The sequence below is a fragment of the Clarias gariepinus genome, chromosome 27, assembly GCF_024256425.1.
Source record: "Clarias gariepinus isolate MV-2021 ecotype Netherlands chromosome 27, CGAR_prim_01v2, whole genome shotgun sequence".
NCBI lineage: Eukaryota > Metazoa > Chordata > Actinopteri > Siluriformes > Clariidae > Clarias > Clarias gariepinus.
The window spans coordinates 9,957,863-10,102,041 of record NC_071126.1 but is presented as its reverse complement, the minus strand read 5'-3'; the positions used below and the strand labels follow the sequence as shown (position 1 = coordinate 10,102,041).

The 144,179-nt window shown below is 37.5% G+C and overlaps 4 protein-coding genes across 6 annotated transcripts; all 4 read left to right on the top strand.

Annotated features, from left to right (window-relative positions):
* The first annotated feature begins 26,496 nt into the window (after nt 1-26,496).
* Nucleotides 26,497-39,398, top strand: LOC128514941 (leukocyte elastase inhibitor-like). 3 transcript variants are annotated; one of them, XM_053488857.1, is made up of 7 exons: nt 26,497-26,517; nt 26,780-26,947; nt 34,708-34,845; nt 36,202-36,319; nt 36,402-36,544; nt 36,641-36,808; nt 38,480-39,398. In XM_053488857.1, the coding sequence occupies exons 2-7, from the start codon at nt 26,780-26,782 to the stop codon at nt 38,888-38,890; spliced, it is 1,146 nt and encodes a 381-aa protein (XP_053344832.1). In that variant the 5' UTR covers nt 26,497-26,517; the 3' UTR covers nt 38,891-39,398. The 3 variants fall into 3 exon arrangements, with proteins under 3 accessions (XP_053344832.1, XP_053344834.1, XP_053344831.1); XM_053488859.1 differs by lacking the exon at nt 26,497-26,517 and having other exon boundaries at nt 26,533-26,947; nt 36,402-36,460; XM_053488856.1 differs by lacking the exon at nt 26,497-26,517 and having other exon boundaries at nt 26,533-26,947.
* Nucleotides 39,399-82,399: 43,001 nt separating this feature from the next.
* LOC128514936 (leukocyte elastase inhibitor-like) lies at nt 82,400-95,528 on the top strand. The gene is made up of 7 exons (XM_053488851.1): nt 82,400-82,496; nt 85,575-85,753; nt 88,806-88,943; nt 90,797-90,914; nt 90,998-91,140; nt 92,849-93,016; nt 93,460-95,528. Exons 2-7 carry the CDS (start codon nt 85,583-85,585, stop codon nt 93,871-93,873), a joined length of 1,152 nt encoding a protein of 383 aa, XP_053344826.1. The 5' UTR covers nt 82,400-82,496; nt 85,575-85,582; the 3' UTR covers nt 93,874-95,528.
* Nucleotides 95,529-105,112: 9,584 nt separating this feature from the next.
* Nucleotides 105,113-129,557, top strand: LOC128514939 (leukocyte elastase inhibitor-like). Its single transcript, XM_053488854.1, has 7 exons — nt 105,113-105,228; nt 106,629-106,807; nt 122,710-122,847; nt 123,224-123,341; nt 123,473-123,615; nt 124,880-125,047; nt 128,941-129,557. The coding sequence occupies exons 2-7, from the start codon at nt 106,640-106,642 to the stop codon at nt 129,349-129,351; spliced, it is 1,146 nt and encodes a 381-aa protein (XP_053344829.1). The 5' UTR covers nt 105,113-105,228; nt 106,629-106,639; the 3' UTR covers nt 129,352-129,557.
* Nucleotides 129,558-133,519: 3,962 nt separating this feature from the next.
* Nucleotides 133,520-138,398, top strand: LOC128514940 (leukocyte elastase inhibitor-like). The gene is made up of 6 exons (XM_053488855.1): nt 133,520-133,690; nt 134,579-134,716; nt 135,089-135,206; nt 135,340-135,482; nt 135,585-135,752; nt 137,859-138,398. The coding sequence occupies exons 1-6, from the start codon at nt 133,523-133,525 to the stop codon at nt 138,267-138,269; spliced, it is 1,146 nt and encodes a 381-aa protein (XP_053344830.1). The 5' UTR covers nt 133,520-133,522; the 3' UTR covers nt 138,270-138,398.
* Nucleotides 138,399-144,179: the final 5,781 nt, after the last annotated feature.

Here is a 144,179-nt window from a genome sequence, read left to right as displayed (position 1 = left end):
TATATATATAAAAAAATATATATATATAAAATAAAATAATAATAATAATAATTATAATTATAATAATAATAATAATAATAAATTGTGTATGTGTGAGAAAAATGTGTCTAGATAATAATGAGATGAACGAATGAAATTTCTCTAATGAGCAAGCCAAGGGTGACGGCGACAGTGGCAAGGAAAAACTCCCTGAGATGGCAATAGGAAGAAACCTTGAGAGGAACCAGACTCAACAGGGAACCCATCCTCATTTGGGTGATAACAGATAGAGATGATATAACACCATGTGTGTTATGCAGCTGAAAGTACAATATAACAGAAATTCTTTAAATTAACATGAAGTCCAGTTCAACATAGGGATGAGTCAGTAGGTGCAGAGGGCAGATGGGATCTGGATCACTGGGAGCACAGGAGCAGAATGTTTAGCTCCAACCATAAAAAGGCAGAATCCAGCTGGAGCTGGTCCTTCTCTGGATGCCTCAGGATCCTCGCAGGGTTGGCTTATTTAAAGTTACATCTGACCACTGCTGGTGCTGCCAGTAATTTTCAAAAAAACTAAACTGGGAAATAATCCGTAAACTACCCCTACCAAATTTTATTTAAAAAATAAACAAATAAATAAAGTCACCACTTACTGCAAATAGTCCATTAAGCCGCCATCTTCATCTCTGTAGTGCAGTTTGGTAGCGTCAGTTTGGCGGGGGTGGGGGCGGGATGTTAAAACCGTGTGATTGCAAACCAGGGCAGCCAAATTGCTGGCGTGTGTTAACGTGTTCATGAGAACAAAGCGCAATTTAGTGGTGGAACCAGGTAAATGAATAAATAGGGCATGAATAGGCGTGTTTACTGTGAAATCTTGACACGCCTTCTCTCAGTAGAGGCGGGGGGGGGGGAATCATGGCGTGCATAGCGCAGCCGTATGCCATTTCAATTTTTATTCAATTAAATTTTATTTGTATAGCGCTTTTAGCAATTTTCATTGCCGCAAAGCAGCTTTACACAGTCAAAAGAATTATTTAAGTTTGTATGAAATGTGAATTTTTATGAATCAAAATGGTCAGTTTGTCCCTGGTGAGCAAGCCGAGGGCGACAGTGGCAAGGAAAAACTCCCTGAGATGGTAATAGGAAGAAACCTTGAGAGGAACCAGACTCAACAGGGAACCCATCCTCATTTGGGTAAAACAGAAAGCAGTAAATGATCTGCATTTATACAGTGTGTAGGGCTTGAGGCAGTTCAGCTATAATAGCTAATGTTAATTGATGTTAATATGGAGTCCAGGTAGTTATTGAAGACCCAGGTTGACTTGTAAGAAGTTCCAGTCCTGAACTATCGAACTGTCAAGTCCCCAGAGAAACAGTTGCCAACACCAGTCAAGGCCAGAACCATTTTCTAGGTAGAGAGAATCATTCCCAGACACCAGACGCATCCCAGAGAGACACACGGGGCATCCATATGACGAGATCTTCAGCCAGAAGCGGGGCACCAGGATGGGTCAGACAGGTCCGGAGGGCAGAGGGAGTCTGGATCACTGGCAGCTCAGGAACGACGTGTAGCTCGACAGAGAGAGAGAAAGAGTGAAAGGGGAAGACAGGAGGAAAGAGGAAAGAGAAAGAGGGGGGAAAGAGAAGAAGAGGAGAGATGGCAGTTAGGTATGGTCACAGTCACACAATGTATAATGTGAATGTATATTAACTGTAGAGTGCAAGCAGAGACTCCGGCAGGACTAACTATGACAGCATAACTAAAAGGGAGAGCCAGAAGGAAACACAAACATGAGGGCTTCCTGAGATGTAAAGCAAACAATCACCTAACCGTCAGCAAACCTGAGTGATCAATGAGAGTGAGGAAGACAGCATCCAAACATACCAGTTCACCATAATACTCTACGTCCATGAGTCCCCCAGATCTGCTCCTTTACCTATGGCATTTTATTTATAAAAATGCTTGGCTAAATAAATAGGTTTTTAGCCTGGACTTAAACACTGAGACTGTGTCTGATTCCCGAATACTATTTGGAAGACTATTCCATAATTTTGGGGCTTTGTAAGAAAAAAAGAAAAAACTCTGCCCCCAGCTGTATTTTTCATAATACGCGGTACTGACAAGCAGCCTGCATCCTTTGATCGAAGTAGGCGTGGCGGATTGTAAGACACTAGCAGTTCGCTCAGGTACTGCGGCGCGAGACCATTTAATGCTTTATATGTCAAGAGTAGTATTTTAAAATCTATGCGAAATTTCACAGGGAGCCAAAGCAGTGAAGATAAGATAGGGGTGATGTGCTCATATCTTCTGGTTCTAGTGAGGACTCTCGCTGCTGCATTTTCTACATACTGATAACGATGGGTCAGATAGGATCTGAGCCAGGAGAGGGCTGTACCCTTAATTCCTACTAAATTTTCTAATCTGTGAAGAAGAATAGCGTGATCAACGGTGTCAAAAGCTGCACTGAGGTCGAGTAATACAAGCATATTTACACAACCCTGATCAGAGGCCAATAGGATGTCATTTACTACTTTAACGAGTGCTGTCTCTGTACTGTGATGAGGCCTAAATCCTGACTGATACAGTTCATGTATGCCATTTCTATGTATATATGAGCATAGCTGCTCCGCTACTATCTTTTCCAGAATCTTAGAGATAAAGGGGAGGTTTTATATTGGCCTGTAACTGGACAGCTGACAGGAGTCGCGGTCAGGTTTTTTAATTATTGGTTTGATAACTGCTAATTTAAAAGATTTTGGAACATAACCAATGCTGAGTGAAGAATTAATTATTCTCAACAGGGGTTCTGTTATTGCTGGTACTATCTGCTTAAGAAAATGTGTCGGTACAGGATCTAATATACAGGTTGATGAATTTGCAGAAGAGATGAGTGAAATTAGTTCATTCTCTTCAAGGGGAGTAAAGTATTCTAGGTTCTGATCTGACACGGCTAGATTAACATCTGCATCAATTACATTGTTCGGTTTCAAAATCTCAATTTTATGCCTAATATTTATAATTTTATTATTAAAAAAGTTCATGAAGTCCTCACTTTTGCATGATGTTGTTGTGGAGATTTCTGCAGTGGTCTTATTTCCGGTTATTTTGGCTACAGCATTAAATAAGAATCTAGGATTATTTTTGTTATTTTCTATAAGAGTGGAGAGATATGTTCTTCTAGCTACACTAAGAGCTTTTCTATAGTTCAGGATGCTCTCCTTCCATGCTATTTGAAATACTAGCAATTTAGTTTGACGCCATTTACGTTCTAATTTCCGAGCGGTCTGTTTTAAAGTGCGCGTGTGATCGTTATACCAAGGAGCAAGTTTCTTATCTTTAATAATTTTTCTTTCAACTGGATCTACATTATCTAAGGTATAGGGAAATGTCGACTCTAAATATTCAGTCACCTGATCGAGTTCTGTGGGGTCAGACGGTGATCTAATCGAAGTTGGGAACTCTGGGAGATTACTGATAAAACTCTGTTTGGTAGTTTATGTGAATGTACGTTTCATACGGTAGCGCGGCGCTGTGCGTACATTATTACTGTGACACACTTGAATTGAGACAAGATAGTGATCTGAGATAACTTCAGATAGTGGAATTGTGAATAAATTTCTTATACTTAGTCCGAATAATATTATTAAATCTAAAGTGTGACCTGCTTTATGAGTGGGTCCTACTACACACTGATTTACTCCTACCGAGTCCAGTATGGACATAAATGCTGTTCTCAGAGGGTCTTCTGGGTTTTCAAAATGAATATTAAAATCTCCAGCAATTAACACTTTGTCACCAGAAACGACTAGGTTTGAGAGGAAATCTGCAAATTCACTAAGAAATTCAGAGTACGGCCCTGGAGGTCTGTAAATGACAATTAGCGGCATCGACTGAGCTGACTTAATATAGTTAAATACACTTATGTTACTATAAAGATTTTCAAATGAATTAAATTTGTGTCCATGTTTTTGTACAATAGTCAAATTATCATTGTGAATAACTGCGACGCCTCCTCCTCTACCAGTTAACCGAGGCTGGTGTATGTAGCTGTATCCAGGAGGACTAGCTTTATTTAGAGCTATATACTCGTCCTGTTTAATCCAGGTTTCTGTTAAACAGAGTATATCAAACTCCTGATCTGTGATAATTTCATTAACTATAACTGCTTTAAATGCGAGAGATCTAATATTTAACAGTCCTAGCTTCAGATCAGAGGTGCCGGCTGCGCATTCAGTCTGATCCAAGTTTGTGGTCTTTATGTTAATTAAATTACTAAAACAGACTTTCTGATTCTTTCTAAATTAGTTTTTAGCTCGGGGAACAGACACAGTCTCAATATGATAAACCCTGAGTGACGACTCTATGCAGCTAGCAGACAGTTGGTTTAGCCTGTCTGTCTGCTCCCTGGCCTGGGCTCTGGATTGTCACCGATTAACTAGGCCTCTTCTGAGACTATGAGCTATACTGCAAGAAATGAGAGCAGCACCTTCCCGAGTGGGATGGACACCGTCCCGCCCTAACAGGCCAGCTTTGCCCTCAAAGGTCTTCCAATTATCAATGAAGCCCATGTTGTTTTCGGAGCACCACCTGGACATCCAGCGGTTCAGCCTGCTGTAAGTTATGTCACCACGTCTCATTGGGATGGGACCAGAGCATACTACTCCATCAGACATCGCCTTCGCTAATTTAAACACCTCTATAAAGTTATTCTTACTAACCTCTGACTGACGAAGGCGTATATCGTTAGCTCCAGCATGTACTACTATCTTGGAGAACCTGTGCTGTCCTAGAGCCCTAAGATTACCTGCTATGTCCGGTGCTCTGGCTAGATACACCTAACCACTGCCGCTGGCGCCCCTAAAGGTCTAGTTAATTTCACGTGCCTCATTATAGAATCTCCTATAACCAGAGCTCTTTCAGGTTTCTCAGCGGGTGCATCACTGAGGAGAGCAAACCTGTTGGACACGTGAAGCGCAGAAGAGGTGTGCTCCGGTGGGCTAACCTTAGCGTTAGCTTTGGCTGAACGAGTATGCCGCCGAGTCGTCACCCACTCGCCCCGCTGTGAGGGCTCTAATGCCGGAGTCAGGGACTGATTATCTCCGCCTGCGGCACCCAGACTGTCCGCTACGGGAATAACGCCGCTCTCACATTCTCTAACCCTCTCTAAAGTCTGGATGCGCTTCTCTAACGCTGATATCTTCTCCGTCAGAGTGCTCACTAACACACACCTATCACAAATAAAATTACCACTAACGACGGAGGAAGAATGTCTAAACATCCTGCACTCCACACACTGATCGAGCTGAATATTAGACATGATAACGTACCTGAGTCGGAGTTTTAGTTGTTTGGAGCTGAATTCCGTTTGTTGTTCTTAGAAGAAGAAACTCGCGCGTTCTCCGAAAAGCGCAGAAAAAGGTGAAGCCAAATAGTATGAGATGTAAAAACTAGTTGCTATTAATATTATTATTGCACGCCATTCACACGGCCGCGGCTATTTGATGTGGCTCCATCTGTAAATGACCCGCTAGTGGCCTCTGGGGTTGCATCACTATACAGTGAAACCTTCGTATTCCAAAACACTAGAGAAATAGATTTTTATCTCTGTATTAAGAATCTCTTTTGCCTTACTTGCGCGCACACACGTGTGTTATAAGAAACAGTACACGCACTGTACACACACGCTTCCGAACACAAAATAAAATGTTTTACACACACACACGTAGTCACACTGTTATAGTAAACAGTACACGCGTGCACAGATGTTGATTATACCAGTAAGAGACGAGCACCAAGCAGGGGAGACGATTCCGCAGCGCAAGAAAGAAAAAACGTAGGCTCAGTTGTGATCACGTGACGCTCGGCGTCAAAACAAGAAGCGCTTGCGTGAAACATGATACTCGGTGCTCGTAAACCAAGACAATACTCATTTTTCAAGTTAAATTTGATAAAAAATCTTTGCTCGTCTTGCAGAACACTCGTAAACCGTGTTACTTGTAATCCGAGGTTCCACTGTACTTGTGTTATTTGACCTCAGTACAGCTTTTAACACTATTGATCATAGTATTCTCCTTTACAGATGAAAAAATGTAGTAGGAATTAAGGGAACGGCCCTCTTATGGCTTAGATCCTATTTGGCTGATCGTTATCAGTTTGTAGATTTAGATTGTGACCATTCCTCATGTTCTCAAGTTTGATTTGGTGTTCCACAGGGTTCTGTTTTAGGTCCACTGCTTTTTTCCCTTTACATGCTTCCTCTGGGCAACATAATTCGTAAACATGGTATTAGTTTTCATTGTTATGCTCATGACACACAAGTATTCAGCAAAACCAGATGAGAAAAACCAGTTGAGCAATGTGTGCAAGACATAAAAGATTGGATGTTAATTAATTTCCTTCTTCTTAATCCTGAAAGCAGCTATAAGTAAGCTTTCTAAACACACTGTAATTTTAAATGGCCTTTCTGTTCCATCAAGTGCAAAAGTAAAAGACCTTGGTGTGATTATAGATTCCAGCCTTTCATTTGAAGCACATGTAGATAATATTACCAGGATAGCATTCTTTCATCTCAGAAATATTGCCAAGATAAGTAATATATTGTCATCAAATGATGCAGAAAAACTAGTTCATGCTTTTATCACGTCTAGGTTGGATTATTGTAACGCCTTACTGTCTGGTTGTTCAACAAAGTGCTTAACACTAGAAGCGCCAGTGTCACCTACTTTTAACGCGGTTCACCGGTCATTTTGACCGCCTCTTGTTTTGAATGGGAAGCTGTTGTTGACACACAATGATCGCTACAGTAGATGGCGCTTTCACCCAAAGCAAATAGTTTAGCTCCAAGATCAACTTGCACTTGGACAATGCGCCAATCATTCCCTCGTTGATAATTAGCGGTATTTTTTTCATATTCAACTGAAAAAACCTACTACAGAGTTTTTAAGGGGGGTAAAGGAAGAGAAAAAATGGCAGAAGAAAAAAAACGTTTTGCATGTTATAACCCAAAGTTTTTGGCATTACTTTTTTCTGTCGTTTTTTCTCCTTCTTTGTTCATCTAGGGGCTTCATCCTATAACAAAAAGGAAAGCTCTACTTAATTTTATATCGTATGGAAAAAATGTATTGTAAAGCTTCTGAACGTCTCAGATGGAGCAGGAGCAGCGATTTGGTTCTGAACTCGCTTCCGTAAAATTATCGCTAAAACAATATTTAATTTGAATGAATCAGATCTACCACAGCAAATAATATACTATGCTATGTCATAACCGAAGCAAACACCACGATTATGCCTCGTTTCGTTCAGTGTTGCTAAGCAACGGACCACGCGCCTAATCGGCGGGACTGTGTTTCACTTGGCTGCGGTGTATTATAAACCTGCGGAATGTTTCACTGTTTATGCTCACATAAGAATGATGTAATAAAAGCGAGGGAAATGTGGAAGTGATTTAGGTAACTACACTGAGTGTAACATCTGCATAGTGACCCTAAACAGCTGTACAACTTTATTTTTTCGTTTACCTCTAAAAAAAAGCTGTATTTTGTTTGTTTACATTTAGAATATTTATAACAGTACAAGAAGTACGCACGCGCACACACTATGGCAAGCCCTTTGAGCATATATTGGATATCAGGGATATCAAGCACATTTGTGTCCACAAATTAACTAGTGAAGGCCAAAATTTATGGCAAGCCGTTTGGGCATATATTTATGGCAAGCCCTTTGGGCATATATTGGATATCACGGATATCAGAATTAATACTCAAAAGGCTTTCTAGAAACCATTATAAATTGTACGCTTGTGGAATTCACTAGTTAACTAGTTAAATTCACTAGTTAACGAGTAGAGCAAAAATGGCTCACTAGTACTACTAGTGGGCTGCATGCAAATGAAGGGGGCGGGACAATAATTGTGATTGGTCAGTCCTCACACTGAGTGTTGGAAAGCCTTAAAGGGCCCGGCTCTCAATTTCACTTTCGGTTATGGCGTGAGAGTTTTTTTAGGCACTTTTTTATGTTTAAAACATTATACATTTTTTAATTGTTGATTCATTAAGCTACTTTATACTTTCCAGGTTATATAGAACTATTTCTCCTGCAAAATAAAACAGGTCGGCAGCCTGCCCGCTCCACCTGTGGCCGTGGATGATAATTTTTCACGGTATTATAAACCAGTAATTGTAAGGCACAATTCATTGTTGTTCAGATGAAAGCAGAAAGCACATTCGCAAAAAAACACAATATAGGCTATACATAATGTGTATTTGTAGCTGATCTAACAGCAAAATAAAATGTATACATATAAATTAGAATAGTCCAATATCCCACACAAGCGTACGGGTGATGCCACAGAGGTTTTCCTACTGGGCCTTTAATGTTGGCTTTTCAATGAATAAATCTGGAGGTGCACGGCATGTACTGAACACATCTGTTTAAAGTATACGTCTCTCTCTCACACTCACACACACACACAGTCATGAATTTAATGAAAGTAAAATGTAACGAGTACTAATCAGGATACTAACAGGACTTTTAAGGGATTGGTATTGCTAAAAGCAGCCTTAAATTAAAGCATAATTCAAGTTTAGGACAGATTTTAGTTTTAGAAAGGTTGCATTTGTAATGAAAAAAAAAAAAAATGACCGGACTGCTTCAGATAGAGAGTGAAAGACTTTATTAAGTGCCTTTTTCTAATATTGGGCTACAATAAATAATAGTAAGAAAGGCAGAACTGATTTGAGTTTCATAATTATTTATTAATGCTTCGTTGTTATATAAAAAAAAGCGCAGTAAGAGGAGTGATGAGATGAGAGATGCTGGCAAAATCTTTAGTCAGACTTAGGGTTGAACCAACTGTGGAAGGAAAGGAAGCGATCAACTGAACACAAGTGAAGTTAATGTTTATTAGTAATACTAGTCTAATACCACCATAAATGCACTTTAATATCACTGGGAATTATTATTTATGTAATAAGTTTTGATAATTTGGGTAAAGCAAGATTGAATTAATAAAAATAAAAATAAGACAACACGGATCTACTTGCAAATACATTGCATTGCTGTTATTATGTTGAATTTATGGTTTACAAAACACTGAAACTCAATTAGAAGGGTAAGTTATATGCCTATATGGATCTTGATTAGCACATCCATTTAGCAATCACAATTCATCACTTAATTCGTAATCTCCACTTCATTATTTAGAGAGACCCACATAACAGCATATAACACAGATGGGCTTTTGTACGCTGTTTCCAACATCACCACAAGACGGCAAGATGCAAAATCAAGATGCAACATTAATGGCCACTAATACAGGTGTCACGAGCGAGACTTCCTGCGAAGCTGCCGTAGAACGTGGTTTTAATGAGGTAATTAATCGCCTTTTGAATGTGCTTGATGTTGCAAGACAGCAGCTGGCGTGACGGACGGATGCAGACACCATGTTGAGTGCCACAAAGAGCACTTTTCGAAGACGAAGAAGAACACTTCGAATGCCAGATAACATTAGCATTAATGGTGAAAGCCAAGTTTGCAGAGTTACTGGCGGGGTTTCCTTATCACTACTAATTTCACAAGCGGCTTCCAAATTCATCACTGTGGATTTATTTATTTATTTATTTTCACTTTTTGTTCGAACCGGAGCAGTTAGCAAGCTATAACTAGTCTACATAAAGCAATAAGAGCAGCATGCGTGTGCCAGGATAAATAATAATAATAATAATTACTGGAAGACTGCTAGTTAGATGTTTTTATGAAACAGGAATGTTTTCTTATAATGAGCTTCGTATGCAGTGTGAAATTACTAAGTTGGAGAAGCTCCCCACATGCATATCATCGTATACATCCCTGTCACCTAAAACATGCCTTCCTTTACAACTAAACTAAAAACACAGATATGTTCTTTTGTATGGATCCTGGTTAAGCTTAGAAAAAGTTAACAGTCATTTCACAGACACTTAGATATTTGAGTTAGACCTTTAACTCACAATTGTCCTTTAACCTTATACAAAGTGCTTTTCCTAAACGTGATTTGCTGGTGACACAGTTCTATATCAGTACATAACAGGCTACACTCTGTTTTTGTACAGAAACACAAACGCTTGCAGACAGGACAACTGGACTTTGGAGAGTAAAGCTGTTCCTGTTATCAAACGCTGAAGAAGTTGTCCTTCCTCTTCATAAGGAACGTTGTGAACTCTCCAAAAAGGGCTTAGGTAATGTACACACTGTATTGGTTTGGAATGTAAGCATGCACTTAAGTGTTATTCCTTCATTTCCGCAAAACAACCAACATTACTGTTGATTTGCAAGTGTTGGCTATGAAGTGGATTTAAATCTATATTGCCAGAGTGCACCATATAAAACAGTTAAATACAATCACCAATTAACTGCATCAAAATGCATGTTGTAGTCTAAGTTTGGCTACGTTTAACATCGCCCCACATAAACTAATTAACTGCACTCTGCCATCTTCAAATAGTAATTATTTTTGTCATGTTATAAACAGGGCAGAATAATGCAAATACCACAAATACTGCAAAGTGTCATGGTTTCATTGTAATCCCATTCATCTTGCATAGGGATAGGATAATGTTCCCTGGCAAAACAGTTTTTCTCTTAAGGTAGCCCTGGTGTATGTACTGTACATATTGTCATAGTGTGCTCCAAATTTAATAAATATAATGTATGTTGTCCATGGCCTATAAAGACACCCAATAAAGTCTTGAATCTAACTGTTGAGAGAAATTGAGTCAGCAGTCATATTGATATCATATTGACAACCTTTGTTTTATTATTTTCCAGGAATCCCAAGTCATGATTTGCCAGGGGGATTCTCACTGAGAAACTATTAAACTCCTCCAGGAGTTTAATAATTATGTATGTCAAAGCTTTCCCATAGTTAGTCTGAATCTCATTGGATTTCATTTTGCAAGAGCTGATAAGTCCAAGGTCCTAAAAGAAATTCAGGTAAATACTCTCCACGAGCTGAGGGCCGCAGTTGGGAGAAGCATGGTTTATATTACAGTATTCCCCAGACCAACATTACACTGCCTTTAAAGGTGAGTCTTTGTTGTTATTTTGGCAAAACCAGTTTGAATATTATCACAGTGATTGCACTTACCAATTTAGGCTGTTTTCTCACAAAGATCTCACAAACTGAAAGCCTAAAAGACCCCCACCTAAAAGACCTCTACCAGCTGGTACAGAGACAGTTTCACGCTCTACCTGCTAGACAGCTGTGAGACCTGCAGTGTTGCCTACAGCTCCCCCAGCCATTTCTGCAGATCCCTCCCAATCCTCTGCACCAGCAGCAATCATACCTTTATCAAGAGCCAAGAGACTTACAGCCTCACCCACAGCCCCACCATCCATCTATGCACGTCCATCCCAATCCCCTACACCACCAGCCATCAGATCTGCAGTCTTAGGCACAGACCCACCACCTGTTTATCCAGATCCATTCCAATCCTCTGCACCACAAGCAATCATACCTCCATCAACAGCAAACATACCTACAGCCTCACCCACAGTCCTGCCTACCATCTATGCAGGTACATCCCAATCTCCACCATCAGCCATCACACCTACACCATTAGATTTCACACTTCTAGCCTCATCCACTGTCCTCCAGTCTACACCCCCGACTACTACAGTACCTATGACCACGCTATCGGTCACATCTAACAATAATTGTCCTTTAAACTCCCATTCCCCTTCTATGTCAATATTTTCAGTGGTGAACATTGATGGAAGCTCAACAAGGACAGATTTAAACCCATTCCCTGTAAGTTATTATAAAAGAATAATTTATTTTATATACAGATTTGATAATTCAGACTAATATTGAGAATAATCCTCATGTTAAAAGTCAACATGTCCCTTTTTTCAAAGCTTTTCAGAGAGTTTTAAAAGTAACTCTTTTTAATAACAGGAGGCAGGTCTGGACTCGCAATGGCTGAACGCTGGGACCCCAGAGGTAAATCTTTACATGACGATAGTTCAGTATTTCTGTGTAGCCTTGGCCAAACATTTTTGAGAATACTAATTTTCACAAAGTTTGCTTCTTCCGTGTTTTTAGATCTTTTGGTCAGATGTTACTATGGTATACTGAAGTATAATTACAAGCAATTCATAAGTGTCAAAGGATCCCATTGACAATTAGCATTAGTACACATCAAAAGCTTTAACAACAAAGGTTAAAGCTAAAAATAATCTGCTGATCTTTAATGTAATCAATGATATTATCATTTCAGGTTGAAGCCCACGTACATGTCTTCTGGTTTCCGGTCCTCCAATGTATGAAACGTAAATATGTCAAGGTGTGGCCCAGAAGTTGATTGACAGCATGCTACGGTGAAATGCAGAGATCTTGAAAAAGAAGGGTCAACACTGCAAATACGAACTTTTTGTATAAACTATATGTAATTGTTAATAATAGCCTTTGGTACTAATGAACGGCTTAAAATTATACTTGTAGTATATCGTAACATCTCAAAAAAGACTGAAGTAGCAGACTTCGTGAAAATTAATATAGTTCATTCTCAAAATGTTTGGCCTTAGTTTTAATGTAGTATGAAATATATTTTGAAATGATAAATATATTTAGACATCATTATTAAATACATCATCACATCAAGCACATCATGCAACATTTATTCTTTCTAGGTTTTCTATAGAAGGTCACGTATGGAACAAAGAAACGGGTAATTTATAGGTTTATAGGAAGGAATCGCGTGACGGAGCATTTTACCCTATTGTACGTTTTGTTCTATTAATTTACTCATCAGTTACATAGGCTTTATAAAAATCCATATAAACTTAAAAAATATTTTGTAGGACTTCTGTTGAAGACTTTGACATTGATGATTCTGATGATGGGGAAGAGAATGACATTATTGCGGTACCTTTTCAGAGTGACAGTTTTCCATTGGTAGGTTTGATTTGTTCCACTCAAGGATACTGAAAGAATATTTATTTCAAGAACTTTTAATGACTAATCCACATACCCAAAATAAAAAAATAAAGGATTTTGCCAAAAGATATTTTTTATGTAATCAGTCCCACAAAGTGCCCAGCTCTTTTTGTCATTTCTGATATCCATAATTTTATATACTTTAGGAAAAAGAGGATCTTGCCACCATTTTGACGAATTTCCAAGATTACCTTTCTGATGACCAGGTTTCCACCATTTGTGTCAGGAGGAAAAAGCTCCTAGAGAGTGCCATTAAAGCAATCTCAAGAGCCAGTTTCTGTTGGACCTATTCACCACAAATTGAGTTTGTAGGAGAAGATGCAGATGATTTGGGGCACACAGCGAGAGTTTTTCAGGTTAGAATAACACAAGAAACTTATTACTTTTAAGATTGCTTTTAAGTAATATTACAATTTACAGGTGTTATTACAAGTGTATGCATGTTTTCAGGTAACTTGCATAGTAGTACAACTTAATCTATTTCTCTTATTCTAGACTCTTCATGATAGAGGTACAGACCACTCTTGGCATTTTTCGAGGGAAAGCACGGCCAGGTCTTTCTTAGTTATGACCAGGCAGCATTAGACAAGCGAAAATATTTAAATGGTGGCAATCTTATCGCTTGGTCGGTTGCACACGGAGGTCCGTGTATCAAAGCCCTGGACCCCACCCTCTTCCAGTTGATGTGTGGCCAGGAGCCACCGCTGGAGCAGTTTGACTATTGTGTGCTGCCTAACCCAGATGTGCAGAGGAAAGTCAAAAGGGTGCATAATAATAATCATGTTAGGATTTTTTCTGATTTTAAAACAAACAAAAAACAAAGCATAGCATTGAATAGCATTACATTGCTACAAAATCTGCGCAGGACAAGCAATGGCTCACTCTGGGACTTTGTCCACACTCTGGTTTTTATCTAAGATCCTACAGTGCAAGAGTGTCGGGAATCTGACGGCACTCCAGCAGGACTTGGGGGATTGGATTGCTGAATGTGGCGTCCCTGGCATATTTAGTGCCACAGTTGAGGACATGCCAAAGATCTACACTTATGTAATGAAGCACTACATCTTTCTCAGGTGAACACAAACCGGCACACACAAATGAAAAACCTTTACAGCTGTGAGGTTGGAAATTATAATATTTTAATTTGCATGTCTTTTAAGTAATTGTATCTTCACAAATGTAGAAATATAGCTTCCAGGAAGCGCGAGGAGCTTACATTTCGCGGAGCACCATATTTTCTTGGATATGGTTGCTGATCTGAGCCGCACCAGAGCAGCTTTCAACTCGGTGAAATTCAAACTTAAACAGGCGGGGATCTCCTTCGGTATATACCATCCAGCGGATTTACGGTTCACCTTTGAGAACACCAGACTATCCTTTAAGTCACCGTCAGAGGCAGAAGTCTACCACGAGCAACACATTAAACCGAAACTGAGTGCTCCGGCCGGCGAATAGCTCTCTGGTCCCTCTTGATGTTTATTACAAGGTATCTGGTATTATTTAGAACAACAATCTCTTTTGGATTAATAAGGTAAATACGTGTTAAAAAACATTTAAGTTGAGCGCCTGAAAGAAGTCCGGTGCGTTTGGAAACGCCAAAGGATAGTTACATGTGGGATGTTCTTTTTCCCTTGCTTCTTGTTTGGGAGGCTGTTTGGGGGGTGAGATGGGTTTGAAGTGTTTGTCCTATGTTTAAATGTGTTAATGTTTTCGGTTGCTATTGTGTACTGACGTTAAGAATATTTCAGATAGAAGGCATCAGTTTTTTATATACAGTATTAAGCGATACTGTAAACCTGTGACATGGATCAATAATGATCAATAATGTTCAAAGTGATAGAGGAGAAAGATTTGTAATAAGAACAGGTACGCTTTATGATATCCCCTTGATATTAGCCAATATTTACGCTCCAAATTGGGATGATGTATCATTTATGAAAAAAATATTTAACAGTTTTTCTAATTTGACCACGCATAAACTAATATTAGAGGGAGATTTTAACTGTGTGCTCCACCCCACTTTAGATTGGTCTTCAACATCACCCTACAATATCACTAAATCCGCCATGTTTATAAATGCTTTTTTGGAGACCTACAAATTATCTGACCCTTGGCGCTTTTTTATATTCAAATCTGAGGCAGTTTTCTTTTTTCTCTCCAGTACATCTGTCATATTCTCGATTTGACTATTTCTTAATAGACGATAAACGTCTTACCTTTGCCACTGATTGTAAATATGAATCTATTGTAATTTCAGATCATTGCCCAGTCGTACTAAAACTGGCATTTCCCAGATCGTCAATTCGTAAGACATGGCGCTTTGATAATTTCATTCTTTCTGACCCATCCTTTGTAGACCTAATTAATAGTAGAATTGATTTTTGAGCTGTCAACGTGACCCCAGATGTCAGTAAAGCTATAATCTGGGAATCTTTAAAAGCTTATATCAGGGGAGAAATAATTTCATTTGCTTCGTGGGATAAAAAAAAAGAAACCAGCGTTTGAATGATCTTATGAACCAAATTAAACAATTGGACCTGAAAGGGGCAAGTAAACCATCTCCGGATATTTTTAAAGAAAGAACTAAGATACAAACGGAGATTGATCTAATAAAATTCGAGCAAACGGGACGACTTCTACTCCAATCCCACTCCAAATTCTATGAATCATCAGACAAATCAGAAAAGATCCTCGTTCAGCAAATAAGGCAGCATTCTGCTGCAAATACTATAACTTCTATTCGTGAGAGGGATGGCAAGATTACAAAAGATGAGTTAGAAATAAATGCTGTCTTTGAACAATTCTACTCGACCTTATATTCATCTGAAATCGATTATAACTCTCAAGAACTTAATTCTTTCTTCGATTCTATCAATTTACCCCAAATCCCACCGGATGATAATACAGGACTGGAGAAACTTTTAACATTTAATGCAGCACTCTAATGCATGCAAAATTCAAAAGCTCCTGGGCCGGATGGCTTCACGGTAGAATTTTATAAAACATTTAAAGATGCCGCTAATACTAATGCCGCTGCTACTTGGGGTACTTGAAGAATCATTCTCTAGAGGTCTTCTCCCTCATATGTTTTATTAAGCAACAATCTCAGTTTTACCCAAAAAAGGCAAGGGCCCTTTGGACTGTGGTTCATGCTGACCTATATCTTAATAAATGTGGACTGTAAAATACTGGCGAAGGTCCTGGCCAGGAGATTGGAGGACGTTCTTCCTATTATTTTAGATCCAGATTAAACTGTTGTTTAAAAAAAAAAAAAGATTTTCTTTTTTTAACATACGTAAAGTATTTGATATTATGTATTCCCCTAACCCGAATAAGCATAAACCAGAAATTTTTATATCTCTAGACGTGGAAAAGCCTTTGACAGAGTAGAGTGGAGATATCTCTTCTACTGTCTTGAAAGATTTGGTCTAGGGTCTAATTTTCTGATCTGGGTAAAACTTTTATATGCTTCACCTTACTCTTCTGTCATCACAAATAGCACCAGCTCACAATATTTCAAGCTAGGTAGAGGAACTAGACAGGGCTTCCCCCTGTCTCCTTTACTATTTGCAGTGGCAATTGAACTATTAGCTATTCTGTTGAGATCAAATACAAATATACTCGGTATATCTAGAGGTAGCAGAGAATATAAACTGTTACTATATGCGGATGACCTGCTTTTATTTATTACAGATCCCCATAAATCTTCCCCCCATATTATGAGTGCTCTTGAATATTTTAGTTACATGTCAGGATATAAACTCAACCTTTCTAAAAGCGAGCTATTTCCCATAAATTACAGAGCGAAAACCTCCTCCCTCTCTCATTACCCATTTGCAGTAGCCTCTGATGAATTTACATATTTAGGGCTGAATATTTGAAACAATGTATCCAAGCTATTTAAACTTTATTTAACTTTACCCCCCTTCTGGAACAAACCAGACTATCCCTTAAAAAACGGTCTAATCTTCCCACCTCTTTTGTGGGTAGGATCAATATTATTAAGATGAAATTTTAATTCCTAAATTCTTGTATTTATTTTAAACTATACCTACCTATATTAAGAAATCTTTTTTTCTCCCATTTAAATAAAATAATTTCGTCTTATATCTGGAACAAGAAACCCCCCCAGAATATGTCTACAATATCTCCAAAAACCTAAAGAGGGTGGGGGAATGGCGCTACCAAATTTTGAATTTTATTACTGGGCCTGTAACTTGAGGCCTCTGAAGTACTGGCAGAATTCGCTTTAAACTAATCAGGCACCAGATTGGGTTCAGATAGAATCAGATGCCTGTCTCTCCTCTTCGCTCCCAGCTCTCCTGTTTGCACCTTTGCTGTTAGGTCTAGACTCCCAATCCCTACACCCAGTAGTATGGAACTCAGGTAATTTGGAATAATATCTGGCAGAGAGCTTCAGTACTTACCCCAATTGCCAATAATCATAGATTTCCTCAGCCTTTAAATGACCAAGCAATTCTAATATGGCAAGAAAAAGGCATTTTAACATTTAAAGACCTCTTTATGGATGGATCCTTCTTATCCTTCACTTAGCATCCCAGTTTAATATTCCCAAAACACCTCTTTTCCAGCGCTACCTAAGCAAAATCCTATTAATCAGCTCCTTCCTGACGACCCAGACCAAAGAGAAAATATTTCTAGTTTATACTTTAAAATTGCGTCAGTACTATCTGTCTCTAGTAATATACAAATAGACTCCTGGGTAGAACCTACCTGTGTGAGATGCAAGCAGTCCCCTGCCACATTGGCCCATATGTTTTGGTTGTGTTCCAAACTATCTGTATTTTGGTCAAACATATTTCTATCTTATTCCAAAATATTCTGTAAAGATGTCTGTGCGAATCCTTTAACTGCTATCTTTGGCACCGTATACGAGGACAACAACCTGTCAAAAAGTGAATTGGATTGTATTGCTTTTACCTTCCTGTTGCCAAGATGCCTAATTTTGATTAATTGAAAACAATCATTTCCCCCGGCTTTTAAACAAAGGGCAAACGATGTCCTGTATTTCCTTAGTTTGGAGAAAATACGACTGAATTTAAGACGTTCAAGATCCAAGTTCAAGGCTAGGTGGCGTCCTTTCATAGATTACATCAAAAACCAAATATGACTACAAGAGGACAAAACTATGTGGCTGTTACCAGGTTTTGCTTATGATGTTCTGATGCTATTTCCTGTACACAATAGAAAAGCACTTTGTATATATGTTATGTTGTTTATGTTATTTAAGGTATGTACATGTTTTTTTTCTTCTTCTTCTTCTTCTTCTTTTATCTGTTTTAAAAAGTAAGAAAACAATAAAAAAAGTAGAAATATTTGTCCACATGCTAACATTTAAAAGGTCTGGATCGTGGATACAGTAAATGTGTATGAATTTATTTGTTCATTTAGAACAAACGTTGGTATTTATTTTTCCCAGAAAAATAACTGGTTTTATCACTCCTGATTCATAGAACGGCCAAGATGATAAACCAGTTCACGGACGGAATGAATGCGTTTGGGAAGCTGTGGGACCTGGTCAAAGAGAACTGGATTGCCTTTCTTCCTTTGGTTACCAATATGCCTGAACCTCTGTCAAAGGCAGCCTTCAAGGCCATCTTCAGCTACAGTTACAGTAGAAGAGGGACCAACCATCGTGAGGCAGAGGAGGACACCATTTACAGCTGGGAGATGGTTCTTAATATGATTGAAGGTACGTTGTATTGCTTTATGCAAAGGTCCGCTTAAAATTGTAGTGTAATAAAAGGCGATTTTTTTTTATGTGATTTTGAGCAGTTTAGTAAAATGACACCAATGTAAACAAAGGTCTTAGAATATAGGACACTTACATACATAATTAGGTTATCAAATATACCTTTCATTTCGGAGGTGTACTCTAAAAGCAGTCTATTTTTAAAAGGTTGGCATTAAATAGATGTAGTAAGGATGTACGTTATGCATTTTATTTTAGAAATGACTGCAAATCTTACTTGTATTTACAGATAAGGAGACTGAACTAAGATTTAAAGACATTCTGATTTTTGTCACTGGAGCAGATGAATTTCCTGTTCTGGGTTTTCCCAGGAAGCCCTGCATCGACTTTTACCAACAGGAGGCAGGCCAGCGTCGTTTGCCCTACGCATCGACTTGCATGATGTGCTTGTACCTGCCAAGAGGCATCGCACAGGAGGACGAACTGCATCGGATGCTTTTCCAGGCCATAAGAGAGGCTTTGGGATTTGGAAAGGTCTAGTCCATGTCGGGAAGGTTTATAGCAATAGGACCGTTAGATTTGACTATCTGACTTAATTAAAGTCATTTGTAACAGTTTGGCACAGTAACTGTTACTAATAACTTTAATTAAGGTTCTTTTCTGTTTGGGTACAGGGCCTGAATTTGTGTGATTATAATGAAAAGATTTGTCTATTATGTTCTTTGAAGAATGTTTTGAAGTTCTCTAACACACACCAGGTACCTGTCCTTTAGATCTGTTATTCCAGCCATTGCACGTTAAAGATGCTCCTGTTCTTTAGAGCTTAGGTTATCGAGAGGCTGTGTTACGATCACTGCTCGTTCAAGGTCTTCACTGTTTGCTCGTAACTGGGCGAGCTGTACGCCATGTCTTGCCAAGCCATCTTCCAGATTTTCTTGGCTGTAAGGGTCATCTCCAAAGATGTTGTTGACAGCTGTTGACTCCTGCCAAATTTGTGTTGGTGTACGGTTGTGTGCTGATCGTATTTTATAACTGTTCCAAGCATTTGTGAATAAATTCAGTTGTTTTTGGATTTCTGGCTTATAAACCATTTGCAGTGCCATTTTTTTTAATGTGATCTTCAGGGTTTAATATTTGCTCGTTTTCGAACGAATAAAAAAGCATGTAGAAGTCGTGTACGACTTGTTTAAAAAAAAATTAAGTCGTACTAGTTAACTAGTCAAAAAAATGGTTTCACTAGTAGTACTAGTGCAATTTGGATATCAAATGTGTTATATCTGCCCAAACGGCTTGCCATAAGCACACGCGTGTATCGCTCCTGTTGTTCTAACTACTCAGAATTCTGCATTAATAGTATAATAACGACCAACCTGATCATCTGTCATCTTCTTCTTTTTTTTTTTTTTGGAATGATTTATATCTTACTATTTGGCTTAACAAACAAAAACTGTACAGAGACTGGACTGAAAATGAGAGCCAACACCACCAAAAAAGTCCGTCAGGAATCCTGGAAAACTATTCCTCAAGACTATCCAAAAAAATACAAGAAATTATGGCTCTTTGGGTAGCTCAAGAATGTTTTACAGTACTGTGAAATTCTGTTTATTGTCAGTTTTTATATTATGTATGTATAAAATCATATTATTTATATGGTTTTTATAAGCAAAAATCCCTAGAGCCTCACTGAGAGCTGAGAAAGAAATAAGTACAGTATAAGTAATATATACATATTTAACATATAACGTTAATAAAAGCAGAGCATGCAAAACCATGCGACACTTAGAAGGCCTGCATCAGCACGTCAACTAATGACGTGGTAATATTTCGTGTTTCTAATTAGGTTCAATCTTTGTATGTTCTTATTAACATTTTACCTGCAGTTTCCCTCCAAAGCATTGTGCAGGTTATACAATCATTTAGTTAATTTATCTTCAGATAACCAGAATCTGGAATGCAGGAAGGAAATTATCCACCCGTGTTTGTCTGGGTATAATAAGCCATGATAAAAACATAATATGGCATGATAAGGCTGATACATACTTGTACCACATAATAACACACATCAAATCAAGAGTAAATGTGCAACAGAGTACACAGGATATTCATGGGAAATGCAGGAAATAGGCCCGCTGAAAGCCAAAGTGAACACACCCAGATAGTTCCACAGAAGTCCACTGAGTGTTTCTATAGTGAACCAGAGAAACGCTCATGGACTCTCTTGTAGGAGAAAGAACTATCTAAACATACAATGATAAGATTATGTAGACTACTAATAAAACACTAATCAATGTACAGCAGACAATCACTTCAAGTGCCAGATCAGTAAACAAATATTTCAAACCTTTTTAGAAGAAGGAGTAGAAGAAGAAGAAGAAGAAGCATTTATTTGTGACATAAACATTACAGCACAGTAAAATTCTTTCTTCGCTGATGCCAGGTTGTTAGAAAGTTGGGGTCAGAGCACAGGGTCAGCTATGATACCACACATCTGGAGCAAACGGGTAAGGAGCTAGGGCTTAAACTGCCAACCTTCTAATCAGTTTAATTACTGCTTTATAACGATAGAGACAGCTCGATCAGACAGCGTGAGGAGATCATTCTGCAGGATCAATGCAAACAAAGCCCTGGGTCCTGACAACATTCCTGGCCACTTACTGACACTTTTCTGGTTCATGTACACATCATTCTTGAACTCACCTGCACAGCTGACTGCACCTGACTAAAAAAATAAAAATTAAATAAATAAAACAAAATTTAATAAAATATCCTTAATCCAGATTTTATCAATGACATTTATCTAAGCTGGATGGTCAAATTTATAAAAACATTTAACTTAAAGTAAGACTTAACACCTTAACACATTATAAGTAGAATATTTACAAAACTGAAAAGTTGTCTTATGAATAATAATAAAAAAAACTGAGTTAAAACAGATGAGCTATAGAACAGATCATATTATGTTTATTTATATATATATATATATATATATATATATATATATATATATACACGGTGATTAGATGTTTACCGAGGGCTCAGGGGAAGAGTGTGTGTGTGTGCCACAGCAGAGGGACAGAGATATGAGGGAATGAGATTTTTCCGCTACAGCAGATCATTTTATTAACTTGTAATATATTCATTTTGTGAGTATATTAACATGTGCTTTCTCAACATTTCAAAATTTTTATTTAAGGGGGCAAGACATTTATTTGAGGGAGTGCTGCCCCCCCCAAACAGATCCAGCTGGGCCTCAACACCTTTCCGTGCAACTGACTTTCTGACTGGCAGACCTTAGGCAGTACGGGTCAGCAATAACACATCCAGCACCATCACTCTGAGCACGGGGGCCCCCCAAGGATGTGTGCTAAGCCCCCTCCTCTTTAAGGTAAATGAGTAAAGATAAGAAAATCGCTCCTTGGTATAATGATCACACATGCACTCTAAAACAAACCGCTCGGAAATTAGAACGCAAATGGCGTCAAACTAAATTGTTAGTATTCCAAATTACATGGAAGGAAAGCATCCTAAACTATAGAAAAGCTCTTAGTGTAGCTAGATCAACGTATCTCTCCACTCTTATAAAAAATAACAAAAATAATCCTAGATTTTTATTTAATACCATAGCTAAATTAACTAAAAACAAGACGACTGCAGAAATCTCCACAACAACAACATACATTAGTGAGGATTTCATGAACTATTAGGCATAAAATTGAGGCTTTGAAACCAATTTAAGTGATACAGATAATAAACTAATCACATCACATCAGAACCTAGAATACTTTACTCCTCTTGAAGCGAGAGAACTAATTTCACTCATCTCCTCTTCAAAATCGCCAACCTGTGAATTAGATCCTATACCGACACATTTTCTCAAGCAGATCGTTCCAGCAATAACAGAACCCCTGTTGAAAATAATTAACTGACCACTCAGCAGTGGGTATGTTCCTAAATCACTTAAATTAGCAGTTATTAAACCACTTATCAATAAACCTGACCTCGACCCCTGTCAGCTTTCCAATTACAGGAAATTATCAAACCTCCCCTTTATCTCTAAAATTTTGGAAAAGGTAGTTTTCCACAGAAGCTATGTATATATCTACATAGAAATAGCATAAACAAACTGTATCAAAAGTTGAGCAATGCGTGCAAAACATAAGAGATGTATCAGTCAGGATTTAGGCCTCATCACAGCACAGAGACAGTACTTGTTAAAGTACTAAATGACTTCCTATTGGCCTCTGATCAGTGTTGCGTCACTATACTTGTGTTACTCGACCTCAGTGCAGCTTTTGACACTATTGATCATAGTATTCTCCTTCACAGATTAGAAAATGTAGTAGAAATTAAGGAAACAGCCCTCTTGTGGCTCAGATCCTCTTTGACTGATCGTTATCAGTTTGTAGATTTAGATGGTAACCATTCCTTATGTTCTCAAGTGGAGATTGGTGTTCCACAGGGTTCAGTTTTAGGCCCACTGCTTTTTTCCCCTTTACATGCTTCCTCTGGGCAACATAATTTGTAAACATGGTATTAGTTTTTATTCTTATGCTGATGACACACAATTATATGTTTCAGCAAAACCAGACGAGAAAAAAACAGTTTACTAAAGTTGAGCAATGCGTGCAAAACATAAGAGATTGGATGTTAATTAATTTCCTTCTGCTTAATCCTGTTAAGACAGAAGTTCTAGTCATAGGACCACAAGCAGCTAGAAGTAAGCTTTCTGATCACTGTAATTTTAGATGGCCTTTCTGTTCCATCGAGTGTAACAGTAAAAGACCTTGGTGTGATTATAGATTCCAGCCTTTCATTTAAAACACATGTAGATAATATTACCAGGATAGCATTCTTTCACCTCAGAAATATTGCCAAGATAAAAAATATATTGTCACCAAATGATGCAGAAAAACTAGTACATGCTTTTATCACCTCTTGGTTGGATTATTGTAACGCCTTGCTGTCTGGTTGTTCAACTAGTTGCATAAACAAGCTTCAGTTTGTCCAGAACGCAGCACCATCGAACCAGAAGATACGACCACACCACCCCTATCTTATCCACATTGCATTGGCTTCCTGTGAAATTTCGCATCGATTTTAAAATACTACTATTGACGTATAAAGCATTAAATGGTCTTGCGCCGCAGTATCTGAGTGAACTGCTAGTGTCTTACAATCCGCCACGCCTACTTTGATCGAAGGATGTAGGCTGCTTGTCAGTACCACGCATTATTAAAACAACTAAGCTTTTTCTTACAAAGCTCCAAAGTTATGGAATAGCCTTCCAAATAGTGTTCGGGACTCAGACACAGTCTCAGTGTTTAAGTCTAGGCTAAAAACCTATTTATTTAGCCAAGCATTTTTGTAAATTGATTTGCCTTAGGTAAAGGAGCAGATCTGGGGGACTCATGGACATAAAGTATTACGGTGAAGTGGTATGTTTAGATGCTATCTTCCCCACTCTCATTGATCACTCAGGTTTGTTGATGGTGAGGTGATTGGTTGTTTTACATCTCAGGGAGCCCTCATGTCTGTGTTTCCTTCTGGCTCTCCCTTTTTAGTTATGCTGTCATAGTTAGTCCTGCTGGAGTCCCTGCTTGCACTCTGCACTAAATATACATTCACCTTATACATTGTTCGACTGTGACCATACCCAACTGCCATCTCTCCATCTCCTTAGCTCTCTCCTCTTCTGCTCTCTCTCTCTCCCTCCCTCATTTTTCCTCTACCTATTTATCTGTTGAGCTATACATGTCGCTCCTGAGCTGCCAGTGATCCAGACCTCCTCTGCCCTCTGGCCCTGTCTAACTTGTCCTGGAGTCCTGCTTCTGGTTGGAGATCTCGTTGCATGGATGCCCCGTGTGGTCTGCCTAGGATGCGTTTGGTGACTGGGGATGGTTCCACTTTTCCCCAAAGACGGTCCTGTCCTCAAATGATGACAGCTGGTCTCTGAGTACCTGTGCCTATACTGAATCTCCAGTCTCACATAGTTTTATGCGTGACGTCCCACTTCATTGGCTGGCTCCAACCAATTAAATGTTCATTGGTGAGGCGTCGACCAATAAAATGACTTAATTCCCACCGCAGCCCAGCTCCCGACTCTGCTCTCTCAAGTTCGCGTTTACAAGTGCACAAGTCAGTTTTGCTACAGGAATATCGCAAAATGAGTAGCAAAAGTCAGAGCGCCGGGATTTGAGGTTGTACTGCCAGATCGGAGAGGTTGTAAGCGCAGACTTGTGGTTGTACAGCGAAACTGAAGTAAAGCGCAAAGATAAATGTGTAGTACACAATTGTGCCTGTCATTTTGTTTATGTGAATGACACTTTACACATTTGTCACTATTAATCTGCAACTTTGAATTCAAAACACAGGTGTGCAAATCGATAGATGCAGCTTTTCACATCAGAGCTGTGAGTATAAATTTTAACTTACAAATACAAATATTAATTTTACAAGTTCTCACATTCAAATTTGCAAGCTCTCGGGTTTTGCTACTGTTTTACCTTCATAGAAGGACAGCTTCATCCATCAGGCGATTAGGAAGCTCAACTCCCTTCCAGCTCTGCCTCTGCTTTGCTCTTCGGCCTCTCCCACTCTTAAGCATTTCACTGCATATCGTACTGTGTATGACTGTGTATGACTGTGTATGTGACAAATAGAATTTGAATTTGTACTCTGACTCCTCCATTTCACACACACTTACTTGCACCTGTCACTTTATGCAGGATTGCATAGTCTGTCCACTACCTCAGCCTAGCAATAAAGAACTGAACACACGTCAATTTGTCTTAACTACTGTGATAGTCTTAGTTTGCTATTTAAGTTTTTTTTTTTTTTTTTGTTTAACACTATTTTGTTCTTTTACATTTAAATTTTTGTACTTAGTGTTGTTTGTAAGGGGACTGAAAGTAACGTAATTTTAATTCTCTATATGTATGTACTGTACACATAGCAAAATCAACTACAAGGTGGCTTTTACTTTTTAACGGATGGATGGATGAATCCATCCAAGGTTACAAATATTTGTCTATTGATCTGGCACTTGAAGCAAAAGTCTGCTGTATATTGATTAGTGTTTCATTAGTAGTCTACATAATCTTATTACTGTATATCTGGATAGTTCTTTCTGTCTACAAAGAGTTAATGAGTGTCTCTCTGTTTCACTTAAGAAACACCACTGGACTTCTGTAGAACTATCTGGGTGTGTTTGCTTTGGCTTTCAGTGGGCCTATTTCCTGCTCTTTCCATGAATATCCTGTTTACTCTTGTTTCGATGTGTATCATTATGTGGTACGTGTATGTATCAGCCTTATTATGCCATTGGATGGATGGACTGATAAACAAACTGTGGTGAGCAGAAAAACATCACACATTAAACCTTCATTGTCTTTTTCTATGCTTCCATGTCTATTAATTAGATAATGTACAAGAATGAGAGGCTACAGTGGGTACAGGTTCGCCCAAACTGTGTATTTGAATCCTAAAAGACAAAAATGTTCCCAATTTGGCTGGTCTTTATTTTTCTGTTACAACTTTTTGTTTTTAAAATAATTTTAATTATTACAATTTTGTTTTGCTTGGCAAAAAATCCCTGACATGGTTAAAAAATCATCCTCTTGCTATTTGAGGTTATGTAACATGGGAAACACATATCCCTGATTTATTGGGGTCGGGACAGATTTTTAAAATGTACATGTACAGTAACAGCAATCAATGAAACGGTTACTGTAAATAATCTGAAACCTCCTACCGTCTCACATTCCGAAACACTATTACATGGGCGTTTACCACACTACTTTAAAATAGTCAGTGGTGTCACTGCTGCATTTTCACAGAGAGCTTTTGTATGTGAGTATAATGAAGTTTAGATCTTTTAAGATTTGTAGATTAGTGTGAGTATAATGAAGTTTAGATCTTTTAAGATTTGTAGATTAGTGCATGAAAGCACTGCAGGGTGATAGCTGGTTTGACATATTTTTTTCTTTTTTCTGAAAATCCTTTTTTAATTCAGTTTTTTTTAAAATTACAATAAACAAAGATTTTTGTATTCTGTGCCATATTTCATAATTCAATTTAAATCTGAATGTGTTAATAATTGGATTAATCAAAGATGGAGAGTTTGAGCCACGCTAATAGCACCTTCGCCCTGGACCTGTACCGGGCCATAAGTGCAGAAAGCCCGAATGGAAACCTGTTTATTTCCCCGCTGAGCATCAGCGCCGCACTCAGTATGGTCTACTTAGGAGCCAGAGGAGGGACTGCTGAGGAAATGGCTCAGGTAAAGATTTATCCTAAATACATAAAGCTAGAATAATGTTGCAAGGAATAGACTGACAGTCATGATTTTATAATAAAATGTATGCTCCAGAATTTGTTAAATGTTGCAAGCAAGTAAGGTTTCGTTTCTAATACAGTGAAACCTTGCGTTGCGAGTAACGCAGTTTGCGAGTGTTCCGCAAGACGAGCAAAGATTTTTATTGAATTTTAAATTGAAAGTCTTGGTTTATGAGTACTAAATATCACGTACTGTATCATACATACGCTTCTTGTTGTTGATGCCAAGCGTGATCACAACTGAGCCAACGGTTTTTCTCTCTCTTGCGCTGCGAAATTGTGGGTAATAGTCTCCCCTGCTCGGTCTTAGTGCTCGTCTCTTACTGATATAATCAGCATCCGTACACGCGTGTACTGTTTACTATAACATTGTGACCACATGTGTGTGCATAAAACCTATTTTATTTTGTGTCTAAAATCGTGTGTGTACAGCGCGCATGTAAAGCAAAAGCAAGTCTTATTAGAGAGGTTAAAGATCCATTTTCTTTCTCTACTCAAGGCTCGGCCTGCTCTTTGTTTCTGTGTGCATGTGTGCGCGAACACGTCGTTAGACACCTTTCCACACACACACACACACACAGACCCCTCCTATTTTCTCTTCAAAGGTTCAGATCTGGCCATTAAGAACGCACATTTCGAGAAAAGGAATCTTGCAAGCTGCTGTAAAAATGCCCTTCATTACCTGTAGGGGACAGTCATGTTTCAATCTGAAGTGTTGTGTGTCTACTAAGGCCGAAAATGTGTTATCTCTCTTAGGCGGCCATTGACAACAAGCGACAGAGCTCATAAACGTGTTGAGCTCAAATTGTAAATACTGATATGTATTTATTTTTTTTTCTCTCCTTTAATGATGATACTTCTTTGACTGCGCTTTCTTTATTCCGTACTATTATTATTATTAGTAGTAGTAGTAGTAGTGCTTAGAATTTATTTGTATTGTTTTTATTCTTCTTATTATTATAACGCACCCTGCGCATGTGTGCAAAAAGACGAAGAATACAAAAATGTATGATAAGTTAGCCTAAAACAATATTGTTTTATTGTGTAAATGCGCTTTAAATATACACTAAACAATAAACACTGCCTTTTGCAAAGTGAAAGTGAGTTGCAAGTGATAAACGCGTGTGCAGATATATCGATAAAACTGCAAAGACATACTCTCCTTTACAGTAAATAAAAAGAAAAGTATCAAGTCCAACTATTAAGTCTGATTTTATTGCTATCATTATTCATTTTTAATTATTTTATACTTGCTGGGGAAATAAAATTTAGGCAGAGGCGTCCGCTCTGTCTTGTCAATTCATCTAAAACCCACAGTATTTGCCAACAGCGCACACAGTTTGATAACTTCACACCTATCGTGAAAAGGTGAGAAGAGATTCCGCAGAATCTTCTGACATAATGCTTGCTCTGAAGGACTATATTTACCAAGAATATAGAGAATAAGAATCATATTAATAATAATAATAAAATATCAAATAAAAACTTTATCTAAAAGCCAGACCAAATTTCTCATTCACTGCTGAAGTAGTTAAATATGCTTATACCGTAGATACATAGGTACATTTTACAAGTACAATTGCAAGTAAATTACAAACTGCATGTAATGTAAAATATGAATAAAACAGTATTAGACACAAATATATGATATGGTAGTATATACAGTGGAACCTCGGATTACGAGTAACGTGGTTTACGAGTGTTTTGCAAGACGAGCAACAATTTTTAATAATTTTTTACTTGAAAAACGAGCATTGTCTTAGTTAACGAGCACCGAGTATCATGTTTCACGCATGCGCTTCTTGTTTTAACAACGAGCGTTACGTCATCACAAGTGAGCCAACGGTTTTTCTCTCTCTTGCAGCAGAATTGTAGGTAATCGTCTCTCCTGCTGGGTGAATACACACACGCGCTGTGTGTGTGTGTGAGATGTGCGTGTGCGCGCGCACACACACACACACACACATTAACGGAGAGACCGTTTTTAAAACCGTTTAAAAATTAGCAAGGAACATCGCTAGTCACACTCGCGTGAGTGCATACTAACGGGATTACTACTGTAAAGTAAAACAACAACAACAAAAATTTGTTGTTGAGTGTGTGTGTTTGTGTCTGTGTAAGGCAGAGAGTTTGTGTGTTTGTTTGGCAACCTGAGAGAAGGGGGCCGTAAACGCGAGCGAGCCCCCCTTCAGCCCCCCTCCTCTCAGGTTGCCAAATAAACACGTAAACTTCTCTCTGTCGCAATTGTTTTCAAAGGTGAGGAGCTGTTTAATTTGTTTTTTGTTGTTGTTGTTTTACTTACAGCAGTGATCCTGTTAGTATGCGCTCACGTGAGTGTGACTAGGAATGTTCCTTGCTAATTTTTAAATGGTTTTTAAAACGGTCTATCCATTAATGTGTGTGTGTGTGTGTGTGCGCGCGCGCACATTTTACACACATACACTCTGCATGCACAAACGAAAACCCTTATCTGTCGGGGTTTAATTTTACTTTTTTTTAAGGTAAAGTACAGGTTAATTTGTTTTATTTTTACTTTATATTTTGTATTAATTATATTTATGTATTTATTTTTTTGGGCTGTAGAACGAATAATTTAAGTTTCCATTATTTCCTATGGGAAAATTAAATTTGGTTTACGAGTGTTTTGGAATACGAGCCCACTTCCGGAACGAATCAAGCTCGTAATCCGAGGTTCCACTGTACAACGAAAAAGCTCTTTACACATGAGTGCTCAAATGTAAAGCAAACACAATTATTAATTTATTCTGTATATTTAACTTCATTTACCCGTTTAAGTTGAAAAATAACGTGCCTATGCTAGTGTGCAAAAAGATGATGTACCACAAAGAATACAAAAGTGTATAATCTTTAATAAGGTTAGCCTAATACAATATTGTTTCCAATGCTGAAGCAAACATGTTTTTGTTTTTGTTTTAGTCTATTCGCTAAATACAACGCAACAGCGCGCTCCGAGGTAAACACCCACAAAACCCAGTTACTGTAATCCCTCTTCTCACCTTTTATTAACAATAGGTGTGAAGTTATCAAACCGGTTTCGCTGATGGGGGAATTGGAAGAATTGAGGGGTTTAAAACAAATTAACACAACCGAACAGACGTCTCTGCCTAAAATGTATTTCACCAGCAAAACATAAATAGAAATAAAACATTTAATTTTACCAATTAAATTAGACTTCATTGTTGGATTTAATACTTTGAGAAGTCATAAATTTACTGAATATATTCAGATTTTGTAAAATACCGAATCCTGTTTCCTTCCTAGACCTTTTGTACCATTAAACATTTTTTTTTTCCATTTTTTGTTTTTATATGCAATGAGAGTAGCCTATATATTTGTTTTTTGCATTTCTGGTAGAGTATGTCTGCAGTTTTATCAATAAATCTGCTCATATCTGTGCTCGCGTTTATCAGCCGTTTAATCAACTGCATTCATTTATTGTTAAGTAAATATTTAAATGGCATATACACACAATATATCATAAAAGATATATTGTAAAACAAAATCATGTTTGCTTCAGCAATGAAAACAATATTGTTTTAGGCTAACTTTATTAATAATTATTCACTTTTGTATTCTTTGTTGTACTTCGTCTTTTTGCACACACGCGTGCACCTTTAAATTAAATCCAATTAAATCAGTTAGATTTTTATACCGTTCTTTTTATTTACTATAGGGTCAGTTGTATTATGCTTTCTTTTGAGAGTAAACAAACCTGGTAGATTGTCTTGAAAGTCTTGGTCGGTGGCGGACTGGAGCACCATGAAACATTAATTGAAGTGCAATTCTTATGCACACAAAAAAAACTACACAGCAAAAATATGTTATATTATAACAAGAATAAATTGGCTCACATCGGAGCGCGCTGTCATATTGGAAGCGTTTATCTAGCGAGTAGCCTATATTTTTATTTTCATCGATAAACGCAGTTTATCAGCCTTTTGATCAAAACGCTGCCTTTTGTAAAGTAAAAGTATGTGTATATATATATATATATATATATATATATATATATATATATATATACACACACACGGGGGGCATTTATATGGATACAAATACATATATGGGTGGTGACCATGGTGGCCATTTTGAAGTTGGCCATTTTGAATCCAACTTTAGTTTTTTCAATAGGAAGAGGGTCATGTGACACATCAAACTTATTGGGAATTTCACAAGAAAAACAATGGTGTCCGGCAGTTACGTTTTAACGTAACTTTATTCTTTCATGAGTTATTTACAAGTTTCTCTTTGTTTACAGCCATTGAAATGTCGCAGAGGTTAACACGTAAGGAGCGGATAGAAATTGTGTTGATGTCTGGTGAACGCAGTAACTGGGTCATTGCAGCAGATTTCAATGCAAGACACCCTACGAGACCACCCATCTCCCATGCTACAGTTAGCAAACTGCTTGCTTAGTTTCGTGAAACACGTTCAGTGTTGGATTAGCCAAAATGTAGACGCATGAAAACTGTCACTAATGAAGAAACATCAGTGGCTGTCTTAGCTTCATTTAGCAAGAGCCCACAGCGTAGCACTCGCCGCATGTCACTGGAGAGTGGCATTAGTCGAACATCCCTTCGGTCGGATATTAGCTACTCACAAATGCCACTCTTACAAACTCCAACTACTGCAGCATCTCAACGAGGATGACCCAGATTGGCGCACTGAATTTGCAGAATGGGCAAAACAAAAATTGGAACAGTGATGAGGCAAACTTTTATTTAGGTGAAGTTAACAAACAAAACCACCGCTATTGGTCTGACACTAACCCACATTGGATAGATCCCTCCAAGACTGTTGGAACAAAATAAATCAATAGTATGATGTGGTATATGGGGTACAAAGATAGTAGGGCCATTCTTCATCAATGGAAACCTCAAGGCCACAGGATATGAGAAATTACTGAAGTTGGCACGTTCCCTGAGTTTTTTCAGCATGATGGTGCACCACCACATTATGGGTGTCAGGTCCAAGCATTCCTAGATGAACAGTTACATGGAAAGTGGATTGGTCGTCGTGGGCCAGTTGAATGGCCCCCAAGGTCTCCTGATCTGACCCCCTTAGACTTTTATCTTTGGGGTCATCTGAAGGCAATTGTCTATGCTGTGAAGATACGAGATGTGCAGGACCTGAAACTATGGATACTGGAAGCCTTTGCTAGCATTGTGCTCCTGCGGTGTTGCTATCAGTGTGTGAAGAGTGGGAGAAGAGGGTGGCATTGACAATCCAACACAATGGGCAGCATATTGAACACATTTTATAAGTGGTCAGAAACTTGTAAATAACTCATAAAAGAATAAAGTTATGTTAAAACCAAACACACCATTGTTTTTCTTGTGAAAGTCACAATAGGTTTGATGTGTCACATGACCCTCTTCCTATTGAAAACACAAAAGATGGATCCAAAATGGCCGACTTTAAAATGGCCACCATGGTCACCATCCATCTTGAAATGTTTACCCTCTCACATATACTAATGTGCCACAAACAGGAAGTTAATATCACCAACCATTCATATTTTATTAAGGTGTATCCATATAAATGGCCCACCCTGTATATATACTCAGCAAAAAGAAACGTCCTCTGACTTTTAACTGTTTTTACTTTCAGTAAACTTAATGTGTAAATATTTGTATGAACACTAAAAGAGTCAACCCCATAAGACATAAACTAAAAATGTTTCACAATGTGTCCCTGAATGAAGGGAGGCTCAAAATCAAAAGTACCAGTCAGTATCTGGTGTGGCCACCAGCTGCTTGAAGTACTGCAGTGCATCTCCTCCTCATGGACTGCCTATTGCGGACAGTCTGAGCACTGATGGAGGGATTGTGTGTTCCTGGTGTGACTCGGGCAGTTGTTGTGGCCATCCTGTACCTGTCACGCAGGTGTGATATTCGGATGTACCGATCCTGTGCAGGTGTTGTTACACGTGGTCTTCCACTGCGAGGATGATCAGCTGTCCTTTCTGTCTTTGTAGCGCTGTCTTAGGCGTCTCACAATGAGTGCGGACATGGCAATTTATTGCCCTAGCCACATCAGCAGTCCTCATGCCTCCCTGCAGCATGCCTAATGCACGTTCACGCAGATGAGCAGGGACCCTGGGCATCTTTCTTTAAGTGTTTTTCACAGTCGGTAGACAAGTCTCTTTAGTGTCCTGCGTTTTTAGAACTGTGACCTTAAATGCCTACTTTCTGTAAGCTGTTAAGGTCTTAACGACCATTCCACAGGTGCATGTTAATTAATTGATTATGGTTAATTGAGCATGCATGGAAAACATTGTTTAAACTGTTTACAATGAAGATCTGTAAAGTATTTTGAATTTTTACATTATTGTTGAAATACACAGTCCTGAAAAAGGGACTTTTCTTTTTTTGCTGAGTACATATATATATATATACACTACTGTTTAAAAGTTTGGGGTCACTTTCTAACTCCATGATCGTTCCTGATTTTTATTTTTTTCTACATAGTAAAGGAATGCTGAAGGCGCCAAAAAAAATGCATCAATCTCCTTTGAACAATTCATGGTGAGATGTGTCTGCTACTTATGCTCTGTAAAGACTTAATAACGCCTCTAATCTGAGGTGCTGTTAATTGGTAATTTTTCAGACTGATAATTTTAAATCAACTTCTCGTCTGCGATTGAGGTAGGTTTTGATCTTGCCCTCCTGGGATGGTCTTCATGAGAGCCAGTTTCATTATGGTGCTATGACAGATTTTGCAAATGCACTTGACAATACTGTTCTTGCAAGAACTATTACAGAAAGGCTGACCTCTGTGTCTTAAAATAACAACTAACTGTTGTTTTTGTTGTTGTTATGTAATTAGCTAATTCCATATGTGTTATTTTATAGTTTTAAAATTCCCAGTATTGTTGTAGAATCTAAACAAAAACAAAAAAATTTCCAAGTGACCCCAAATTTTTGAACGGTAGTATATATATATATATATATATATATATATATATATAAAATAAAGTGTCATTATTTTTTGGGCTGTGAAATTAATAATTTAAATTTTCATTATTTCTAATGGGAAAATTTGGTTTTGGTTTACGAGTGTTTTGGAATAGGAGCCTGCTGCTGGAACGAATTATGCTCGTAATCCAAGATTCCACTGTACATTATAAATGCTATATTGACATTCCTTTAATGCCCTTTACTTTTCTTTAATAAGGCATAAGAAGTGTTGTTTTCTTTAAATCAAGCTATAATTCTGTTAATGGTAGAAATGGGGATTTTAAGATTTTTAGGACAGTCCACCCTCAGACCTCAGAGTTTTGGTATATCCACCCTGGTTCTGCAAGAAGGGCTACTGGAACATTTTGGTGTGTTCTAAAACACTTTTAATTTTGAAATACTTGTAGTAATGTTGAACCTTTCATGTGACAATAAATTATTTTTACTTGTTCAATATTCAATAAGTTCATTATTGGGATAACAACTGGCAGCCCAGGATAAAATTATGCAAGCCCACCTACATAATTATTATTTTTTTTGCATTGTCATAACTAGGGTATTATACCAGGGAAGAAATAATACCACATTACGTAATACATTTTCTTCAAACATCGCCAAACATTTTTTAAGGATGTTTTATAACTTTGTTCTTTGTGCATATTTTTATTATTAATGCCTAATATGTATTAACAAGGAGTGAAGAAATTGTTTTAAATCATTGCAGGTTCTGTCCTTCAGTTCAGTTCCTGATGTTCACATCAACTTCAAGACGCTCAACTCCGCTATTAACAGTCCCAAAGCCTCCTACATCCTTCGACTGGCCAACAGGCTTTATGGAGAGAAGACTTTCAATTTCTTATGTGTAAGCCTTCCAAAAACTATTAATTTTTTGTTTTTGGTTTGTTACAACGCATGTCTATATAAGCCCCCAGCACAAAGCAACAAACGTGCTGACATTTAGGTAGTACCAGGGCTAGGAGCATTGCTCCAGGATAGGGAAAAGAAAATAGAAAAGTGTAAATGGAAAAAAGAAAAATTAAAAGAAAAGAGAAAAATGAAATTTAAAAAATAAGTAAAAAGAAAACAGAAAAGAGATAAACTAAAAAGAAAAAAGAAAAGATAAACAAAAAATAGAGAAGGATTAACCCTGTCTCGAGGATACAGGGGAGTTCTTACTTGTATTTATTTTAAATGTTTGTCTTTTATTCCGTTAGTGATTCTTTTGTTCAATTATTAAGCCCACCTTATCTCCGAACGGAAAAGCCTCCCAAAAGTGTGCACAATCACTCCCACAGCTCACACAAACAACCTTCCCTCCAATGCCCTGCATCGGGGCTTTGTATAAAAATACCCAGGTGCGCTAGCACCACGCGCTATCCCTTCACATCATAACAGAATGTCAGCACTTCTCCAAGAGCCCGCAGACTTGGAGAGGATTCAGCAAATAGTAACAGGACAAGCAGGAGTGATTGGGAAACATAAGCAGGCACTAACCTCGTCATTTTTCGGAGATACGTACAGTAGGATATCGGAGCGCATTGAGCAGATCCAAATACAGCTCAGTGTGTATAGTATTTCTGGGTCACGACTCTCTTGTGGGTCATTTCTGGGTCATCAGTCTCTTCTGAAACTAGGCCTACCAGTTGATCTGCTCCCCTCTCCAATCCCAGTCGCAACTATTTAAATCAGGACCCATCACACAGCAACACACCGAGCGCTTGTCATTCCTGGTGACACGGATTTCAGAGTTACATGTAATGCGGGGGGTTCCCCTGGCTTCAGCTCCATAATCCCAGTATCGACTGGTCAACCAGGTCAGTCTCTATTTGGGGCTCCCGGTGCTCCCAGAGCTGTCTAAAGGGGATCTGACCACCTTTCCCAGTCTTTCCCAAACCAGTGGATCTGTCCACAGTTCCCCAAGATTACTGGGATCTTAAAAGCTACAGTATTCTCCAAAAGGGAGGCCTAAAAAACTGCCCCCTCGCAGACCTTTTGTGTAATGATGCGGGTCTCTGCCAGCCAGACTCAACCAGTCAAATGTTTGGACACATTCAAGGGACACAATACTTAAGGGATCAAGACTATGAAATAATACATGGAATTATATATCGAGCAAAAGTCTAAACAATGCAAAATGTTCTATATTTTAGATTTCTCAACAAAGTGACCTTTTGCTCATATGACCAGTGTCCTGGGTGTGTTGTGCCTTTTGTTTCAGGAATATGTGGACTCTACTCAAAAGTTGTACCGAGTTGACATACAGGCAGTAGACTTTATTGGATCATCAGAAGAGTCACAGAAGATCATCAACCAGTGGGTAGAGGAAAAGACTGAGGGTAAGAACCAATTATTTTTAGACACATTACAAGAATTGTATTACAAGACCATGTTGAAATGTTGTCTTTCTTTTGGTTTCAGGTGAAATCAAAAACATTTTGCAGCCAGGGACAATCACAAAAATGACTCGACTTGCCCTGGTAAATGCGATTTATTTCATGGGCAGATGGAAGCATGTGTTTTGTATTAGAAACACTAAAAATATGCCCTTCAAGATAAACAAGGTGGAAGTCAAAAACACATTAATATAATAGTATTTTTTTTCATAATGTATAGAATAGTATTGTTATTGCTCAATACTGTTTGTTTATGATTATAAGAATGAAACAAAACAAGTGCAGATGATGTACCAGAAGAAGCAATTCCTCTACAACTACATTGATGAGTACAAGCTGCAGGTCCTGGATTTGCCATATTTAGATGAGGAACTCAGTATGGTGGTGCTTTTACCTAAGGAGTCTGTGGATAGCTCAGACACACTTCAAAAGGTTTTAAAAATTTTATCTTATGTCCTTCTAATGATCTACAGATAATCAAAATCTTTTGCAGACTGAACTCTTAAAAATTTTTGCTATTCCATTTCATGTTTTTTTTTTTTTTTTCTTGGATGACACTCCGCCCTCAGGGTACTCGTACTATTATTGGTAAACTTTTGGAAGCAAAAAACTTTGACAATTAATGCTAGTCATACTGCTGCCATCCTTCTTCCATCCAGTATCATCCTTCTCCAAGGAATCCTTCTGACAATTCCCCCCAAATTCCTGTTTTTCCGATTCTAGACGAGGCAGTTGAATTTGCACCACGTACCCCTCCCAAAACTTATATCAAAATGGTCTTCAAATGGCATTGCAATAAATGTTCAAACTCAGGGCAAAGTGCACCATTTTTAAGTTATGAATGTCTGTTTGGTACCCATGCTAAACCACTTTGCTTCCTTGATTCCCACCTCTGTTGTTGATCTGATTGGACAACAAGACATGTTATGCTGAACAGCTCGAAAAGCGCATTGTAAATCTTTTTTTTTTTCTTTTTTTTTTTTTTTAGAAATCAGGTCACTGAAAAATAAATAATCTCTCCAAAATGGCCCTAATATTTCTGCAAATAAAAAGGCATTGAATCAAGGCCGGTTCTACGGCAAATGTCTTGCCCCTTCAAATAAAATTTGGTAGATTTTCCTTATATCTCTGTCCCTCTGCTGTGTATTCATTCACAGGCTGCAGCGCGCGGGCACACACACACACACACACACACACACACACTCTTACCCTGAGCCCTCAGTAAACATCTAATCACCGTCCGTATGCAAATAAGTCAAGACGTAGCCTAACGTAGTGTCGTGTCGGATTTCAGCGTTCACGGAATGGAAAGACTTTGAAGAAGCTGCAGCGTTTTTTCAGTTACAAGAAGCACAGCGATGAGTCCACGTCCGCTAAATTTAACAGACTGAATACAAATTACCGTTGTCTGACCGACCCCTATGTAAAGCCCCGCCCCACACTGTAGTTCATGGATGAATTTGTGAAAGTTTTTCCAAAGGGAAATAGAAGACTGTTGTTGTAGAGGGTATTGGAGAGAATAGAGCTATTCATTTACTTTAAAAAAAAAATAAATATATATATATATATATATATATACACCCCCCCCCACACACAATGATTCAGCATAAATTTCCTCTTTATCTCTCTCACCAATGCATGCTCATCCCTGTCTCCTCGGATGTATAACCTTTAAATGGAAAAAAAAAACTGATTTTGTCATATGCATCCATTTATTTTATTCTCTGGCTGATTTTCTCCAAAAACAACATCAACAAAGCTAAGCTTTTGGATCTCTTTGGGAAAAAAACTATCATCCTGAGTTATTGAAATAGATACATGAAATGTAATATCACACAAGGCTTTTTCTCAAATAATTCAAGAAGCAAATATTAGCACATTCACACAATTTACAAAATATGAGTATAAAGTAAAAGCTGGTTATAATTTCTGTGTCTGAGAGTTTGTCGTACAGGGAGTGACTGCTGCAATGAGTGTTCTAAACGCAGCCCTGTGACACACACACACAGACACACAAATTCTCCAGGAATTGTATTACACTAAAATTTTACCATCATAGTCTAAATATTACCTGACAGTGTCTGCGTGTTTGTTGTGTAACAGCTGGAGAGTGAACTTACAGTGGACAAGCTGAGAGAGTGGACAAATCCAGAGAAGATGGACAGATCAGCTGATATTGTTGTCCAATTTCCTAAATTTAAGCTGGAAGAGCAGTACTCTTTGACGGGTATCCTGAGTAAAATGGGCATGAGCTCTTTATTTCAGGAGGATGCTGCAGATCTGACAGGCATGAGCAACCATGAAGGCCTTTTTGTGTCTTCGGTGACCCACAAAGCTTTTGTAAAGGTTAATGAGGAAGGCACAGAGGCAGCAGCTGCAGCCATATGTGAAATGGTTCTACAGTGTCGTAGACCAGTGAAGCACTTCCTGGCAGACCACCCCTTCCTATTCTTCATCAGACACAACCCAACTAAAAGCATTCTCTTTTTTGGGAAGTTCAGAGGCCCTCAGTAGGGATCTACTGTACAAACCATAAAAAGCAATGCTTGTAAGTCTTTATCAATAAAAATGAACACTACGCTCAAATAATTAGTGAAATATATTTGAAAGGCAATGAGGGTGCATTTGGATTTTTGGACTTTTGGAGAAAATTGAGCAGAGTTTCTAATGTGGTTTAACCTGTGTATATTATGTTTATGTATGTTCATGTCAGTACTCAGTGTGGTACAATTTGTTGCTGAGCTGCGCTGAGGAATGCATTATTATACCTATGAGGAAAATAATCCATTTAATTAAAATACTTATATCTAAAACAACAAGTGTGTTTTTCAAACTGGCTAAAACCTTGTTATGCTGATGATGTAATGATTCTGTTAAACTTTTTTTCACCATAGTTAAATCTTTTTCACCAAGGTAAATGTAATCCCACTAAAACAGATGAAATAAAAACTGATAGTTTAAAACCTCTTTAGAAAGTACAGCTGATCATGACTCATTAATTTTATGTACTCAGTCTGCAAGAAATAAAGGATCATTTTACCTGCAGTTTGCTTTTAAAATCATTGTTGCTGTTTTTTTTTAATCAATAAAATATTAATTTATTTTTCAAAATTAGAACACAGTAACACAGAACGCATTCTAAATGGGATTCCAGTTCATTGCAGGCCTCGCAACACTGAATCAACACAATGACACATTTATTATTTAACACAATAAATATGCATTCATCCATTTATTAATTTAATTTTGTATTTACAAGCAGACAAGAAAAATTACAATCCTCATGTTGTGTACTGTATAGTAACTAACCCCAGAAAAATAGAATTGGTAATACTGTATTTTGTAAATTAGAATATTATCCACTATTGCTCTGGATATAGTAGGAGAAAAAATATGTACTATACATATTTTACTATAGTAACACAATATGTATCCAAGTATCCACTAGATATTAAGATTAATACATACCACATAATGACACAAGTCAAGAGTAGAATTACAACAAAGTACACAACATAGTCATGAGCAATGCAGGTTAATAATCACATTTAAAGCAAATCTCAACACACTCAAACATTTACACGCATATACAAAAGTCACTGTATGTGTTTCTTGAGTGGAACTGAAAGTATACTGCTGATGCTAAATGCTAAGTAGTTGGATTAGACAAGAGGACAAATGAGGTTGCTTTTAAGGGGTTTTACATACACAACCAATTGAAGTGGATCCCCTCCAGGTCACTTCATACGATCTATCTTCTAGGTAAGAAGCAAACCATTGCCACGCTTTTCCACAGATTTCAAGGCTTGTATGAATAGATAATAGAATCTTGTGGTTCATCATGTCAAAAGCAGCTGACAGGTCCAGCAGGGTGAGAACAGATAATAGTTTGGTTGATCTAGTTGATTAAGCATGGAGCTTTTCAGTGACTGTGCCACTTTGAATCCAAATTCAAAGTGGATTTAGATCTGAAAGGCAGCAGTGCAGGCAGGATTCATTATTGGATAGATCTGAGAAAAGCACAAATCCAAAACACAATCCAAAACTTACAGTCCCCAGAGCAGGCAGGATCACACACAACAAGGTCTGAAAGAGTAATGACATTCCAAAGAGCAAAACCAGAAATGAGATTCAAGGGATGGGTAGGATTGTTTACCAACAAAGATCACTGGTATTAAACACAGAACAAAAACACAGTATTAAACACAGATAAAAAATATAGTATGGCATTGTAATGGCGATCTACTCGTTTCAGTTCTCCGCCATTTCTATAGGGGATCGGCACAAAGGATTTGACGCGTAAAACCACAAACTTGTCTTGTAAAAGTTTACTTTTCGTTTGTCAGGATACAACACAATCAAACTTTAGAACTATTTACACTTCTTCAAGCTTCAAATTAAATATGGTTTCAAAGAACGGTCAAAAGACTGTCTAACACCAAGCCCCTTCCTTCTTCTTTTCCGGACCCTACGTATACGTATTACGTATGGGACTAAATCCACCTATGCAAAGTATGCAATGCAAAATTAACAGAATATGTAAAATATATCAAATAACAATAACAGCCATTCTTAATACAAATAATACTGTAGAAAAATATTAGAAATTACTTGGTTCCTTATGGCTCTAACACTCCGGCCCCTAATTGTCTACGCCTAGAGCGTAACAATTATGTTATGCAAATACTTAAATGGAGCCATACATAATTCTCTTTATACAATCGTTTTGGAAAGTCCACACTTTCTAGAAATTTATATTTACAGTCCCTATGTAAATTCTTACTCTTCTGCTGCTTCTTGCAATAAGCAGAGTTTTGTTACTGGTCTTTCCAATTGACAAGTTTTTGTCTGAACGCAGGCACGACGGACAACACCAGAAGCATCAGGTATGGTTTTGAGAATTCTTCCCATCATCCAAGAATTTCTTGGGGCAGAATTATCTACGATGAGAACAATGTCTCCAGGTATCACATTTCTTTTTAGCTTCTGCCACTTTTGTCGTTCCTGCAGTAACGGCAGGTATTCCTTAGTCCATCTAGACCAGAAGAGGTCTGCCATATATTGAATTTGTCTCCATCGTCTGCGTGAATAGCAGTCCTCTTTCACAAACACTCCTGGTGGCATGATTGGTTGTTTTTTCATGAGTAAAAGATGATTTGGAGTCAAAGGTTCCAAGTCATTTGGGTCATCCGATGCTTTAGTAATCGGTCGGTCATTGATAATGGCTTCAACCTCACACAAAAGAGTGTAAAGCCCTTCATCATCTAAACCCTGTTGATTTAACACAGAGCTCAAAACCCTTCGAATTGTGCGTATTTGTCTTTCCCATACTCCACCTTGATGGGATGCTGCTGGAGTATTGAAAATCCACTTAATTCCTTTTTGGACAAGGTCTTCAGCTATTTTGGACTCATCCAAGTCTTGGACCGCTTCTTGAAGCTCTCTTTCAGCCCCAATGAAGTTTGTACCATTGTCCGATCGCATCGTAGACACCTGCCCTCTTCTGCAGATAAAACGTCGTATGGCATTTATGCACGATGAGGTATCAAGGCTGTTGGCCACTTCAATATGAACTGCTCTTATAGTTAAACATGTAAAGATTCAATTCAATTCAATTCAATTTTATTTGTATAGCGCTTTTAGCAATTTTCATTGCCGCAAAGCAGCTTTACATAGTCAAAAGAATTATTTAGGTTTGTATGAAATGTGAATTTGTATGAATCAAAATGGTCAGTTTGTCCCTGGTGAGCAAGCCGAGGGCGACAGTGGCAAGGAAAAACTCCCTGAGATGGTAAGAGGAAGAAACCTTGAGAGGAACCAGACTCAACAGGGAACCCATCCTCATTTGGGTGAAACAAAAAGCAGTAAATGATCTGCATTTATACAGTGTGTAGGGTGGGAGGCAGTTCAGCTATAATAGCTGATGTTAATTGATGTTAATATGGAGTCCAGGTAGTTATTGAAGAAAGAGCACTCCATACCTCTTTACCAAGCTACGTCCTCGTTTGATTAAGAAGGGACCAAAATAATCCACTCCTGTATGGGTAAACGGAGGATTATCTGGCAGAAGACGTTCTCTTGGTAGATCTGCCATTTTCTGATCGCTGACTTTGGCATGTAACCTTCTACACATGGTGCATTTAGAAATTAGCTTTCTTATTGCTGTGTTGGCTGCTGCAACCCAAAACTTACTTCGAAGTTTTGAAAGAATCTGATTTCTGCCACTATGTCCTGTGTTTTTATGGATATCCTGCAGAATCAATGAAGTTATGTGCTGCCCTTTATCAAGGATTGCTGGGTGCTTGGCAGTTTCTGGCATCGCAGACTGATTTAAACGACCACCTACTCGCAGTATGCCATCTTGGACTACTGGGTCCAGTTTGTACAGAGGACTACGTTTTTTGACATGTCTGCTTCTTTGTAATAACTTAAACTCATCAGAAAATGTCTGTCTCTGGCTGTAGCGAATTAGACTTAACTCAGCATTTTCAATGTCTTCAACTGAAAGAGGTTTTTTAGTCAGCGTCTGTTTCAGTTTGAACATTTGAGTTTGCAAATGAGCTTGCTGTTTGTTTGGATCAATTTCAGATTGACTTACGGCAGCTTGCAGTTCTCGTCTCCTGCTGGATAGATGCTGCAATATTTCCTTCAGCCGCAACATCCAAGCGACTGCTCTCTTTACTTTGTACCATTCTGAGAAATACTCAATTAGCTTATCAAGAGGTTTCCCTTTCCCTGTAACACTAAGACAATTTACTACAGCTGACTTTTTCAATTCAACCTCTACTTTACCTGCCTGGTCTGGTCGCACTGGCCATTTACTCTCGTGTTTGCAAAGGAATTCTGGCCCATTAATCCAATTTTCTTTTTTCAAGAAGTTTTCCACTCTGATCCCTCTGGAGGCCATATCCGCTGGGTTTAATGAAGTGCCAACATATTTCCACTGCGAAGGCTCTGTAGCTTCTCTGATAAAAGAAACCCTGTTGGCAACAAACGTTTTAAACCGTGAAGCTTCATTTTCAATGCATTGCAGTACTGTAAGGCTATCAGTCCAGAACATAGAGGCTTCAAGTTGCAGCTGAAGTTCTTGTTTTAACATTATGTCCATTTTTACTGCAACAACTGCTGCAGTCAACTCCATTCTAGGCATTGTTATCTGTTTCAGTGGCGCAACTCTAGATTTGCCCATTACGAATGAACAGTATTTTTCCCCACGCTCATTTGTGAGTAACAGGTAGGAGACTGTACCATAGCCGTTCTCACTTGCGTCTGCGAAATGGTGCAATTGAGCAGACATGGTAGGTCCAAAGTTGTCTGGTTTAAAGCATCTACTTACGCTGAAGCTTGACAATTGTTCTATGTCCTTTAGCCACACAAACCATTTTTGGGCTTGTTTTTCTGGAATATTATGATCCCAGCCCAACTTGTCTTCACACAGCTGTCTTAGAAGGAGTTTCGCTGGAAGTATACAGGGTGCTACAAGACCAAGAGGATCATATATGGAGCTCACTACCGAAAGTATTCCTCTTCTTGTAGGAGGTCTTTCTTGTACCTTTATGGTAAATCTGAATGTATCTGTTTCGGTGCACCACTGTATTCCCAGAGCTCTTTCGATTGGCAGATTGCTTTTGTTAAAATCCAATTTTTTGACTTCTTTGGTTCGTTCCTTTTCTGGCAATGATAACAGGACTGCTCTGCTATTGCTCACCCACTTTGCCAGGTGGAATCCACCTTCAGCGCACATGGATATTAGACCTTGGATTAGTTTGATTGCCGCCTCCTCAGAAGCTACAGATTTTAAACAATCATCCATGTAAAAGTTTTGTAGAATAGTATCAGCCACTTCTGTTGTCGCCTCCGTTTTTCTATCTATTGCAGTCTTTCGTAATGCAAAGCATGCGCAACTGGGAGATGAAGTCGCTCCGAACAGGTGAACCTTCATCCTGTATTCCGCTGTGGGTTTACTAAGATCTCCTTCCGGCCACCACAAAAATCTCAAAAGATCTGCATCAATTTCTGGAACTCGTACTTGGTAGAACATTGACTCAATGTCTGCCATGACAGCCACTGGTTCTTGTCTGAAACGGTTCAGCACACCTATGAGAGTGTTGGTTAGGTCAGGTCCCTGCATTAGTTGACTATTCAGTGAGTAGTTCTGGTAAGTTGCGGTGCAGTCAAATACAACTCTAATTTTGTTCTTTTTCGGGTGATAGATTCCGTGATGTGGAATATACCACACTCTTTTTGGGCACTCCAATTGCTCTGAAGGCACTTTTTCGGCATAGCCTTTGTCAATTATGTCTGTCATGAAAGCTTTATAGTCTTTATAAAACTCTGGGTTCTTGCTGAGCTTCCTTTTAAGACTAATAGCTCTTTGTTCTGCTATGCATCTGTTGTTGGGAAGGTTGGCAGGATTGGTTTTAAAAGGTAATCCAATACAGTAATGTCCATCTTTATACTGTATTGACTGCTCAACAAATTGCATAAATTTCTGGTCTTCTTGTGACATTTCCATTTTGTCGCTATACATGCGTTCAGGGAAGTCTGCATTGAATTGCTCTACCAACAGCGTTTCAATGGCTGCAACTGCAATTCTGTTCACAGTGAAACTTAAAGGTTTCATCTGGTCTGATTCTGTGCTCACGTCAGTTCGTAGAGGCCCATTAACTATCCATCCTAATGCTGTCCTGATAGCATAAGGTCCATTTCCTTCACTATTTATCACTTGCCATGGTTCTATTGCTTTGTGCACATTGGCTCCAATCAGCACTCCTATTTCTGCCTTGAGAGGAGGAAGTTTAACCTGATCCAGATAAGGCCATTTTTCCAGCTCCTTCTGTTGAGGGATATTCTCTTGTTTTACTGGAATCTCTTTCTGGGTGAACACTCTAGGAAGATCTATGTAGTCTTCACATTCTAAGCCGCAGATTTCCAAGTCTGACAGAATGTTACTATGCACAGGTTTTTCTTGTCCCATAGTACGAAGAAGTATCTCCGTCTTTCTGCCTTTCAAGTTCAGTTCTCTCATTAACGCCTCATTGCAAAATGTCGCAGAGCTTCCTGGGTCGATGAAGGCATAAGTCTTTACTACCTTGTCACACTTCTTAGACTTGATCTTCACTGGGACTATAGCTAGGATGCATTCACTGTTTCCGGCCCCAGTGTATCCGCAAGTTTCATGGTCTACTGAATCTGTGCTCGTTTTGATTTTGTCCTCATCACAACTGCTGGATTTGGAGCTCATCTCCTTCGGAATGTGCAAAATAGTTGGATGCATCTTGGAACATTCTTCACAAGTAAGTCTTTTCTTACAGTCTTTGCTCAAATGCCCTTGCGTAAGACATCCAAAGCACAGTCCTTTTATTTTCAAAAACTCAATTTTGTCTTTGTGTGCTTGCTCCTTAAATTTAAGACATGTATTCAAAGCATGTTTTTGTTGACAGAAGGTGCATGCAACACAAGATGTTTTGTCACGTTGAGGTGTTGATTCTTTCCTCCTCTCACCTTGTTTCTTCTGCTCCGTACAGACACTTGTGACGAAACTACTTCCTTTGGGACTGACCATTTTGTACTTCCAGTCAGGAGTTTTGCCTTTCTTAGCAACACTTGCAGTGGTTAGCTCCTGAATGTCTCCAAACAAGGGGTCATTCTTTACTTTGGCTTGACGATCAATATATTCCACCAAGTCTGAAAACCTAGCTCTTCTGCCAGACCTTTCATGAATGTCATAAGCAACATTTCTCCAACTCTCTTTCATTTTGTATGGAAGTTTGGAGATGATCACCCTCATGTTAGTAGGGTTGTCCATTTCAGCCATGTAGTCCACTTCCTGCATAGTGTTGTGGCATCCAGTCAAGAAAAGAGCATATGCATTAAGCATCTTCCCGTCCTCTGATTTAATCTGAGGCCATTTTAGTGCCTTTTCAATGTACGCTGAAGCAATTTTAAGTTCGTCACCATAATGATATTGCAGCAGTCTTCTTGCCTCTTTATATCCACTTTCTGCTCTCATATGCCCACAACCCTTTACCAGGTCTTGTGGTTCCCCACTGGTATATTGCTCCAAATAGAACAGCTTGTCCCTAGCATTCTCAGTTTTACTGTCTATGGCATTGTCAAAGGCTCGCATAAACGATCTGAAGTTAAGAGGATCACCGAGGAATATTGGGACATCTCTTTGGGGTAACTGAGACAGATTTTGTTGCTTTACCAGCATTTGAGTGATCTCGTTTTGCCTCTTCATTATTTGAAACACACCATCCTCTGAATCTTCAGGTTTTGGAACATTCGGGCTGACATGCCTGACAGCAGGCTTTGGTTCTCGCCTGGTTGCAGGTTGAACATCAGAGTTCTCATCATCATAGTCCTTTTTAAGTCTCCACCTCCTTTGATCTACTGCATGCTTTGAAGGAAAATATTCTTGCGTCGATTCACCAGTATTTTCATGTACCTCATAAACTTTCAATTTTGCATCAGAGATTGCAATTGCCGTCTGTAGCTCTAATTCCTCCAGTCTAGCTTTCAGGTTCATCTCTTCTGTTTGTAAAGCTTGTTTCTTTTTTAAAGAAGCCGCTTTGGCCAACAGAGCAGCTTTTGCAGCCGCTTCTTTCATCCGCAAAATTGAACTTGAACTGGTGGCCGAAGATGCAACAGAAGATCCAGCTGCCGAACCTACTCTGCTCTTTTTCCTTCCCGCTAAAGCAACTTCCGAAACACTATCACCTGGTTCAATGTCTTCGTTTTTTGCAGCATTTGCATCCTTTACGTTTTTAATCCACTGTTCGGTAGCAAGAACAAATTCCCTGATTTTCAATGACTTGGGTTCAAACCAGATATGCTGATCTTCTTCCCTTTCCTCCTCCAGCAACAGCTCTTGAATGTTATCATTTAATTCAATGAATTCCTGATACAATTGGTTGAGCTTTGTAAGCAGTTCTTCTATCCTTTCCACATTTTCATCATTCTCTTTGAGTTTATCAATTTCATTCGTGTGAATTGTAATTTGAGCTATTTTTGCCTTTCTCAAATTAACTTGTCTGTTTAGACGCTCTTCAAGCGCTTTATGCGTGTACTTGACCGCCCTCTTGCGGATATCCTTATCTGAGTCAGCAGTTTCTTCGGCGACATCCATGATTCAACAATAATTCGAAAACAAAGACTTTCAAACCCTAACCGTAAAAGTACCTTTTCAGTTGCAAAAAGAGTCCCGTTTCAAACTGCAGATAGAGGTTTTATTGCCTTAAACTGGCCCAAAATATTCCAGTCCAATATGTGCGCAATTCTGACTTACTTTCACTTTTGTCCGTCGCCGTAATTTTGAACGTGCCGTTCATACATCACAGAATGCCCATAAGCCTTGTAATCCTTTTCTATGACAACTACATCAGTCTTGGTAATCCAGCTTCCACTTCGCGTATTTCCATTGTGGAGAAGTCTTTTGACTTGATCTATCTTCTAGGTAAGAAGCAAACCATTGCTACGCTTTTCCACAGATTTCAAGGCTTGTATGAATAGATAATAGAATCTTGTGGTTCATCATGTCAAAAGCAGCTGACAGGTCCAGCAGGGTGAGAACAGATAATAGTTTGGTTGATCTAGTTGATTAAGCATGGAGCTTTTCAGTGACTGTGCCACTTTGAATCCAAATTCAAAGTGGATTTAGATCTGAAAGGCAGCAGTGCAGGCAGGATTCATTATTGGATAGATCTGAGAAAAGCACAAATCCAAAACACAATCCAAAACTTACAGTCCCCAGAGCAGGCAGGATCACACACAACAAGGTCTGAAAGAGTAATGACATTCCAAAGAGCAAAACCAGAAATGAGATTCAAGGGATGGGTAGGATTGTTTACCAACAAAGATCACTGGTATTAAACACAGAACAAAAACACAGTATTAAACACAGATAAAAAATATAGTATGGCATTGTAATGGCGATCTACTCGTTTCAGTTCTCCGCCATTTCTATAGGGGATCGGCACAAAGGATTTGACGCGTAAAACCACAAACTTGTCTTGTAAAAGTTTACTTTTCGTTTGTCAGGATACAACACAATCAAACTTTAGAACTATTTACACTTCTTCAAGCTTCAAATTAAATATGGTTTCAAAGAACGGTCAAAAGACTGTCTAACACCAAGCCCCTTCCTTCTTCTTTTCCGGACCCTACGTATACGTATTACGTATGGGACTAAATCCACCTATGCAAAGTATGCAATGCAAAATTAACAGAATATGTAAAATATATCAAATAACAATAACAGCCATTCTTAATACAAATAATACTGTAGAAAAATATTAGAAATTACTTGGTTCCTTATGGCTCTAACAGGCATAATAAGACTAATAAATAACACATAATATAACATGTCAAAATAAGAATAAAAGTGCAACAGAGTACACAGGATATTCATGGGAAAAACAGATAATAGACACACTGAAAGCCAAAGCAAGCACGCCGAGATAGTTCCACAGAAGTCCAGTGGATGTTTCTTAAGTAAAACATGGGTTCGCTCAGACGCTTTGTAGACAAAAAGTACTATTCAACTATTCAACTATACAGTGATAAGATTATGTGGACTACTAATGAAACACTGATCAATGTATAACAGTCTATCACTTTAAGTGCCAGATCAATAGACAAAAAATTTCAAACCTTTTTAGAAGAAGAAAAACTGAACATGTCACTGTCTGCAGGATTGGACTGCCCACTTCCTCAGCCAGCAATAAAGATTTAAACACACATGTCATTCTTGAACTCAGACGCCCCCCATTTCACATACACTCACCTGCACCTGTCACTAGTGCAACATTGGACTATTCAGTACATCAGCCCAGCAATAAAAACTAAATACATATTACTACATATCAATAAACAGCAGACTATTACTTCAAGTGTCAGATCAATAGATAATGAATTCAAACCTTTTTAGAAGAAGGCACAAAAGAAAAAAAAGCAGAAACCTTTATTTGTTACTTAAACATTACAGCACAGTGACATTTTTTCTTCACTGATGCCAGATTGTTAGAAAGTTGGGGTTAAAGCACAGGGTCAGCCATGATACCATACATTTGAAGCAGATAAGGTTAAGGAGTTACGGCTTGAACTGCCAACCTTCTAGTCAGTTTAATCACCACTTTAGACCAATGGATGGATGGATGGATGGATAAACTATGGTAAGCAGAAAAGCATCACACATTGAACCTTAATTGGCTTTTATGCGCACTAGCCAGAAACTGGAATAAGAGGCTACAGTGGGCACAAATTCACCCAAACTGTGCATTTTAATATCAAAAGACAAAGAAAAATAGGTTTGCCACTTTGTCCTTATTTTTAAGTTACAATTATACATTTTGTTCATTAAATTTACTTTTATAATATGGATTAAACACAATATAGCATAATGAGGTTCATACATACCACAAAATAACACATGAAAAAATAGAAAAGTGCAGCAGAGTAAACAGGATATTCATTGGAAATGCAGAAAATAGGCTCACTGAAAGCAAAAGCAAACTTACACAGATGGTTCCACTTTAAGTGTTAGATCAATAGACAAAGATTTTAAACCTTTTTAGAAGAAGAAGAAGAAGAAGCATTTCACAATGTCACATAAACATTACAGCACAGGGAAATTCTTTTTTCACTGATGCCAGTTTGATAGAAAGTTGGGGTCAGAGCACAGGGTCAGCCATAACACTACACATCTGGAGCAGACAGGGTTAAGGAGCTAGAGCTTAAACTGCCAACTGTCAACTGAACTGTCAACCTTCTAATTGAAGTGGAATGATCTGTGTGAGTTTGCTTTTGATTTTGCTTTCAGTGTGCCTATTTCCACCCCACTGTTCTCTCTCTCTTTCGGTCAGGAAAGCGATTCCGCTCCCTGAAGACCAACTTAGAGAGACTGAGGAGGAGCTTCTTCCCACAGGCGATGCGGTCTCTCAATCAGTACATCACACAGGATTAAACCATTTTTTAAATTTACAGTTATGACACTGTCTCTTTGCACTTATTCTGGACATTCATGGACACTTATGGACACTGCACACCTGCACATTCATGCACATTTACATATTTCTACTTCATTTCTTGGCTCATTGCACACAAGTCACTTTAAATAAGACACTTTCATGCATATTTGCACCCCCCCCCCCAGTCATTTTTATTTACACTAAAATTTTTTATATTTTTCTATACTGTACAGAATCCTTTCTTTTACATATTTGTACAGCTAGGTTTTCTTATATGTTTCTTATATTTTTCTTAAATGGTATATTTCTTGGTATATTTATATGGTATATGTCTTCTATAGATGTATAATTCTTATCCTAGCTAAATTTATTAAGCATTTCACTGCATATCGTACTGTAAAATTTTTTTAATTTGAATTAATGGATGGATACATATATTGTACAGATGGGGAAAGTTTGATTTGTACTATGTACAACATTTGTAACAGTGAAGGGAATCACTGGTACAGTATGTTTCAATCAGAAAAAGGGAAACACACAATAGACATGATAATGTCAAAACATTTTGGTGCATACATTATGTCATAAAACTTTGAGCGTTTAAATACTTATTGAATGTCTATATATATTGCTACATACAGTTTTAATTCTTTGTAATAAGCCATAATCCTGAACCTTTTATGAAACACTGGAAGACTTTTACTTGTTTAATATTCAATATGTTTATTATTGTGATAATGACTGTTGAATTTAATAGACGGTCACAGATAAAACTGTGCAAACGCACATACTGTATTGTTTTAAATTTTGGCAGTGTTTGCATTATTCGATCTAGGACATTTCACCAGTAGAATAATGAGACCAGACCTGTTCAGATGTTCAGTGAACCACGACATGCTTCTCAGTCTGTGTTTTTCATTTAGTATTAAATTTTCTTCATGAATGTCAAACATTTTAGTCTTTGAGCCTGTTTCATTATCATTGCATTGGAATTTCTGACCTTTTTATTAATGCCTGATCTATATTTAGGAGCAATAAAATAATTGTAAGAAATGTATAATAAAAATTATTCCTTTATGATTTTGTTGCTTATTGCAGGTTCTATCCTTCAATTCAGTCCCTGATGTTCACACCAATTTCAGGACTCTCAACTCTGCCATTAACAGCTCCAAAGCCTCCTACAGCCTCCGACTGGCCAACAGGCTTTATGGAGATAAGACTTTCAATTTCTTTCAATCTGCAAGCCTTCCAAAAATGTTCATTTATTTTGGTTTTGTTTTGTTACAAGAATATAATTAGGATATTTGATCTGGCAATAAAGGACAAATCATGTTTTATAGGTTCTTGACTGTAACCACAATACAGTCAGTAAATACTTACTGTGAGGTGAGAAAAAGTATGCATTCTACATTGTTCAGCTGAAAAGTTGTAACGTCGCGGGTATTGCAACAGGCAAACCCACAGACAACTACTCCACAGGTTTCCAGTCAGGCAGGTCCACGGCCACCCTCAGGTGCAGTTGCTAGGCAACGCCGCCATGATGGCAATTAGGGGAATGCATGACACCTGGATCCATGCCTATAAAGACCCCCAACACAAAGCATTAGGCGTGCGGACATTTAGGAAGCACCAGGATGTGGAGCGTTGCTCCGGTATAGGAAAAGAGAAAAGAAAACTGAAAAGAGAAAATAAAAGAGAAAAAGAAAAGAAAGAGAAAAGAAAACTGAAAAGAAAAGAAAAAGAGAAAAGAAAACTGAAAAGAAAAGAAAAGAAAAAGAGAAAAGAAAACTGAAAAGAGAAAAGAAAAGAGAAAAAGAAAAGAAAAAGAGAAAAGAAAACTGAAAAGAAAAGAAAAAAAGAAAAGAAAACTGAAAAGAGAAAATAAAAGAGAAAATAAAAGAGAAAAAGAAAAGAAAGAGAAAAGAAAACTGAAAAGAAAAGAAAAAGAGAAAATAAAGAGGAAAGAAAAGAGAAAAAGAAAAGAAAGAGAAAAGAAAGAGAAAAGAAAACTGAAAAGAAAAGAAAAAGAGAGAAAGAAAACTGAAAAGAGAAAAGAAAGAACTAAAGGTCAATAAGAAGTAACCCTGTCTGGAGGGGACAGGGGATTCAGTTATATACTTTAGGTTTGCTCTTTGTTTTAATTAATAATCCCACGTTATCTCCGAACGGGAGAAGCCTCCTGTCAGTGTGCACAATCACTCCCCACCGCTCACATACACAACTTTCCCTCCGAAGCCCTGCATCAGGGCTCTATAGAAAGGAAAGCCGGGCGCGCTAGCGCAACGCGCTATCCCGCCACATCATAACAAAAGTTTTCCTGCATTTATATTAAAGTCATCTTTTGAGCCAAACCTCTAGCTACTGTAGATTCTGGAATGTACAAGCATGCACAGTACCAGTGTCAATGTTTGGACATTTAAGAGTGACAAAAGGGATCACGACTATGAATTAACACATGGAATTATATATTAAATAAAAGTGTAAACAAAGCAAAATGTTTCATATTATAGCTTCTACAACATAGCCACCTTTTGCTTAGATGACAGTGTCCTGAGTGTGTTGTGGCTTTGTTTCAGGAATATGTGGACTCCACTCAGAAGTTGTACAAAGCTGACATGCAGACAGTAGACTTTATTGGATCATCAGCCCTAAAAAAACCTTTATGAAAATGGAGAGACAGATCTCATGCGTTATACAGAATTGGGGGCCAGCTCTTCTGCAATTGCACCCCTATCTTAAAATTTCTCCAGGAATTATACTAATCTTACTATTATACTAAAAATGTACCATCATAGTCCCACCAGCACCTGACAGTGTCTCTGTGTTTTTTGCTTAACAGCTGGAGAGTGAACTAACAGTGGAGAAGCTGATATAGTGGACAAATCCAGACAGGATAGACAGATCAACTGAGATTGTTGTCCATTTGCCAAAATTTAAGCTGAAAGAGAAGTACTCTTTAAAGGGTATCCTGAGAAAGATGGGCATGAGCTCTTTGTTCCAGGCCGGTGCAGATCTGACAGGCATGAGCCATCGAGGAGGCCTTTTTGTGTCCTCGGTGACCCACAAAGCTTTTGTTGAGGTTAACGAGGAAGGCACAGAGGCAGCAGCAGCAACCGCATTTTTAATGATTACAAAGTGCTACAAACTAGAGAAGCTCTTCAAGGCAGACCACCCATTCCTATTCTTCATCAGACACAACCCCACTAAAAGTATTCTATTTTTGGGGAAAATCAGAGGCCCACAGTAGAGGTCTATTGTACAAACCATGAAAAACAATACTTGTTTGAAAGGGTATCAGTAAAAATTATATACTGTATATACAACAGAAGGTAAAATGCAGGAAAATACTATGTTGTTTCTATGTTTCCATGTTGCATAAAGGTCAATAAAATACCTGGAGAGCACCACTTGTTTATCAGTATCTCATTGATTCTTTTATATTACAATATTATAACCACACAACCATTTTTACAAACTATAAAAGGTGAATAGTTTAAGTTTCTCCCCCACCCAGTATGTCAGATATGTTGTTTCTCAACATGTGAATCTGAAGGGAACATATCTTTCCAAGTACAGTGGAACCTTTGATTACAAGCATATTTCGTTCCGTATTTCAAAACACTCATAAACCAAATCAAGTTTTCCCATAAAAAATAATGGAAACTTAAATTATTTGTTCCACAGCCTAAAAAATATATACATAAAAATATTTAACAAAATTAAAAAAATTAAAACAAATTAACTTGTTACCATGGTAACGCGCAGAGGAAGTGATGTCTCTGCTTGTGACTTCGCAAGTTGTTCCACATGGTGGAATTTTGTCGAAAGAATGTCCCTTCACTGATATTCACTGTAAACAGAGCAGGGAGCACCCCGTGAAGTACACTTCGGAATGGAACGCAGCCAGGGTCTTATAAAATCACATGAAAAGTGGCACAGTTTGTGTGCATGTGAATGTATTGTAATCCTACTCCATACATGTTCTAAAACCACGCCCCCTTTCACTTTTAATTTACAGAGGGAGAGATATGGATCCTTTCTCGATACAGCAAAGAATGAATAATTGCCATAAATGAAAATAAAAAAAAGAGAAGATTGAGCTGAAAAATTACGCGACAAGAAGAAAAAGCTTTAAAAGCAGATGCTGTGAAGTTCTTCAAATTAACAGATTATGCCTTTGGCGTGGGGGGAAATTACAGTTCCGCAGACTCTGACAGCTCTAACATTACGGTCAGGGACAGAGAGTCTGGATCCAGCAGCCTCAGCACCTCTCCCCTTCTATACCCGAGCCAAGTGAAAATCAACTGAACAGATAAACTGGAATAAAATCAGAGGCAGCATTAGCTCAGGCTACTGTAGTAAACTAGTTACTCATTTTAATTATTATTGTAGTCAATATTATTTCAAAATAAGGCTGAGAAAATATTATTTTGAATTAATATTGACTACAATAATAATTACTACAGTAGCATGAACTCATGCTGCTACTGATTTTATTCCAACTTACCTGTTCAGTTTGATTGTTATTCTTTACACTTGGCTCTGGTAGATCAGGGGTGAGGTGTTGGTCATCATCAGCATACACTGGTTCATCATAACTGACCTGCTGCACTTGCAGCATACACTGATAAGTGGTGTATTTTATACTGACTGTACCAAGATGATCCCCGCTGACCTGCTAAAATATTGTCTTTATAGTTTTATATGTTGTTTGTCTTAATGTTCTTTACTTTGTTTTACAAATACAACCGTATATACTGTATATTCAGTGATAATTTAAATAGTATGCTTAAAAATCATTTATTTTTGTATTGCGTTATATTTTTATACAAGTAAGTTGTGAGTCAAAAGTCACGGAAGATGGCGGACTGGTGTGAACAGTTATGCTCATTTTAGCAGATCAGATAGAGAGGGATAATTTACCAGTAGACACTGTACTGCCAACTACTGCATAGAATACATTTTGCACCATTAGACCTAAATCGATACGTCATGCGCTAATACTTACATCTGAATAAAGGAGCAACCAACCACACAGCTAGCTCCGCCCTATCGCTCTTGATTGACAGACAAAGTCATTCTGCTGAAAAGTCGCAATATGAAATAAATAGGCCAACGGGAAAAACAGGATTTTGAAATAAAAACTGACTTTGGAAAAATGACATTTTAAAATAAAAACAGCTGGAATTAAATGAAATGCCTCTGCAATAATCTCTGTTATTGGGAAAAATAATGACCATAAAATATTATTTCATAATAAGTAGTAAACTTTTATAGCAGAGAGCAATATATTTCACAATAATAAGCTTTTTTTTTCCAAAATATGTTCCATTATTTCACAATATCATTTTCATATTACAAATCTGTCTTATTTATTCATAGTTATTTATTTCATCGTGTTCTATTTATTTATTTAATTTTGAACACTTTGAAGTTCCAATTTTCTTTTTATTATGTTGAATTAGAATTGTTATTGTTGAATAGCAAAAATCTTGATTAGCAAAAGTAATTGAAGTCAAAAAGTGAAATCCATACGCAGTATTATATAGTTTCATTACACACAGACTGATATTTCAAGTGCTTATTTGTTTTTATTTTGATGATATGGCTTACAGCTATAGAAAGCTTAAAAAAAACATATCAGAAAATTTTAAGATTGGAAAAAGTTCATCATTGGAGACACATTGGTGTCACATTCTAAAGTGTAAAGTTTGCACAGCCATTGGTGGCTTGAGGAGCCTTGTCATCTACTGGTGCTGGGCCGCTGTGTTTTATCAGGTCCAAGATCAGTGAGGCTGTCTACCAGGGTCTGGATTTCATTCCTAGCCAGGGGTGCGTTTCCCGTACAACGATGTAGCTATTTACTTGACCACCGTTGTACGATGCAACGTTGAAGAAAATAACTAACTAGTCACGAGTGTTTCCCAACACCATAGTACCTGTGTCGCACTTTCATCGTTAGAACCATGTTGGTTTAATCTGTCGTTCTTCTTTTTCTTCGATACAATGGCGGAGTAGTGCCATAAGCACATATCGCCCCCTACTGTAAAGTGTTTTTTCTCTCTCTTCGGCTCGCATTCAATGCGCTTTCGCAGTGACGTTACGTAGAAGTGGTGTAATAATGTCACGAACGCAACATTCATTATTTTCATTATTATATATACAATAAAACATATACTGTATAGGCATACACAGTTTAAATGTGCTCTTTTCGGATAACAAAGTCTATAACTGTTAGTTATATTTCATTTTAACTCATTTTTTTTTATTTCGTCTTGATACATAAGTACAATTAAAATGAAAAGAAATTATGGGTTTTGAAAATGCTGGGATTGTGTTTTGAACACCTGTTACCTATTTTGCTCAAGATAATTTCCTATATAAGTCCTTTTACATACAGCCATGTTTTAATGAGAGTTGATGTGAAAAAATGACACGAAAACCACAATTTACTAAAAAAGAGCTTGAAGTTCTTTTGGAGGAGGTGGGAAACAATCAAAGCTTTTCTCCAAATAAAAAAACACAGTTACAAATTCTGACAAAAAAAACATGGAATGAAATCGCACAAAAAATTTATGCTTCTGGAAATGCGTATGAGAGAAACCCAGAGGAAGTCAGAAACAAGTGGAGGGACTTTGCAAGTGTGACCAAACAAGCAAGTCCAGTGGTGGCCTGAAACTGAACCCCTCCAAAAGCTGTAATTGTAGTTACTGCAATTCTCCACAACATTGCAGTCAAGGAAAATGTCCCGCTTTTTAATGAGGAAGAGGGGGTCTTTCTGGTGCTGCTGTGGATGAGGAAGATGACACTTCTGATGAACAAACATCAAGGCAGAATGCATCCTGTATTTTTTTTGTTTAAATGAATCTCGAATGAACTTAATATTTTGTTTATTTTCCTACATGGTTTCCCCCTTTCAGACTCTCTTTAAATACTTTTGCAAACAAGTAAGCTATATATATATAATTAACCTATGAATAGTCCATATTCTACTTCTACTTCTGAGAGCACAACACAATACCACATGCTTATTTATAGCATTGTTGTTGATTTATTTGGGTACATTCATTGAATATATATTAAGTAATATTTTAAATAGGCTTGCACTATGGTAGTGTATATATTTTTTATTTTCTTAGTGCTTAACACTTTGTGCACTGTATATGTTGAATAAGTGAACAGTACAGATAACATTTATTATAAGTAAAAACCTCTAACACTACAAATATTGTTATGCGAAATTTACAAAATAAACAAAGATACTCACTTGAAAACTCACCTTTTTGTTCGCACAAACGAAACCAAGGCTGTGCTCCAACCGGCATAAATAATGCTTTCGTAGGGCACTTCGAAGGGAGAATAATTGCGATGTTATCGCTGTTATATCGTTTTAAAGTGAATTTGTAATCAAAATAACCGAAAAATGAATAACCTAAAACATTAAGTTTTCCAAATCGCTTAAAGTGGTTGGAATTTTTTTTAGAAACTAATAGAGCGTAGGGTCGTTAACTGTGAATAGAACACACCCAGCCGCGGGAAGGAACTATGCTTCTAACCACAGGTCGAAGGCTGTAGTTCCAACCACGTAAGTTTGCGACGCTGTTTGCGAATGTTCGTTTGAATCATGGTTTCGAGAAACACCGAATTGTTGAACTATGTTGGTAACGACAGAACTTGCGACCATAGTTGGCTAACGATGCTTTTGGGAAACGCACCCGAGGTTTGATTCTTGCCTCTGTGTGCATGGAGTTTGCATGTTCTGTAGATTAGAGTAACTCGTGTTCCCGAATTGCCCATATGGATGTATGAGTGTGTGTGCCCTGCGATGGATCAGCACCCGAGTGTACCCCACCTCGATCCCAGAGTTTCCTGGAATTGGCTCGAGGCCCCCATTGACCCCACTGTATAAACGATTAAGCAGTATAGATGATGACGGAGTAAACTGGCTGGACAAAATTTATTAAAATTACGAAATATATATATATATATATATATATATATATATATATATATATATATAAAATATAATATAATTTTTATTAAATTTTGTAGTATTTAGATATCTTCCTAAAGTTTAACCTGCACCATAAATGAAAGCAAAATATTGAGTAAAAGCTATGTTATGAAGGGTTATTTGGCAGATTTACTTTAAAATAAGCTACCAATGAGTTCCTTGCTAAATATAAGCAAACACCTGCACAAATACTTATATATTAATTAGAAAAGTTAAAATTTTCAACTGGGATTAGTTAATATTAGTACCACTGAAATAACAGTGCTGAAGCGGTATATGTGAAATGTAACACGCTGGAATCATTTTAAGATGTAATCTTTTTTTTTTTTTTTCATCTTTGATGCACGCTCAGATTATTACCGAACAGGGAGTTTATTTAGCTGACAATGAAAGAAGTACAACTAAGGATAAACAAGACGTAATTTTCTTTATATTTAATAAGCTAGGCAAAAAGTTCTGCCATACAAAAAGACAGGCAGACATGTACTTGGGCTTCAACCTGAATAATAATATCATTGATTACAATAAAGCTGATCAGCTTATTTTTATCTTTACAGTAACTGTCTGGAATAACTCCAGAGTATTTGTTGTGTTGGATTTCAAATACCAGAGGGCACCTTGGTCACATGTGCTGTGTGCACTCTGCTGAATCTTGTTTGCTAATCAGTAGGATGATAAATTCTCTCATTGTACAGTATGTTTGGTAGTCTTGCATCTGTTTAAATGTGTTGTTACTGCTGTCGTAAAGGATCTTGTGTTATTTTAGTTTACAGTTATTTTTACTTACAGTACGCTAGTACTGAAAAGCTGAGCCAGGAATTTGCCTTCGCTGAGGTACAATCATGTGATTTTATAAGACCCTGGCTGCGTTCCATTCCGAAGTGTACTTCACGGGGTGCTCCCTTCACTGATATTCACTGTAAACAGAGCAGGGAGCACCCCGTGAAGTACACTTCGGAATGGAACGCAGCCAGGGTCTTATAAAATCACATGATTGTACCTCAGCGAAGGCAAATTCCTGGCTCAGCTTTTCAGTACTAGCGTACTGTAAGTACCCATTGTAAACCCAGTATGGGGAAAAGAGTTTGTGAAAAGAGTTAAAAGGGTAAAGTCACGATAATGGAATTGCAGGCAAGTTGAGAATTTACTGATCAAATAAACATAAGCAAACAAAAACTAAAATAACACAAGATCCTTTACGACAGCAGTAACAACACATTTAAACAGATGCAAGACTACCAAACATACTGTACAATGAGAGAATTTATCATCCTACTGATTAGCAAACAAGATTCAGCAGAGTGCACACAGCACATGTGACCAAGGTGCCCTCTGGTATTTGAAATCCAACACAACAAATACTCTGGAGTTATTCCAGACAGTTACTGTAAAGATAAAAATAAGCTGATCAGCTTTATTGTAATCAATGATATTATTATTCAGGTTGAAGCCCAAGTACATGTCTGCCTGTCTTTTTGTATGGCAGAACTTTTTGCCTAGCTTATTAAATATAAAGAAAATTACGTCTTGTTTATCCTTAGTTGTACTTCTTTCATTGTCAGCTAAATAAACTCCCTGTTCGGTAATAATCTGAGCGTGCATCAAAGATGAAAAAAAAAAAAAAAGATTACATCTTAAAATGATTCCAGCGTGTTACATTTCACATATACCGCTTCAGCACTGTTATTTCAGTGGTACTAATATTAACTAATCCCAGTTGAAAATTTTAACTTTTCTAATTAATATATAAGTATTTGTGCAGGTGTTTGCTTATATTTAGCAAGGAACTCATTGGTAGCTTATTTTAAAGTAAATCTGCCAAATAAACCTTCATAACATAGCTTTTACTCAATATTTTGCTTTCATTTATGGTGCAGGTTAAACTTTAGGAAGATATCTAAATACTACAAAATTTAATAAAAATTATATTATATTTTATATATATATATATATATATATATATATATATATATATTTCGTAATTTTAATAAATTTTGTCCAGCCAGTTTACTCCGTCATCATCTATACTGCTTAATCGTTTATACAGTGGGGTCAATGGGGGCCTCGAGCCAATTCCAGGAAACTCTGGGATCGAGGTGGGGTACACTCGGGTGCTGATCCATCGCAGGGCACACACACTCATACATCCATATGGGCAATTCGGGAACACGAGTTACTCTAATCTAAAAAACATGCAAACTCCATGCACACAGAGGCAAGAATCAAACCTCGGGTGCGTTTCCCAAAAGCATCGTTAGCCAACTATGGTCGCAAGTTCTGTCGTTACCAACATAGTTCAACAATTCGGTGTTTCTCGAAACCATGATTCAAACGAACATTCGCAAACAGCGTCGCAAACTTACGTGGTTGGAACTACAGCCTTCGACCTGTGGTTAGAAGCATAGTTCCTTCCCGCGGCTGGGTGTGTTCTATTCACAGTTAACGACCCTACGCTCTATTAGTTTCTAAAAAAAATTCCAACCACTTTAAGCGATTTGGAAAACTTAATGTTTTAGGTTATTCATTTTTCGGTTATTTTGATTACAAATTCACTTTAAAACGATATAACAGCGATAACATCGCAATTATTCTCCCTTCGAAGTGCCCTACGAAAGCATTATTTATGCCGGTTGGAGCACAGCCTTGGTTTCGTTTGTGCGAACAAAAAGGTGAGTTTTCAAGTGAGTATCTTTGTTTATTTTGTAAATTTCGCATAACAATATTTGTAGTGTTAGAGGTTTTTACTTATAATAAATGTTATCTGTACTGTTCACTTATTCAACATATACAGTGCACAAAGTGTTAAGCACTAAGAAAATAAAAAATATATACACTACCATAGTGCAAGCCTATTTAAAATATTACTTAATATATATTCAATGAATGTACCCAAATAAATCAACAACAATGCTATAAATAAGCATGTGGTATTGTGTTGTGCTCTCAGAAGTAGAAGTAGAATATGGACTATTCATAGGTTAATTATATATATATAGCTTACTTGTTTGCAAAAGTATTTAAAGAGAGTCTGAAAGGGGGAAACCATGTAGGAAAATAAACAAAATATTAAGTTCATTCGAGATTCATTTAAACAAAAAAAATACAGGATGCATTCTGCCTTGATGTTTGTTCATCAGAAGTGTCATCTTCCTCATCCACAGCAGCACCAGAAAGACCCCCTCTTCCTCATTAAAAAGCGGGACATTTTCCTTGACTGCAATGTTGTGGAGAATTGCAGTAACTACAATTACAGCTTTTGGAGGGGTTCAGTTTCAGGCCACCACTGGACTTGCTTGTTTGGTCACACTTGCAAAGTCCCTCCACTTGTTTCTGACTTCCTCTGGGTTTCTCTCATACGCATTTCCAGAAGCATAAATTTTTTGTGCGATTTCATTCCATGTTTTTTTTGTCAGAATTTGTAACTGTGTTTTTTTATTTGGAGAAAAGCTTTGATTGTTTCCCACCTCCTCCAAAAGAACTTCAAGCTCTTTTTTAGTAAATTGTGGTTTTCGTGTCATTTTTTCACATCAACTCTCATTAAAACATGGCTGTATGTAAAAGGACTTATATAGGAAATTATCTTGAGCAAAATAGGTAACAGGTGTTCAAAACACAATCCCAGCATTTTCAAAACCCATAATTTCTTTTCATTTTAATTGTACTTATGTATCAAGACGAAATAAAAAAAAATGAGTTAAAATGAAATATAACTAACAGTTATAGACTTTGTTATCCGAAAAGAGCACATTTAAACTGTGTATGCCTATACAGTATATGTTTTATTGTATATATAATAATGAAAATAATGAATGTTGCGTTCGTGACATTATTACACCACTTCTACGTAACGTCACTGCGAAAGCGCATTGAATGCGAGCCGAAGAGAGAGAAAAAACACTTTACAGTAGGGGGCGATATGTGCTTATGGCACTACTCCGCCATTGTATCGAAGAAAAAGAAGAACGACAGATTAAACCAACATGGTTCTAACGATGAAAGTGCGACACAGGTACTATGGTGTTGGGAAACACTCGTGACTAGTTAGTTATTTTCTTCAACGTTGCATCGTACAACGGTGGTCAAGTAAATAGCTACATCGTTGTACGGGAAACGCACCCCTGGCTAGGAATGAAATCCAGACCCTGGTAGACAGCCTCACTGATCTTGGACCTGATAAAACACAGCGGCCCAGCACCAGTAGATGACAAGGCTCCTCAAGCCACCAATGGCTGTGCAAACTTTACACTTTAGAATGTGACACCAATGTGTCTCCAATGATGAACTTTTTCCAATCTTAAAATTTTCTGATATGTTTTTTTTAAGCTTTCTATAGCTGTAAGCCATATCATCAAAATAAAAACAAATAAGCACTTGAAATATCAGTCTGTGTGTAATGAAACTATATAATACTGCGTATGGATTTCACTTTTTGACTTCAATTACTTTTGCTAATCAAGATTTTTGCTATTCAACAATAACAATTCTAATTCAACATAATAAAAAGAAAATTGGAACTTCAAAGTGTTCAAAATTAAATAAATAAATAGAACACGATGAAATAAATAACTATGAATAAATAAGACAGATTTGTAATATGAAAATGATATTGTGAAATAATGGAACATATTTTAGAAAAAAAAAGCTTATTATTGTGAAATATATTGCTCTCTGCTATAAAAGTTTACTACTTATTATGAAATAATATTTTATGGTCATTATTTTTCCCAATAACAGAGATTATTGCAGAGGCATTTCATTTAATTCCAGCTGTTTTTATTTTAAAATGTCATTTTTCCAAAGTCAGTTTTTATTTCAAAATCCTGTTTTTCCCGTTGGCCTATTTATTTCATATTGCGACTTTTCAGCAGAATGACTTTGTCTGTCAATCAAGAGCGATAGGGCGGAGCTAGCTGTGTGGTTGGTTGCTCCTTTATTCAGATGTAAGTATTAGCGCATGACGTATCGATTTAGGTCTAATGGTGCAAAATGTATTCTATGCAGTAGTTGGCAGTACAGTGTCTACTGGTAAATTATCCCTCTCTATCTGATCTGCTAAAATGAGCATAACTGTTCACACCAGTCCGCCATCTTCCGTGACTTTTGACTCACAACTTACTTGTATAAAAATATAACGCAATACAAAAATAAATGATTTTTAAGCATACTATTTAAATTATCACTGAATATACAGTATATACGGTTGTATTTGTAAAACAAAGTAGAGAACATTAAGACAAACAACATATAAAACTATAAAGACAATATTTTAGCAGGTCAGCGGGGATCATCTTGGTACAGTCAGTATAAAATACACCACTTATCAGTGTATGCTGCAAGTGCAGCAGGTCAGTTATGATGAACCAGTGTATGCTGATGATGACCAACACCTCACCCCTGATCTACCAGAGCCAAGTGTAAAGAATAACAATCAAACTGAACAGGTAAGTTGGAATAAAATCAGTAGCAGCATGAGTTCATGCTACTGTAGTAATTATTATTGTAGTCAATATTAATTCAAAATAATATTTTCTCAGCCTTATTTTGAAATAATATTGACTACAATAATAATTAAAATGAGTAACTAGTTTACTACAGTAGCCTGAGCTAATGCTGCCTCTGATTTTATTCCAGTTTATCTGTTCAGTTGATTTTCACTTGGCTCGGGTATAGAAGGGGAGAGGTGCTGAGGCTGCTGGATCCAGACTCTCTGTCCCTGACCGTAATGTTAGAGCTGTCAGAGTCTGCGGAACTGTAATTTCCCCCCACGCCAAAGGCATAATCTGTTAATTTGAAGAACTTCACAGCATCTGCTTTTAAAGCTTTTTCTTCTTGTCGCGTAATTTTTCAGCTCAATCTTCTCTTTTTTTTATTTTCATTTATGGCAATTATTCATTCTTTGCTGTATCGAGAAAGGATCCATATCTCTCCCTCTGTAAATTAAAAGTGAAAGGGGGCGTGGTTTTAGAACATGTATGGAGTAGGATTACAATACATTCACATGCACACAAACTGTGCCACTTTGGGCCGGATAGCCGGAAAAAAAAAGGGCTCAGAGCCAACAATAGCGTTCAGCACAAAAACTTCATCAGCCTTTTTCAGCGTCACAAAATTATAATACAAAACATACAGTAAAAGCAGAGGTGGAAAGTAACGAATTACATTTACTTGTGTTACTGTAATTAAGTATTTTTTGTGTACTTCTACTTTTTAAAATCTGTAATTTTACTTTTACTTAAGTATGTTTTGTTTAAGTATTGTACTTTTGCTACATTTAAAACCAAATTCGCTACTGAGTAAAAAAAAAAGAAAAAAAAGAAAGAAAATGAAAAATCATAAAAATAATGCAATGGGGAAGGACCCAGCTGAAAGCGAAATGCCATCAAATTCTAATGAAGCAAACCATTATAACGGCCACTACTAGATTGTATACCACATTACAGTATGTATGTATGTTGCCCTTTTCAGAGTTACAGTAAAAATTCACAGAAGTAACAATACTTTTACTTGAGTACAAAAATGTATTACTCTTTCCACCTCAGACACACACCTCCTCAGCGGACGCGCACAGCAACTCATAAAGGGCAACATACTGTACATACATACTGTAATGTGATATACAACATAGTAATGGCCGTTACAAAACACACACTCTTTGTCGGCGGCGCCCGTATGATCAACGCACTCATCTATCTGCGTAAAAAAGAGATGAAATATTGTAGTTTCCGTCATTTTTTAAATAAATTTACGTACTGACTGGGCCGGCCACATTGACCAGCGGCCCACCAGAAGAACGCCCGATGCTCCAGATGGCCAGTCAGCCACTGGGCTCTGAGCACGTTATTGCTAACTGTAGCAGCAGTTCGCGGAGGAGGTATCCAGGGAAACTAATCGATGTTTAAGGATCAGCCAATAGACGCCAGGTCCAGCCCACTGGAGAGGGAGTAAAATCTTTCCGTGCCACGGGCATATGCCACTCCACATGTCACCGCTGTGCGCGCATGTCACTGGCAGCTGTTATTCCACATGTCACCGCTGTGCGCGCATGGCACTGGCAGCTGTTATTCCACATGTCACCGCTGTGCGCGCATGGCACTGGCAGCTCCCACTCCACGTGTCACCGCTGTGCGCGCATGGCACTGGCAGCTGTTATTCCACATGTCACCGCTGTGCGCGCATGGCTCTGGCAGCTCCCACTCCACATGTCACCGCTACTTGCGCATTGCACTGGCAGCTGTCACTCGCACGCTACCAGTACAGTAGCTGCCACTGATATGTCCGTCTGTCATCGGTCTCAACGCGACTATTCACGTCTGTATACGCCACTGGACTCCTCACGGTTAAATACGTTGGTCACATGACAGCTGTATAAGCCGGTTACGGGACTCATTGTGTGTAAAGTTTTTCTGAAGTTGCGTAGTAGAAGAAGCGAGTTGCTCGGTCCGTCCGCTGTGCTTTTGATAAGCTTTTCTGGCGCCAGGAGAGACTCGGTCAAACACACACACACGTTGTCCGTCAGAAAGGTCTCTGTTTATTAACAGCAAAGATATGGTTTTTATATGTTTACACTTTCAGGTACGTTCATAATCCTGTGAAAATTAATATTATTATTTTATTCTGTCGACGTTAATAATGTGTTTTAATGTCGGTAATAATTTCACGACTAACGCATGTTTCTTAATATGATTCAGTGACGCTCCCTGTAACTGTTACCTCTGCTGAGTGATTCTTTTTTAAATGAAGCTCATCAAAACGTACTTGCGCTCATCTATGGCACAAGAGCGCATGAGTGGTCTGGCAACTGTCAGCATCAACTCTGAATTAGAAAAGGCTTTATCATATGAAGAGCTCATGTACGACTTTGCCTCAAGAAAGAAGGCAAGAAGTGTGCCTTTGTAAATTTTAAACATTGGAAAGCTCCAGCAGATGACAGTGTTGATTTTACTTCAGTTTATTATTGTTTTTTATTTTTATTTTATTTATTATAAATGTTTTATTTAAAGTATAATTTTATTTTGTATTTTTTTGCTGTAGAGCTACAATTGTAATTTTTAAATGATACAATTTATTTATGTATTTACTTTTAATAGAATAAAGTTCTATTTTGGCCCCTATAGTAGTAAGTTATATTTTATACTGTCTTAAGTCTTACCTTAGGTTAAACGTTTTTGAGAATTAGACCATCCAGCTAAGATAAATATTATGTTGTTGATTGATAAAATCTGGATTAAGGATATTTTATTTTATTTTGTTTCATTTATTTAATTTTTAGTTTTTAGTTTCCCCCTGAGGGATTGCCACCTTATTGTGGTCAGGGGGTTTGCGTGCCTCAGTGAACTTAAGAGCTATACCAGCAGGAGCTTAGTCTTCAAGTGGGACACCCAAGTTGGACAATTCTGAAGGTAAAGGCCTGACAAAGTGTAATCCACTTCTTCAGGCTTTGGACGCAGCTAACAACACAATTCAGCAAAGACAATACTGTAACTATAAGCACAGGGGGAAAAAAAGAGTGCTCGATCATGACGTGTACACATAATGCCCCCTTCACATTTCTGACTGCTCCCCCAAATTTTCTGGTCTAGAACCGGCCCTGGTATGCTGAGCAAAATTAAAATAAAACTTGAACGTGCAATCAATGATTCAAAAAGGCTGCATAAAGACGTAAAAGGCTGGCACTAAAGAATAAATCCATACATCCATACATGTTCATATGACAAGAAAAATACAACACAGTAGGCTAATTAATTAAGCCTTGTGAGGCTTGGGGAATTGGGTTTATGAATGGGGTACAAAGGTTTGCTACACACACACACACACACACACACATACACACACACACACATATACTGTATATATCTATATCTATATATATATATCTATATAATATATATAAAGTTAATATATACAAATATTAACTTTTAAGAAATAATCCACCACTTCATCCTATGTTTTTCTCATGTTTGTAACTACAAACCGGATGCCAAAATAGTTGGGACACTATACAAATCGTGAATAAAAACTGAATGCGATGATGTGGAGGTGCCAACTTCTAATATTTTATTCAGAATAGAACATAAATCACGGAACAAAAGTTTAAACTGAGAAAATGTATCATTTTAAGGGAAAAATATGTTGATTCAAAATTTCATGGGGTCAACAAATCCCAAAAAAGTTGGGACAAGGCCATTTTCACCACTGTGTGGCATCTCCCCTTCTTCTTACAACACTCAGACATCTGGGGACCGAGGAGACCAGTTTCTCAAGTTTAGAAATAGGAATGCTCTTCCATTCTTGTCTAATACAGGCCTCTAACCGTTCAATCGTCTTGGGCCTTCTTTGTCGCACCTTCCTCTTTATGATGCGCCAAATGTTCTCTATAGGTGAAAGATCTGGACTGCAGACTGGCCATTTAAGTACCCGGATCCTTCTCCTATGCAGCCATGATGTTGTGATTGATGCAGAATGTGGTCTGGCACTATCTTGTTGAAAAATGCAGGGTCTTCCCTGAAAGAGATGACGTCTGGATGGGAGCATATGTTGTTCTAGAACCTGAATATATTTTTTTGCATTGATGGTGCCTTTCCAGGCATGCAAGCTGCCCATGCCTCACGCAACCCCATACCATCAGAGATGCAGGCTTCTGAACTGAGCGTTGATAACAACTTGGGTTGTCCTTGTCCTCTTTGGTCTGGATGACATGACGTCCCAGATTTCCAAAAAGAACTTCGAATCGTGACTCGTCTGACCACAGAACAGTCTTCCATTTTGCCACACTCCATTTTAAATGATCCCAGGCCCAGTAAAAACGCCTGAGCTTGTGGATCTTGCTTAGAAATTGCTTCTTCTTTGCACTGTAGAGTTTCAGCGGGCAACGGCGGATGGCACGGTGGATTGTGTTCACTGACAATGGTTTCTGGAAGTATTCCTGAGCCCATTCTGTGATTTCCTTTACAGTAGCATTCCTGTTTATGGTGCAGTGTCGTTTAAGGGCCCGGAGATCACGGGCATCCAGTATGGTTTTACGCCCTTGACCCTTGCGCACAGAGATTGTTCCAGATTCTCTGAATCTTCGGATGATGTTATGCACAGTTGATGATGATAACTGCAAAGTCTTTGCAATTTTTCGCTGGGTAACACCTTTCTGATATTGTTCCACTATCTTTCTGCGCAACATTGTGGGAATTGGTGATCCTCTACCCATCTTGGCTTCTGAGAGACACTGCCACTCTAAGAAGCTCTTTTTATACTCAATCATGTTGCCAATTGACCTAATTAGTGTTAGTTGGTCTTCCAGCTCCTCGTTATGCTCAAATTTACGTTTTCCAGCTTCTTATTGCTACTTGTCCCAACTTTTTTGGGATTTGTTGACACCATTGAATTTTGAATCAACATATTTTTCCCTTAAAATGATACATTTTCTCAGTTTAAACTTTTGTTCCCTGATTTATGTTCTATTCTGAATAAAATATTAGAAGTTGGCACCTCCACATCATTGCATTCAGTTTTTATTCAAGATTTGTGTAGTGTCCCAACTTTTTTGGAATCCCGTTTGTATATAACATTTCAGAACTTACACAAAGGCTTGGAAAATAGCGCAATAAGATCCAACAGGATGTTTTTATTTAAAAATCCCACATTTTTTCCAAAGTTGAAAATGAAACTCAGTGAAAAGTTTTGTTTTTTTGACGAAGAACAGGTAGATTCATATTCATTTAGATTATTTGCCTTGTCTACAAATGTATATACTTTGAATAAGTTTGTGTTTGTTTAATTTGCTGTATATAAATATATATATACTGTATACAGACAGACAGGATCATTAAAAGGATATACACAGTTACACAATTGCCTAGAGTTTCCCTGGGAAGCACGACCTACATTCTTGAAGTTTTGACCCCTGAGGTAGATATACAGAAACTTTGATACAGGACATGAAACAATATCAATAAATGCACTGTGCATACTGCTCATAACTGTCTCCTAAAAAAAAGCTTACATTCATAATTCTGCACAAGACAGAAGGATTTCACAGATTCCAGGCAGAAATGGCTTTACAATCAAACACTGTTATGGAGTAGAACATGTGTCCTGTTTCTTTTTTAAAGGGTAAAATGTTCAAACCCAAAATGGTTTTAATAGAAATTCATCACCAGAAATGTTGTCCTGTGTGATAATGGAGGCACACAACAACTTTACTCAGTACAGTATACATTTTGGACCAAGGCAAGAGGAGGAGGCCCACTGTTTAAAAACAAAAACAAAATTCTAGGCCCTGTCCCCAACTTCTTTTTAAATTCCTAGTGGTTGAAGTTAAATAATTTCACTGACGTTCCAGAATGTATGTAAAAATTGTTAAGTAATTATTTATTTTCATGTGTTTGCATAAATTAATTAAGTGTCATTTATTTTTTATCATAGAAATGTAAATAGGGAACATTGTAGAGGTCTTATTAAAGGAAGTGATTGGTGTGATTATATATAGTGTTTCTTTTCACTTTATTTCTGTCACTTTAGGTTGCAGTTACTATATATTAAATGCAATATAGTATTACAGTTTAGATTGAAACATATTGCTTAATTTAGCCTTGACAGTAGTCTTAATATTAATGACAAATTTAATTTTCTTGATCTCCTTTGGTTGTTTAATAGTAATTTGACAGAATGCTGTGACAGGTGCATACAGAGAATACCAGATCAAGTGACTAGTGTACAAATGAACGGTGTAGGAAATGGGGTCGCTATAGGCCTCTGAATTTGTAAAATTTGATCAAACACTGGTGCTTAAGGTATGAACAGACAAATCGGTGAGGGATAATTAAAAATAAAGGGGTATTCAGAAACAATTTAAACGTTATGCAGATTTGCAAATAGTTGGTGTAACTACATAAAACTATGTATTGAAATGTGACCAAAAACAAACAATACTCAGGGACATAAACAAATGTCAAAGATAACATGCGTGTGAATTCCCATCTCGACAAAAATACATAGAAAAACGGATGTTTTTATATAATTACAAGTGCTCTGAACGCGCATCCCTGCTAATTCTCTGCTAACCTCTGAAGTTACAAAAGATACCGTGCCCACCACCACGCAAACTGACCCACCACGCAGTCATTTTCGCCGCGCGCACCTCTGCGACTATAAACCAAGCTTTAAGTAGTGACAGTCGCACGTAGCGGTGACAGGTCGAATGACAGCCAATATGTGAAGACACCATGTCGAGTGACAGGTTCCTATTGCCGTGTCGGGTCGCGTGAAATGCGCGCATGGCCGTGCCGGGTTGGTTGCCATGCGCATATAACAGTGAAAGATCGAGTGCCATGCGCACGTAGCGGTGACATGTGAAGTGGCATGCGCAAGTAGCGGTGACATGTGGAGTGGCAGCTGCCAGTGCCATGCGCACGTAGCGGTGACATGTGCAGTGGCAGCTGCCAGTGCCATGCGCACGTAGCGGTGACATGTGGAGTGGCATGCGCAAGTAGCGGTGACATGTGGAGTGGCAGCTGCCAGTGCCATGCGCACGTAGCGGTGACATGTGGAGTGGCATGCGCAAGTAGCGGTGACATGTGGAGTGGCAGCTGCCAGTGCCATGCGCACGTAGCGGTGACATGTGGAGTGGCAGCTGCCCGTGGCACGGAAAGATTTTACTCTTACTGGCCCACTGGCACTGATTTGCAGAACTACTCATTCTGCTGAAAAGTCGCATTATGAAATAAATAGGCCATCGGGAAAAACGGGATTTTGAAATAAAAACTGACTTTGAAAAAATGACATGTTATTGGAAAAAATAATTACCATGAAATACACTCTAAAAAACGCTGGGTTGTTTTTTCTACCCAAGCGCTGGGTTGCCGCTGTTGGGTCATTTTTCTGGGTTATTTACAGAGAGTTGGGTAGTTTTTGTGTAACCCAGCTGCTGGGTTGAAGTTTGATTGGCTCCTCCCCCAAAGTTCACCGGTGGATTCAGCGGCTGTCAGTCAGAGCTTCGTGTCTCTCTTGAGCTCCCACACCGCTGATGACGGTTCATTTAAGGGAAAATTACGTTAAATACAAGGTCTGTATACACATGTTCACTCACCTAAGTCACATATGACTGAAAAATTATTACTATATGTGAGATTTATTAGTTACCGTGTTAAAGTTACACTCAAACTTTCAGGCTGGTCTGAGGTAAGATAATTTAGCTGACAATAGCTGCTAGTTTCTCACCTGTGTATGAAGGAAACGGATAAGATGTCTGAGCTTTTTATCTTTCTCTGTAGAATGTTTGCAGGGTGACGAAACTGTAACTGTAGTATTAGCATGACGCTAGCATTTAGTTAACATTAGAACTTTATTAATCTCACTGTTTGAGACAATAAAATGCTGGGGTGTTACAAAACACTGACCCTCTCACAAATATACACACCTGCTAACCCTCCCGTTTTTTACTAGCTAGTAATTTACTCCGCGGTCAAAATTCGTCCGCTTTTCTCCCGAGTTACAACAATATTTTACACCTTTACCCCTTTGGCAAGTAGTATGTAAATATGACTGCTGCATGTAAGCTAACCAGGTAGCCCTCTTTAACCAAAGTTGCTTGTGACTCAGACTTAATTAACTATCAGTCAGCTGTACAAATAACTACTAGATGGAAGTATTAATATTTGGGTGATTGTAATGTGCCAGTATGACCCCAGCTATGACAATGCATCTCCTCGATAATTAGCTTAAAATCAACACAGACCACAAGACCAACTAGTCTGATAAAGCTCATATATATATATATATATATATATATATATATATATATACACACACTCTAAAAAGTAATTAATGGGACCTTTTGTCATTACTTAAATATATATGTTGTTGTAAAATAAAAAATCAAGTTCATAAATACTGTTAGACTTTTTACTTTCAATTTTTATTTTATTGAGCTCAGGTGACACACAAATTATGCCTTTTGATTCAATATATAATTATAACTTGTCTGAGTTTAAAATGATCCGTTAATCAAAAAATAATTTAATTTTAAGTTCTGTTGATGTAAAATACAACTTGATGACGTTTAAACAGCCCACAGTTTCCCTCTTTAGCTCAAGCGGACCTGTCCAACACGTGTTCAAGGCTTATCCAGCGTTCTGGTCGTGTTGAATGGTAAGTAATTTTATGCTTAATTACACATATTTGCATTAACTTGGGATTCTGTTAGTGATAGCCTACTTCAAAAGAACGATGTAATATACTATCTCTCCGGGTAGCGGGCGAGACGCTCCGGTTAGTTTTCCCCCGCGTTGTGTGCAGCTCAGTTCGGTTTTAACACGGAGCCGCTAATTCAGCGATAGTGGAAATCATTGGGCACTTGTTGTAACATTTAACACTAACGTTACTGTTATACAGACCATTGTAAGTGTCTTATAATGCTAACGCAGGCTTCTGTAGTGTGTGAGTTCTAAAGTTGAAGCTAGACAAGCAAAGTTGATATCACTGCAGTGTTTGCTGTTAGTGAAGCAGTGATGGAAAAGTTTTATTATCGAAATGTGACATTTCTTTGTAAATGGAAGCCTGTTTATGTTAATAACTGTTAGGTAACGCTAATGGTAGATGGCGCTTTTTGCTTCTCAATGTACGTCAACAGCGCCACTATCTTGCTAACTTACGGGGTGAAGTTCAACCCCGGACCGAGCCCTGAAAGATGCCAGACATATATGTATATAATCTCTATGGCTGTTATGCTTTCAGCGCCCAATGTCGTGCCTACGTATTCATGTCCATGCTGTTTTGGATGACCGGTCCCAGCTAACGCTGTCCTTGAAAATATCCCCAATTTTAGCATTTCATGAATCACAAATGTTGCATGCACTGCATGCGCGCGCGCGCACACACACACACACACACACACCATCCGGCAGTAACAGTTCAGCTTTGAAAGAGAAATATATTAAAAGATGAATGTTACATGTATGTTTAACAGAGAAATATATTACAATTTAAAAAGGGTGCTAAAAAGAGATACTGAATGGAAAAACTGTTCAAAAAGTGTAAAAAAAAAAAAAAAAAAGCTTCTTAAAAGTAAGTAATTTCATTTGTGTTGTTAAACTCACGATAAATATTTTTTTTGTTTGCACTAAAATATCCATCCTCCATGAGCAAGTGCAGTCCAAATTTCCAAGAAATTTTCATGTTATAATTTATCTTATTTTTAAATGTGAGCAGCATTAAAAGGCTTGCTTTAAGATTGGCCCCGTCATAAAAAACACACTTTGGTACTGGTGGGCCACCAGGCTTTACAAGTTTAAAATCATTTAACTTCATTTATTTCCCTACTTAGGTCTTCAGTTACTTTGCTGTGTGCCTTGCAAGGACAAAAAACTCAAGCCTTCATCTTCTCCTGGTATCCTAGTGTCGTGGACCATCAAGTATGGATTGGCCTTGCAAAATCTGTAAATTTGCAACCTCTACTAAAGACGAGTTGTTGAAACATTATAGGTTACGTCATATCCCCAGTGTGCAACCTCTGCCATGTCCTTACCTAGATTGTTTTTGTTCATTTAAATCATGGGGTAGCCTGAAATCACATATATCAAGGAAACACTCAACTCACTCAACAAGAGTGAGAACCTCTGAAATACTAAGTTTCTGTTGCCAGTTCTGTAATGTGGGCACATTTTCCACTGAAAAAGAGTATTTTGAACACCTTCGTCAACATTTGAAAAAGCAAGAAACTGTCTCCTGTGTTTTCAAAAATTGCAGTTTCAAAACTAATATTTATGGAACATTTGCTTCGCATAGAAATCGCAAGCATACTCCCCACTCATTAGATGAGTATAAAGATGACGTTTTAAAGAGGTATGAAAACCCTTCGCAAACAGATCAGTGCAGTGATTTAGTTAATCAGGAGGGTAAACAGTCTGACATTGATGAGTTTAGAGATGATGATGTAAAAGTACTGCCAAAATTGATTGAAAGAAGCTTGGCTCATTTGATGTTGAAATTAGAGAGTTCCTTTCATGTTCCCAACCGATGCATTGATGAGCTTGTAGAGGAGTTGCATTTTATTTCTCATTCAGCCTCTGCTCCTATCATGAAAGACATTTTACAGTCTTGCTTGAAGAGACACAACTGTGAAATTGATGAAGCCATTGTGTCTGAAATGGTGAACGACATCTGTGGTGCTAATCCTATTAGCTCTGCCCTCCGTGATGGTGGTTCTCTTTCCTCTGCCTTCAAAAGAAGAAAGTATTTTAATGAACACTTTTCTGTCGTGGAACCGATTGAGTATATTCTTAGTGGAGAGAGCAGCTTCCAGTATGTCCCCATTCTAAAGTCTTTACTTCAGGTTCTTAGCAGGAAAGATATACTAGACCTGATCTTGAGTGAGGCAGAAGCTCAGAAAACTGTGTACAAGTCATTTCATGATGGCACCTTTTACAAAACCAATGAGCTGTTCTCAAAAAGTGACCTTACAATTGCTCTTAATCTCTATGTGGATGACTTTGAGATTTGCAATCCTCTTGGTACATCCAGGAAAAAACATAAAATCACATCTGTGTATTGGGTGTTAGCTGATGTCCCCTCATTGCTCAGATCTGAACTAAACTCAATCTTCTTAGCAATTCTGTGCAGGGCTGAGGATGTGAAGAGATTTGGTTACAGTGTTGTGTTGGAGCCACTGCTCAAAGATCTTGTGGTCTTAGAGGAGGAAGGACTGTATGTTCCAGCACTGGGCAGAAGAGTTAAAGGCACAGTGTTTAGTGTGGTTGCAGACAATCTCGGTGCCCATTCTATGGGGGGATTTGTTGAGAGCTTTTCAAGTTCATACGTCTGTCGATTTTGTTTAGGTGAAAAGTCACAATTTCAAGATGGTGAAGTGAGAACAGGGGCATTCCCACCCAGAACAAAAGAACAACACACACTGCATGTTCAGACTTTACAGGAAAATGATAATTTGATGCATGTGTATGGAGTGAAGATACAGTGTGCACTGACAGCAAAAATGAAATATTTTCATGTTTTGTCTGGATATCCGCCTGATGTGTTGCATGATCTCTTCGAAGGTATAGTGCCCCTAGAAATAGCACTGTGCCTAAGAGTATTCATTCACAACAAATACTTCACTCTTGAAGAGCTGAACAAATGCATCAAAGAGTTCCCCTATAAATGGTCAGACAAAACCGATGCACCACAGCCTGTCCCTGTGAACTTTGCCCAACGGAAAAGTGTGGGTGGCAATGCCCACGAGAACTGGGCTTTGCTGCGACTCTTGCCACTTATGGTTGGATCGAAAATCCCTGAGGGTGACCCAGCATGGGAAGTGCTTCTTGTGCTCAAAGATATTGTTGAGCTTGTTGTAAACCAAGTCCACACAGAGGAGACCATTTGCTTCCTGGACAGCAAGATATCTGAGCATAAACACAGGTTTCTCATGGTTTTCCCAGAGCAACGCCTCATCCCAAAACACCATTTCCTTGAACATTATCCAGAACTTATCAGGGCTTATGGTCCTCTGGTGTCACTGTGGACAATGCGGTTTGAGGCAAAGCACAGCTTTTTCAAGCGTGTTGTCAGACATACTCGTAGCTTTAGAAATATTCTGCTGTCACTCGCTATGAAGCATCAGTTGTTGCTTGCTTATAACCAACATGATTCCAGAGCTGTCAGACCTTTACTACAGGCTACAACACTGTCTACAGTGGATGTTAGTGTGCTGAGAGAGGATATCCAAGAAGCACTGCTGGCCAAGTTTCCTGGTGAGACATGTGTCCAGATAGCCAAAAGTGTGTGTTACAGGGGCACCAAGTACACTAGTGGAATGATCCTGGCTAATGGTTCCACTGGTGGTCTACCAGATTTTGGGGAGTTGATCCAGATTGTGGTTTTGAAGGGCAGTGTTGGATTCATAGTGAAAGGTATAACTGCTTGGTCAGTTGAGCATCTGAGGAGCTATGTGCTTGAGAAAAATGGTCCAGTGAAAGTCATAGAGCCAGCTGAGCTATCAGACATGGTCCCCTTAATTTCTTACATCTTTGGTGGAACAACCATTATGACTCTTAAGCGCAGCATTTGTGTTTTATAGATGGTACCCATACTTGGTGGAGATTTTCAGATGAAATGATACAAACTCGCATCTCACAGTCTTCCTACTGTTTTTAGACTTGGCATATAGTTAATAGGCTCCTGATTTCCATACTTAAAGATCAAATTTTATATGCTCTTTACATTATTCACCATTTAGCTGTTACTAAGAATTACAGAAACATGTAAAACATTTTGTCTACAGGTTGCATAATGTCACAACCGGCTCAACTCCGAGTGATCCTTGCAGATCACGATGTCCGTAAAGTTGTACTACCATCTGGAATCCCTGAGATGGTGGATGATCTTCACTCAGTCATTCGTGATACCTTTTCCATTGCAAGAGACTTCTGTCTTCACTATAAAGATGCTGATTTTGGTGATGAGTTTTTCACCCTTGTTTCTACAACTGACCTTAAGGACAGGGACACAATCAGGATTGTGTTTCTCCAGGACCAGGAGCCTACAGTAACCTTAACCTTAACTGATGTGGCCGACACTTATGTGACTAATGTGACTGATCATACCCCTGAAGAGCACTTTGTTGACACCTCATCTGTGTCAAGTAATGACACACTGATCCTTTCTTCATCTGAAGATAGTCAAGGGCACCGTTATCAGCGCTGGCCTGTTCAGTTTCCGATTCCAAGCTTTTCTGACCTCACAGAGATCCAAATTCAGTCAGCCAATGAGCGTTTCCAAAAATATGGGACTCTTCTCCCTACAAAAGATTTCATTCCACTGCTTCCTGACATCCTTGGAAAACTAGCAGAAGCTATTTATAAGTATACCGCTTATCCATCAAGTCTGCAGATCAGTGAGGTTGCAGAGGCCCTGACTCTAAAGCATCCCTGCCTGAAAGAACCGGGGTCCTTCAATGGGTCCTATGGATGGATGCAGCGTCTAAAATATAAGATGAACAATTTCAGAAGCAAGCTTAGAGGTCTCGGCTGGCCTGAAGTTGAAGTAAACTCACTGAAGAGGAAAACAACACATGACCAATATCCGGCAAAGAATGTTAAAAAACCAAAGAAGGCTGAGGTGAACTACCTACCCCCTTATGCTCCAGGTGAAAGTAGTGAAAGTTTGGAAAAAGAGAGAGTCGAGCTCCTGAGTGAAGTGATGAAAAGGGACAACTCCAGGGTGGTAGCTCAGAAAATGGCCAAGACGTTTAGCCTTCGTCGGGAGGAAATAGTGAAAGAGGCCCCTGCCATCAGTGACTTCATGAAGCGCTGGCCTGCACTTTTTAGTGAGGCACAGGTGAGATAATAAATACATTTAGACCCAAGTAATTTGAATGTGTACAAATACACATTTAGATATTTTATTTCTGCATCATTTATACATACTTATGTCTCTTGTGGTATTTTATACTGGCGTGCCCCGCAGATATGTGAAGAATTCAAGAGGATAACAACAGTTAGCCTTGAATCGACCTTTCTGGCCAAGCTTGACCAATGCACCCCAAAACTGATGACCTTGACCCAGTCAAAAGGAGGAGCTGCAGGCCTGAAGATAAGGCAGATTAAGGACATGCTTCTGCAGGTATAATGACTAACTTTATTATGAATAGACCTTTATTTTAATCTCCCTCACTGTTTTCATGTGAAATGTCGATATGGCTGCTAAGAACAAGGTCCATTGTATACTAACACTAGTTTTTTTTTTTATTGTTCTTATTTTGGTTACACTTGAATCTGATTTTTAATGAACACCGTATATTTTTTCCATCAATCAGGACAACACAATTGAAAAGCGCAGAGAAATTGCCATTCGCTGCCTTATAGTCTATCTTGGAGAGAAGGAGGAGGATCTTTTCAAACTGTACAGCGTAAGTACTTGAGTACTTTTTTAATTTTAAATTTGTTTGAACCGCATGTCTCTGCAGTCTCATGTTTTGTTCATTAGATTTTCCATTCAGGGGTGAGTATTATTAGAGTATTATTATTTGATTTTCTTTTCAAAGTTGAAAAACAAAAACATTAAAAACGAAGCATTTTTCATTTTAGACGTTACAATGAAATGAACAAAAATTTGAATGGATTGATTTTGCTTTTTATAGGTTGTAGAATGAAAAAATACAATCACTTAAAGACCAACACAAAAGACAACCCGTTTTAGCATATTTTCATACCGGAAGTGGTAGTTTATTTGGGCGAATCATGAAGAGGCTTTGCAGGGGGAGGGACTTACAAAGTTCCTGTTCTAAAACCAAAATCAAATCATTATCAAATTTTAGTTTATTTCATTGTAAGAAATATATGAAAATGCCTTGCATTTCATTTTTAGTTTTTCAACGTTGAAATGAAAATTAAATAAACACTCGTTTTGTTTTTTAGTACATGCCCCTGAACGAAAAATCCAATGACCAAAACATACATGGACCCTTTAGCCTTCGTGGGTAGAGATATGGCTGTTTCAATCTTGTGCACCAGTCTCCTGTGGGCTAGGCGTTGAAGTACATGGTCACCCTGCATTCCCTTATGCATGTCATCCTGAAGAGCTTGAGCTATGTATTTTATACATCCTGACATCTTTTAATTTCTCTTACAAGGATGTGGGGGAGCTTGACGCAGACCTTGCAATGCAAGTGATGAAGATTGCTATCATTGGTGATGGGCGTGCAACCATCATAGTTGAGGGATCCAAGATCCTGGAGGGGATTGATGTCGCCAGATCCTGTGCTTTGCTGATGGGAGTAATCTACGCTCTTAACCTTACCTATCCCAAGCACTTGAAATTTACCTTTGAGGTATTTCAGAAGCTATGCCTTGAGCTTGATGGACAAAAAGCCAGCTCTAAAGTAATGAATCTCAAGTTTGGTATTTTCTAGAGCAGACTTGATCGACCTTTCGTGAGGGAGAGTTTCACATCACACACACACAACCTGTTTTTTTTTTCTGCATTTCTGGTGCCACTTCATTCATTGGGTTTTACCAAATTTTAAAACACTGTTCTTCATAAGCTCCTGAGTTCATGTTATGTGTCCTACAAATGCTGCTGTTTGCATGTTTTTAAGGAATTTGAGCTGTGGTTAATTTCTCCCATGACTTCTGTGTTCTGGGGGTATTGGTGTGTTTTGAACTTCATATGCAGTGGCCTCTTTAGCTGCCGTTAATCTGGAAGGTGAATAGTCAAATATTGATAAGAACAAAGATGATTATGTATGAGTACTGACAAAGTTAAATGAAAGAAGCTTATTTTATGTTTAAATTAGTGCATTTAATGTACAGCAATCTGTCATCTCTTGTTTTGATTCACTTTCATGTGTTCAAGTCAAAGAATGGTGATCCATGTACTGGGTTTTACTACATTTTATTACACTGTTCCTCATAAGTTTCTGAGGGCATGTTGTTTTGTGTCTCAGGAAAATGTAGCCTACAAATCTTGTGGTTTGAAAGTTTAAGAATTGTCCTACTGTTTTTTACTGTCAATAAATGGGTCTAACTCATTTGAAAAATACTGTCTGAATTTCTATTCTTTTTGAGCACCAGGAAAAAGTCCCTTAGCTGCTGTCCAAGTGCTTGGTTTTGACATCGCCCTCATGCCTTTAAATACTCCTAGCAACCTTTCGGAAGGTATTTTGCATCTCCTTGCTGTCAGCTAATTTCACTCAGCCACCTTCAAACCACCAAACAAACACACACACAACATCCTCATCTTCCTCAGATTGTGTTATAATCATTTAACTGCTTCTTGCTTCACAAAGACAGCAAGGTTCTGTAGCTACACCTCATTTCCGGGGGATCCTTTTTCTGAAGGTCATGACACAAAAGCAGACACAGCACATGGTAACTTAATTTCATTTGGAAAAAAGTCTGATTATCAAGTCTCCAACTGTCTTAGAACCTTGACTTCTTTGTGGGCGGGGACCACCATGGAGGAGCCCGACCCACAAGGTACTCAAGGTTATATTACAACCAAACGACCAAGGTTGTAGTTTTGAGAGACTTAGCCTTCTGGGAAACAGGAAAATGCTCTTATTATAGGAATCTCTTGCAGGGATCATATAGGCATCATACTAATTATTAAGTTCATGTTATTTAGAAATTTGTTTTATTGTGACCAAAAAGCTACTATACCATACCTAAAATATCATGTTGGATCAACTTAAATACTTGCATGTATGTTGATAAATATTAAGTTCATTTTAATTAGAAATGTATTTTATTATGACCAAAAAGCTACTTCACCATGCATAAATATCATGTTGGATCAACTTAAATACTTGCATTCTTGTTGACAATTATTAAGTTCATGTTACTTAGAAATGTGTTTTGTTGTGGCCAAAAAGCTACTTCACCATACTCAAAAACATTGCTTTGAATTAATGTAATTCTGCCAGCAGTTGGCTTAACTTAAAAATTCTAGTGGAAAACGTTAACATATTTTTTTATGTCAAACTAATGTTTTATTTTTTAGAGTGTATGTATATATATATGAGCTTTATCCCAAAAGCCATGCTTATTTTGCTTATTTTATTTTTGGTAGTAGCTGTCTCCATGTTTTTGTTTCATGTTACCTATAACCTTAGCTTTGTCATTTTTTTTATTTAGTATAAATCCTATTACACATTAAATTGATAGTCTTATTTAGTTTAATCTTTGTTATTCAACAAATTTTTAACTTTCTTTCATTTCTTTCTAAGGTTGGCACCAAGGCCGTACCCTACATCCTGACGTTGGGAGATGATGACCAGCGCTGCTCTCAGGCATTCGTCATTCTGGTGGGACAGGCTCTGAAACAATGCACACTACTTGGGGCGGTTGATGTATGCTTCAAGGCATTTTATATTTTTTGACATTAACTATTTAAAGTAGTGTGCACCTGTATAGGACTTTTTGTAATGTTGCTATGAAATAGCAAGGCCTACTTGAAAAGTCATAGACAGTGTTTGTATGTTAAAACGGAACCAGGGCTGGATAGTTTTGTTCTGCAGAAAAGATATCTAATGTCACAAAGAGATCCTGCTCTGTAGAAGCTGCCTCAGCCTATTTGTGTTATTACTCCATTCTCCCTTATGAGTAATACTATAGTAATGATGTCGCTGTTGATTATCTGTTCTTGTGCTTTTGAAAAATAAACGTTTTTTCTATGAACATTTAATAGGATGTTGTTTATTGCATATATGTATGGTTTGCAAAACTTTTAAGTTTTTTTTTGTAATAAACCAGTATATCAAAGTAATTTAACTGTTTAATAGACGTGGGTAGTTTTTTTTTTTTTTTTTTTTACAGATTCACTGTAAAACATGAAAATAATAATAACCTATTTGTGAGGTAGAATTAACCCAGCATTATAGTTAAATATGACCCAGCATTTGGGTTGAATATTTAACCCATTTTGCTGGGTTAAAAAAATAACCCATTTTGCTGGGTTAAATTAACCCAGCATTTAGTTAGTCCAATAGTTACCCAGCAGCTGGGTTAAAAACAACCCAGATTGGGTTGTTTTTAACCCAGCATTTTTTAGGGTGTATTATTTCATCATAATAAGTAAATTTATATAGCAGAGATCAATATATTTCCCAATAATAGGCTTTTTTTTTCAAAATATGTTCCATTATTTTACAATATCATTCTCACATTCTTATATTACATATCTGTGTCTTATTTATTCATATAGTTATTTATTTCATCATGTCCTATTTATTTATTTATTTAATTTTGAACACTTTGGAGTTCCATACAGTATATAGCATGCTACTGTACGTTTTAGCGGTTCATTTTTATTCTAAATTGAAATACCCTACAACTGTTGCCCCTTCCTTTTTAACCCTTTTTGCCAAAATTCACTGGAAGGGGCTTTTTAAAATATATATTTTTTAAATCATCCTCTTTCTGTTTGCTACTTGTATCTTTTATAAATATAATATGTAAAAAGACACAGATATAAAACAGCAACAAATCAGTGAAAGGGTTAACTCATCTGGGCCCTCCTCATGTCTCACTTCCTTAAACACTAATACAGTACACTGGGGCGTGTACAACAGACGGTGGTGTCACTGTTGCATTTTCACAGTTTACAGAGAGCTTTTCTGTGGAGAAAAAAAAAAGGAAAAAAAAGGGAGCTTTCCTGTGTGAGTATAACAGAATCCAGATCTCTTGAGATTTGTACTGTAGGTTTAGTGTTTCCTACACATGTACTTGTCTGGGCCGTCAAAGTATATTTGTCCACCCAAAAGCTGTGCGGGAGAGAGAACCATGCCATTCGTGATCTATTAATAACTAGTAGCGGACATTTAGTTCCCTCTCGCGCTGCCGCTTCTGTACTGTATCTGTTTTTATAGCGGTGTACTGAGAGCAGTAATGTAGCGGATATGTCATGTAGGCATAAAGATACCGTTACTTTTAAAACGCGTACTCCACTCCCCCCCTCCGGAAGGTGTGAGTGATGCCACAAAAATGTCCACTATTGAATGCGCATGTTTTATTATTATTATTATTATATAAACCCCCGATCTTACGAATTTGTGCTATATCTTTGCCTATATTGTACGACTTTTTTTTTTTTTTACTTTGCTGTAGGTTAAAATGAAGTAAAATTCTGTTCATTGTATTTTTAAGTTGTGCTGAAAAAAAGGATGTCATTCTATACTACGCAATTCTGACCCCATATATATTAAAACATAGTAATGCAAGAGAATGTCTAAAACCCCCTGTTTTTTAAAGGCCTACACATGCTCCGACAAACAGTGCCATCTTTTTACACGAAAGAGAATTTACAATAGTTCTTATTTACAATAGTTCTTTACTTTTTCCTATCCTTTACATATGGGTATATGGAGTCAGTAGGTTGAATCTCAGAAATGCCAGGTTAATAGAAATATCAAGTAAATCAAAATATTGTGTTAAAAGTCATTTGTATTTGTTGTTTGTTCTACAATTGTATGTTATGTCAAAGTTCGTTCCCCATTAGGATGCGTTTTTCTTAGCCCTACCCCCATGAAAACAGCGCAGAGAGCGCACATTTCAGAGAAAGGCTCGTCTGCAGGAGGTTGTGCGCGAACCACTGAGCTTTTACATAATCTAAAACTGACATTGTTACTGTTTTTTAACCCTTGAAAAGGGAATTAGCGAAGATTTTAACGCACTTTAAAGTTTTTAAGTGAATAAATTCCCTCATGTATCAGACTTTTACTGTGGCTCTCTGAGGGTCATCATTCTAACACTAAGTATGTTTATATGTTTATGTTCTAAATACAGGTGTTCCCACATCTGTAAAAATGTTACTGCTCACATGTTTACACAACAGAAGTGAAGTAGCTGAGTTACATCATTTCAAATATGTTCATTATCAGACAAGGTTTCCTCTCTGCTTTCCATGTACAGATGTGCCCTCAGGTGTCAAAATGGTACTACTGACATGTTTATAGCCCACAAGTGAGTTTCATAACGTCCTGATGGCTTGAATCATTCTTGCCACATACTGTAGTGTTGTTTTTGTGCAGTCACATTATTTCAGTCTTGCTCTGTCATCCTCTCTCTCATCTTTGCAACACGGAATTAGTTTGCAGTTACTGTACCTGAAAAGACAGACAGTGAGGCAGTCTTCATTCATGGAAGAACTTTGACAAGTTTTCCAGCACGGTTGGAACAGCCTGCTAAGTACCTCGACTGACTGTGTGTAAAAGTGTACCTATTTCATTCGTACCTATTTCATGTTTTTTTCAAGACATCTTTCATTTACCTTGAGTACCTACGTTTTTTGTCCCATTTACATATATGTCCAAAAATTTCACACCATACACTTATTCGCCACAATATTAACACCACAAACAATAACACATTTCCATTGATTATCATTTATACCTCAGTAAACTGGTGACAGGATCATTGGTAACTAAAGGTCACCCATGCCCATGGGGACAAAATGCCTGCCCCTCTCGTCTGATCCCACAGAAAAGCCGATGATGATGCTGGTGTTTTGGAAAGTGGCCTTGGCCACAGACCCAGCTTCCAAGATGTGTTTCTGCGGCTACTGTATAATAAACATATTTTCCACAATTAGCATTATTTACCATCAGGACATCTTTGCAGGACAGCCATTTTAGATCCTCATGCTTCCGGACTGATTCATTGAAACCTGTGAGGCCGACTCATTTCTCCCGCACCCCAACATGCATGCACATACAATTAACTGGACTTTGGACATTTTATACATTTACTTACACACTGAAAATATTTATTATAATTATAAATATTTGTATCAGGTGCACTGCAGTGTCTATGTTTTTATTTGTTAGCATCTATGAAAGTTTGTAGAACCGAGGTCTATTCGTATCTGCAAAAATTCATAACTCGAATGTCCGTAAGTTAACATCAACTCACTAGAATACAAAACCACATCTACTGTATCTGAATAAACTTAAAATGCATATAAAAGGAATCAGCACTGGTAGTGGTCATTTTTAAGAAATCTAAAATTAATATATCAAAATGTACCAAAGAAAATTATTCCATTTGTAAAATATTATAAATAATCATGGGTTGATTTACTGATAAAGTGATTAAAAAGAAATAATACAACACATGTTTTGATAAGCTAAGTTTTCAAAGCACGTGAAAATCTCCATCTCTTCCCTTCAGTGGATTAAAAAATGGCAACAATGTCAATTCTAGAATTCATAGAAGCTCAGTGGTCTATGCACAGCCTCTCGTTGACAAGTCTTTCTCTGAATGCACGCTCTGTGCACCGATTTTACAGAAAACGCATCTCGATGTGGAAACTTCGACACAACTCATGGCCCGTTCCAGCCAGTTTACACTGCATGTACAGTATGTTTCAGACCTGTGGGAAACACTGAGGTGACGTAAAATTAGTGCGGAAACTACATTTCCATGAGTTGCTTTGCTACAGTATAAGGCAGGATTTGTATAATGTACTGTAAACTTTGACTTTTCTACATTCCAGTTGCATAAGCAAAGGCTGAATGTTTGCTTTCTGTAAATTGCAATTGATATACAGAAACTGTTTTAAGCCAGGAATTCTGCCATATGTGAGCATTAAGAACTGAAATTCTGATGACCTGTTCGGATATCTTTTTTATTAAAAAATTTTCCTGTTCTTAAAAGGTTTCTTGATTTTAAACCAAAATTGACTTTAGTATTCTGTGCCACACTGCATAGTTCAAATATCTGTATGTGTTACGTATTAGATTCATCAATGATGGAGAGTTTGAGCCGTGCTAATAGCGCCTTTGCCCTGGACCTGTACCGGGCCATCAGCGCAGGGAACCCGAATGGAAACCTGTTCATTTCCCCGCTGAGCATCAGCGCCGCACTCAGTATGGTCTACTTAGGAGCCAGAGGAGGAACTGCTGAGGAAATGGCTCAGGTATGAGAGTTTATCCTAAATACATAAAACCAATTTTTCAAAAAAGCCTGGATTGAGATACTAAAAAAAGAGCACTGTTTTTTTTATATTTAAGCAATGCAATGTTAAAGTAAAACAACAGATGCATGTGATGTTTACTTATTTACATTTTTTATTTATTTCAGTTGGTACAGTATATGAAATTTATATATATATATATATATATATATATATATATATATATATACATACAGTGGTGTGAAAAACTATTTGCCCCCTTCCTGATTTCTTATTCTTTTGCATGCTTGTCACACTTAAATGTTTCTGCTCATCAAAAACCATTAACTATTAGTCAAAGATAACATAATTGAACACAAAATGCAGTTTTTAAATGAAGGTTTATGTTATTATGGGAGAAAAAAAACTCCAAATCTACATGGCCCTGTGTGAAAAAGTGATTGCCCCCCTTGTTAAAAAATAACTTAACTGTGGTTTATCACACCTGAGTTCAATTTCTGTAGTCACCCCCTGGCCTGATTACTGCCACACCTGTTTCAATCAAGAAATCACTTAAATAGGAGCTACCTGACACAGAGAAGTAGACCAAAAGCACCTCAAAAGCTAGACATCATGCCAAGATCCAAAGAAATTCAGGAACAAATGAGAACAAAAGTAATTGAGATCTATCAGTCTGGTAAAGGTTATAAAGCCATTTCTAAAGCTTTGGGACTCCAGCGAACCACAGTGAGAGCCATTATCCACAAATGGCAAAACCATGGAACAGTGGTGAAACTTTCCAGGAGTGGCCGGCCGACCAAAATTACCCCAAGTACGCAGAGACAACTCACCCGAGGGGCCACAAAAGACCCCAGGACAACATTTAAAGAACTGCAGGCCTCACTTGCCTCAATGTCAGTGTTCACGACTCCACCATAAGAAAGAGACTGGGCAAAAACGGCCTGCATGGCAGATTTCCAAGGCGCAAACCACTTTTAAGCAAAAAGAACATTAAGGCTCGTCTCAATTTTGCTAAAAAAACATCTCAATGATTGCCAAGACTTTTGGGAAAATACCTTGTGAACCGAGGAGACAAAAGTTGAACTTTTTGGAAGTTGCGTGTCCTGTTACATCTGGCGTAAAAGGAACACAGCATTTCAGAAAAAGAACATCATACCAACAGTAAAATATGGTGGTGGTAGTGTGATGGTCTGGGGTTGTTTTGCTGCTTCAGGACCTGGAAGGCTTGCTGTGATAGATGGAACCATGAATTCTACTGTCTACCAAAAAATCCTGAAGGAGAATGTCCGGCCATCTGTTTGTCAACTCAAGCTGAAGCGATCTTGGGTACTGCAGCAGGACAATGACCCAAAACACACCAGCAAATCCACCTCTAAATGGCTGAAGAAAAACAAAATGAAGACTTTGGAGTGGCCTAGTCAAAGTCCTGACCTGAATCCTATTGAGATGTTGTGGCATGACCTTAAAAAGGAGGTTCATGCTAGAAAACCCTCAAATAAAGCTGAATTACAACAATTCTGCAAAGATGAATAGGCCAAAATTCCCCCAGAGCGCTGTAAAAGACTCGTTGCAAGTTATCGCAAACGCTTGATTGCAGTTATTGGCCCAACCAGTTATTAGGTTCAGGGGGCAAATACTTTTTTACACAGGGCCATGTAGGTTTGGATTTTTTTTTCTCCCTAAATAATAAAAACCATCATTTAAAAACTGCATTTTGTGTTTACTTGTGTTATCTTTGACTAATAGTTAAATGTGTTTGATGATCAGAAACATTTTGTGTGACAAACATGCAAAAGAATAAGAAATCAGGAAGGGGGCAAATAGTTTTTCACACCACTGTATATATATATATAATAGGGCCTGTAATGATTGCAGTACTGTTGTAGGTAGGCACTAAGTGGACAAACGCTAGTTGAACAAAAAACATGTCTCTTTATTGACTCTTTGCACACATGCTCTCTCACTAAAGCAACGTACCTTTATCAAAGAGCATTTTCCTACAGCTACCTTATTAAAGAGTGGATTTTCCTACTGCTACAGGATGACCTATTTTACGTGAATATGCAAGAGGTCTATCAGAACATTACAGGTCCTACCTTACCACCACCTTACTATCTCCAGCAACTCCATGTAGGACGGCAGGCCATAGCACAGAACTCTGGGCCCTACATTATACAGAAACAGTTTAATTGGGGCCACTTCCTTTCTTGACCTGTGCCTCAATTATCTCACTCTGTCACTCTTTGGATAATACTATGTTTTAGTTTGTTTATTATTGTGGAAATAGCTCTTGAATTGTACAATAGACAGCCCCATAAAAATGTGCAAACTCACATACTCACTGACTCATCTTTCAGACTGCTTAATCCTGTATACAGTAAAGGGTCGCAGTGGGCCTGGAGCCTATCCCAGGAGACTTAGGGCACGAGGTGGGGTACACCCTGGATGAGGTGCTTGTCCATCATAGGGCACACACATATACACACTCACGATATGGGCAATTTGGGGAACACCAGTTAGCCTAATATGCATGTCTTTGGACTGTGGTACGAAACCAGAGCACCCAGAGTTAACCCAACAAGCACGGGGAAAACATGCAAATTTCATGCACACAGAGGCGGGAATCGAACCTGCCCGGGAATCAAACCCAGACGCTGGAGGTGCAAAGAAACAGTGCTAACCACCAAGCCATCATGCCCCTCCAAACCCACAAACTGTACATGAAGTTTGTTATTTGACAATGAACTTTAGATTTCAGCAGTGTCTGTATTGTCATAGCTACAGTAGTGTGTTTCACCAGGAGAGAAATTAGACCACATCTGTTCAGGCGTTTAGTAAATAATAACATGCTTCTCAGTTTTTTTTATTTAGTTTCCCTAGATTTTCTTTAGGGATGTCAATACATTTTAGATGCACTCTTAAAGAAGGTTTTATAGTATGGTAAATTCAGCACAATTTTTTTTTATTAATGTCTGATGTGTATTTATGAGGAATTAAGTTGTGACACATACACCTAGTTGAACTCTCTCCTTTATTATTTTGTTGCTCATTGCAGGTTCTATCCTTCAGTTCAGTCCCTGATGTTCACACCCACTTCAAGACCCTCAACTCTGCCATTAACAGCCCCAAAGCCTCCTACATCCTCCAACTGGCCAACAGGCTTTATGGAGAGAAGACTTTCAATTTCTTGTCTGTAAGCCTTCCACTACTGTCCCTTTTCTTTTCTTTTGTTTTGTTATAAAAATATAATTGGGATTAGATGTTCTTTACTTTAACCACGATACTTAACTTACTGTAAGTTTAAAAACGCATACATTGCTACATTGTTCAGCCGTGTGGTTAATGTAAATTTTTCCTTTTGGCAAAACTTCAGCCCTTTTCATATTTTGCCTAAAGGGGGGTAATTAAAAAAAAGTTTCGCCTTCCAAAGCAAATGATTATGGAGCTTCTTGACTTGATTTATTTTTCTGAGTGATTGTATTGCTTAATTCTCTTTCGTGAGAAACGATATTATACGCCTATCTCTTCTACGCGGTTTCGCGCGGTGGCCGTAATACCCATATCTCACCCACGCGGTTTTGCATGGTGGCCATAAGTACGGTTCATCATGATTCATTGCGAGTTTTTGGCGCTGTGAGTACAGTACATTTCCATCTTTCTGCGCGAAAAATTTAACGTTTAATTTTTTTGCCAGTTTTCGCGGAAGCTTGCGGTCCTTACAGAACTTCGTGGAATGGCAGCGGAACGTTGGCGGGCAATCCCGGCGACTCACGGTGCCTAACTCCGCATTTCACCGTGAGTCAAACTGCATAGGGGAGATAGGGGTATAAGTAGGGTTCATCATGATTTACCGTGAGTTTTTTCGCTGTGAGTAGATTTCTATCTTTCCGCGGGAAAAATAAAACGTTTAATTTTTTTCCCGTCCTCGCGAAAGGTTGCGGTCCTTACAGAACTTCGTGGAACGCCAGCGGAACGTTGGCGGGCAATCCCGGCGACTCACGGTGCCTAACTCCGCATCCCACTGTGAGTCAAACCGCTAGGTGAGATAGGGGTATAAGTAGGGTTCATCATGATCTGCCGTGAGTTTTTCCGCTGTGATTATGTTTCCATCTTTCCACGGGAAAGCTTGCCGACCATGCAGAACTTGGCAGAACGTCAGTGGGCAATCGTGGCAGCTTGCGGTGCCTAACATCTCATCTCACCATGAGTCAAACTGTGAGACTCATGACGGTGAGATGGGGGTATCGAGGCAGCGTGAGCCGATTGAGTGCGCTTGACATTCCGCAAAGATCTGCAAGGTCTGCGAGCTTCCGCATGTTTAACATGTTTAATTTTTTTGCATGGTAAGATGGAAACGTAATTACGGCACCAAAACTTTTGAAACGCATAGGTGAGATAGGGTAATTAATTCTCTAACCTCGGCATCTAATCGTATTCATTCCATAGTGTGCTATACAACCCCAGCCACTGACATGCTTCACATTGACAAACAGCAGACAACACTCTTTGCCAGCTTCAGAAACAATCAACTATGATTGTATACCCGGTTCGTCTCACTGCCACTACAGGTTAGATGAAAATTTTAGTGACAGTTTGGTGATTTTATTTATATATTTGTCTTTTATCGCATGCTATTGATTAGTTAACCCATGTCGAAATAAATGTTATTTGAAGAATTTTGTGCGATGTTTAATTTGCATAGAAAGTGCTGTCTTTCTTAACACTGTCATGCAAAAGAATTGAAAAATCGATTCCTGAGCAAACGGTGTCAGCTAATTTAATACCTTCTCTGTAGACAGCACCTTGTAACGTTAGACGTTAGAGGCAGCGACTTACAGTAAGAAGACTTCTAAGGGACAGTTCGAGAAACACACTTCGAAAGTAATCACTTCACGTAACATATATATCTTAAGAGTCTTCTTAGCGCGCTAAAAATGTGCGTTATCGAGAAACCGGGCCCAAATTGTTCTATATATTAGATTCTTTAACATAGCCTCCTTCTGCTCGAATGGCAGTGTCCTGAATGTGTTGTGCCTTTTGTTTCAGGAATATGTGGACTCCACTCAGAAGTTGTACCAAGCTGACATGCAGGCAGTAGACTTTATTGGATCGTCAGAAGAGTCACGGAAGGTCATCAACCAGTGGGTAGAAGAGAAGACTGAGGGTAAGAATCCAATAAAACTACTTTTTTCAAAATATTTGTATTAAAATTGTTGGTCTTAATTGTTGTCTTGGTTTTGGTTTCAGGTAGAATCAAAGATATTATGCAGCCAGGAATGGTCACACCAATGACTCGACTTGCCCTGGTGAACGCAATTTATTTCATGGGGAAATGGAAGCATGTGTTTAAAACTATAAACACTAAAGAGATGCCCTTCAAGATAAACCAGGTGGAAATCACACAATAATAGTACTTTAGTCTTTATCATATTCTTCAACTGTATAGTCATTTAAATTGCTCAATAGAGTTTGTAAGTTAAACGTCATTATCGTAATAGAACCAAATTTGTTTAGTAGCTCTGAAAGACCAGCAGCAATAAAAAGATGTAAGAATAAAAAATAATAATAATTGCCCCAAATATATACAATGTCCCTGTCCAAATATATACATATATACACTCAACAAAAATATAAACGCAACACCTTTGTTTCTGCTCCGATTTTTCATGAGATTGACTTAAAGATCTAAAATTCATTCCAGATACACAATGTTACCATTTCTCTCAAACATTGTTCACAAATTAGTCTAAATGTGTGATAGTGAGCACTTCTGCTTTGCTGAGATAATCCATCCCACCTCACAGGTGTGCCACATCAAGATGCTGATCTGACATCATGAGTAGTGCACAGGTGTACCTTATACTGCCCACAATAAAAGGCCACCCTGGAATGTGCAGTTTTGTTTCACAGCACAATGCCACAGATGCCACAAGCATTGAGGGAGCGTGCAATTGGCATGCTGACAGCAGGAATGTCAACCAGATCTGTTGCTCGTGCATTGAATGTTCATTTCTCCACCATAAGCCGTCTCTGCTTACATTCGATGGCATCTGGCACGTTGGAGAGGTGTTCTCTTCACAGATGAATCTTGGTTTACATTGTTCAGGGCAGATGGCAGACAGCGTGTGTGGTGTCGTGTGGGTGAGCGCTTTGCTGATGTCAATGTTGTGGATCGAGTGGCCCATGGTGGTGATGGGGTTATGGTATGGGCAGGCATCTGTTATGGACGAAGAACACAGGTACATTTTATTGATGGCATTTTGAATGCACAGAGATACCGTGATGAGATCCTGAGGCCCATTGTTGTGCCATACATCCATGAACATCACCTCATGTTTCAGCAAGATAATGCACAGCCCCATGTTGCAAGGATCTGTACACAGTTCTTGGAAGCTGAAAATGTCCCAGTTCTTGCATGGCCAGCATACTCACCGGACATGTCACCCGTTGAGCATGTTTGGGATGTGCTTGACCGGCGTATACGACAGCGTGTACCAGTTCCCACTAATATCCAACAACTTCGCACAGTCATTGAAGAGGAGTGGACCAACATTCCACAGGCCACAATTGAAAATCTGATAAACTCTATCAGAAGATGTGTTGCACTGCATGAGGCAAATGGTGGTCACACCAGATACTGACCGGTTCTGAGTCCCCAGAACCCCAATAAAGCAAAAAAACTGCACATTCCAGGGTGGCCTTTTATTGTGGGCAGTATAAGGTACACCTGTGCACTACTCATGATGTCAGATCACCATCTTGATGTGGCACACCTGTGAGGTGGGATGGATTATCTCAGCAAAGCAGAAGTGCTCACTATCACACATTTAAACTGATTTGTGAACAATGTTTGAGAGAAATGGTAATATTGTGTATCTGGAATGAATTTCAGATCTTTAAGTCCATCTCATGAAAAATCGGAGCAGAAACAAAGGTGTTGCGTTTATATTTTTGTTGAGTGTACAATGGACTACAGTATATGTGCAGTGCAACTTGGATGGTACAAATGGTGCAGTCCAAACAGGTATTGTTGGAATTAAAAATGATTTCACACATTTTAATAATTATAATATACTTGTATATTCGTACAATTATTAGAACAAGACAAAGCCAGTGCAGATGATGTACCAGACGAAGAAATTCCTCTACAACTACATTGATGAGTACAAGCTGCAGGTACTGGATTTGCCATATTTGGATGATGAACTCAGCATGGTGGTGCTTTTGCCTGAGGAGTCTGTGGATGGCTCAGACCCACTTCAGAAGGTCAGCACAGCTCACTTTAAAAATTGATCTTGCGTCCTTCTAAACCTATTGCAGGCTTTCCTGTTCCAGCTTTTTGCTGTTCCAATTCATGTTTCGTCTTGTGTGACACTCCTCTCTCAGGGTGCCCCTACTATTACTGTTGTAGTTTTGGAATAGAAAAAACTTGGCCATCAAACCTTAAAGCTTAGAACATTTTAGTTTATACAGACATGCAAATAGAGCGGCAGTGACTATGATGAGGATTCTACAGTGAAAACAAACTGATTTAGCTAAAACTACCTCAGTATCTCTCTCACCAATGCTCAGACTTGTATGTTTATGAACAATCGATTTTCAGCATTCTGTTTGTTCAAGAAAAGTGATGTGCTATTGCACCCCTAGCTCACTATTTCTCCAGGAATTGTAAAATACTAAAATTGTATAATCATTGTCTTGCTTGACAGCTGGAGAGCGAACTATCAGTGGACAAGCTGACAGAGTGGACAAATCCAGAGAAGATGGACAGAAGGACTGATGTTGTTGTCCATTTGCCCAAATTTAAGCTGGAAGAGCAGTACTTTTTAACAGATATCCTGAGTAAGATGGGCATGAGCTCTTTGTTCCAGGCCGGTGCTGCAGATTTGACAGGCATGAGCAGCCAAGAAGGCCTTTTTGTATCATCAGTGATCCACAAAGCTTTTGTCGAGGTTAATGAGGAAGGCACAGAGGCAGCAGCAGCAACCACAGTTTTTATGGTAGGATCATGCAGGGTATTAAAGAAGTATTACTTTATGGCAGACCATCCCTTCCTATTCTTCATCAGGCACAACCCTACTAAAAGTATTATCTTTTTTGGGAAGTTCAGAGGTCCACAGTAGAGCTGTACTGTACAAACCATAAAAGGCAAGACTTTATTTTGTTTGGAAGTGTTTATCAATACAAATAATATGCACAAAAAAGTGTTAAATGTATTTGAAATGCATAGAGGTAACTTTTGGATAATGTACATTGCTTTTATATACTGACTAGTGCTACGTATTATTTTACTGGATATACTAACTCTAACTGTCATGATCTCTAGGAAAAAAAAGCGAACACAGATACAGATGTGGTTTTTATTTTCCACTTAAAGTCCACACATAACAAAAAAAGGAAAACAAAAGATACTGAGGTTGGGTCTGCAGGCGGGTTGGGTTAGAAATGGCAAGAAATAAACAAACAAAAGAAATAACAACTCAGTCGGGATTGGGACCCCGCGGGCTGAGTCTCACTTAGCCTTGACCTTGACCGTGATGACGTTTCCTTTTAACCCACACGACGTACCCGTCCCTGCAGACACCGATCAGTCCTGGAGTAACATAAACAAACATGTGATCAGTAAAACATGACAAAACACAATGGTGCATAGCAGTGAAAAGACAAGGGGCTACGGGTTCAACCGGAATAAATAGGGAGACACATGTGGTAGACACAGGTGAACTTGATTTAGTGCTAAAGATATATAGTGAAACAAGTACACGCGTAGACACACTAGGGGAAGACAAAGCGGCGGCTCAGTAATGCGGCGAGCCAGATCTTATTCCCCAAGGCTGAGGTGGGCCAGGTGTGACACTAACAACAAGGAAATATAATAAACCTGTTAAAATGTAGCGGTACAACAGAATGAAATAAACTAAATGATTTAAAAAAAGATTTGTTCATTTTAATAAACGAGATTCAAACAACCAGAAGTATAAATCACTAAAATGATTCAAACTTTCCATCACTACCGCCATGAGAAGGAATCAATGATCCAGATATTTCCAGTTTCTATACCAAACTGAATAACCCTCTTTGAAGGTATATCAAGAACACCATATTTCTCCTAAATTTACTCTGCCATTGCTTAAATTAATTGATGATCTAATAAGGTTGCACTATGAAGAAGAAATGCTTCTCATTACGGTACACGATGGCTCCCTTATCAGTCCAACTCGGTATTCCAGCGTGTTCGAAGCTCCATACACTGATAAGCATGGATTGTACTGTAGAGGGTTTCAGTCAGATTGCTTTATCTGGGCGAAAGTTATTATAGAATATTCAGAGTTGTTTCGAGTGAATCACTGAGTACCTGTACAGTACATGTAGCCCACAGGATGGCACCATTGAGTTCTGTAAGGTAAGGGGTGATAGCTAAGAATAATGAGTAAGGCCAGATCTGAGAGTTGAGCAATGCAGAGAAGCAGAGACATACAGTAAGGCAGAGTGGAAAAATACATAAATAGTTTTTTTATTTAGTTGGAAAGAAATTGAAATCAGAATGGTGAGTAAAAGTCACTATAATTGCTCTAATCAATAATTGCACTAACCGCTACTTGCTAAATATAAACAACCACTTGCACCAATAGACAGCACCCTTTAAATATTTCATTCTCTCTCTTTCTCTCTCATTTATGTACTGTATATACGATCCTGGAGATTCACCCTCAGGACCAGTGGCTGATCCACTTTGGTTTTAATTCATAATATCTAAGTAATTATGTAATTAATAATATCTACTTTTATCTTCTTTAAAAGTTTTATTACATGCATGACTGTTGCATTTCACATAATATTTTATGTTCTATTTCTTTCTTTTTTTGTGAATGTTTTAAATATCGATAAATAAATAAATAAATGAATAAATAAATATGGAATAAATACCAATGTCCAGGTTTAATTCCCGGCCAGGCTCGATTCCCATCTTTGTGTGCATGGAGTTTGCATGTTCTTCCTGTGCTTGGTGGGTTCCCTTCGGGTACTCCTTCCACTGTCCAAAAACATGTAGGTTAGGCTAATTGACGTTCCCAAATTGCCCATAGTGTGTGAATGAGTGTGTGTGTGTGTGTGTGTGTGTGAATACACACAAAACCAGTGCTCTTCTTTCCAGAGTCTTAAACTCAAGTTTTTCTGATAAGTTGTCAGCTCTGCATCAAATAATTCTTATAGCTGATTGTGAACAATCTTTACAAACAGTAAGCAAAAAAGCATCACTCATCAAACCGTAAGGCAAATTGGAATACAAAACCTTAAGACTCTATTGGCTTCTACACTGTGAAGCCAAAAAAAAAGGAATAAGGGGCTATAGTGGGCACAGGTTCACCCAAACTGGACGTTTGAAGACTAAAAAACAAAAAAGTTCCCAAATGACTGGTCTTTATTTATCTGATACAAGTTCAAATTTGTTAAAACTATTGTGTAGATTAAAAAACAAAATACACTTCTATTATAATAACAAGCTACTGTATATTTTAGAAGTTCATTTTTCTTTTTGACTGAATTATCGCAGGACTGTTGCTCTGCCCTTATTACCTGTCTGATTAAAGTCACTGGAAGGGTTTGAAAAAAAACAATGGTCACTGAAATAACTCAAAACTGACAAAAGTAGAAAAATACTGTAAAAACCAGACATTGTTGTTTAAAATGCTTCTCTTGAAAAGCAAACTAATGTATATGGCCTGGACAAATAATGGTACCCTTAACCTAATATTTTGTTTGCACAGACAGTTTGTGCCTTCTCCAGACTGGATTTTTTAGCTCTTTCCACAAATGTTCAATAGGATTTAGATCTCTTTATATTTAGTCTCTTCAATTTGTCATAAATTTTCTTCTTGGGGCCATGTCCAGGTCGTTCGCCTACAGTCCTGTGGACATTAAACTTCTGAATAATATGTGCAACAATGATCAAATGAACATTAAATTGATGATTGGTGATGGTCTTTCTTTCTAATCTCTTGCAACAGCTCTCTCCTTAGCATTCTGTGGTCCATTCAGTCTATTCAGGTCCACTCAGTGTGGTGCATACTGTACCATGACACCAAACAGCACAGTGACTACTTTTCACCATTTAAATAGGCTTAAAAAGACACCTGTAATGCTAAATACAGGACAGACATTAGTTTAACATGTGCCAGTGATTAAATAATTTTAAATCTTTTCTAGGGTACCATAATTTTTATCCAGGCCAGTTTCAGTAGTTTTTGTTTGTTTGTTTTGTACAGTTATGGAATCACATTTAAAAAGCAATGTCTGATTTTCATTAGTTAATTTTTAGTATTTATTATTATTATTATTATTATTATTATTGTTTTTAACAGAAAGGTACAAACAATTTTGTCTACATGTGTATGCCTTCACTTTTTGGGATAGGCCATATTTTACAAAGGTGTAACAGCAACAAAATCAACAAAGGGATTAAATCATCTGGATCCTCCTTCCGTCCCTTTCCTAAAACACTTCCCCAGTGCTTTAAATCAGTCAGTTATGTCACTGTTGCATTTTCACAATTTTCCGAGAGCTTCAAACGGACTTTTGAGATTGGTAGGTACAGTGTTTCCTACACAGTTTCATGTAGACCTAAAGTTATTATTACATTTAAAATGCGTACATTCGTTTCTTCTTCTGGAATATGGGCGTGACATAGATTTAAAAAATATATATATTATTCAAATTATTATTATTAGGGCCCAAAAATTATAGGGTGTGCAGGACCCTCTTGTTTTTTTAAAGGATTTCTTCCCCACTCTTTTGGGCTTTTGGGGGGTCTTAACATGCTCAAAAAATCATGAAAATTGGCAGACAGGTTGAAATCTACTGCCATTAGGTTGCCTGCGAGTTGTATAGCCTCAGGGGCCCCCACACGAATTTTTCTGCATAGCTCATACACACTTTCAAGTAGGCACACAAAACTCGGTACACATTTAGAGATCATTGAGCCAAACAACTTTTACACTGCATGCCTTGGGCTCAATTTAACAGGAGGCTGGTTATTTTGGGTCGTTCGCAAAAACGCACCTGATGGGTTCTGATGTACTCCTTCTAGGGAATTTATACGATAGTCATTAAACTGAGTCAATGACATCATCCCCATATATTGTCTCTGTGCAAGATGTGCAATGCACCCGTGCGGCAATGAATTTTTGTAGGTTTTAACACACTCAAACAACACATACAGTAGGTTGTGCGGTGCACCCAGGGTAGCGATGGCACAGCATGCTTGGGCCTGCTCATCATGCTTGCAACTATTATTATTATTATTATTATTATTATTATCATTATTATGACACGGAAACAGCCAAAAACAGCAATATAAACGCATGATCTTGAGAATCTAGAAAATCTATTTTTTTACTTTTGTGACTTTTAACTTTTTGCTCAGTCATGGTTGTTAAGTTCAAGTAAATCGCTTTGCCAAGGTTGTGCTAAAAATAGATATTTCACTCTATACTGCACAATCCTGACCCCATTGTGTATTTATTAATACACAAATAATACACAACATGATATAGTAATGCCCCTGTGTCATCTTTGTACCCCAAAGAGTTTTTTTTTTTTTTTACTTTATTAATAACACAAGATCCTTTACGACAGCAGTAACAACATTGATTTAAACAGATGCAAGACTACCAAACAACTTGTAGCCTGTACAACGAGAGAATTTATCATCCTACTGATTAGCAAATAAGACTCGGCAGCACATGTGACCAACGTGCACTCTGGGATTTGAAGTCCAACATGACAAAGACTCTTGACAGTTAAAGCTAAAAAATAGGCAAATCAGTTTTAATGTAACCAGTGATATTATTATTTCAGGTTGAAGCCTAAGTACCCTGTCTTTTTGTACGGCAGAACTCTCTACCTAACTTATCAATGCAAAGAAAATTTTGTAAGATTGAGTATCTTACACCTTGTTTATGCATAGTTGCACTTCTTTTATCGTCAGATAAATGCTCAGATCCCTTTTGTAATAATCAGAGCGTGAATCACAAAAAAAAAAAAAAAATAAGATTATTCTCAATTTAATTTCAATCTATTGGTGCATGTGTTTGTTTACATTGATCAAGTAGCTCATACTGTAAGTAGCTTATTTTAAAATTAATCTGCCAAATAACTGTTCATAACATCGCTTTTACTCAACATTTTAAACTTCTGCAAAAAGTTTAATTAAACTCTGTCTAGCCAGTTAACTTACTCCCTTATCACCTATACCGCTTAATCTTTTATACAGGGTCGCAGGGGGCCTCGAGTCTATTTTCCATTAAACTTAGGGGATGAGGTAGGGTACACTTTTGACAGGTTAACAATCCATCGCAGGGCACACATACACACAAACCCATTCACAGTTACTCTAATCTGGAAAAAGGAAAACACGATAGTCTTCTGACCTCCCTGACTGACTGGTGGTAGTAGCCTTAATATGGGAGCCTCCTAGTGATGGTGAGGAATTGGATACGACTAAACGGGAGAAAATCTGGGAAATTTTTTTTTTTTAAAAAGCAAAAAAAAAAAAGTGAGTTCTGACCTCATGCTAATCTATTTTTTTTCTGCGTCCAATATAGTCAGGAAAACAAGTTTATTTGCTGCCTACTTTATCCCACTATATTGAGCAACAGTGTTTAAATAATTTGATTTGTGTATTAAGTGCTTAATGCAGACGGGTGACTAGTGTAATTCATGTTTATGTCACTGACGTGACTTCCCAATTTAAGAAGATTTTAAAGTATTTTTCCCAATAACAAAATTACTTTAAGAAATTGCTAGAATGTAATCGGAGGGTGATACTGAAAAGTATGAACATGTAGAGCACTGCTGAGGTGTTATGAGGCCGGCTTGCTCTAATAAGTGGTCTTCGGCTCTTCTGCGTTGTTGGGTCTTGTGTTTCGCATCTTCTTCTTCACAATACCCCATTTAGGTCGGGTGAGTTTACTGGCCAATCAAGCACAGGGATACTATGGTCCTTAAACCAGACATTAGTACTGGCAGTGTGGGCAGGTGCGAAGTTCTGCTAAAAAATGAAATCAGCATCTCCATAAAGCTGTTCAGCAAAGGGAAGCAGGAAGTGCTCTAAAACTTTCTGGTACACCGGCATCTACCTGACATTCAACTGGTCGCTTCCGCCCTGAGAGTGACGTCACCAACCATTTATAAACCAGAGAAGGACGAGGGAAATGGGAGGTTGGAAGCTGGAGAATATGAGTTCTTCTGGTAACTCTGTCACACTCACTCCTTTCAATTTTTATGCAAATTCCAGGAGCATAAGGTTTTTTGTTTCCATCTGAAAATTATGTTCTGTTTCACAAGACGAGCAAAATTTTTAAATAAATTTTGGCTTAAAAAACGAACAATTCTTGGTTTACGAATACCAAGTAGCCCATCATGTAGCACGCATGCATTTCTTGTTTTGACGCCAAGCATCACGTGATTGCAACTGAGCCATCGTTTTTTTTCACTCACACACCCTCCTCCTTTTGTGTGTGTGTGTGTGTGTGTGTGTGTGAAAATAAAAAAAGAGAGGAAGGGTTATTGTAAAAGATGAGAAAAGGGAGAGGGGAGGGTGTGATTCCTCCTCTCCTCTTACTTTAGCTCCACACACATGTACATACATAAACACACACACACACACACACACACACACACACACACACAAACACTTAAAACACATAAAAAAAAGAAAATGAGTATATGTCAAAATATACTAGATTCAAACACTGCATGAAGAATTTTGTATTATTTCGACAGATCAACTTAAGAATACATTAACATTGCATCTGAATAAACCTCAAACCTTAGTAAAGTACAGTATGATTAATATATAACATGAACTATTTTACTGCATGTAACAGTGTATCAGAAAAAAAAATAGTTAGCTTGTACCGCTACAGCCAGATAAAAAACAAAGCTCTAAGATTAAGTATTATTGGCTGCAAAGATTGAACCAAATTATACATTGTGATAAATTAGTATGTACTATTAAATTTTGATTGCAACAATCATTGTCCCATTTGCCGTAGCTTCAATAAAATTCACAAAATGGTCAACTACAACAATGTTTATTTAAGTGACTGGACGCAGAGCAGGTATCACCAAGATCCATAAAGATTTTATGAATGACTTCAAAAGTATATTTCAGTTCTTTTGGGTATTCCATATTGAGTGCATACAAGGGACCGAACAAGTAAGCAAAGGCTTCAGGCCGATCTGGCATATCCTGATGAACAATGGCCTCTTCCAGGATTTCACGGTTAATCACAGTGGCCAGTGAAGCAGGAGTGCCAACATCATCCTCAACTACAGTGAGGATTCCGATCTTTACACATCTGGTGCTGCGGTCTTCAGGGTTAACGTCCTAGGAGATTAAGTGATAGGAAGGGGCATTAATTGACATGTAAACATAATTACTTATTGTTATTAGGGCTTGAGCAATGGTGGTGCTTGCAGCTTTAATTATTTTTTTATAATGTGCAAACTAAATGAACAAATGTAATACCAAGCATGCTAACAAATTGCAAATAAGGTATGAAAAAGGCAACTTACCAGATACATCTTGAGCAAGAAAACTCTCTCTCAAGAGCTGCTCTTTTTCGGTGTGTGACAATATCACTAACCTGAAAAACAAAAAGCTACAGGGGGTGCAGATGCTTTACCACCTTATAAGTCTTATGGATTACATGGATCTCAAATTGAGAGTAAAAAGGATCATTTGTGATTAATTGCACAATTCTTTCACAGTGGGGAACAATAATATAGTTTATAATTATTATACAATTATTTCTAAAATTCACCAGTTTAGTTGAATTCCCACACAACACAGACGAAAGATATGCAGAGAGCTTATTACCCTATTCAAGAAGGTTCTTCAGTATTTTAAATATATGTATTGTATATTAAAGAATCTGAAAGAGTACCTCCTTATCCAAACGTGTCTTTATTTCTGGACTACTAATTTGAAAAAAAAAAAATTAAACTGTTAAAATTTAATTTCCAGCTAGTGAACTGTCTTGAGGTAAGTTAAGTTGGCCTGGATAGCCAGCGCCACAATACAATTTATTTGCCGTTTAGTCGAGGTAACCAATTAACAAACGTCTCAAGTGACGCACATTGCCTAAATGTCACATGATGTTCTTAATATACTTATCAAAACCGTTAAGAATATGCGCAACGTTTAAACAGTGCCAACAGGCATCCGAATAGACATGACCTAAAGTTAACGTTATATTCCTTGTCTTGCAAATGCATATGACTAGCATAAATACTGCTGGTGGTTTAATAAGTTTAAAGAGAATGCAATAATAATAATAATAATAATAATAATAATAATAATAATAATAAAAGTGGGCACAGGTTCACCCAAACCTACCAATCTACCATACAGGCCTGATTGGTGGATTGCTGCAGAGATGGTTGTCCTTCTGGAAGGTTCTTCTCTCTCCACAGGGCAGCTCTAATAATAATAATAATAATAATAATAATAATAATAAAAGTGGGCACAGGTTCACCCAAACTGGGCATTTGATGGCTGAAAAAAAAAAATTGGCAGGTCTTTTAAAAAAAAATTCTGTTACAACTTTAAATCTAATTATAAAGTATTGTGTTAATAAGAAAAAACTGAACTTTCTTAGAACTATAATATGCTCTTTTACATTTTAGCAGTTAATTTCTATTCTTGATTCAAGTACGCCACTACCATTTCTCCTCAGTTATTAACCCTGTTTAGCAAAAGTCACTGGAAGAGGTGAAAAATCCATCCTCTTGCTACAGTATTTGATGTTGTGCAACAGTATGTGAAACATGCATGAGCCTTCATTTTGTGGGATAGGCCAAATGTACATATAACAACAAATCAATGAAAGGGTTAAATCCATTGCCTAAATGTCACATGATGCTCTTGATATACTTATCAAAACCGTTAAGAATATGCGCAACGTTTAAACAGTGCCAACAGGCATCCGAATAGACATGACCTAAAGTTAACGTTATATTCCTTGTCTTGAAAATGCATATGACTAGCAAACGTCACGTTGAACTTGTTGCAATATTCGTGTGTTTTTTTTCAATAAACAAATGGCTCGTTTGAATTTGCTCTTCAAACACAATCATTCAAAACTCTAAATTTCTTTAAAAGTCAACCCTGCGAAATCGTAAGCAAGCAGTTACATTCAAATAGATAGTTATTTTGGGAAACCAACATCCAATCTTACACATCAAATAATATAACGTTACTTAGATTAGACAATATCCGACTCTTTCCCATATCTCTTGCTTTGAGCTCCTAAATGACGGTGACATGATACACTTGCAATTTTGCCCTTTTAGCAGCTCTCTGACATGTTGAATAAGACTTTCCAGTCTCTTGTGGGAGGCGTCTCAGACATGTCGTAGGCGACTGCTGCAGATAAAAGTTGCATATCACTGATTGTTCCCTGCGACATTTTCGAATGGCCTCCACCATGAGAAGTGATTGATGAGTCAGTTATTTCCAGTTTCTGTACCAACCTCTGAATAACACTCTTTAAGGGTATGTCAAGAACACCATATTTCTTCCTAAATTTACTCTTTGTTTACAAAATTTACGGAATTTACATTGTTTAAATGAATTGATGACCTAATAAGTTTGCACTCTGAAGACATGCTGCTATTTACGGTACACAATGGCTGTCTGAAGCCTCCCTTATCGGTCCAACTCGGCATACCAGGGTGTTTAATGTCTCATATACTGATGAGTACATGTTAGATGGTTTCGTTCAGATTGCTTCTTCTAACCGAGAGTTATTACAGAATATTCAGAAGCCTTTCGAGTGAATCACCCTGTACATGTACTGTAGCCCACAGGAAGTTTTAAAATTTGTGTTTTAAAAAGGATATAAATAACAAATCTATACATTTTTGGATCTCTGTATACACTACTAGCGTTAGTTCCGTCGACAGAAAAAGAGTTTGTAGAAATAAAAAAAATAGTTAAAGGGTTAAAGCTAAAAATAAGTTGATCAGCTTTAATGTAATAAGTGATATTATTATTTCAGGTTAAAGTCCACATACATCTGCCTGTATGTATCAAAAGGGATCCAGAGAAGGAAAATCAGTGACCTGCATTTCACATTTGGAATTGTATGTGCTTTGTTTAATTCGACAATTTTTTACCTTTTTGTGAATGTTTTAAATGTCAACAAATAAATATGGAATAAATACTGTCACTTGCAGCCATCCATTGTTCCACTTTAATACTGCAACACAAAAATATGCACGACCTGAACCATGAAGGGTAAGGTGCATGGTTAATGTTAGACCACCATGCCATGTGTGTGTGTGTGTATATTACTCTATATAAGGTTGACACAGTTGACAGGGGACAGGGAATCAGGGCCTTAGTCAGGGAGGTGACCAAGAACCCGATGGTCACTCTGTCAGAGCTCCTTGGAATACTTATGTACATGTGCTTTCTCAATTCTTTTATTTGTAATAAATTTGCATTAATTCTCAAACTTTATGTTGTTATTATGGGGTGTTGTGTGTAGAATTCTGAGAATTTTTTAAATCTATTTTAGAATAAGGCTGTGATGTGGAAAACGTGATGTGGTGTAAATACTTACCAAATGCACTATAGATAAATAGATACAGTAGATAGCATGTAAATGTCACCATAAATGTAATAGATTTGTTTTTCTACACAGAAGAAAATGTTGAATATATTATTGCAGGGTTTAAATATTTTAAATACTGCTGGTGGTTTAATAAGTTTAAAGAGAATGCAATAATAATAATAATAATAATAATAAAAGTGGGCACAGGTTCACCCAAACCTACCAATCTACCATACAGGCCTGATTTGTGAATTGCTGCAGAGATGGTTGTCCTTCTGGAAGGTTCTTCTCTCTCCACAGGGGAGCTCTTATAATAATAATAATAATAATAATAAAAGTGGGCACAGGTTCACCCAAACTGGGCATTTGATGGCTGAAAAAAAAAAAATTGGCAGGTCTTTAAAAAAAAATTCTGTTACAACTTTAAATCTAATTATAAAGTATTGTGTTAATAGGAAAAAACTGAACTTTCTTAGAACTATAATATGCTCTTTTACATTTTAGCAGTTAATTTCTATTCTTGATTCAAGTACGCCACTACCATTTCTCCTCAGTTATTAACCCTGTTTAGCAAAAGTCACTGGAAGAGGTGAAAAATCCATCCTCTTGCTACAGTATTTGATGTTATGCAACAGTATGTAAAACATGCATGAGCCTTCATTTTGTGGGATAGGCCAAATGTACATATAACAACAAATCAATGAAAGGGTTAAATCATCTGGATCCTCCTTCCGTCTCTTTCCTGAAATACAACACTGAGGCGTTTCCGCACTGCTTTAAAAGTCTGTGGTGTCACTGCTGCATTTTCCCACTTCACTTAGAGCTTCCATATATCGGAATCCAGATCTTTTGAGATCGGTAGGTACAGTGTTTCCTACACATTGTCATGTAAACCTAAAGGTATTATTACATTTAAAACGCGTACTTTTTTTTTCTTCTTCCGGCCGGAATATGGGAATGACGTAGAAAAAATACAATGAAAAAAAAAAACTATTATTCAAATAATCTTTATTCTTTTATTATTCTTATTATTATTACTACTACACCAAAGCAGCAGAAAACAGCCATATAAACGCATGATCTTGTGAATCTATACTATTTCTTTGCCTTTGTGATTTAAAAAAAACAAAAACTTTTTGCTCAGTCGTGTTTGTTCAGTTAAAATGAAGTAAATTGTATTGCCTAGGTTGTGCATTAAAAAAAAGATATTTCACTATATACTGCACAATCCTAACCCCATATATATTTATTAAAACATGCTGTAGTAATGCCCCCTGTGGCATCTTTGTACCCCAAAGAGGTTTTTTCTTTCTCCTCTTTTGTACTTCATCTTTCTCTTTACATATCAGCTGGGTAAATGGAGGGTAGGTTTAGTATCAAGTTGCAGGAAAAAGAAGGAATTGAAGAAGGACAATTTTTGGTTTACATTAATGACCTCAATCTCATAAACCCTAGTGGTGTTATTGTGTTCACCTTAACAGATCAGAGGTAGATAAGTGCACAAATATTTCAGGGTCTTTTTAGGAAACAGCATATACACTCACAACTGACAGGTGACGATGATGAATATGATAATGGCACTACAAGCACATATTAATTGTACTGCTTGCAATGTTAGGGTCTATTTGCTACAGAAAGTTTGTCCACCAGATGTCAGTACAATGAGCTCGTAAGTAAAGCTTCATGAAATGAACCTTTTGGTGAAACTTTTGGCTGGTGAAACCTGGACACCTGAATGAGGCTTGCCTGAATGTGCAAGCCGTCCTGCACAGTAGCCTCCTTCCACCTCATTTTTTTCAGTCACGATTCTTTTTAAAGGCAAAGTGCAGGTTTATTTATTTTGTTTTTCCTTTATGGTTGGTAATTAAAAATTTAATATGGATATTTTTTGGGTTGTGGAATGAATCTTTTGAATTTCCATTATTTCTTATGGGAAAATTTGCTTTTACATACAAGTGATTTGGATTACAAGCAAGCATCCGGAATGAATTATGCTTGCAATCCAAGGTTTACTGTAACTGTACAAAATGAATCTAAATATTTTTTTTAGAGCTCATATGTATTTATTGTTTCTTGTATGCAGTAGATGACTTTTGTGCATAAGCATTAAGAGCTGAAAGTCTGATGGCCTGTTTTGCTCTTTTTTTTCCCTTCCATAAATGCATTTCTTAAAAAGGTTTCTTAATTTTAAAACAAACAGATTTTTGTGTTCTGTGTCACACTGCACAGTTTAAGTATCTGTATGTGTTATTAATTAGATTATTCAAAGATGGAGAGTTTGTGCCGCGCTAATAGCAACTTCGCCCTGGACCTGTACCGGGCCGTAAGCGAAGAGAGCCCAAACGGAAACCTGTTTATTTCCCCGCTAAATATCAGTGCCGCACTCAGTATGGTCTACTTAGGAGCGAGAGGAAGGACTGCTGAGGAAATGGCTAAGGTACGAGAGCTTATCCTAAGTACATTTAAACACAGCTGCAAACTTTTCACACTAGGGATGTAAAATTGTTTACACACAGGACAGAGAAAACTACAGTATTTGCATTGAGTTTAGTCATACACAAAACACAATGTATCACTATTTACACCAATCAGCCATAACATTATGACCACCTGCCTAATATTGAGTTGGTCCCACTTTTGCCACCATAAGTGATGCAGTTACTCGGACTCCAGAGCCCTGCGTGTAGATTAGCATCCTATCCAGCGTGTCCCCCTTATGCCATAAGTCTCCTGGGATAGGCTCCAGGCCCCCCACGACCCTAAATAGAAAAAAGTGATATAGACCTTGAGTGAGTGAGTGACTCAGTTTTCTAGCCATCACAATTTGGCCCATGTTAAAGTCACTTAAATCCTTATGCCTGCCCATTTGTTCTGCTTCCATTACATTAACTTCATGAAAAAGATTTACTTGCTGCCTAATATATCCCACCAACTTCTAGCCGCCATTGTAATGGCTAAGGGACTGGGTCAAAGCAACTCCAAAACTGTAGCTCTTGTGAGATATTTCCAGGCTGCAGTGGTCAGGATCTATCAAAAGGGATCCAGAGAAGGAAAATCAGTGAGCTGGCAAGATGGTTTTGGGGTGGCTGCCTGGTCCAATAGTAGAGCTACTGTAGCTCAAATTGAGGAAAAGGTTAATGGTAGTAACAACACACGTCATTACTGCTTAGGTGGGGGGGCGTGACCTACTCGATACAGTATATACAGTACTGTATATAAGTGGGTGGTCATAATGTTATGGCTGATCAGTGTATATTCTTACAAACACTTATGGGCTAACAAACTTGATTAAGAAAGAATACAACAAGAGACAAGACTCTCTCTTTCTTCCTCTCTGTCTCAAACACGCACACACATATACAATGATCCACCTTGGTGGACTTTTCTATATTATTAAAGAAGAGGGGAGAAGAAAAGAAAAAAAAAATTAATTATATGTATGTCTGGAAGTGGAAACTGGGTTTAAGGAAGGCCTATTTGACCAATTAAAATTATTATTTTATTTATTTATTTATTTATAAAAAAACAAACAAACAAAAAAACTATATGAGGAATAAAACTAAGAAGCTTACAGAACCAGGGAGTCTCCCATCCAAGGACTGACCAGGGCCAAGCCTGCTTAGCTTTCTAAATCAGGCTAGATAGGCCATTCTCATACCTGTATGTCTGGAAGTGGAAAGTGGGTTGAAGGAAGGCCTATTTGACCAATTAAAATTATTATTTTATTTATTTAAAAAATAAAATAAAAAATAAATATATATATATGAGGAATAAAGCTGAAAAGCTTGTAGAACCAGGGAGTCTTCCATCCAAGCACTGACCAGGGGCAAACCTGCTTAGCTTTCTAAATCAGGCTAGATCAGTCATTCTCATACCTGTATGTCTGGAAGTGGAAACTGGGTTGAAGGAGGGCCTATTTGACCAATTAAAATGATTTTTTTTTTATTATTTAAAAAAAAAAAAAAAACTATATGAGGAATAAAGCTGAAAAGCTTATAGAACCAGGAAGTCCCCCATCCAAGCACTGACCAGGGCCAAGCCTGCTTAGCTTTCTAAATCAGGCTAGATCAGTCAATCTCATACCTGTATGTCTGGAAGTGGAAACTGGGTTGAAGGAAGGCCTATTTGACCAATTAAAATGATTTTTTTTTTTATTATTTAAAAAAAAAAAAAAACTATATGAGGAATAAAGCTGAAAAAGCTTATAGAACCAGGGAGTCTGCCATCCAAGCACTGACCAGGGCCAAGCCCGCTTAGCTTTCTAAATCAGGCTAGATCAGTCATTCTCATACCTGTTCGTCTGGAAGTGAAAAATGGGTTGAAGGGAGGGCCTATTTGACCAATTAAAATAATTATTTTATTTATTCATTTATTTAAAAAAAAAAAAACTATATGAGGAATAAAGCTGAAAAACTTATAGAACCAGGAAGTCACCCAGCCAAGGACTGACCAGGGCCAAGCCTGCTTAGCTTTCTAAATCAAGCTAGATCAGTCATTCTCATACCTGTATGTCTGGAAGTGGAAACTGGGTTGGAGGAGGGCCTATTTGACCAATTAAAATAATTATTTTATTTATTCATTTATTTAAAAAAAAAAAAACTATATGAGGAATAAAGCTGAAAAGCTTATAGAACCAGGAAGCCCCCCATCCAAGCACTGACCAGGGCCAGGCCTGCTTAGCTTTCTAAATCAGGCTAGATCAGTACATCTCATACCTGCATGTCTGGAAGTGGAAACTGGGTTGAAGGAAGACCTATTTGACCAATTAAAATGATTTTTTTTTTTATTATTTAAAAAAAACAAAAAACTATATGAGAAATAAAGCTGAAAAAGCTTATAGAACCAGGGAGTCTCCCATTCAAGCACTGACCAGGGCCAAACCTGCTTAGCTTTCTAAATCAGGCTAGATCAGTCATTCTCATACCTGTTTGTTTGGAAGTGGAAACTGGGTTGAAGGAGGGCCTATTTGACCAATTAAAATAATTATTTTATTTATTCATTTATTTAAAAAAAAAAAAACTATATGAGGAATAAAGCTGAAAAGCTTATAGAACCAGGAAGTCCCCCATCCAAGCACTGACCAGGGCCAAGCCTGCTTAGCTTTCTAAATCAGGCTAGATCAGTCAATCTCATACCTGTATGTCTGGAAGTGGAAACTGGGTTGAAGGAAGGCCTATTTGACCAATTAAAATATATATTTTTTTATTATAAAAAAAAAAAAAACTATATGAGGAATAAAGCTGAAAAGCTTGTAGAACCAGGGAGTCTTCCATCCAAGCACTGACCAGGGGCAAACCTGCTTAGCTTTCTAAATCAGGCTAGATCAGTCATTCTCATACCTGTATGTCTGGAAGTGGAAACTGGGTTGAAGGAGGGCCTATTTGACCAATTAAAATGATTATTTTATGTATATATTTATTTAAAAAAAAAAAAAAAAAAAAAACTATATGAGGAATAAAGCTAAAAAGCTTATAGAACCAGGAAGTCCCCCATCCAAGCACTGACCAGGGCCAAGCCTGCTTAGCTTTCTAAATCAGGCTAGATCAGTCATTCTCATACCTGTATGTCTGGAAGTGGAAACTGGGTTGAAGGAAGACCTATTTGACCAATTAAAATGATTATTTTATGTATATATTCACATTTAAACAACCCCCCCCTCCCCCAAAAAAAAAAAAATAAAATAAAAAAAAAAAAACTATATGAGGAATAAAGCTAAAAAGCTTATAGAGCCAGGAAGTCCCCCATCCAAGCACTGACCAGGACCAAGCCTGCTTAGCTTTCTAAATCAGGCTAGATCAGTCAAACTCATACCTGTATGTCTGGAAGTGGAAACTGGGTTGAAGGAAGGCCTATTTGATTAATTAAAATGATTTTGTTTTTATTATTTAAAAAAAAAACTATTTGAGGAATGAAGCTGAAAAGCTTATAGAACCAGGGAGTCTCCCAGCCAAGCACTGACCAGGAACAAACCTGCTTAGCTTTCTAAACCAGGCTAGATCAGTCATTCTCATACCTGTATGTCTGGAAGTGGAAACTGGGTTGAAGGAGGGCCTATTTGACCAATTAAAATGATTTTTTTTTTATTATTTAAAAAAAAAAAAAACTATATGAGGAATAAAGCTGAAAAGCTTGTAGAACCAGGGAGTCTTCCATCCAAGCACTGACCAGGGCCAAACCTGCTTAGCTTTCTAAATCAGGCTAGATCAGTCAATCTCATACCTGCATGTCTGGAAGTGGAAACTGGGTTGAAGGAAGGCCTATTTGACCAATTAAAATGATTATTTTTATTATTTAATATAAAAAAGAAAAACTATATGAGGAATAAAACTAAGAAGCTTATAGAACCAGGGAGTCTCCCATCCAAGCACTGACCAGGGCCAAGCCTGCTTATCTTTCTAAATCAGGCTAGATCAGTCATTCTCGTACCTTTATGTCTGGAAGTGGAAACTGGGTTGAAGGAAGGCCTATTTGACCAATTAAAAAGATTTTTTTTATTATTTAATATAAAAAAGAAAAACTATATGAGGAATAAAGCTGAAAAGTTTATAGAACCAGGGAGTCTCCCATCCAAGCACTGACCAGGGCCAAGCCTGCTTAGCTTTCTAAATGAGGCTAGATCAGTCATTCTCATACCTGTATGTCTGGAAGTGGAAAGTGTGTTGAAGGAGGGCCTATTTGACCAATTAAAGTGATTATTTTATTTATTTATTTATTTATTTAAACAAACCCAAAAAAAAAAACTATATGAGGAATAAAGCTGAAAAGCTTATAGAACCAGGAAGTCCCCCATCCAAGCACTGACCAGGGCCAAGCCTGCTTAGCTTTCTAAATCAGGCTAGATCAGTCATTCTCATACCTGTATGTCTGGAAGTGGAAACTGGGTTGAAGGAAGGCCTATTTGACCAATGAAAATGATTTTGTTTTTATTAAATAAAAAAAAAAACTATATGAGGAATAAAGCTGAAAAGCTTATAGAACCAGGGAGTCTCCCATCCAAGCACTGACCAGGGCCAAGCCTGCTTAGCTTTCTAAATCAGGCTAGATCAGTCATTCTCATACCTGTATGTCTGGAAGTGGAAAGTGGGTTGAAGGAGGGCCTATTTGACCAATTAAAATGATTTTTTTTATTATTTAATATAAAAAAGAAAAACTATATGAGGAATAAAACTAAGAAGCTTATAAAACCAGGGAGTCTCCCAGCCAAGCACTGACCAGGGCCAAGCCTGCTTAGCTTTCTAAATCAGGCTAGATCAGTCATTCTCATACCTTTATGTCTGGAAGTGGAAACTAGGTTGAAGGAGGGCCTATTTGACCAATTAAAATGATTTTTTTTATTATTTAATATAAAAAAGAAAAACTATATGAGGAATAAAACTAAGAAGCTTATAGAACCAGGGAGTCTCCCATCCAAGCACTGACCAGGGCCAAGCCTGCTTAGCTTTCTAAATCAGGCTAGATCAGTCATTCTCATACCTGTATGTCTGGAAGTGAAAACTGGGTTGAAGAAGGGCCTATTTGACCAATTAAAATGATTATTTTATTTATTTATTCATTTGTTTATTTAAACAAACCCAAAAAAAAAAAAAACTATATGAGGAATAAAGCTAAAAAGCTTATAGAACCAGGGAGTCTCCCATCCAAGCACTGACCAGGGCCAAACCTGCTTAGCTTTCTAAATCAGGCTAGATCAGCCATTCTCATACCTGTATGTCTGGAAGTGGAAACTGGGTTGAAGGAGGGCCTATTTGACCAATGAAAATGATTTTGTTTTTATTAAATAAATAAAAAAACTATATGAGGAATAAAGCTGAAAAGCTTATAGAACCAGGAAGTCCCCCATCCAAGCACTGACCAGGGCCAAGCCTGCTTAGCTTTCTAAATCAGGCTAGATCAGTCAATCTCATACCTGTATGTCTGGAAGTGGAAACTGGGTTGAAGGAGGGCCTATTTGACCAATTAAAATGTTTTTTTTTTTTTATTATTTAATTAAAAAAAGAAAAACTATATGAGGAATAAAACTAAGAAGCTTATAGAACCAGGGAGTCTCGCATCCAAGCACTGACCAGGGCCAAGCCTGCTTAGCTTTCTAAATCAGGCTAGATCAGTCATTCTCATACCTGTATGTCTGGAAGTGGAAACTGGGGTGAAGGAGGGCCTATTTGACCAATTAAAATGATTATTTTATTTATTTATTTATTTATTTAAACAAACCCAAAAAAAAAAAAAAAAACTATATGAGGAATAAAGCTGAAAAGCTTATGAAGCCAGGAAGTCCCCCATCCAAGCACTGACCAGGGCCAAGCCTTCTTAGCTTTCTAAATCAGGCTAGATCAGTCATTCTCATACCTGTATGTCTGGAAGTGAAACTGGGTCGAAGGAGGGCCTATTTGACCAATTAAAATGATTATTTTATTTATTTATTTATTTAAAGAAACCCCCCCAAAAAATAAAAAACTATATGAGGAATAAAGCTGAAAAGCTTATAGAACCAGGGAGGCTCCCATCCAAGCACTGACCAGGGCCAAGCCTGCTTAGCTTTCTAAATCAGGCTAGATCAGTCATTCTCATACCTTTATGTCTGGAAGTGGAAACTAGGTTGAAGGAGGGCCTATTTGACCAATTAAAATGATTTTTTTTATTATTTAATATAAAAAAGAAAAACTATATGAGGAATAAAACTAAGAAGCTTATAGAACCAGGGAGTCTCCCATCCAAGCACTGACCAGGGCCAAGCCTGCTTAGCTTTCTAAATCAGGCTAGATCAGTCATTCTCATACCTGTATGTCTGGAAGTGAAAACTGGGTTGAAGAAGGGCCTATTTGACCAATTAAAATGATTATTTTATTTATTTATTCATTTGTTTATTTAAACAAACCCAAAAAAAAAAAAAACTATATGAGGAATAAAGCTAAAAAGCTTATAGAACCAGGGAGTCTCCCATCCAAGCACTGACCAGGGCCAAACCTGCTTAGCTTTCTAAATCAGGCTAGATCAGCCATTCTCATACCTGTATGTCTGGAAGTGGAAACTGGGTTGAAGGAGGGCCTATTTGACCAATGAAAATGATTTTGTTTTTATTAAATAAATAAAAAAACTATATGAGGAATAAAGCTGAAAAGCTTATAGAACCAGGAAGTCCCCCATCCAAGCACTGACCAGGGCCAAGCCTGCTTAGCTTTCTAAATCAGGCTAGATCAGTCAATCTCATACCTGTATGTCTGGAAGTGGAAACTGGGTTGAAGGAGGGCCTATTTGACCAATTAAAATGTTTTTTTTTTATTATTATTTAATAAAAAAAGAAAAACTATATGAGGAATAAAACTAAGAAGCTTATAGAACCAGGGAGTCTCCCATCCAAGCACTGACCAGGGCCAAGCCTGCTTAGCTTTCTAAATCAGGCTAGATCAGTCATTCTCATACCTGTATGTCTGGAAGTGGAAACTGGGTTGAAGGAGGGCCTATTTGACCAATTAAAATGATTATTTTATTTATTTATTTATTTATTTAAACAAACCCAAAAAAAAAAAAAAAAACTATATGAGGAATAAAGCTGAAAAGCTTATGAAGCCAGGAAGTCCCCCATCCAAGCACTGACCAGGGCCAAGCCTTCTTAGCTTTCTAAATCAGGCTAGATCAGTCATTCTCATACCTGTATGTCTGGAAGTGAAACTGGGTCGAAGGAGGGCCTATTTGACCAATTAAAATGATTATTTTATTTATTTATTTATTTAAAGAAACCCCCCCAAAAAATAAAAAACTATATGAGGAATAAAGCTGAAAAGCTTATAGAACCAGGAAGTCTCCCATCCAAGCACTGACCAGGGCCAAGCCTGCTTAGCTTTCTAAATCAGCCTAGATCAGTCATTCTCATACCTGTATGTCTGGAAGTGGAAAGTGGGTTAAAGGAGGGCCTATTTGGCCAATTAAAATATTTATTTATTTATTTATTTATTTATTTATTTAAACAAACCAAAAAAAAAAAAAAAAAAACTATATGGGGAGTAAAACTAAGAAGCTTATAGAACCACGGAGTCGCCCATTCAAGCACTGACCAGGGCCAAGCCTGCTTAGCTTTCTAAATCAGGCTAGATCAGTCATTCTCATACCTGTATGTCTGGAAGTGGAAACTGGGTTGAAGGAGGGCCTATTTGACCAATTAAAATGATTATTTTATTTATTTATTTATTTAAAGAAACCCCAAAAAAAAAAAAAATAAATAAATAAACTATATGAGGAATAAAGCTGAAAAGCTTATAGAACCAGGAAGTCCCCCATCCAAGCACTGACCGGGCCAAGCCTGCTTAGCTTTCTAAATCAGGCTAGATCAGTCATTCTCGTACCTTTATGTCTGGAAGTGGAAACTGCGTTGAAGGAAGGCCTATTTGACCAATTAAAATGATTTTTTTTATTATTTAATAAAAAAAAGAAAAACTATATGAGGAATAAAACTAAGAAGCTTATAGAACCAGGGAGTCTCCCATCCAAGCACTGACCAGGGCCAAGCCTGCTTAGCTTTCTAAATCAGCCTAGATCAGTCATTCTCATACCTGTATGTCTGGAAGTGGAAAGTGGGTTGAAGGAGGGCCTATTTGGCCAATTAAAATAATTATTTATTTATTTATTTATTTATTTATTTATTTAAACAAACCAAAAAAAAAAAAAAAAAACCATATGGGGAGTAAAACTAAGAAGCTTATAGAACCACGGAGTCGCCCATTCAAGCACTGACCAGGGCCAAGCCTGCTTAGCTTTCTAAATCAGGCTAGATCAGTCATTCTCATACCTGTATGTCTGGAAGTGGAAACTGGGTTGAAGGAGGGCCTATTTGACCAATTAAAATGATTATTTTATTTATTTATTTATTTATTTATTTAAAGAAATCCAAAAAAAAAAAAAAAAACTATATGAGGAATAAAGCTGAAAAGCTTATAGAACCAGGAAGTCCCCCATCCAAGCACTGACCAGGGCCAAGCCTGCTTAGCTTTCTAAATCAGGCTAGATCAGTCATTCTCATACCTTTATGTCTGGAAGTGGAAACTAGGTTGAAGGAAGGCCTATTTGACCAATTAAAATGTTTTTTTTATATTATTCAATATAAAAAAGAAAAACTATATGAGGAATAAAACTAAGAAGCTTATAGAACCAGGGAGTCTCCAATCCAAGCACTGACCAGGGCCAAACCTGCTTAGCTTTCTAAATCAGGCTAGATCAGTCATTCTCATACCTGTATGTCTGGAAGTGGAAACTGGGTTGAAGGAGGGCCTATTTGACCAATTAAAATGATTATTTTATTTATTTATTTATTTATTTATTTAAAGAAATCCAAAAAAAAAAAAAAAAACTATATGAGGAATAAAGCTGAAAAGCTTATAGAACCAGGAAGTCCCCCATCCAAGCACTGACCAGGGCCAAGCCTGCTTAGCTTTCTAAATCAGGCTAGATCAGTCATTCTCATACCTGTATGTCTGGAAGTGGAAACTGGGTTGAAGGAAGGCCTATTTGACCAATTAAAATGTTTTTTTTATATTATTCAATATAAAAAAGAAAAACTATATGAGGAATAAAACTAAGAAGCTTATAGAACCAGGGAGTCTCCCATCCAAGCACTGACCAGGGCCAAACCTGCTTAGCTTTCTAAATCAGGCTAGATCAGTCATTCTCATACCTGTATGTCTGGAAGTGGAAAGTGGGTTGAAGGAGGGCCTATTTGACCAATTAAAATGATTTTTTTTATTATTTAATATAAAAAAGAAAAACTATATGAGGAATAAAACTAAGAAGCTTATAAAACCAGGGAGTCTCCCAGCCAAGCACTGACCAGGGCCAAGCCTGCTTAGCTTTCTAAATCAGGCTAGATCAGTCATTCTCATACCTTTATGTCTGGAAGTGGAAACTAGGTTGAAGGAGGGCCTATTTGACCAATTAAAATGATTTTTTTTATTATTTAATATAAAAAAGAAAAACTATATGAGGAATAAAACTAAGAAGTTTATAGAACCAGGGAGGCTCCCATCCAAGCACTGACCAGGGCCAAGCCTGCTTAGCTTTCTAAATCAGCCTAGATCAGTCATTCTCATACCTGTATGTCTGGAAGTGGAAAGTGGGTTGAAGGAGGGCCTATTTGACCAATTAAAATGATTTTTTTTATTATTTAATATAAAAAAGAAAAACTATATGAGGAATAAAACTAAGAAGCTTATAAAACCAGGGAGTCTCCCAGCCAAGCACTGACCAGGGCCAAGCCTGCTTAGCTTTCTAAATCAGGCTAGATCAGTCATTCTCGTACCTTTATGTCTGGAAGTGGAAACTGGGTTGAAGGAAGGCCTATTTGACCAATTAAAAAGATTTTTTTTATTATTTAATATAAAAAAGAAAAACTATATGAGGAATAAAACTAAGAAGCTTATAAAACCAGGGAGTCTCCCATCCAAGCACTGACCAGGGCCAAGCCTGCTTAGCTTTCTAAATCAGGCTAGATCAGTCAATCTCATACCTGCATGTCTGGAAGTGGAAACTGGGTTGAAGGAAGGCCTATTTGACCAATTAAAATGATTATTTTATGTATATATTTATTTAAAAAAAAAAAAAAAAAACTATATGAGGAATAAAGCTAAAAAGCTTATAGAACCAGGGAGTCTCCCATCCAAGCACTGACCAGGGCCAAACCTGCTTAGCTTTCTAAATCAGGCTAGATCAGCCATTCTCATACCTGTATGTCTGGAAGTGGAAACTGGGTTGAAGGAGGGCCTATTTGACCAATTAAAATGATTATTTTATGTATTTATTTATTTAAACAAACCAAAAAAAAAAAAAAAAAAAAAAAAACTATATGAGGAATATAACTAAGAAGCTTATAGAACCAGGGAGTCTCCCATCCAAGCACTGACCAGGGCCAAGCCTGCTTAGCTTTCTAAATGAGGCTAGATCAGTCATTCTCATACCTGTATGTCTGGAAGTGGAAAGTGTTTTGAAGGAGGGCCTATTTGACCAATTAAAGTGATTATTTTATTTATTTATTTATTTATTTAAACAAACCCAAAAAAAAAAACTATATGAGGAATAAAGCTGAAAAGCTTATAGAACCAGGAAGTCCCCCATCCAAGCACTGACCAGGGCCAAGCCTGCTTAGCTTTCTAAATCAGGCTAGATCAGTCATTCTCATACCTTTATGTCTGGAAGTGGAAACTGGGTTGAAGGAAGGCCTATTTGACCAATTAAAATGATTTTTTTTATTATTTAATAAAAAAAAAAAAAAAACTATATGAGGAATAAAGCTAAAAAGCTTATAGAACCAGGGAGTCTCCCATCCAAGCACTGACCAGGGCCAAACCTGCTTAGCTTTCTAAATCAGGCTAGATCAGTCAATCTCATACCTGTATGTCTGGAAGTGGAAACTGGGTTGAAGGAAGGCCTATTTGACCAATTAAAATGATTTTTTTTTATTATTTAAAAAAAAAAAACTATATGAGGAATAAAGCTGAAAAGCTTGTAGAACCAGGGAGTCTCCCATCCAAGCACTGACCAGGGCCAAGCCTGCTTAGCTTTCTAAATCAGGCTAGATCAGTCAATCTCATACCTGTATGTCTGGAAGTGGAAACTGGGTTGAAGGAAGGCCTATTTGACCAATTAAAATGATTTTTTTTTATTATTTAAAAAAAAAAAAAAAAACTATATGAGGAATAAAGCTGAAAAGCTTATAGAACCAGGGAGTCTCCCATCCAAGCACTGACCAGGGCCAAACCTGCTTAGCTTTCTAAATCAGGCTAGATCAGTCATTCTCATACCTGTATGTCTGGAAGTGAAAACTGGGTTGAAGGAGGGCCTATTTGACCAATTAAAATGATTATTTTATTTATTTATTCATTTGTTTATTTAAACAAACCCAAAAAAAAAAAAAACTATATGAGGAATAAAGCTGAAAAGCTTATAAAGCCAGGAAGTCCCCCATCCAAGCACTGACCAGGGCCAAGCCTGCTTAGCTTTCTAAATCAGGCTAGATCAGTCATTCTCATACCTGTATGTCTGGAAGTGGAAACTGGGTTGAAGGAGGGCCTATTTGACCAATGAAAATGATTTTTTTTTTATTTAAAAAAAAAAAAAACATATGAGGAATAAAGCTGAAAAGCTTATAGAACCAGGAAGTCCCCCATCCAAGCACTGACCAGGGCCAAGCCTGCTTAGCTTTCTAAATCAGGCTAGATCAGTCATTCTCATACCTGTATGTCTGGAAGTGGAAACTGGGTTGAAGGAGGGCCTATTTGACCAATTAAAATGTTTTTTTTTTTTATTATTTAATTAAAAAAAAAAAAACTATATGAGGAATAAAGCTGAAAAGCTTATAGAACCAGGGAGTCTCGCATCCAAGCACTGACCAGGGCCAAGCCTTCTTAGCTTTCTAAATCAGGCTAGATCAGTCATTCTCATACCTGTATGTCTGGAAGTGGAAACTGGGTTGAAGGAGGGCCTATTTGACCAATTAAAATGATTATTTTATTTATTTATTTATTTATTTAAACAAACCCAAAAAAAAAAAAAAAAACTATATGAGGAATAAAGCTGAAAAGCTTATGAAGCCAGGAAGTCCCCCATCCAAGCACTGACCAGGGCCAAGCCTTCTTAGCTTTCTAAATCAGGCTAGATCAGTCATTCTCATACCTGTATGTCTGGAAGTGGAAACTGGGTCGAAGGAGGGCCTATTTGACCAATTAAAATGATTATTTTATTTATTTATTTGTTTAAAGAAACCCCCCCAAAAAATAAAAAACTATATGAGGAATAAAGCTGAAAAGCTTATAGAACCAGGAAGTCTCCCATCCAAGCACTGACCAGGGCCAAGCCTGCTTAGCTTTCTAAATCAGGCTAGATCAGTCATTCTCATACCTGTATGTCTGGAAGTGGAAACTGGGTTGAAGGAAGGCCTATTTGACCAATTAAAATGTTTTTTTTATATTATTCAATATAAAAAAGAAAAACTATATGAGGAATAAAACTAAGAAGCTTATAGAACCAGGGAGTCTCCCATCCAAGCACTGACCAGGGCCAAACCTGCTTAGCTTTCTAAATCAGGCTAGATCAGTCATTCTCATACCTGTATGTCTGGAAGTGGAAACTGGGTTGAAGGAGGGCCTATTTGACCAATTAAAATGATTATTTTATGTATTTATTTATTTATTTATTTAAACAAACCCAAAAAAAAAAAAAAAAACTATATGAGGAATAAAGCTGAAAAGCTTATAGAACCAGGAAGTCCCCCATCCAAGCACTGACCAGGGCCAAGCCTGCTTAGCTTTCTAAATCAGGCTAGATCAGTCATTCTCATACCTTTATGTCTGGAAGTGGAAACTGGGTTGAAGGAAGGCCTATTTGACCAATTAAAATGTTTTTTTTATATTATTCAATATAAAAAAGAAAAACTATATGAGGAATAAAACTAAGAAGCTTATAGAACCAGGGAGTCTCCCATCCAAGCACTGACCAGGGCCAAGCCTGCTTAGCTTTCTAAATCAGGCTAGATCAGTCATTCTCATACCTTTATGTCTGGAAGTGGAAACTAGGATGAAGGAGGGCCTATTTGACCAATTAAAATGATTTTTTTATTATTATTAAAAAAAAAAAAAAATTTGTGAGGAATAGAACTAAGAAGCTTATAGAACCAGGGAGTCTTCCATCCAAGCACTGACCAGGGCCAAACCTGCTTAGCTTTCTAAATCAGGCTAGATCAGTCATTCTCATACCTGTATGTCTGGAAGTGGAAACTGGGTTGAAGAAAGGCCTATTTGACCAATTAAAATGATTATTTTATGTATTTATTTATTTAAACAAACCAAAAAAAAAAAAAAAACTATATGAGGAATAAAGCTGAAAAGTTTATAGGACCAGGAAGTCCCCCATCCAAGCACTGACCAGGGCCAGGCCTGCTTAGCTTTCTAAATCAGGCTAGATCAGTCAATCTCATACCTGCATGTCTGGAAGTGGAAACTGGGTTGAAGGAAGGCCTATTTGACCAATTAAAAAATTTTTTTTTTTTTTTATAAAAAAAAAAAAAAAAAAAAAAATTTGTGAGGAATAAAACTAAGAGCTTACATAACCAGGAAGTCCCCCAGTCAAGCACTGACCAGGGCCAAGCCTGCTTAGCTTTCTAAATCAGGCTAGGTCAGTCATTCTCATACCTGTATGTCTGGAAGTGGAAACTGGGTTGAAGGAAGGCCTATTTGACCAATTAAAAAATTTTTTTTTTTTCATTTATAAAAAAAAAAAAAAAAAAAAAAAATTTGTGAGGAATAAAACTAAGAGCTTACATAACCAGGAAGTCCCCCAGTCAAGCACTGACCAGGGCCAAGCCTGCTTAGCTTTCTAAATCAGGCTAGGTCAGTCATTCTCATACCTGTATGTCTGGAAGTGGAAACTGGGTTGAAGGAAAGCCTTTTTGACCAATTAAAATTATAATGTTATTTATTTATTTGTTTATTAAAAAAAAAAACTATATGAGGAATAAAACTGAAAAGCTTATACACCCAGGGAGTCTCCCATCCAAGCACTAACCAGGGTCAAGCCTGTTTAGCTTTCTAAATCAGGATAGATCAGCCATTCTCATACCTGTATGTCTGGAAGTGGGAACTGTGTTGAAGGAGGGCCTATTTGACCAATTAAAATGATTATTTTATTTATTTATTTAAACAAAAAAAAAAACCTTGGAAAGTATTTATGCGTGGTTTTGCACCTTGTAAGACCCGCATCGTTACAGGTTTAGCTGCTCCTGAATAAAGGGAGCCACTTCGAGAAGGACAGAATGTGCATTTCTTACTGAACAGTCCTAAGCACTTTAGATACCTGTGCAGTGTTGACATACTAATGATAATATCATCCAAATTACCCATTGACATAAATATCTACCAGTATCAAGATCTCATAATTATGGGATATTATCCAATATGCGGTGCTGGAGAAGCCAACACACACTCAATCAGGATTTGGACCCAAAATCACATAAGATCCGGCGAAGCTTCGGAAACAGCATGGGCCGACTCAATGACTAAGCGATGTGAAGCGCAATCTTGTCTCCTTTCATACTTCCTGAATCGCGACCGTACTACTTCAGGGTCCTAGTGCCAGTCGCGGAGCGAGTGCGCATGAGAGCAACCAAACTAGCTACGCGACCTCTGTTTTCTTCCGACAAAGGAAAAAAATTATTGAGCGTTTTATTGAACACATTTTTTATTGATATCGATCACGTGCTTATCGCGATACATATCAGTATTGTTTTATTGCCCAGCCATAATTGTGAGACATACTCCTTATTCTTAATTTATTTGTTAATTTATTTATTTAATTTTTGCATATTGGTTCCCTTGGGACACTTGGTTCCACCATTTACTTTATCCACGGCCACGTTTTCGAGCATAAATGGTCTGTTTAGGGTCATGCCACAGAATTCTGGAAGTCCGGCCTGACAAGGTCACTCCAATTTAATTTTTTTTAGTCATTCAGAGGTGGACCTGCTGGTGTGTTTTGGATCATTGTCCTATTGCATAACCAAACTGTGCTTGAGTTTGTGGTCACAAACTGATGGCCAGACATTTTCCTTCAGGATTGTCTGGTAGTGTGCAGGATTTATTGTTCCCATCAGTTATGCAGTCTTTTTGCTAAATCTTTTTGCAAAGCAGCTCCAGACCATCACACGACCACCACCACATTTGACTATTGGTATGATTTCCTTTAAATAAAAACACTGTTACTTTTATTTTAGATTTAACGGGATATACACCTCACAAAATGTTCAACTCGCATGAGTGCACAAAGCATTTGCCCAAAAGTCTTGGGGAAATCAAAAAATTATTATTGTCAAAGGTGAGATGAACCTTTTTATCCTTTTTTTTTTTTTTAGCCTTGGAGCTCTCCTACGGTTAACATTTACTTTTGCCCATTCTCTTTCTTAGTCCTGAATCATTACCACGGACCTTAACTGAGGCAAGTGGGGCTTGTTGTTTTGGGTGGTTTTATGAGCTCCTGAATGAATCGCCTCGTGATCTTGGTGTAATTTTGGTAGGCCGGCCATTTCTGGGAAGGTTCACCCTGTAACACTGTTTTCTCCTTTTGGCCATGGATAATGGCTCTCAATATAGTTTGCTGGAGTCCCAAAGCTTTAAAAGACAGCTTTTTTTCCCCTTAATAAATTAAATATTTATCAAAATAAAAATCATTTGAAAACAGCATTTTGTATTTAATCAGGTTAACTTTGTTTAATATTGGACTTTGTTTGGTGATCTCATTCATTTAATTGTGATAAATATGCAAAAAATAAAAACATGAGGTTTATGATGTTGTTGTTGTTCATTGCAGGTTCTATCCTTCAGTTCAGTCCCTGATGTTCACTCCAACTTCAAGACACTCAACTCTGCAATTAACAGCCCCAAAGCCTCCTACATTCTCCGACTGGCTAACAGGCTTTATGGAGAGAAGACTTACAATTTCCTATCTGTAAGCCAATTACACCTGTCGCGTAACTTTGCTTTTGTTTTGTTACAAAAATATGTTTAAGATCTTTGATCTGGCAATAAAGGACAAATTAACTCTTAGTGGTTTTTGACTGTAACCCCAGTACTTAAGTTACTGCGAGGTGAGAAAAAGTATGCATTGCTTCCAAGCCAGACTTTTAGCTGGAATGAACAAGTATGCACAGTGCCAGTGCTGATGTTTGTACACATTCAGGGGTTTCCATACTGAAGGAATCAAGGTAAGGTATATAGTAAGCAAAAGTGTAAACAATGCAAAATTTTTATATTTTAGCTTCTAAAACATAGCCACCTTATGCTTGAATGACAGTGTCCTGAATGTGTTGTGCCTTTTGTTTCAGGAATATGTGGACTCCACTCAGAAGTTGTACCAAGCTGACATGCAGACAGTAGACTTTATTGGATCATCAGAAGAGTCACGGAAGCTCATCAACAAGTGGGTAGAAGAGAAGACTGAGGGTAAAAAACTAATATTTTTTTATACATTTTTAGAATATTTTCTCAAACGCTACAACATAAGGGGGACACACAAAGAATTGTATTAGAAGACCATGTTCAGGTTATAATAGTTTTCTTCGTTTTGGTTTCAGGTAAAATAAAAGATATTTTGCAGTCAGGGACGATCATAGCAATGACTCGACTTGCCCTGGTGAATGCGATTTATTTCAAGGGAAAATGGAAGCATGTGTTTGATACTAGAGACACTAAGGAGATGCCCTTCAAGATAAACCAGGTGGAAGTCACACAATACACATTCACATAATTTCAGTCTTCATTATACACATTAACTGTATACTGTAGTATTTGTATTGCTTAATAGAGTTTTCTATTTTAAATGTCATTGTAGTAATATAGCAAAACTTGAAAGACCAGCAGTAACAAAGAGGATGTAAGAATAAATAATATAATTATATATATACAGTGGAATATACACTCACCTAAAGGATTATTAGGAACACCTGTTCAATTTCTCATTAATGGAATTATCTAATCAACCAATCACATGGAAGTTGCTTCAATGCATTTAGGGGTGTGGTCCTGGTCAAGACAATCTCCTGAACTCCAAACTGAATGTCAGAATGGGAAAGAAAGGTGATTTAAGCAATTTTGAGCGTGGCATGGTTGTTGGTGCCAAGCGGGCCGGTCTGAGTATTTTACAATCTGCTCAGTTACTGGGATTTTCACACACAACGATTTCTAGGATTTACAAAGAATGGTGTGAAAAGGGAAAAAACATCCAGGATGCGGCAGTCGTGTAGGCAAAAATGCTACAGATGCAAAAAGATGCTAGAGGTCAGAGGAGAATGGGCCGACTGATTCAAGCTGATAGCAGAGCAACTTTGACTGAAATAACCACTCGTTACAACCGAGGTATGCAGCAAAGCATTTGTGAAGCCACAACACGCACAACCTTGAGGTGGATGGGCTACAACAGCAGAAGACCCCACCGGGTACCATTTATCTCCACTACAAATAGGTAAAAGAGGCTACAATTTGCACGAGCTCACCAAAATTGGACAGTTGAAGACTGGAAAAATGTTACCTGGTCTGATGAGTCTCGATTTCTGTTGAGACATTTAAATGGTAAAGTCAGAGTTTGGCATAAACAGAATGAGAACATGGATCCATCATGCCTTGTTACCACTGTGCAGGCTGGTGGTGGTGGTGTAATGGTGTGGGGGATGTTTTCTTGGCATACTTTAGGCCCCTTAGTGCCAATTGGGCATCGTTTAAATTCCACGGGCTACCTGAGCATTGTTTATGCCCATGTCCATCCCTTTATGACCACCATGTACCCATCCTCTGATAGCTACTTCCAGCAGGATAAGGCAGTTCGGAAGGCGAAAGGGGGTCAAACACCGTGTTAGTATGGTGTTCCTAATAATCCTTTAGGTGTGTGTATTTACAGTCCAACTTGGATGGTTCAAATGGTTCAGTGCAAACAGGATTGCAAATATTTGAATAATCATAATTTGTTTATTGGGTATGATTATTAGACTGAGAAAAAACAAGTGCAGATGATGTACAAGGAGGAGGAATTCCCCTACAACTACATTGATGAGTACAAGCTGCAGGTACTGGATTTGCCATATGTGGAGGAGGAACTCAGCATGGTGGTGCTTTTACCTGAGGAGTCTCTGGATGGCTCAGACCCACTTCAAAAGGTCAGCACACACCTCTTAAAAATTTTATCTTGTCTCCTTCTAATTTATAATGATCTGCAAAACACAATCTATTGCAGGTTGACCTATTATCTAATAAATCTAATTGTCTAGGTGGATATTTTATTCATAATTACTTTATTATAAACACTTTTTAAACAAATTATTGTGAAACAAACACTGAGCCTTATTCACATAGTATTTTTGTGACTTCTGTCATTTGTGACGCCTTCCAATATTCCGTTAGCAGTAAAATTTCCTGTTTTTGGTTATAAAACATGGTATGATGAAGCGTTTGAGAAACTATTTTGGTAGAATTTTGTTACTCCAAAATAATCACCTTAAAATGACCCAGAATCACTGCAAATATAATGACAAGGACTATAATTTGGATCACCAAAAAATACTTCTCTCACCAAAACCTATATCAACATCGAGAGCCAGGTCTCTAGGGAACGAAGCATTGTTTGGGAGTTGACAAAATCAGATTCTGACATATTAATTTATAAATTTTACACTCTTTATGCCTTTATAATTTCCACTGAAAAGCTAAGCTTTTAAATTACTTAGGAAAAACCCACCATGCACAACTGTTGAAATCAACAGATGAAACCTAATATCTCCTCCCTCAATTAGTTCAAGAATCAAACCGCTAGCACTATTTACAAATTAGGAGTAAAAGCAGCACAGGCATGCCATTGTCCTAAAAATGAAATGGTTATGTCATGTCTGTAATTTTGTCATGCATGGGACGAGCAGCTGATATCCCTGATATCACAAGCATGATACAGACTCTTTTTTTTTTTTTTTTTGTAGCCCTATAGGATAGAAACAAGCAGCCAATTTCAGCCTGGAATTGTATTATAGTTAAACCTATGGATTGCAAATAACTTGGTCTGAGAATGTTTTGCAATTTTGAATAAATTTTACCTCGATAAACGAGAAAGGTCTTGAAATATAAGTAGTATGTAAATGCTTTGTTTGCTGGGTGTCACATGATCACAACTGAGGCAATGGTTCTTCTCCCTCTCATGCTGCGGTATTGTGGGTAATCGTCTGCCATGCTTAGTCTCAGTGTTCATGCCTCACTCGTATAGTCAACATCCATGCTTGCATATACTGTTCATTTAAACATTGTGACCACGTACAGGATGTGCGCACATAAAGCATTTTTTTCATTTTGTGCCTATGAGACAAGAGACAGCATTGAGTCCATATATTCAATTAAATTTTATTTTATTTGTATAGCGCTTTCAACAATTGACATTGTCGCAAAGCAGCTTTACACAATCAAAAGAATTATTTAAGTTTGTATGGTATGTAAGTGTACATGAGTCAAAATGGTCAGATAGTCCCTGGTGAGCAAGCCGAGGGCGACAGTGGCAAGGAAAAACTCCCTAAGATGGTAATAGAAAGAAACCTTAAGAGGAACCAGACTCCACAAGGAACCCATCCTCATTTGGATGAAACAGACAGCAGGAATTGATCTGCATTCATACTGTGTGTTAGGTGTGTTAGCCAGTTAAGCTATAACAGTTGATGTTAATTGATGTTAATATGGAGTCTAAGGTAGACTTTAATTCCAGTCCTGAACTATCGAGCAACTACAGCCAAGTCAAGTCCTCAAAGAAACAGCTGTCAACACCAGTCGAGGCCAGAACCGTTCTTCATGGTAGAGTGAAACCGTACCCAGACACCAGACTCCTCCCAAAGAGACATGTGACGAGATCTCCAACCAGAAGTGGGGAACCAGGATGGGTCAGACAGGTCCGGAGGGCAGAGGGAGTCTGGATCACTGGCAGCTCAGGAATGACATGAGTAGCTCAACAGAGAGAGGGGGAGAGAGAACAGGAGAGGGGAGAGCAGAAGAGGAGAGATAACAGTTAGGTATTTTCGCAGTCACATAATGTATAATGTGAATGTATATTTAGTATGGCGTGCAAGCAGAGACTTCAGCAGGACTAACTAAAACAGCATAATTAAAAGGGAGAGCCAGAAGGAAACACAGACATGAGGGCTCCCTGAGATGAAAAGCAAACAATTACTGTACCTCACCATCAACAAACCTGAGTGATCAATGAGAGTGGGGAAGACAGCATCTAAACATACCTGTTCACCATAATACTCTACTGTATGTCCATGAGTCCCCCAGATCTGCTCCTTTACCCAAGACAAATCTGTTTATAAAAATGCTTAATTAAATAAATAGGTTTTTAGCCTAGACTTAAACACTGAGACTGTCTCTGAACACGATTTGGAAGGCTATTCCAGAACTTTGGAGCTTTGTAAGAAAAAGCTTTGCCCCCAGCTCTAGTTTTCAATTAATCATTTAAGTACTGACAAGCAGTCTACATTCTTTGATCGAAGTAGGCGTGTCGGATCGTAAAACACTAGCAGTTCACTCAGATACTGCGGCAAGAGTCCATTTAATGCTTTATTTGTCAAGAGTAGTATTTTAAAATGAATTCGAAATTTTACAGGGAGCCATTGGAGTAAAGATAAAATAGGTGTGAGGTGCTCGTATCTTCTGGTTCTAGGGAGGACTCTCGCTGCTGCATTCTGGACTAGCTGAAGCTTGTTTATGCACCTTGTTAAACAACCAGACAGTAAGGCATTACAATAGTCCAACCTAGAGGTAATTAAAAGCATGAACTAGTTTTTCTGCATTGTTTCTGAGGTAAAAGAATGCTATCCTGGTAATATTATCTACATGAGCTTCAAATAAAAGACTGGAATCTATAATCACACCGAGGTCTTTTACTGTTGCACTTGATGAAACAGAAAGGCCATCTAAAGTTATAGTGTGATCTAAAATCTTACTTCTAGCTGTATGCGGTCCTATGACTAGAACTTCTGTCTTATCAGGATTAAGCAGAAGGAAGTTAATTACAAGTCAAAACAGCAAAAGTGAACTCTCCCAGATAGTTCCACAGAAGTCCAGTGAGTGTTTTTCGAGTGAAACAGAGATCACTCATAAAAGCTGTGTAAATAGAAAGAACTATATAGATATACAGAGATAAGATTATGTGGACTACTAATTAGTTACAACACTAGTCAATAAACAGCGTTTAAGGTTTAAGATCAAAAGGCAAAGATTTTACACATTTTTAAGAAGAAGTCTTTATTTGTCATTTACAGTATACATTACAGCACAATTAAATTCTTTCTCTGGTAACCATAACTTGTTCGAAGGTTGGGGTCAGAGCACAGGGTCAGTTATGACACATTACCACACCTCTGAAGCAGACAGCATTTGAGGCCTAAGCTGCAGCTTAGTGTTTAAACACCACTGAAAGGATGGAGAGATGATGGAGGGATGGATTCACCATTTATTTTCCTTCTATTCTAACAAGCGTCCTAGTTCCTGCTACAGAAAAACACCCCCATAACAGATTATTACCATGCTTTATCAAGCTTAACCAAGCTTCAATGCACTATGGTTACAATATATCCTTTATTCATTGCATCCTGTTTTTTAATTAGCATCCAATCTCCTACTGTATGTCCTGCACACATTTCTCAACTTTAGTAAGCATATATGTATGTGTGTATGTGTGTGATAGTCATCTTGTACAATAACCCCTCTCTCGTCTTCTTCACACCAGGGACAATTTTTTTCAAGTAAAGTCGAGGTTAATTTGTTTAATTTTTTACTGCATATTTTGTATCAATCATATTTAGATGGCTATTTTTGGGTTGTGAAATTAATCATTTAAGTTTTCATTATTTCTTATGGGGAAATATGCTTTAATATACGGGTGCTTTGGATTACCAGCACATTTCCAGAATAAATTATGCTTGTTTAATTGTTAATTTAAGGTTTAATTGTATATTAAAATTGTACCATCATTGTCTTACTAGCACCTGACAGTGTCTGTATGTTTGTTGTTTAACAGCTGGAGAGTGAATTAACAGTGAACAGGCTGATAGAGTGGACAAATCCAGAGAGGATGGACAGATCAACTGATATCATTCTCCATTTGCCAAAATTTAAGTTGGAAGAGCAGTATTCTTTAAAAGATATCCTGAGTAAGATGGGCATGAGCTCTTTGTTCCAGCCTGGTGCTGCGGATCTGACAGGCATGAGCATTCAAGGAGACCTTTTTGTGTCATCTGTGACCCACAAAGCTTATGTCGAGGTTAATGAGGAAGGCACAGAGGCAGCAGTGGCCACAGGCATCATAATTACTACAGATTGCTTGAGACCAGAGAAGCACTTCATGGCAGACCATCCCTTCCTATTCTTCATCAGACACAACCCTACTAAGAGTATTCTCTTTTTTGGGAAGTTCAGAGGCCCAAAGTAGAGATGTTCTCTACCAACCTGAGAAATAATGCGTGTTTGGAAGTGTTTATCAAATAAAATGAACAAAAAGTGTTTAATGTATTTGGAATTAAAAGGGGTCGCATTTGGAATATGTGAATTGCTTTTATACACCCAGTAGTGACATATTTCATGTTATATACTGACTCTAACAAGAAATTACCATAATAAACCTGTTGAAATGTAACCATACAACAAACGATTTTTGTCTCATCTGTCCATAAGACTTTTTTCCTTGTGGCCTCAGAAGGTGTGTTTTTGCAAAGCTCTGTCTTTTTTTTTTTTCCCCCTTTCATACAAGTCACATTTATGGACAATTTGTTTATTCTTCATAAACGTCAGTTTTTATATGATTTTGCAAGACTGCAAGTTTAAACACAGTGAAACAACGTTCCTCCAGGAAGAAGGTGCTACATGCAACATAAATTTGCAACATAAATTTACAACATAAATTAACAGAAAAACTAAACTAGCTAACTAAGAGGCCAAGTTAGCTGGCTTGCAGAGACAAGACAGATTGACCTGACAACAAAAAAATTACAACATAAATTAACAAAAACTAACTAGCTAACCCAGAAAGGAGAACTATCTACGTTTTTTATTTTTTATTTTTTTTTTACAGACAACATAAAGGGCACGTGCAAATGTGCAAATGAGCAACAAAGTGACAGTGCGACAAACACGACATAACATAAACCAGTAAACGTTCCAGTAAACCTAATATATTTAATAGAACATGAACAAGTTAAGCAAATGCCTTGGGCCTCACTGAGAGCTTATAGTTTATAGTTACCTCTTGATAATTGCCTAGAAAAACAAAAATAGCTGAAATTGTATCAGTCTGCAAGAAATTAACGAACATTTAAACTACAGGTTGCAACTACAGTTTTAAACTGTTGCAATCAATCATTCATTTATCTTCAGTAACCACTTCATCCAGAATTTGGAATGCAGCATACATGTGTTGCTCTGGATATAGTAGCTGAAAAATATTTAATTTTTCTTACTTTTATATTGTGATAAAAACATATGTACCAAGTATTGCCAAAGCTGATACATTCCATATAACTCAAGAGTAATATTGCAACAGGGTAAACAGCATATCATGTGAAATGCAGGTTATTAGTCACTTACAGCAAAAGTGAACTCTCCCAGATAGTTCCACAGAAGTCCAGTGAGTGTTTTTCGAGTGAAACAGAGATCACTCATAAAAGCTGTGTAAATAGAAAGAACTATATAGATATACAGAGATAAGATTATGTGAACCACTAATCAGTTACAACACTAGTCAATAAACAGCGTTTAAGGTTTAAGATCAATAGGCAAAGATTTTACAAATTTTTAAGAAGAAGTCTTTATTTGTCATGTACAGTATACATTACAGCACAATTAAATTCTTTCTCTGGTAACCATAACTTGTTCGAAGGTTGGGGTCAGAGCACAGGGTCAGTCATGACACATTACCACACCTCTGAAGCAGACAGCATTTAAGGCCTAAGCTGCAGCTTAGTGTTTAAACACCACTGAAAGGATAGAGAGATGATGGAGGGATGGATTCACCATTTATTTTCCTTCTATTCTAACAAGCGTCCTAGTTCCTGCTACAGAGAAACACCCCCATAACAGAATATTACCATGCTTTACCAAGCTCAACCAAGCTTCAATGCACTATGGTTACAATATATCCTTTATTCATTGCATCCTGTTTTTTATTGGTATTCGCTGGTCATATACTTGCTGGTTCATTCTCTTCATTTCTACTTGCACGTGCACCTTTACGTACAATATCCAACCTGTATATACTGTGGCGTTTTTACGCCAGAAAGAATGCTGGAGAGACGAGTGAGCTTATTTGCTGCCCAATGCAAATGGCTGGGAGTATTTTATTTAGCAATGGCACGAAATAGCACACACAAACACTTCCCATCATTACTAACACACCTAAAAACATACACACATACCCTGGCCGAAGCCACTAACCCAAACACCTTTTCCCAACAGGGTGAACACATAACAGTCCTATCCCGCAAAGCATGATTGTTCCCAAGCGAAACCCCGCCCACGCCACAATACAATCATCATGCACGTGTAAATAGAAGCAGTATTTTTATATTCATATTATTTGATAGCATTTATTCTTTAATGCACCTAAAAATTCTTTAATACCCCTTAAATTGGACACAATTTTTACCTCACTAATGCTCCTTATACTGTTAAGTGTTCATTAATGTACCTTAATTGTAAACTTGGATTGTTCACTTGTTCCCTAACCCGTACACAGTTTCCTACGAACTAAGCAGTTTTGCTTCCTGCGGTTTTGCAAATGCATTTACTGGCTGTACACTGTAAGTGCGTTCCAATCAGCCTGAGGTACCCTGCAAACTATACTTCACAGGGTGAAGTGTGTTAAGTGTGATTCCAAACCACAGGGAACGAAATGTTCTTCTTACTGGAGCATGAAAAAAATTAAGCTCAAAACAGGATGTATATATTTATTCTTATTATTATTATAGGACACAATAATTTACAATAATACTTTTAATACAAATTCTGTAGTATTATATAGGCTAGTAATCTGTAAAAAAAAATTACATGTTAAACATGTTTAAATAGCATATGTTTTATAATTGTATCAGTTTTTTTCCTAAAATTCCTGTGTAAAACAACAAGTGATTGTACAAAGTGTGTTTTCATCCAAACTGACTAAAACCTTACTCATTAAGTTCATGCTGATGCTGCAATGCTTGTTTAACATTGTTCACCATGAAGATTAGGGTAATCCCATTAAAATAGATAAAATTAATACTGATGGTTTAACACTTCTTACAACAAGTTGAGAACTACACAGCGTAACAAAAATAGCTGATCATGAATCATTTATTTTGTGTGCTCAGTCTGCAAGAAATAAACAAACATTTTAACTGCAGTTTGCTTTTAAAGCATCGCTACTGGGTATTGAACAATGTGTCATTCCTTTACCTTCAGTAACCGCGTTATCTAGAAACTGGAACGGCAGAAGAAAATCATCCACTATCTGTGTTGCTCTGGATTTATTATCAGAAAAATATAAAACCAACCTTCTGAAGAGTTAATCAAGATAGATAGATAGATAGATAGATAGATAGATAGATAGATAGATAGATAGATAGGTTACAAGTTAAAGCACAATATTCTCTTACTATTGCTGTATAAGTTGTTTTAATGTTTTGATACATGTTTTAATATGCAGAAAAAAATATAACAGGTTTTGAATATTTTAAATACTGCTGATGGCAACAGTTTCCTGAGTTTAAAGTGAATGGTGCAATAACAAAAGAAAATAATAATAATAATAATAATAATAATAATAATAATAATAAAATAAGTGGGCACAGGTTCACCCAAACGGGGCATTTGACAACTGAAAAACAAAAACAAATAAGTTTCCATTTTGCCAGGCCATTTTTTTTTCATTTTTATGTTACAACTTTAAATCTGGTAAGAAACTATTGTGTAGATTATAAGAAGAATCAAAACACACTTTCCCATGACTATAACAGGCTTTTGTACATTTTAGCAGTTCATTTTCCTTCTTGGTTGAATTACCCCACTGCCATTGCTTCTTAGTTATAACTTTATTAGCAAAAGTCACTGGAAGGGGTGACAAATCCATCCTTTTGCTATTTGCTGTTATGCAACAGTATGTGAAACACTTTATTTTGTGGGATAGGCCAAATGTAATGTACATAAAAACACAACAAATCAATGAAAGGGTTAAATCATCTGGCTCCTCCTCCTGTCTCACTCCCTTAAACACTACTACACTGGACGTGTACAGTACCACACTGAATCTAGTGTCACTGCTGCCTTCCCACAGTTCAGCGAGAGTTCCCCGTGTGAGTATAACGCAGTACAGATATTTTAAGATGTGTAGGTCACATTAAATTAGTGTAGAACCGACATTTCTAAGAGTTTCTCTTCTGTGCGATAGGATTTGTATACTGTACACTTTTACTCTTCAACATTCCAGTTGCATGAGCAAAGGCTAAATGTTTTCTTTCTGTGAATTGTAGTTAATATATGGAAACTGTTTAAATAAAACATGTGAAAGCATTGCTGGGTGATAGCAGCTCTTTTCAACTATCTGTATATGTTTTATATTAGGTTATTCAAAGATGGAGAGTTTGAGCCGTGCTAATAGCGCCTTCGCCCTGGACCTGTACCGGGCCATAAGCGCAGAAAACCCGAATGGAAACCTGTTCATTTCCCCGCTGAGCATCAGCGCCGCACTCAGTATGGTCTACTTAGGAGCCAGAGGAGGGACTGCTGAGGAAATGGCTCAGGTATGAGAGTTCATCCTAAATACATTAAACCAGGGCTAGAAGCTCTGAATACACAGACATGCAAAAATATGAACTGGGAGTGAAATGTTTTTTAAAGTATTACATGTTTTAAGCAAGTAAGGTGCAGATATAATTCCTTTAGTGGCATTAAGAGAAATTGCTCACCTAGGCATTAGAGGTGTTGTTACAAGAGAGTTGTTATTTAAAGAGACAGAGATTAGCCTTTCTGAAATAGTTTTTGCAATAACAGTATTTTTAAGTGCATTTGTAAAACCCATTGAGTACCATGATGAAACTGTCTCTCATGAAGGTCATCACAGGAAAGCAAAACAAGACCAAAACTCACTTCTGATGCAAAGAAAATGTTCATTTAGAGTTACCAGCCTCAAAAATCACAAAAAAGGCTTTACAGAGCATGAGTAGCAGATACATCTCAACATCTCAACTGTAGTATGCATGCGCTTTGACTGCCGAGCACCACGTGATCACAACTGAGCCAATGGTTCTTCTCTCTCCTTCATGCTGTAGAATTATGGGTAATCGTCTCCCATACTCAGTCTCAGTGCATGTGCGTCAGTCTTATAGTCAACATCCATGCATGCAGTTTTTTGTTTTATAACAACTGTTGACTTTTACAATAGGCTGCCCTAAAACTGTGCAAACTCGCATACATGAGATTTATTGCTTGACAACGAACCTTAGACTTTAGCAGTATTTGAATTGTTATAACTAAGGCGTTTCACCAGGAAAGTTATGAGAACAAACTTGTTTCAGTATCATAGTCTTTTAATTCCTGCACTTTTTAAAATAATGCCTGATGTGTATTTAGGAATAATAAAGAAATTGTGTAAAAGTTAAACCCTCTTCTTTTTTTGTTGCTCATTGCAGGTTCTGTCATTCAGTTCAGTCTCTGATGTTCACACCCACTTCAAGACCCTCAACTCTGCCATTAACAGCCCCAAAGCCTCCTACAACCTCCGACTGGCCAACAGGCTTTATGGAGAGAAGACTTTTAATCTTTTATTTGTAAGGTTTCTGCAACTGTCACTTTTCTTTGGTTGTGTTTTATGACAAAAATATGAATAAGATATTTGATCTGGCAATAAGGGATAAATTAGGTCATGGAGGTTATTGACTGTAACCCCAATACTTAACATACTGAGGTGAGGATAAAGTATGCATTGCCCCATTGTTCAGCAAATGAAAAAAAAAGGTTCCTTGCATCACTATTTAAGTCGTCTTTTAAGCTAGCTTGAATCTGGAATGTACAAGCATGCACAGTGCCAGTCAAATGTTTGGACACATTAAAGGGTCACAATACTGAAGGGATATAAAATATTGTTTATTGATATCTTTTGCTCATATGAGCAGTGTCCTGATGTTGTGGCTTTGTTTCAGGAATATGTGGACTCCACTCAAAAGTTCTACCACGGTGACATGCAGGCAGTAGACTTCATTGGATCATCAGAAAAGTCACGGAAGCTCATCAATCAGTGGATAGAAGAGAAGACTGAGGGTAAGAATCAAATATTTTTAGACAAGTTAATATTAGCTCAAAAGATACAACATAAAGGAAACACTACAACAGGTAGTTTATATATCACAAAACCTTGTTCAGGTCATGAAAGTTGTCTTGCTTTTGGTTTCAGGTAAAATTAAAGATATTTTGCAGCCAGGGACGATCACAGCAATGACTCGACTTGCCCTGGTGAATGCGATTTATTTCAAGGGAAAATGGAAGCACGTGTTTAATACTAAAGACACTAAAGAGATGCCCTTCAAGATAAACCAGGTTGAAGTCACAAAATCAACATCCACATAATAGGACTTCAGTCTTCATAATATACTTTATCTGTATAGTATTTGCTTAATACTTTTTGTGTATGATTATTAGAATGAGACAAAACCAGTGCAGATGATGTACAAGAAGGAGAAATTCCTCTTCAACTACATTGATGAGTACAAGCTGCAGGTGCTGGATTTGCCATATGTGGAGGAGGAACTCAGCATGGTGGTGCTTTTGCCTGAGGAGTCTGTGGATGGCTCAGACCCACTTCAGAAGGTCAGCACATATCCTTTTCAAAATTGTATCTTGTGTCCTTCTAATATATACTGATCTGCAGATAAACGCAATCTATTGCAGGCTGATCTGTTCAAGCTCTGTGCTACCCTAGTTCATGTTTTTTTTTTTTAATGTATTTTGACACTCCTACCTCAGGGTGCCCCACTAGTTCCAGTGTAATGTTGGAAGGACAAAAACTAACAAATCTAACAAACATTATTGTCTACAGTAGGTGAATATTTCATTCATGGTTACTTCATTATGAACACTTTTTAAACAAATTATTGTAAAACACACACTAAGCCTTATTCGTAGTTTACAATTATAAACACTCTTTTTTTAAAAATATGATAATCTGAGTAGTTTTTTGACTTCTGTAATTTGTGACGCCTTCCAATATTCCGTTAGTAGTAAAATTCATGCATTATAAAAAATGTCAACTTAAGTTCTACATGACATATCCAAACACACTTTGATGCCTGAGGCCTCCCACTGTCAACACATACCAACATTATATCTATAAAGGGAGTATTTTTTATCTTTATCTTTTTTTTGTAGGTCATAACCCAATGTTCCATTTCATGTACAGATACTCTTCTCATTTGGAACTTATGTTATTAGTTTTTGAAGGAATCCGACTGACAGTTTTCCCCAAATTCCTGTTTTTCTTATTTGGGACTCGGTGGACGTATAACCTTGAATTTGGTATGCATCCCCATTAAACTAAAAAATCTAAACACTCAGCCAGCTTTTCAGAGTGCGAGGAAATGATTAACCTTAGTGTAAAATGCACCACTTTTAAATTATTAGGGTCTGGTTGGAACTTGTGCCGGTTCACATACACACACTCTCTCTCTTTCTCTCTCTCTTTTACCTTTAGTGTCTTTGTGTGTGTGTGTGTGTGTGTGTGTGTGTGTGTGTGTGTGTGTGTGTGTGTGTGTGTGTGTGTGTCTGTGTCTGTGTGTGTGTGTAATGCACACACAGTAAACGTGAGAGAAAGAGAAAGAATGTGTAAATCAGTGTCAGATTACGCACGCGCACACATAACGCACACACTTAACGACAGAGAGGAAGAAAATGGATTTTTAACCTCTAATGAGACTTTCTTTTGCTTTACAGTACATGCGCGCACACACATGTGTTATAAGAAACAATACACACGCACTGTACACACATGCTTTCAAACACAAAATAAAATATATTTTACACACACACGTGGTCACAGTGTTATAGTAAACAGTATACGCGTGCATGGATGTTGATTATACCAGTAAGAGACGCGCAATAAGACCCAGCAGGGGAGATTACCCACAATTTCACAGCACAAGAGAGAGAAAAACCATTGGCCCAGTTGTGATCATGTGACGGTTGGCATCAAAACATGAAGTGATACATGATACTCGGTGCTCGTAAACCAAGACTTGCTCATTTTTCAAGTAAAAAATGTATTAAAAATCTTTGCTCGTCTTGCGGAACACTCGCAAACCACGTTACTCCCAATCCGAGGTTTACTATAGCTCCTCTCTCAATCAGTTCAAGAATCAAACCGCTAGCACCATTTACAAATTAGGAGTAAAAGCAGCACAGGCATGCCATTGTTTTCATGTCTGTAATTTTGTCATGCATGGGGAGAGCAGCTGCACTGCCTTGACACATATACACACACACTTCCTGATATCACAAGCATGATACAAACTTTTTGTAACCATATACTGTAGGACAGAAACAAGCCAATTTCAGCCTGGAATTGTATTATAGTAAAAACTTGGATTGCAAATACCCCCCCCCTTCTCCTCTCTCTCGTCTTTCTCACACAAGGCACAAGTCTTTTTAAAAGTAAAGTGCAGGTTAATTTGATTAATTTTTACTTAATATTTTTTATTATTCATTTTTAGATGGCTATTTTTGGGTTGTAAAATTAATCATTAAAGTTTTCATTATTTCTTATGGGGAAATTTGCTTTGATATACAGTATGAGTGCTTTTAATTACCAGCACGTTTCCTGAATAAATTATGCTCACAATCCAAAGTTTAACTGTATACTAAAATTGTACCAGCATTGTCTCACTAGCGCCTGACAGTGTCTGTATGTTTGTTGCTTTACAGCTGGAGAGTGAACTAACAATGAACAAGCTGATAGAGTGGACAAATCCAGAGAGGATGGACAGATTGACTGATATCATTCTCCATTTGCCAAAATTTAAGTTGGAAGAGAAGTACTCTTTAAAGGATAATCTGAGTAAGATGGGCATGAGCTCTTTGTTCCAGCCTGGTGCTGCAGATCTGACAGGCATAAGCATTCAAGGAGACCTTTTTGTGTCATCGGTGATCCACAAAGCTTTTGTTGAGGTTAATGAGGAAGGCACAGAGGCAGCAGCAGCAGAAACCATAGCAGTGGCTACAAATTGCTGGAGACCAGAGAAGCACTTTATGGCAGACCATCCCTTCCTATTCTACATCAGACACAACCCTACTAAGTGTATTCTCTTCTTGGGGAAGTTCAGAGGCCCAAAGTAGAGATGTTCTCTACCAACCTGAGAAATAATGCATGTTTGGAAGTGTTTATCAAATAATATGCACAAAAAGTGTTAAATGTATTTGGAATTCAAAGGGGTCACTTTTGTAATATGTGCATTGCTTTTATACACCCAGTAGTGACATATTTCATGTTATATATGATAATATATAACATGACAAACACACTAAGCCTTATTCACAGTTTACAAATAAAAAAACTCTTACTTTTACTGTGTAATATATATTTAATTGATCGTTTTAATATAAACAATAACAATAAACATAGTTCATATAATTAATTGTGTCAAACAAACAAACAAACACACACACACACACACAAATTAAATCTACAGTAATTTACCTTCTTAAACCCTATTTATACTAAAATAAAGAAGTAAAATTCAAACACGTTCAAATACCATGTGTTTATGGTTGTTTCCATTACCAAATAATAATAATGATAATAATGATGATAACGATTATGTAAATAATAATAATAATAATAATAATAATAATAATTGCTACTGCATGTTGCATGATTGCACAATAGCTCCGGTCTATGCACCCCTTCCTGGTTTACATACAGTAGGCATAGAAATACCATAGGCACATATGATCACATGTTTTTATTGTCATTTTCAGTTGTTTATATGACTATAAAATAATAACACATATTTATAATATGTATTTTTGTGATTTCTACCTTATTTGTAATGCCTTCCAATATTATTATTATTATTATATGCATTATAAAATTATGTTAACTTTGGTTCTACATGACATATCTGTTAACCCAAACACACTTTGGTGCCTGAGGCCTCCCACTGTCAACACACACCAACATTATATCCGTATAGGAATATTTTTGTTATTGTTTTATAGGTTTTTTTAACCCAGTGTTGCTTTTACAGAACAGATATGTGCCCTTCGCGTTCTAAGGGTTAATGAAGGTCAAAGCAGTGCCATCTCTCCTCCTCTCTGTGTGACTTATGCTATTAGTTTTTTGAGGAATCCGACTGATAGTTTTCCTCAAATTTGGGGCTATCAAAAAAAAGTCCCACCCTGACCCACGTATCACCCTGAATTTGGCATTCATCCCCACGAAACTTACATCAAAACATTCAGCCAGCTCTTCCGAGTGCAATAAGTGTACAGTAAAATGCACGAGTTTTAAGTTATCTGGTTGGTACTTGTGCCAAACCAATTTGCTTCCCTGACTCCTAGCTCTCTTGTTTTTGGTTTGATTAAATAACAAGTCATGGTATGCTTAAAAGCTTAAAAAACTATTTTGGTACAATTTTGTCACTTAAAAATAATGAATCACTTAAAAATTACCCAAAATCACTGCAAATATAATGGCAGGGACTATAATTTGGATCACCAAAAAATACCTCTCTTACCAAAACCTATATCAACATGAAGAGTCAGGTCTCCTCAGGGAACTATAAAATATTGTTTGGGTATTGTTTGCGAGTTGACAGAATCAGATTTTGTCATATTGATCCATTCATTTTACACTTCTACTGATTTTACACAAAAAACTAAGCTTTTACTGTAAATCACTTAGCAAAAACCCTCATGCACCATTTTTGAAATCTACACATGAAACCTAATATCTCCTCTCTCAATCAATGTGACTTTAAAGACAATTATTAAAATGTGTGTCTGTAAGTTTGTTATGCCTGGGAAGAGCAGCTGTACTGCATTGACACACACACACACTTCCTGAAATCACGAGCATTGTACAGACTTATATTTTTGTTACCATATAGGATAGAAACAAGCCATTTCGAGACTAGAAAATGTATTAAAATAAAACCTTAAATTTCAAATAAATTGGTCTGTGAATGTTTAGCAAGACGAGCAAAAAATATTTAATATTTAATTTAAAGTTTTAAATGTCTTAAAATATAAATGTCTTATGAATAAGAAATACAAGTAGGTATATGCTTTGTCTATTACAATTGTATGTGCATAAAGTGCTATCACATACACTACCAATCAAAAGTTTGGGGTCACTTTCTAACTCCATGATCGTTCCTGATTTTTATTTCTTTCTACATTGTAAAGGAATGCTGAAGGCGTCCAAAAAATGCATTAATCTCCTTTTAACAGTTAATGATGAGATGTATCTGCTACTTATGCTCTTCATAACGCCTCTAATCTGAGGTGCTGTTAACTGGCCATTTTTCAGGCTAATAACTCTAAATGAACTTCTCGTCTGCAGCAGAGGTAGGTTTTGGTCTCGCCCTCCTGGGATGGTCTTCATGAGAGCCAGTTTCATTATGGTGCTTGACGAATTTTGCAAATGCACTTGACAATACTGTTCTTGCAAGAACTATTACAGAAAGGCTGACCTCTGTGTCTTAAAATAACAACTAACTGTTGTTTCTGTTGTTGTTACATAATTACCTAATTCCATATGCGTTATTTTATAGTTTTGAAATCCCCAGTATTGTTGTGAAATGTAAAAAAATAAATCACTAAACAAAAACAAAGAAATTTGCAGGTGATCCCAAACTTTTGAACGGTAGTGTATGTATGTGCTTAAAGCATTTTCTTTATTCCTTGTCCAAGTGTAGTGACTGTTTTTTTAGTAACTGTACTGCAACAACTGTACTGCAAAGGATCATTAGAGAGGTTTCTCGTTAGTTACACAAAAAGGTAAAAAATATTCCAGTTTAGCCAACAAAAAAAAGTGTGTGTGTGTTTGTGTGTGTGTGTGTGTGAAAGTCGTGCTGTACAATAAACCCCACCCCCTTCTCTCTCCCTCATCTTCCTCACACCAGCCACAATTCTTTTTAAAAGTAAATGCAGGTATATTTGGTTTATTTTTACTTGCTTTGGATTACAAGCATGTTTCTGAAATTGATTATGCTCACAATCCAAGGTTTAACTGTGGCACTGTTGTCTCACTAGCACCTGGCAATGTCTGTATGTTTGTTGTGTAACAGCTCGAAAGTGAACTAACAGTGAACAAGCTGATAGACAAATCCAGAGAGGATGGACAGATCGACTGATATCATTCTCCATTTGCCAAAATTTAAGCTGGAAGAGCAGTACTCTTTAAAGGATATCCTAAGTAAGAAGGGCATGAGCTCTTTGTTCCAGCCTGGTGCTGCGGATCTGACAGGCATGAGCATTTAAAGAGACCTATTTGTGTCATCGGTGACCCACAAAGCTTTTGTCTAGGTTAGTGAGGAAGGCACAGAGGTAGCAGCAGCACAGTTGTAGTGGCTTTAACTTGCTATAAAACAAAGAAGCAATTTCACTTCATGGCAGACCATCCCTTCCTATTCTTCATCAGACACAACGCTACTAAAAGTATTATCTTTTTTGGGAAGTTCAGAGGCCCAAAGTAGAGATTTACTGTACCAACCTGGGAAATTATGCTTGTTTGGAAATGTTTATCAATCAAATAACAATATGCACAAAAAGTTTTAAATACAGTATATTTAAAATACAAACTTTTGTAACATTTGCATTGTATTTATATAACCAACTAGTGACATATTTTATGTTGTTTACTGACTCTAACAAGAAATAAACATAATAAACCTGTTGAAATGTAACGATACATAGAAGCTGATTGTATTACAGCTACTACAGTACAGTCTTTTGGGTACATGTCTTAGCTTAAGACATTTTTTTTCCTTTTTCCTGAGATTTCCTGTGACCTGAGAATCTTCGAGGTGCGTTTTTTTGTTTGGTTGTTTGCCTAACCTGCATGTCTTTGGACTGTGGGAGGAAACCGGAGTACCCGGCGGAAACCCACCAAGCACAGGGAGAACATGCAAACTACATACACACAGAGACGGGAATCGAACCCGGACCCTGGAGGTGCAAGGCAACAGTGCTAACCACTACACCCCCATGCCGCCGTCTCTTGATAACTGCCTAGTAAAACAAAAATAGCTGAAATTGTATCAGTCTGCAAGAAATTAATGAACATTTGAACAACAGTTTGCTTTTAAACCATTGCTGGTAGTTATTCAACAATCATTCATTTATCTTTAGTAACAACTTCATCCAGAATTTGGAATGGAGGAAGACAACCATCCACTACATGCGTTGCTCTGGATATAGTAGCTGAAAATATTTTATTTATTTTACTTTTATATTGTGATAAAACATAATATGTACCAAGTATCCACACTATTGCCAAAGCTAATGCATTCCATATACTGTAATAACTCAAGATAAGAGTAACATTGCAACAGGGTAAACAGCATAGTAATGTGAAACGCAGGTAACACCCCTAGATAGTTCTACAGAAGTCCAGTAGGTGTTTTTCGAGTGAAACAGAGATTGCTCATAAACCTACAGTATGTAGACAGAAAGAACTATCTACAGTAGATATATGGTGATAAGATTATCAGTTACAACACTGGTCAATAAACAGCATTTAAGTTTAAGATCAATAGGCAAAGATTTTACACAGGGTCATTCATGACACCTCTGAAGCAGACAGCCTTTAAACCCTAAGTTGCAGCTTAATGTTTAAACACCACTGAAAGGAGAAGAGGCGATGGAGAGGGATGGATTTCCCATTTACTTTCCTTCTATTCTAACAAGCGTTCTAGTTCTTGCTACAGAGTTCCGTGCTTTACCAAGCTATACCAAAGCTCAATCCATTATGGTTATATCCTTTATTCATTGCATCCTATTTTTTATTGGTATTCGCTGGTCATATACTTGCTGGTTCATTCTCTCCATTACTACTTGCTGGTGCACCTTATGTACAATTTCATTCCAACCTGTATATACAATCATCATGCACGTGTACATAGAAGCAGTATGTTCATGTTCATATTATTTGATAGCATTTTTTATACCTCTTAAATGCCACTTAAATTGGACACAATGTTTACCTCACTAATGCTCCTTAAACTGTTAAGTGTTCATTAACATACCTTAATTGTAAAGATGGATTGTTTACTTGTTACCTAAAGTGTCCACAGTTCCCTACGAACTGAGCAGTTTTGCTTCCTGCGGTTTTGCAATTGCATTTACTGGCTGTACACTGTAAGTGCGTTCCAATCGGCCTGAGGTACCCTGCAAACTATACTTCACAGGGTGTTCTGCCATGTTAAGTGTGATTCCAAACAGGGAATGAAAATGTTCAGTTCAAAGAGTTCCCTTTGAACTGAATTTCTCGCTGGAGCAGAAAAAGATTACGCTCGAAACAGGATGTATATATTTATTCTCAATATTATTAGGACACAACAATTTACAATACTTCTTAATAATAATTTGATCAAGAATTCTGTAGGCTAGTAATCTGTAAAAAATAAAATAAACAAACATACTTCTTTAATTGATTATTATTATTATTATTATTATTATTATTGGTAGTAGTAGTAGTAGTCAGTAATTTATTTACAAGTTACACATGTTTAAATAGCATATGTTTTATAATTGTATCAGTTTTTGTTTTAATAAATATTCAATATTTAATGTTAATAATGGGAAATATCCACAGCAGCAGGGAGAACCCTGTAAAGTACATTTCGGAACGGAACACAGCTTCTGTTCTGTTTCCCTTTGAGTCATGAGTGCCAAGAGCGCGATCTAGTGACAAAATTACAGTAAATACACATATACTGTAAGTCGCTTCAAAATTTAGCAGCTCTGTAGTAAGTCCTTGTAATAAGTCATAGGGCTGAACCTTTTGTGTAACACACATAAAGTGTAAGATGAAGAGTTTTACTTGATCAATAATTAATATGTTAATTATTGTAAAAATGGCTTTTGAATTGTACAATAGACAGCCCCATAAAAAAACTAAAACTGTGTAAACCCACATACAGTACATACTGTAATGTTTATTGCTTGACAACGAACTTTGAATTTCTGCATTCTTTGCATTTTCATGTCACTAAGATGTTTCACCACAAGTGAAATGAGTAA

Coding starts and splice junctions, on each gene's coding strand:
- LOC128514936 (XM_053488851.1), top strand. CDS start 85,583: ATGATGGAGAGTTTGAGCCGTGCTAATAGCGCCTTTGCCCTGGACCTG. Junction 91,141..92,848: donor TGCCCTTCAAGATAAACCAG/GTGGAAATCACA, acceptor TACAATTATTAG/AACAAGACAAAGCCAGTGCA. Junction 93,017..93,459: donor GCTCAGACCCACTTCAGAAG/GTCAGCACAGCT, acceptor CTTGCTTGACAG/CTGGAGAGCGAACTATCAGT.
- LOC128514939 (XM_053488854.1), top strand. CDS start 106,640: ATGGAGAGTTTGTGCCGCGCTAATAGCAACTTCGCCCTGGACCTGTAC. Junction 106,808..122,709: donor CTGCTGAGGAAATGGCTAAG/GTACGAGAGCTT, acceptor TGTTCATTGCAG/GTTCTATCCTTCAGTTCAGT. Junction 125,048..128,940: donor GCTCAGACCCACTTCAAAAG/GTCAGCACACAC, acceptor GTTGTTTAACAG/CTGGAGAGTGAATTAACAGT.
- LOC128514940 (XM_053488855.1), top strand. CDS start 133,523: ATGGAGAGTTTGAGCCGTGCTAATAGCGCCTTCGCCCTGGACCTGTAC. Junction 135,207..135,339: donor GATAGAAGAGAAGACTGAGG/GTAAGAATCAAA, acceptor TTTTGGTTTCAG/GTAAAATTAAAGATATTTTG. Junction 135,753..137,858: donor GCTCAGACCCACTTCAGAAG/GTCAGCACATAT, acceptor GTTGCTTTACAG/CTGGAGAGTGAACTAACAAT.
- LOC128514941 (XM_053488857.1), top strand. CDS start 26,780: ATGGAGAGTTTGAGCCACGCTAATAGCACCTTCGCCCTGGACCTGTAC. Junction 36,545..36,640: donor TGCCCTTCAAGATAAACAAG/GTGGAAGTCAAA, acceptor TATGATTATAAG/AATGAAACAAAACAAGTGCA. Junction 36,809..38,479: donor GCTCAGACACACTTCAAAAG/GTTTTAAAAATT, acceptor GTTGTGTAACAG/CTGGAGAGTGAACTTACAGT.